The sequence below is a fragment of the Mytilus trossulus genome, chromosome 10 (assembly GCF_036588685.1).
Source record: "Mytilus trossulus isolate FHL-02 chromosome 10, PNRI_Mtr1.1.1.hap1, whole genome shotgun sequence".
Lineage (NCBI taxonomy): Eukaryota > Metazoa > Mollusca > Bivalvia > Mytilida > Mytilidae > Mytilus > Mytilus trossulus.
Window position 1 is genome coordinate 73,440,142 of NC_086382.1, and position 144,179 is coordinate 73,584,320.

The 144,179-nt window shown below is 32.0% G+C and overlaps 7 protein-coding genes across 9 annotated transcripts; 3 read left to right on the forward strand and 4 right to left on the reverse strand.

The window, feature by feature from the left end:
- Positions 1-291: 291 nt before the first annotated feature.
- LOC134688525 (DENN domain-containing protein 5B-like) lies at positions 292-35,357 on the reverse strand. Of its 3 annotated transcripts, XM_063549307.1 has the most exons (24): positions 35,114-35,357; positions 31,643-31,752; positions 30,217-30,754; positions 27,244-27,369; positions 24,640-24,824; positions 23,019-23,793; positions 20,872-21,019; positions 20,222-20,312; positions 18,188-18,217; positions 15,224-15,349; positions 14,799-14,951; positions 14,023-14,119; positions 12,952-13,011; positions 10,685-10,820; positions 9,949-10,077; positions 9,504-9,625; positions 8,732-8,877; positions 8,047-8,165; positions 7,222-7,319; positions 6,462-6,539; positions 6,027-6,109; positions 5,695-5,821; positions 4,904-5,066; positions 292-4,411 (listed from the first exon to the last, which is right to left on the reverse strand). In XM_063549307.1, exons 1-24 carry the CDS (start codon positions 35,205-35,207, stop codon positions 4,228-4,230), a joined length of 3,918 nt encoding a protein of 1,305 aa, XP_063405377.1. In that variant the 5' UTR covers positions 35,208-35,357; the 3' UTR covers positions 292-4,227. The 3 variants fall into 3 exon arrangements, with proteins under 3 accessions (XP_063405377.1, XP_063405378.1, XP_063405379.1); XM_063549308.1 differs by lacking the exon at positions 18,188-18,217; XM_063549309.1 differs by lacking the exon at positions 12,952-13,011.
- LOC134688527 (uncharacterized HIT-like protein Synpcc7942_1390) lies at positions 35,342-46,425 on the forward strand. Its single transcript, XM_063549311.1, has 6 exons — positions 35,342-35,389; positions 42,424-42,542; positions 43,782-43,919; positions 44,337-44,441; positions 44,723-44,795; positions 46,195-46,425. Exons 2-6 carry the CDS (start codon positions 42,432-42,434, stop codon positions 46,284-46,286), a joined length of 519 nt encoding a protein of 172 aa, XP_063405381.1. The 5' UTR covers positions 35,342-35,389; positions 42,424-42,431; the 3' UTR covers positions 46,287-46,425.
- A 3,489-nt stretch (positions 46,426-49,914) lies between these two features.
- On the reverse strand, positions 49,915-57,934 carry LOC134688529 (V-type proton ATPase subunit E-like). The gene is made up of 9 exons (XM_063549313.1): positions 57,698-57,934; positions 56,583-56,648; positions 55,125-55,234; positions 54,475-54,541; positions 53,447-53,536; positions 52,892-52,960; positions 52,066-52,160; positions 51,395-51,482; positions 49,915-50,479 (listed from the first exon to the last, which is right to left on the reverse strand). Exons 1-9 carry the CDS (start codon positions 57,728-57,730, stop codon positions 50,417-50,419), a joined length of 681 nt encoding a protein of 226 aa, XP_063405383.1. The 5' UTR covers positions 57,731-57,934; the 3' UTR covers positions 49,915-50,416.
- Positions 57,816-64,720, forward strand: LOC134688528 (uncharacterized). Its single transcript, XM_063549312.1, has 5 exons — positions 57,816-57,936; positions 59,678-60,860; positions 61,352-61,590; positions 62,766-62,909; positions 63,689-64,720. Exons 2-5 carry the CDS (start codon positions 59,699-59,701, stop codon positions 64,670-64,672), a joined length of 2,529 nt encoding a protein of 842 aa, XP_063405382.1. The 5' UTR covers positions 57,816-57,936; positions 59,678-59,698; the 3' UTR covers positions 64,673-64,720.
- Positions 64,721-71,481: 6,761 nt separating this feature from the next.
- LOC134686628 (uncharacterized oxidoreductase MexAM1_META1p0182-like) lies at positions 71,482-83,488 on the reverse strand. Its single transcript, XM_063546302.1, has 9 exons — positions 83,315-83,488; positions 82,218-82,351; positions 81,004-81,096; positions 79,875-79,960; positions 79,382-79,472; positions 77,718-77,787; positions 72,765-72,801; positions 72,487-72,550; positions 71,482-71,888 (listed from the first exon to the last, which is right to left on the reverse strand). Exons 1-9 carry the CDS (start codon positions 83,358-83,360, stop codon positions 71,727-71,729), a joined length of 783 nt encoding a protein of 260 aa, XP_063402372.1. The 5' UTR covers positions 83,361-83,488; the 3' UTR covers positions 71,482-71,726.
- A 4,848-nt stretch (positions 83,489-88,336) lies between these two features.
- Positions 88,337-100,869, forward strand: LOC134686629 (ras-related and estrogen-regulated growth inhibitor-like). Its single transcript, XM_063546303.1, has 5 exons — positions 88,337-88,719; positions 96,540-96,596; positions 98,036-98,109; positions 99,411-99,618; positions 100,612-100,869. The coding sequence occupies exons 1-5, from the start codon at positions 88,584-88,586 to the stop codon at positions 100,785-100,787; spliced, it is 651 nt and encodes a 216-aa protein (XP_063402373.1). The 5' UTR covers positions 88,337-88,583; the 3' UTR covers positions 100,788-100,869.
- A 15,986-nt stretch (positions 100,870-116,855) lies between these two features.
- Positions 116,856-118,079, reverse strand: LOC134688149 (uncharacterized). The gene is made up of 2 exons (XM_063548622.1): positions 117,678-118,079; positions 116,856-117,419 (listed from the first exon to the last, which is right to left on the reverse strand). Exons 1-2 carry the CDS (start codon positions 118,077-118,079, stop codon positions 116,856-116,858), a joined length of 966 nt encoding a protein of 321 aa, XP_063404692.1.
- Positions 118,080-144,179: the final 26,100 nt, after the last annotated feature.

Genomic DNA, 144,179 nt, shown 5'->3' on the forward strand with positions numbered 1-144,179 from the left:
ACCCGTTTAGTACCACAGGAGTGCAAAATCAGCATCATATCAGACATATTATTTTGATTGTAAATATTACAAGTCTACTGTCTTGCTAAACAAATAGGTGAGCTTGATAGAGAAGTATCAAATACTAGTTTTAAAGTCTTTAATCTAACTCATCTGAGGATTAAACCATCAATTTTCAACACTTAAAGCGAACATATTACAATAAGACCATTGAGATTATATTAAGATTAGTAAATAGACAAAACAAAGATATTGGTATCTACATTTTTATTTTAAATGATCTAAAAACAAATTTTGATTTTAATTCAACCAGGAAGGTATACATTGTCATTCATGTGTGTCCTGTAAACAAATCCAATAAATTGTAGTACTGAAAACAAAGATACCTAGATTTTAAGAAACTAGTATTTTGTTATTTTACTTCATACAACCTCATTTCTTTAAAACGATAGGCAAAAATATTTGTAGGGATTTATTGGCTAAAAAGATGTAAAAATATTGCATCTGTGTGGATGTGCCATTTTGAAGCAAAGCCAAATAAATTATCGGACTTTTTTTTACAATTGTTTGCCTACAGACAATTTTACACTGTTGTATTTGTCTGCAGTAAAATTATGAACAATTATAACTAGAATATGAAAATCTAAATAATCTGTTTATAAAATACAACAAAGGTATAAACAAACAATCAACAAAATTGAGCAGTTATGAAAATGTCATGTAAAAGAATAAAATAAAATAAAATATTCAGGAAATATATTCTTGGAAAAAGAACTGTTATCCTCATATCAGTATGAAATATCTTCCTTTTGTCCTTACACCTACAAGTGAACTTTTACTACAGAATCATTGATGAAGTATTGATTTTATTTCTGGGTAAAGGAGGATAGGTTACACAGATATAGGAGTATAGTTTCCTCTTACAAATGCAAATATTTGACAGTACATACTGTAAACCAACTTATTTTTGCTATTGATTTATTTTTTGAGACTTTTGCCAAAATAAATCCTTGTGACTGGAAAAACTTGGATTTGTATCTTACTTTACTACACCAAATAAATTGATGAAGTATTGATTTTATTTCTGGGTAAAGGAGGATAGGTTACACATCTATAGGAGTTTAGTTTCCTCTTACAAATGCAAATATTTGACAGTACATAAGTAAAAATGCCATAACATAAAAAAATCTTGTGTAGTAAATTTATATTTCTTGAACTAATACATTTCAGTACATTATATCCAAGTTTGAAAAGTTGTCAACATCTTCATTTCCTTGGACCAAAACCAGATCTTTTCAAATACGTCTAATACTTCACAGTAATAAGGTTAGGTTCCAGTAACTATAAGTGTTATAATACAGAAAGTGTAATTTTTTCCCTAACTGTTGTGGAAATGTAAAGTTATATACCATTATATATTTATGGATATAAAAAAACGAAGTACAATATTAAAATTTACAAAGTCAAATTTGGCACAAACAATTTTCTATACTGATAAAAATAACAATAACATCATTGACAGGAAAAATCTGACATTCTCATTCACAAATGTTTAAATTACTACTAAATTAAACAAAAAAATATGCATATACTTTCAAGCTTTCATTTACAACTATGGAGATGTTACTATATGTGAAGACTTTATATTTCATTTGGGGTAAAATTGAACTTACAATAATATATTCAAACTGAGTCTGTCAATTTTTATTTTCTTCATTCTGCACTATTTTTTCTTTTGAAATGTTTATGTAGTGTATTGAAATAACTTTTTTTATTAATCTATTTTACTTTGTGTGAATAAAACATCACTCATTTCATATGCCATTAAAAGACAATACTGTTATCAAGACTATTTTAAAATTTAAATGTTGTCACATTCATACACACGAATAACACATATGTGAATTATTTAAAATTTTTATGTAAGAGTATAGTCATGAGAATAAACATGGTAATTTCTACTTTTGCAGACAGCAAATCTACTACTTTTTTTCTTCAACTGAACATGAGTGGAAATTATTGCACTTATAGAACACAATAAAGTCTAGTACTAATTGACCTTTGAATATTAATAGATAAACTTTCCGACAACTGACAATGTTTTATACAAGTTTTAAACATCTTCAATCATATCATAAAATGAACAAAATGTATTGCAATAAAAATATGTTCTTACTTGTCAAAAAATGTTTTAAAATAAGCTGGAAATTATCTGTACTAGAACTTGACGAAAAAGCTAGAAAAAGTTAATAGAATTTACAAAGTCAAACTTCCTCTTATCCCATTTGAATGCACACAATTGAGTCTATTTTTTACTATGGGAAACCCAAAATCATTCAGAATAAAATTAAAATTAGAAAAACTAATAGCCATTACTAGTTAGTGAATATTTTCTAAAATGTTTATCTAACCCCAATAAGAGTGAGAGTTGTTGATAAACATATACCATCAACAATTAGTATGTCTAAATGATAAATCAATTTTGCTATTGGAAATCACCAAAAAATTTATTTAGTTTGAAATTTCAGTAGACAGGATAAAAAGTTAACATGCACTCAGGCTATCTTAAATTTTGGTGAAAATTCAATCCTTAATTTTGAAGAATTTGCTTGCATTGATTGATAAAGGATTAAACAAACCAACAAATTTATCATTGTACTTATCCCTTATTTACTAAGCAGGTGATGTAACGATGTAGAAATGTTTTAAACACAGTATTTCAAATCCAACAAACTAATATTGAAAAGTGTTCAATAAATCAATTAAAAAAGAGAAAGCTGAATACACACCAAGCTATATTGGCTAAAATTATGGTAAAGCATTAACAAGAAGCTAAAGTATGCTAAAGCTAGTGTAATTGATTTTCAAGGTTCATTGCAAGGTGACAATAAGCTAGGAAATAAATGGCACAATTGCTTACAAAGAAGCCCTCCATCTTAATTGTTTTATGTGCAAGTGACCGACTTAAAATTAATATTTTACACTATAGCTTATAGACTGTAAAATAAAATGGTGGTGAGAAAATTCTTTTGAGACTAGAGGTAAAATATAAGTCTGAAAATGAGTTGTGATAAGAGTTATTATGTATAAGTAAAATATAAACATATTTTATATAAGCTTTGACCAGATTCAACGACAATTTTGAAACAGTGTGGTGTTAATAAGCACAAAATATTAAACTGCTACATGGAAAACAATGTTAAAACGGTTTTGAAGACTATCAAGCACAATATTTTCCCTATGCACCAAAACTAAAGTCACAACACATAAAAAATATACATAACATACATACATTGAATATACTCATCTTTTATTTCTACCCTGTATTAATAACTCACAATTTAATACTTATGAAAACTTTCTGTGACCGATGTTTTATACTGTCTTTATATCATACGTAGTAATACAACCAAAAAGATAACATTTTAACATTTGCAGTGTTGAAAGAATTAAAATGGAAAGATTATCCACAGCACTAATTATCATTAAATAATAACTCCACCAAGATGGGCTTTAATAAACTGGTGGTATCACCCAATATACTCATTTACTCTAAAACATTGGAAGACCTAGAAGAGTTATCATACCATAACATACAACCAATCAGATTACTTATCAATCAGGATCTCATTTATCCAAATATTATGCATTAATCCTACACTTTGGCCTTTTTTTTTTTAGATGACAGAGGTACACTGTAAACCAACTTATTTTCGCGACTTTCGCGAGTAGAAGAATAAAGCAAATATAAATCATCGTGAATGTGTAAAGCGCGGATCTTTCCTTATCAACTTCTTCAAGAATATTAGAAAATCGCAAATTAAATAGCCATGAATTGGTGCAGAAAGGGTAAAACGCGAAATAAAATATCCGCGAAAATAAGTTGGTTTACAGTATCATAAAACCAACATGTCCAGCACATTGTAACATATCTTTTATATAAACATAAGTTATCACAGTACTATAAATAAAATAAGAATTGTAAAATATCTAATTTTTCTTGTTTAAAAGGGCATTGAAGGTAAAAATGAAAATCAGTCTTGATTATGCTATACTTTATCTCCAATGGCAAGCAGTAAATATCCAGGTGCCTGAAAACACCTAGAATCATATGAATATATTTAGTATCTTACATAAAAAAGTCACAAAAATTTGATTTTCAGATATATACATTCACAAACACAATTCTTATCACAACATTTTTAACAAATTAACAATGTATCAATATCAGATGTTTATCCCTCTAAGTAATGAGGACTCTAACGTGATTGTAAACTCGTCCAATGTGCTGAGTATATGGACTAGATAGTTTATATGACTAGAACTACGTAAGAATGATGACTCCTCGTACAACTGTGCCGTGATTGGAGTGTTGGCAATTATTGGCATCAGTTTCTGTAATGTATGGTCTCTGAAAAATAATAAGAGTGTAAGATTTTTTTTGAATTAGCTCCGATTTCTTTTAAACTTTCAGTGTCAATCAAACCCAGCCATTCTCAACCAAATGGCCTATTATAATTTAAATCTGAAAAATCCACATTTAATGACTTTTCAAGAAAATATGAAAACTGATATTGATAAATAAGAAAATAATTGATGCAATGATGCTAAAGTATGTAAAAAAAACTCCAACAGTTTGAAGATATACTATTCATGTTAATAAATCTGCAGTTTCATATATAGTTTTTATTTATTTGCTGGTTAGTTGTCTCACTGTTGTTTTTTTTAATTCTTATAATCAGATAGTTTTATTTTAAAACTCATGAATGCATTGTACAATTCTAGTAAAATTACAGTAAAATTGTATTAATGGTGCATAACTTTATCAATTTTTCATCTTTCTTGAAAGTTTCTTCTAAGGCAGTAATAGTCTTGTGTAAATAATGCATACTATTATACATACCTTATCCCTACGCAGACAAACACTTGAAACTTTCCATCTTTCCCAATAGTTTCTGCAGAGGCATTGATTGTATCAATTAGATCACAGAATTTAAATAAATTGTTGTTAGTCGCCTTTCTCACTTGGCCTGACATGACACATTCTACATGGGATTTCACTTTCTCTGAAATCAAATATTTTACAATGATAATAGCAAATGAAAAGATTTCTGATTTAAAATAATTATGAAAATTGTTGTTTTATTCAAACTTTCAATGTATTGAATGTAAAAATCATTTCATCATTGTCTGTTATCTTGAAAAACTGGTCAATATGAGTCAGGTACTGTGGTCTAATTTATTTGGTACACACTTTTACTTATTTTCTTAGATTGTGAAAAAAATGAATTTTGGTGGATTCTTGATCTTATTGGACTGATACAAAACATTGAATTTTGTTGAATAATTTTATTCAATAGTGACCCTATTTCCATGAAATCACAAAAAATAATTAGAACCCAATGAAATATAATAAATCAGTAGTATATGCCTCTTTAAAGTTTTGTGATGCATGAAAATGAAAACTTTTATTATTCCTAGTATAAAATTGCAATTTCTCCTTAATTGTAAAGCAGATATTAATGAAACTTAACATATTGTAGAACACTTCTGAAGTTCCTACACATTTCTTGTTTTAAACCAAGTCGCTTACAATTTCAATGTAAAATGCATATTAATGTAATCGTCTACTGATTAGGTATATGAATTACAATGTTTGCAGATTTCTTTTCATTTGTAAAATAAAATACTAACCAAGGAAATCCCAGACAAACATTTTATTACGGAACAACCTTGATGATCTGAAGCCGTAATTAAATACCAGTTCTAAACAGTTAACCAGTCCACGTTCACCACACAGCAAAAACGTTAGACTTCCTCTCTGGAAAACAAATTGATAATCTCATTAAAAGGGCACAAGGATATTCAGAAATGTTACAATTCTGTGAAAATGAGGTCATTTTCAGATGACGCATGTTAATAGGAAAGATCAAGATATTTTTTCATTCGAATTTGGTGTGTTTCAATCTGACAGTTTATACCTGTCTTTTTTTTTACAAATAAGTTTATGAAGTTTGTGCACTAACCTCTTTTTCTGGTTTATAATAATGTTTAACAAGATTGTTTACAGCATGGCCCAGTGCCTCCTGAATTTGTGGAATTTTCAAACCTTGAATGGAAAAACAACATTTAAATCATTGTAATGCTGAAGTTATGTGCATCTGACAAGTTAGTTTATTTCATTATTCATTTTATATTTATTTCTTTTTTACAGTAACTAGATTATTAATTTTATATTTCAGCTTACATCAAATACTCTTGCAATCCCTGTGGATTTAATTTGTCAAATGCATATTGTTCTAAAGTGAAGTAAATTAAAGTGAAGAACAAATTGGAAAAGTTATTGGTAATAAATTTACAATTAACAGCAGCAAATCTTTTCATTACCTTGTAAATACTTCAGGAATGCTCTAATCTAAATTTAAATATGTTTCATATGAAATGTACTTATAGAAACTTACTTTGTTCTGTGTTCCTCTTTGGTGACTTAGGAGAACCCAATCTAGGAGGAGATGAGTAATGCACAGCAAGATCTAAATCTAAAAGATAGAAAGAAATGTGTTAGATACAACACTTTCACAAAGATACAAATGAAAACATATAAAATGATAAAATCTGTGCAAATTTTTTTTTTCATACATTTCATCACAACAGGTTAAAAGGTAAATTCCAGTACTAAACTATTGTACTTGTACATTATCCAGCAAAGTTGGACCATGTTTTTTCTTTGTTGTATGTCTTAAGAACATATATTTTCTAAGAGTAGTTGGATGGTTTTGGTTAATGTTGTCTGTGGAATGGTGTGATATTTTAGTTATTTCGTGGTATCCTTTTATATATAATAAATAATCAAACATAAAAGATATTCTTTCACTGTCTAAAAAGTTGTGTATTTTTGTGCATCACTGTCAATTATTTTATCAAACTGTCATATCACATTCTCTCCTGTAAATACATTTTTTTATAAAACAAGAATGTGTTCCAAGTACACAAATACCCCATCCGCATTATCATTTTCTATGTTCAGTGGACCGTAAAAAAATGGGATAAAAACTCTAATTTGGCATTAAAATAAGAAAGATCATATCATAAGGAACATGTATACTAAGTTTCAAGTTTATTAAAGCGAACAAAAGAATGCACGGAGGAACAGACGGAAGAACGGACAGAAGTTAAGAAAACATAATGCCCATAAATGGGGCATAAAAAAGCAATACCTACCATATATATCCATATTACGTGACAATAACTCAGCCACCAGTAATCTTTCTGTACTTCCATCGTCAACTCCTTTACCTAACCATCTACCACAGTTAAACCTGTAATTAACATATTAAAAAGTTCTGTACTGATTACATCAAGTATATGCAAAGAAAAATGAAAGTGTAGGGGTTTTGAATGCATTTTGTCCTAAACTAACACCCTAAGAATTTTAAATGTATTCATGTAAATTCTATGTATTTTTAATTTGAAATTATGTTTGTTCCATCAATAGCATATGAATAAATTATCTAAACTGTAAACATCTCCTTAAGGTGGTACCCAACACTTTCACTAAAATCAATTTGGCTTGTTTAATTTTGATAAAATTTTGTAGAAGTATTTGCTTTGACCCTTGACTGAAAATATATAAATGTCAAAAATTTTGAACCAACCATCTTGTCAGAAAAATTACACTGGTTATATAGCAGTTTGACAAACACCAATTTTGATCTTTGAGAAGCATATTAATCCTTTTACAACCCAACGTAATTAAAACGTTTAGCTGATTCTACAGAGTTATCTCCCTGGTGTGTTAGGTACCACCTTAAACTGAATTAATATCAAAGTCATACAGTACCTTTATCATTAAGTATGTAAAATATACAAATAATAAAAGTCAATGAACCAAAATTATGGGTGTAAATATTGTTTCACATTAACCCCCTCTTCCTTTAATTTGGTACCCCCCTCTTTTCCACTGTGAATATTTCATGAGATTGTTGTCTCATGTACATCAAACCTATATTCCTTACTTCATATCAACTTGTAGCATGTAGCACTAACCTGTATGTATGACCAGTTAATTCATTCCTAACCAGAACATATTCTACCAGCCATCTTGGTGTAATCCCACTGTTGTCATGACCTATCCTTAGTGTTGTCAATACACCCAAGTTTTTGTGCTGAAATAATAATAATTAAATCATTAGTTTCTATGTCATTTATTTAAATTTTTGAATGATGGTCTGAAATTTCTATTTCCTTACAGGTGTATACTGTAAACCAACTGATTTTCGTGAGCGATTCATTTTTGTGACAGTTGCGATTTGAAAAATAATGCGAATATAAATCGTCTCGAATATGTCAATCTTTAATCTTTCCTTCACAAACTTCATTAAGTAAATCAGATAATCGCGAAATTAAATAGCTGCAAAGTGGTCAAAAAAGGGTAAAACGCGAAATAAAGTATCCGCCAAAATAAGTTGGTTTACAGTACTTGGTTTTGTTTATAAATGAATACTATTTATTGGGGATTTCATGTTTATATTTCCAGGATTTTTATTGATGGTCTTACTTAAGCTTTACATGTATTCTTCAGAACAATGTTAACAAAATTTGGTTCATGTAATCCCATTTATAATAGTGAAAACTTGTTAGGATGACAGACACACACACTTCATGATAGTAACAGCTTATAATGTCTATTTGGTCCAGTAATTATTTAGAAATCACATTTGCTTATTCTGACCTCCACATTAAACTCTAGAAATCCTTTAGGCGTCTCTATAGGTCCAGTCTCGCCCATCTGTCCAGCTATACACACCCAGGGGTTGGCACTTGTTGTAGAACAACCAAACTTTGGACTCGGATAAATCATTACTTTATACGGCACAACTGTAAAAATGATATAATAAAAGATACATACGGTATGTATTACTCTATATAATAGGCTAAATCTTGATACTTGTGAGTGTGTTTTTATTTTTTGCAAACAGAGCCTTTTTTCCTGTTACATTTTTAGCTAACTATTGATATGTTGTTCAACGATATTCTGAAAAATTAAACTACTTGCTCTAGAAGGTAGAAATAAAATTCTTATGTCACTGAACTGTAACATATGATTAAATGGAATTACCTAAATAAATATTCATTCAGTTGTTAAATAGAATGTATATTTATTTCATGGAGTGCAATTCTCAACTTACATTTATTCATCTATAAGAATTTAATAACATGTATAACTATATAAATATTTGAAAGTTTAATGTTATTTTTGGTAAGTCAGTAAATGTAACAGTTTAAAAAGAGAATGGGCACAATGTACAATTAAACTTGTTTAAGAATAGAATAAGTAAAGCAAAAGTTTGACTAGTTTAATAATCAGAATTTGTTTAGCAATAATTTAACAGTTTTAGGAGGAGGAATGGTGAAGGAATAATAGTACTAGTTTTAGGATAACAATTGGTATATCGATAATTGTACTAGTTTTTGGATACAAATATTTATATAGATAGTTTTACCAGTTTTAGGATAAGAATTGGTATAACAGAAATAATCCACTGCATTCAATGATAGAAGATGGTATATAAACTGTTCTCTTTCATCTTCACATCTCAGGAAGGCGTATCTCTTGTATAAAGTTCTGTAAAATAATAAATGAATATACATTATCATGATCAGTAATACCAGAGGGCACAACTTTAATTATACATCTGCAATTATACAGGGAAATTTCTTGTTTTTCTATGTTTGCTTTGAAGATAAATATTTGTAGATTTATTTCAAATTGAAGTAATTTGAAAAGTGATGTCTATCAAAAACCTCTAGTTTTTTTTTGTCTGAAACAGGGGTAATTGTCCTGTTTACTCCCTCAATTACTAAAATCCAACATACGTTTTAATAATTAATTCTGAGTTAGACTATTACAAAACACTTAATATATTAATTGCACAACATTGTCTATACCTGAGTAGGTCAGCATCAGACAGCAGAGTCTTTAAATGAGTAGCTAGGACCTTCTTTTCTAAAGACAGTCTTACGAAAGCTCTGGCTTGTCCAACATCTGTACGAATGTCCGACATCTGGATAACCTTCCTACAAAATAATTATACTCATATGATTCAATATAGAATAAGAATTAGGATAACATCTTTTTTCAAGTATATGAAGAATAACTTTTGATTTACTTGTAACTTTTTGCTTGAATTTTTTTTTTATAACATTTCTTAATTTATTTGTGTGGAGGGTAAATCTTTGCATTGGTACTCTGTTTTTTATTACATAAGTTTTTGATACCCCAGGAAAATGACAACTTAAAATAAAGAGCAATCATTTGTCTGAATTTTCTCCAAATGACCTCAGATCTGTTTAGAATATAACCTTCTAATGGCATGCAACAATCACTCGAAAATGTCAAGTTTTTGTATAATTACATTTCATCATGAATTATATAAGTAGGAAGTGGTCAAAGGGTAGGTAACTCTATTATGCCAGAACTTTCTTTCTTAAAGTGTAGAAATGAGTTCACTTGTACCTCTCAAGTTAACTTTACTATTCCAGTTGCAACAATCAGAGCTTTCTTGAACCTTTCAAGTTAACCCCCTCTTACCCTGGTTCCAACCCTCATCGAGCCAGGGTTATACTCTTGAAACTCTTAAGTCAACTCTAGAGTTTCAAGTGAACTTGGCCCCAATGTACTAACCTTAAATCGTGTGTTATAGAAGTAGGTAGTGGTGTAAGGGTAGGTAACTCTATCCTGCCAGAACTTCCTTTTCTCTTGTGACCTTTCTTTTCTGTTGGTTTAAGATGAAAATCATCCAAGGCTAAATTTGCTACATCTGAAAAGATCAGAAAGTTTTTTAGTGTTACATCATTATTCAGTCAGAAAGGCATTTATTTATTAAATCAATTTATTAGCTAGCATGCAAAAAATGAGATGATTTAATAATATCTCAAAATGATTATCTGTTAATTCTGATTATATTACTTGTAAGTAATTGTTATTCTAGAAACAATCTGATTAAAAGAAAGATTATGTGTCCATGCTTTGCTTTCATGGATCTGACAACAGTTTGTTCTTCTTTCAGTATTAGCAAGTATGACACCAGCCATTGGAATTCTTGAAGGTGTGTATCAGTACAGCAAAACTAGAGGATCTCGAAAAAGTTTTTAAAACAGAAAGAAGAACAGAGAGTTGTCAGAACCTTGTAAGTAAAGCATGGATACAGGATCTGTATTTAAAACAAATTGTTTTCACAGCAACATACGATTATCATCAACAAAATATTAACTTTGTGTCATTAAAGGCAAAGTTCATATTGTCTATGAATTTTATAAAATTAGAAAAAAAAAGTATCATTTGTATATTCACTTCCGGTTACAAAAAATATTTATAAATTTTACACCTGCATTGTGTTATATTCAAGCATGGGAGAATAATAACCACATTCAAATGGGAATAAACTTAAAATACATGTAAAGCTCAAGTAAGACCATCAATAAAAATCCTTGAAATATAAATATGAAATCCCCAATAAATAGTATTCATTTATAAATAAAACCAAGTATACACTGGTAAAGAAATACAAAATTTCAGACCATTATTGAAAAATATAAATATAAGACACCTTTGAACATGCAAGCAGCTTTACAAAAATCCCCCAAAATAGTATTTTTGTTTAAGAAAATAATTCTGTATGAACCAACATGCCTACAGATATGACCATGCCATTATTCTCAATCATACAAAACTCACACATGTTAAGGAATAAAATTTACCATTTAAAATCTGAGAATCTTTTTTTCTACATGTAAATTTGATAATTTTTAAAAGATCTTTAAAAATACATGTACTATGTCTAACAGAAAGTTTCATCTCTAAAATAAGTGTAATATAGTATTCTTTATTCAATAGAAGCTACTTAAATGATTGGAAATATTCATTGTTTTATGGAAAATTTAAGAAATTCTCATATCATTTCCCATCAAACCAAGCTTTTTCACGCAAACAAAATAAGAAAATTCTTATTCTGGCTTTTGATTGATTTTGTTCCCTAGCTGTGTAAGTTTTTATGAATGAGACCCTAATACTACACATGACAATTGTAAGCCTGGACAAGGAAGACATACTCTCATTCTGTTTTCTCAGTACACACCAAGCCATAGCTAATAATAAAATAGCAGAAATAGAAGCATCTTGTCAATTACTGTTAGTCATCTGTGTTACACTGTTAATACAGACATACTTGTAATACTTCTCAATTATAAAATAAAATTCTATGTTAAATCTCTGTATTTATCATTGTAATTATATTCCAAAGAAGGAATACAGTGTATTTTTTCATGACAAATTCCCTGCATTCATTTAACAAAACCAAAAGCAAGGGACCATCAACTATTGTAATTTATAATCTTTGAACAATATGTTGGACTTCTATGTTATTTAAAGCATATGTCTGGATCAAGGTAAAGGGGGATAATAAATCACTTAATTAAGACATTTCCCTCTGAACTAATGTAAAAAGAAATGCAACTTTTTAACAACAGACTGTATCTTGTTGTATCTAAATTGTCCCCATGGAATTTTCAGTCTCATTTGTAGTGGGTGTATTATAACTTAATTCAACCAATTCTATACAATGGCTAAGGAAAACACCAAATTCTTACATTAAATACTTAGCATAACAAAATAAAAAGTAATAGTCAGAATTGAACTGCTATTCTGACAAATGTAAAAGTTTTACTCTACTATTATACATTTTACATTTAATCAATGATTTTCAACTTATACATCAATGTGTAAGTGGTTGATTCACAATGAACTCAATAATGTTTTATACTCCACTAAATGTGGCCATTGTATATATGTAACTATAATGATCATGATGATATAGATATAGGATACATAATTATGAAATATTTGCATACTGTAATAGAAATAAATACATGGCACATGCATATACTACTTACTACAAATTGACATATATAAATCCATGACAGAGGTCGATAGGTCATTCTTAGGTTTTGTTTCTGTTATAAATAATCATACACATACACAATACATATACGTTGACTAGTTTACATTTCATAACTGTTTATTTTAAAGTTTTCATTTCTAAGAGCAAGATGCTCACAAATAGCATGAACAAATTAAATCATCTACTGTGTATTCATTATTATTTGTTGGATACCAATTTTCTCGGATTTCGAAAGTCATATGTTCAAGGATTTACAAAATTTCTATAGGCTTTGTACACAGAAATCAGCAAATCCACAAATTCAAATACCACTTCAATGTAAGTTTTGTTCAATCCACGAACATAGATACCCACAAAAATAAATTAATCCACTGTATAAATAAATTTTGGATTGAACACTTTTGGGAAACAAAGTATAAAATTATTTTTTTCATTTTTGTAATAAAACAGATATAAATCTTTTTAAACATAATAATGTTTGAAAAGGTCATCCTTAATAAAAAATAATTAAGAATAATAGTTTTATGGTAGCCAGTTCTTACACAAAGGTGAGATAACAATTTTGAATAAAAGCATTTATCAAATTAAACTAAAACTATAACTGAAAGATTTAGATTTTCCTGTTCATGGCGGCTAAACTACTATCAAAGTAAGAATTATGATATTGCTTTAGAGTTGCCCTTGAAGCATAAATGTTAAATTAGTTATACTTTAATATACTTGACATTGTGAAACTTCTCAAAAACAGTCAAATAGTAGCTTAAATATCATCCAGAGTATAAGAAATATACTCACAGTGTATAGATAGACAGATTAACAGCCATGCCTTTATTTTTAGATGGAAGGATACAGTTTCTTATAAGCAAGGCATATTCAAAATGCTAGGATCACAGAAACAGTGAGATAAACTTTCTTGTTACACCATTTTTATCAGATTTTTATTATTTTTTTTTTTTTTTTTAAATGTCTACCATATTCAACCTTGGTACATTTTTTGAATTAAGTCTACCCATTCCACTCTTTTTACTTATTTTCCTGGTTTGTACTATACTATCTAACTTACCAGGAGACAACAAATTAGGATCCAAGTATCTATTGCCTTGTTTACATTCTTCTAATTCTAGGAAACTTGTAAGATGGGACCATAAAGCTGACTTCCCCTGAAACAACATTATAGTACAGTTACAATACCAACTTCAGACATGATTTTTTGTTATCTTTCACATACATGTCTCTACATTTGTGATTCAATTATAGATTATCGTTGATTATCTCAACGAGATTGATTTTCTCCCTTGAGCTGGTACAGCGAAAGTGAGAAAAGCAATCGAGTTGAGATGACCAATGATAATCTGTTTATCGCTATTTTACCTGTGACGACGTTGTCAATTTCGTTAGCAACGCCACGTGGCTTCTTAGTTTCTGGCAATAATTTGTCCATATCAAGCGAGAACATGATATGAAAATTATCACAAAAAAAGATCAAAGGAAAAATGCACAAAATAGCGATAATGTTAGTTATTACAATAGTAGAAAAAACAATTCCAGCTAGTTAATTGATAGCAGTAGTTCAAGTGAACCAAAAGTCACAATCGACTGTCAACAAACTATCCAACAATACCCACCAAAGCATTGATTTAATTAATGTATCTCTGTATTGTCATATCAAAAATTTATCAGTTTGGCATATAAAAAGTATGTCTGCCATGTGTATATAATTGTTCACACTATATATTATCATTATTTGTATGATTGTTTAATTTTTTGGTAGCATATCTATCATGTCTATGAATAGTGAAATAACCCTGTTATATAAGATTTAATTTACATAATATTCACCTTTTTGGACTGCAATCCATGTGACCAGATTCTCTCTAACAGATCACATAGACTGGCTATCAGTGTGTTTTCCTCCACACCAGTGATGTTGACCTCACCATGGCCTAATTCTATAGCTTCATGTCCCATCTTATCTACTAACATTCTCTTTGTCTGAAATAATTAAACATCGTCAGTGAATAGTGATATAATGGAAGTCAGAGTGACCTAATTTTATAGCATTATCATTTTGTCTGGTATATGTGAAGACTGTAGCATATATAAGATAACCAACATATTTCGTACAATAGATTTTCACTTTTCTGCTGAACAATAGGCGATCATTGAACATCTTGGTGTTAAGGTAAAATGTTTTTTTTTCATTTAAATAAATCTTCGATTTTTGAATGAATGTAAAATTATGCTTAAAATTTATTCTGGTGTACCTTTGTTTTCCCCTCCTGCAGTAAAGTTTCTACAAATTTCCAGTTAGTCTGTATCATGGCTGAAGCTGACATATCGGATAACTTTGGTTGTCTCATGCTTTTACTTCGTGCTTCCTGGAGATATTTCTATAAATAGATAACAATCGTTTAAATAAAAGTTTTACTAGAAACTGTAGTTTTAAATATATATCAATACAAAACCTCTCAAAAGCTACAACTATACAAATAATTAGCAGCGATAAGGTAGAACCAATTGGCCTAAAATTTAGTTTCATACATCACTTCTCTGTGGCTTATCTATTATGGGGGGAAAATAATTTTTTGTTTGATTTGATGTATTTTCCTTTACATTTGTTAAATAGTACAAATCAATTTTTTTTGCCGCATTTTTGCGCCTGTCCCAAGTCAGGTGCCTCTGGCCTTTGTTAGTCTTGCATTATTTTTATATTAGTTTCTTGTGTACAATTTGGAAATTAGTATGGCGTTCATTATCACTGAACTAGTATATATTTGTTTAGGGGCCAGCTGAAGGACGCCTCCAGGTGCGGGAATTTCTCGCTACATTGAAGACCTGTTGGTGACCTTCTGCTGTTGTTTTTTATTTGGTCGGGTTGTTGTCTCTTTGACACATTCCCCATTTCCATTCTCAATTTTATTTAATGCCCTTTCACCATACATTTTAAGAATGGAAATCTGATTTCAAGGCTATCTCATCTAGGTTTATATTGTGTTCCATCAAAAGTTTCCCTATACAAAGAAAACATTGTAACAAAATCAAATATAAAAGTAATATGCGTTTCACAAATTATTGCTAGTTTTTGGTTTTACGATATTATTATTGAAAATATGAAATAATAACAAATTAGTGTTGACAAGATTGTAAGCAGCTTGGTATTGGGAAATAATTTTTAACTAACTGAACATCTGAAAAACATGGTTTGAAGGAGGTATCAACAGATTAGAAGATATAACTTTTGTGTTGACATAAACTAGCATTGATATGTTCTCTTTCTGTTAATTTACTGTATATCAAATGATAGAATTTTTCAAGACATGCTAGTTTATCTACCCCATGGATATATAGAATTAGCTGTATATTACACAATATTTTGGGTTTTCAATACTCTTCAGCTCAGCATTTAGTCTTCCAACTTTTTTGACTTGAGTGCCACTGATGAGTCTTATGTAGATGAAATGCATATTTGGTATACCAATTAAATGATAACTAGGTACTGTGGATTCATTTATTTTCGTGGGTACCAATTTTCGTGGTTTGAGGAAAATTTACATATTCGTGGATAATTAATTTCGTGGTTTTGTCAAAGTCTCCACTCATTCCTTTAGCAAATTTGTTATTCGTTGGACATTTGAATTTGTGGTTCTCCTGTACCCACGAAATCCACGAAAATTGGTATCCAACGAATATTAATGAATCCACAGTATATATTTTTGTTTATTTTGTAAATATGAAGTATACTTTATTTAAAGAACAAAGAAAGAAAAAAGTATTTTAAAGAAATTAACATCTCAATAGGTTTTCAGAAATATTTATATGAAAATCTGTACACACAAACTCAAAACAATGTATATTGTTTTGGGTAAGTTTATAAGCCAAGCAAGTCAATGCTTATATATATCAGTCTGCTCATGCATAGCAAGTGTCAACTGTTCTTTTTGTAGAAGGCAGCAGCAAAGCATTGGTACCATTTGTCCCTAGAACTATGGTTTTCAATGTTTGATCAATAGTAAGAACACGATTAAAGCTCCCATCTTTACTTAATCATGAACCAATATAGACATACTTATAAAACAGCAACTATATATATGATACAATTCTTATGTCTTAACAACATATTCATTCTTTAAACATACAAAAATAATTGCTTATTCAGCATTTATACAACAGAGTTCCCTTCTTCAACTCAATAGTATAAAAGGGAAATTTTTACACACTGAGACAACAGTATTCTATATCTAACAATGATACAACTAGTGAACTTACCAATGATATATAAAATGGCGAAATGATTGGGAAAAGATAAGAAAGAAATAATTCAAAGAGGAAAAGAGTGGTAAATAATACATTATGTTCATGAAGATCCCAGTTTTATGATAGAATGTGTTTGGCTATTTATACATGTGTATAATGATTACTTCAAATTATAAGAATGTGTTTTACATCCAGTCTTTTTAGAGACCATCTTTGTCAACATCCATCATAAGCAGTGCTGAAAATAAAAGTGCTGGTTTTACCTGAAGGCCCAACACTAGACTGAGAGGCTTTTTATACATAATTACAGATAGGACTCAAACATGATTATCTCTCCTCCACAATCATATGAGAAAGATTGGACATTGATCATAAATAACCTCGCCAATCAGCTGTGCGTTTATGACTGTTTCTGTTGAAGTGTGTATATATGGCTTGAGATAGGAATTTTATGAGATAGGAAGCATGTATGTTCACAAAGAAACTTGCTCTGCCTAAGATGAATGAATTCAGTACATTGTGCATATCAAAGATGTAAGCACAGGACATCAAGTAAAAGTGTTGATGAAACTCCAGATTGGTTCTTCTTTTGTGCAATTTTAAAGAAGTGATTTTAAGAAAATGATAAAACATTGGTATCAAAATTGTCTCTGATGTTTTCAAATACAATGAACCTTAGCTTAATGACTTTGTGTGAAGTTTCACTTTCTTTTTTTTAAAAAGTTTTTATAGCTTATTTACAAAAAAGTTAACTGCTAAACAATAACCATTAACAAACACAAAAATTTGGAATTAAAAAATGTCCCTTTAAAGACTTTATAACACACTAGTAAAATTAGTAATTGAATGCACTTCAAGTTCAAAGCACATGTATATGATGAAAGAAACACATAGGTATTCCCTTTGCTACATCCTATGTTTGTGAGAAAGTCAAGATGAACCATTCTGGAGTAAAATAATCAAAATCTACTCACTAGCCAGAGCTTAGCATGTTTTTCTACAACCTATGGTAGATATTTGTAGATGTTTGACACATTTAAAATATGTATTACCTTTGACATTATTAAAGTATGAAAAATATTAGACAAACATTTTTAATCTATGAAAAATATTAGACAAAGGGTATATTACTACAAAACACATTTACATGTAATTCTTGCGCATTCATGTATGTTCACATTGTAAGCTTCTGATACATAGTACCAAAACAATGCTAAAATTCAGTTAAACCTCAAAGCTTTTTTCCCAAATTAGAATTAACTAAATTTGATTCAAATATTTGAAATTTTCGAACATAAAAAAAGAAGCAATTTTAAATAGCTTTAGTTAAGAATTCAGCAATACAGTTTTAACATTTGAAGCTGATGTTATTATGAAACAATTTACCACAAGTGAAATAAATCTTTTCAATATCATCTGCACATAAAAACCTAAAATGTTTTTAAAATATTAGCAAGGTACCCTTTATACAAGCTTATATACCTATATGGAGTTATTTTCTTTCAGAACGTCAAGTCATTCTTTTTCAGAATCAACCCGGACGATACCATGTTTCAATGGTATATGCTCCAAGGCATTAAATAATGACCTGTGTAAGGTCATTATTTTCCTTGATTAACATGCAATCTATGAATTACTTCAAAATTTCATTCGTCCAATAGTTTTTTGGTGCCGATTCGGATATTTATTTTCTAAAGTTCAACCGATGATAGATGTAAAAGACACCGTCATAATAGACCCGCAATTTAATTTTAGAAACAAATAACGTGAAGTTTTGTTGATTTATTGCTATAATAATTATAAAGAAACATTATCATATAGGTCAGATGAATCTTAATGTAGTCTTTCATAAAATAAATCCAGATTTAAAATATTCGTGTGTAAGATTTTGGAAATCTTATTGAGTCAAACTGAATATGTTGATTGCTTAACGTCCAGCGGCAAATATTTCATGCATGTTCAGAACGATACACACTGAATAGGAAATCATACTGTGACCTACATGTATTTATATTTGTCTTCGTGTCAGTTCGTACATTTTAAAAATATATGTATACCTTTTACTCTATCAAATGATCAACTAATAAAATAATCTTATATTCCATTTAATAACACGAAAGGGTCGGTGCGGAGGGTATATAATTTTATCCTGATTATCTTTTAATAAAATGTATTGCTGTTCGAAAGACAATCTCTCTGAATTTTTCATTCGATTCAAGTAAAATGGTTAAATAAATAACAACTTTTCCCCGATAGAAATAACATAACAAAACGAAAATAAACACACATACCCCTCCCCCTTTTCCATAAGCTAAGGGATACAATAAATAACTTACAATGTGTCTTGTATTTGTCATACACCGTAATCGGATGGTAACAATACATTTGTGTCTTACTTCATGCAGTTACAGTAATATTTTTATTGTGTATGGATAACAATTTTTAAAAGGTTTATATCTAAATTATTTAGTGAGTTTTATTTCACATTTTAAATGAGCCGCAGGGCGTATTACACCTGAACGCATTAGAAAGGAATATCCCACTTAAGTGTTGTCGGTAAAAAAGGATACTTAATTTTACAAATCTTTATAAAATTAATATTTTTTGACGGTATATAAGTCAGATAATGCATATTTTAAGGTTTTTCTTGTCGTAGAACACACCTCGGGGTGTCAAGATTGTTCAAAGAAAGACCTCTCTCCTGTCGGTCTTTCATTTGATCAATCCTGTCACCCCTCGGTGTGTTCAACGACAAGAAAAACCTTAAAATATGCATTATCTATAACAAACACATGTATAATCACACCAAGATTTTTTTGTAGAAATGTATTTTTCCAGAATTTCTTTATTGTTGATGTAAGCTTACAAGCTAACATTGTTAATATTGAAAATTTACCTGTGGCTACATGCCGCAAAAATTTGGGAAAATATTATACATTTTCCTTGTGTAATTAAAGAACTGTTTTTTTATTCTTACAGTCATGACAGTGAAAATGTATTTTGATTACCTCTCTCTGTTCAGGATTCATTTTAAGATGTTCAGAGTGTTGAAGTTGTCTGTCCCTCTTTCTCCATTTTGCACCCTCTCTAGATTTGGCCCTACATAGAATAAAACATCCATATCAGTAAAAAAACAAAATAAAACAGAAGCTAAAGATTCAATCACTGAATATGCACAAGACACTTTTGTTATGATCATGATGTTTAAGAATGATTGATACATTGTATTATTTTTGTATGTCATCATTTTAAGGTCAGTTAAAAAATCAGGTGGGATAAGTTACGGTGGCCAACACAGAACAGCACAAGGGAAGGTATAGTAGTATAAAAAAGATAATTTTTGAAATTTTCTTACAAATAAAATGGTGAATGTTTAAATTTTTAAAATAGACAATTATAAGTAATTTTTCAGTCAAATCTGTATCATCATTTGACTGATTTTGTACTGAGGGCTTTGGCTGATGTTTGATATGGAATAAAAGCTGCTTTGTGTGATATGAAAATGAAATGTTCTTTGTTTATCTAAACTTAAAATTTGGACAAATGCCATAATATCATGAGCACCATATATTAGACAACACAATAATGTGTTCAACCATACAGTAGCGATATGTAAATTTCACATTGAACAAGATCAGTACTTAATAATAATTCTAACTTGAAAACTGGTTCTGTGTTGAGAACTTTTTCATTTAACTGTGGAAAGTTTCCCGGTTCTATAGTTGTAGATACAGTTAATCCCTCCAGACTGTGAGGTTTGGGGGAAACGTGATCAACATAGATCACTCTCTTCTTCAAAAGATTCTCTGAAACATAAAATCATAATTGTTATTATTGTAAAGAACAGTTGTTGTCAGTTAATGCTGTGTTACTTGTTTTACTTTCATTTTTATGTACATAAATTAGGCCCTTTGTTTTCTCTTTTGAATTGTTTTACTTTTGTCATTTCCAGGTCTTTCGTAACTGACTATACAGTGATCTAGAGTTTTTAATTTCTGTGTCATTTGGTCTCTTTAGAAGAGTTGCCTCATTGGCATTGAAACCACATCTTTTTTATATATAACATTGGCTGTAGAATATATAGAGAATAATACATGGCAAAATCCGTATCATATGTCGTATCATCCCGAGACATCAATATCAGCCCAAGGGCCTTTGGCCCGAGGGATGATATTGGTCGAGGGTGATACGGCATGTGATACGGATTTTGCAATGTATTATACGCTTTATCATATATTTCAACAGAAGAGTATTATATTTTATGAACTGTTTTCTGATCCATTGCACTGCGTTACCTTCAGTTCTGCTTTTGTCTTGTTTCAAAGCCTTAAAATAACTGCTCAATTATTTATAAGAAGCACCTGGCTTACCTTACAATCAGTTGTTTTAAAAATATTTTGTTTGTTATTGTATTTATTTGAGTGTTTTTTATTTCTTATAGTTGCATTTAGGGTGCCACAAAATATGTTGTGAAACTTAATGTTCGTGACGACACATACCAAACAATGACGTCATTAAAAAAATTGACCTATTTTGAGGAAAATTTTTCTTAAGGTCAAGGAACAGTAAATGGGCTATGTCGCAGATTTTGCTCAAATTTTGCATACAATCTTGGCTCGGTGAACTACAACTGACAATCGAAAAAATAATGCATTTATCTCTTTTATTATCTGAAATATTGCAGATTGATTTCTTTTAAAATGGGTGAATATTTGTATAGAAAGCACATACAAACAGCCAAAAAACATACAAAATTTGTCTTAAAATCGCCAAATCTTTTATTCTACTCCATAGATTTTTCTTTAAAAACTGTATGTTGTTGACACATAAAATTCCGTTATAATGATGCAAAATAAAGATAGGGTCACCAACTTCGTTTGTTGTCTAATAATCATTTTTTTCACCTTGTTGGTAGTGAAAAACGTCAAAAATCAACATTTTACAGCCAGCAACACGGCGACGTTACGATTATTTCGACGTTTTATAGGATTTTTTCACAAAGAACACAACATTGAATGATGTATACCGTAAAAACGAAGTCGGTGACCCTATCTTTATTTTACATCATTATAACGGTTATTTATGTATTAACAACATATAGTTTTTTTAAAAAAATCTATGGAGTAGAATTAGAGATTTTGCGATTTTAAGACAAATTTTAGAAGGTTTTATGCCGATTTTATGTGCTTTCTATACAAATGCTCACCAATTTTGTAAGAAGTCAATCAGTAATATTTTAAATGACAAATGAGATAAATGCATTATAATTTCGATTTTTAGTTGGAGTTCATCGAGCCAGAGTTGTATGCAAAATTTTACTCAAATCTGTGACATAGCCCATTTACTGTAACTTGACCTTAAGCCAAAAAAAAACAAAAAACTGACTTCAGGTAAAAAAAAAAAAAAAAAAAAAGGTATGCGATACGGGTTTTACCATGCGATACGGGGTATGCGATACGGGTTTAGCCATGCGATACGGGGTATGCGATAAAGGGTAGGTGATACAGACTGGAAAAAAGAACCTTTATTAGATATACAAAATAGCTGTATTTTGTACTAAATATATGATAAATATATATATATATCCGATAAACTTTGTAAGTATTCCATGATATTGCATATGGAAACTCCTTTCTGTTCTTTATTTTTATTAAGTTCTGCTAAATACACCTAAGGTACAATATCATTCACAGCTGATGATTTATGAATGATTTCAGTGTCTTAAGAGTTATAACTTAATAAATAAGTATATAAGTACTGAATTGTATTTTAGCTGTTTTTAACATTGAATATTTAAATAATTACCTGTATCTTCAATAGTATTACATGGTGCATATGTATGTCTCACATGTTCTCCAACCTGCTCCTTTAACAGTTTTAATCTTCCATCAAAGATCCGTAAACTGGGTTCTGGGTCTTCCCACAAAGATAAAATTTTATTGTCAATGAATGTAGCAAACATCTGTGTCTCAGTGAAATATGATAAGAAGGGGAGGTAAGCCTCAGGTTGATCACTAAGAAAGGACGCTTTATCAAAGTTCTGCATGGACTCCCGATTTGTTAACCATGATTCCATGTCCTGATTAGGGGAAATAACAAATGTGTCATATGAACTAAATATGTGTAAGAAATGATTCAGAAAGATTTCTCTAACAGTGTTGTTATAGTTAAGTTGTGTAATTTCTTGTTCACTCATAGAACTTGCATCATTGTCATCATTTTGAGTAGAAACTTCTTTTGTTTTGTCAGAGAATTCATCAATAGTGTTCCAGACCCCGGTTTTCTTGGCAAGCTCAGAGATTCTATTGAATGCTTCACTTTGATGTAGAATGTCTAGCTTGTTTTGAAGATCTGGACAACTCTGGTTACTTAATCTGGATTCTTTCAATGAACTGTCAAAATTGTCTAGAGTTGAGAAAGACTTTCGGGTGGTTATGTTTACAGATTTTTCGTTGGCATGTCGAAATTTGTTTTTGACTTTGATGAGTTCGCCAATCAATTCCTGTGAGTGTGGGAAGTTTGGCAAATCTTCTGGAACTTCAACTGTCCTAGCATCAATATCAACAAAACACATATTGGCCTGAAACACAGAATTGAAAATATCAACATGATCAACAAAACACATATTAGACTGAAAAGAAACATTATATTCATATCAAATGTTTCATAAAAAGTTACTCGCTTATTTTACTCCTTTTTGAAGTGAATCAGTTTTTTTCTCAACAGATCATGCAGATACAGGAAAAGAAAAAAAAAGGAACTATTTAATGTGCAAGCTTTCCTAAATTGTGAAATTCGACTAAAGCCTATTTTCAGATAATATCCTTTAATAGCCTTATTTATTCAGTGTATGTTCACTTGCTTCTGTTTATATGTCTTTTAATTGATTTAAGCCATTTCAATTTCTATGTTGTAATACCTTTTAAAAGTTTAAAAACGCCTCATTTGTTGGCACCTGTCCTAAGTTAGGAACCTGATGTTCAGTGGTTGTCGTTTGTTGATGTGGTTTATAAGTGTTTCTTGTGCCGCTATTCTTTATATGGATTAGACTGTTGTTTTTTTTGTTTTTAAAAATGGTTTTACACTAGTCATTTTTGGGGCCCTTTATAGGTTGCTGTTCGGTATGAGCCAAGGCTCTGTGTTGAAGATCATTGACCTAAAATTATTCACTTTTACAAATTGTGACTTAAATTGAGTTGTCTCATTGGCACTCGTACCAGTTATAGGTATATATTAAATATGCTGAGTTGAAAAAGAAAATAACTTAATTACCTTAATTGCAAAAAGGGTCCTACAGGAGTCTGTGTTTTGACTGCTTTCCGTGTAAAGTCTAAGGAAGACTGACATAGAATAAGTCCATTTGTCAATAAAATATAGAAAAAGAAACACAAATTCTATTCATCATTCTATATAAATATTTACTTACTTCACTAGGTAATTGGAGTTCTGATCTGCTCTCTTTACCATGGTGTAAACCCATTACAAACGGTACAGGGGCATCTAAGAAATGTGTGAGTGATGCTGGCAGTATAGGGACATAAACATGCTGCCATTGATATGGGAATATCAAAGTCATCATACATTCTGCTACTAACATTAACTTCTGGTAATCTATGGTGAAGAAAAGAGAGAAAATATACATTAACTATAAATTTACACAATAATCAGAATCATAAAAGAATATTTTAATATTTATCTTTATTTTTGCTGGATAACCCCTGCTGTAATCAAAAGTAAATCATCCAAAAAATCGTGCATTGTTAAAACTGAATCTTGCCTTATCTTATAGCTGTCTTTTATTTTTCATTGTTACATTTAAATCTTAAATTTGACCCACATGTCCTTCAAGAATCAAAGTGCAGATTCATATAGATAAATTAATAAGGAGATAAATGGTGTATGATTTCTCTACTTGAAACAGCTCCAAAATGATTTTAAGACTAAAACTTGCTGCTCAAAGTATGAGTCTGCAATATCAATATTTTTCATATGGGCTGATCTCTGAATTCATAAAAAGGCTGTTGGCATCCTTAGATTTGAATTGGTTATGTATCAAGTCTGCTACTTAAAATTATAGCATATTTATTAAGAGATCGAGCAGTATACACCAGTCAGGGGCATTACTTAAACAAGTAACAATTAAAATTACCTATACAAGTAATGTTGAAAACGAGGCTAATTTAAATATAACTTTTATAAGTTATTTTTCTAAATATTATTTGTATAGGTGTCCAAGAATATAGATTTTACTAGCTTTAGATATTTTTAACAGTTATCTGGTTATTTTTCCCTTGATATACAAAAACTAATTCTTCAGAAACACTAATTAACTTTCCGACGCACTTATCTTTCATACCTACGCTTCTGGGTCAAAGATTGGTCTCTTGGGACTATTAAATTATCATTTTCCTCTAAAATCTTGAAGGTAGACTGATATAAATAGATAGATACTTGTGAATTAATTAAGACCTGAAGTTATTTATAATTTGTAACCTAAATCAATAACATATGTGCCTTAGATAAGTGTAATTGCTATTTTTTTCAAAAATGTTTAAAATAACTTATTCAAGTAATATTTTTGTCATTATTTTCAAAGTAACCCTTTATCTCTATACTCCTCACAAATCTGATAAATTCTTTATTTTATTATATAATATGTTGTTTAAAATCATGAAAAGTACATTTAGTCTATGTATCTATTGAAACTTAAAATAACTCTATAAAGTAATTTTATTATTTTTAAAATAAAAAAATACTTATATAAGTAATTTAAAAAAAGAACTTGTTTAAGTAACGCCCCTGACTGTACACTGTATATGTATTATTGTAAACATTTTGTATATACCCAACTTTCAATAAATGTTATAATTTTTAATTCATATCAATATATTTATGAAACCTTTCTTTTGTCTCTTACCAGAAGAATACAATAAGACTTGATGTTCTAACAGTAATGTTTTTGTCTCTTACCAGAAGAATACAATAAGACTTGATGTTCTAACAGTAATGTTTTTGTCTCTTACCAGAAGAATACAATAAGACTTGGTGTTCTAACAGTAATGTGTTTGTCTCTTACCAGAAGAATACAATAAGACTTGGTGTTCTAACAGTAATGTGTTTGTCTCTTACCAGAAGAATACAATAAGACTTGATGTTCTAACAGTAATGTTTTTGTCTCTTACCAGAAGAATACAATAAGACTTGATGTTCTAACAGTAATGTGTTTGTCTCTTACCAGAAGAATACAATAAGACTTGGTGTTCTAACAGTAATGTTTTTGTCTCTTACCAGAAGAATACAATAAGACTTGATGTTCTAACAGTAATGTTTTTGTCTCTTACCAGAAGAATACAATAAGACTTGGTGTTCTAACAGTAATGTTTTTGTCTCTTACCAGAAGAATACAATAAGACTTGGTGTTCTAACAGTAATGTTTTTGTCTCTTACCAGAAGAATACAATAAGACTTGGTGTTCTAACAGTAATGTTTTTGTCTCTTACCAGAAGAATACAATAAGACTTGATGTTCTAACAGTAATGTTTTTGTCTCTTACCAGAAGAATACAATAAGACTTGGTGTTCTAACAGTAATGTTTTTGTCTCTTACCAGAAGAATACAATAAGACTTGGTGTTCTAACAGTAATGTTTTTATCTCTTACCAGAAGAATACAATAAGACTTGGTGTTCTAACAGTAATGTTTTTGTCTCTTACCAGAAGAATACAATAAGACTTGGTGTTCTAACAGTAATGTTTTTGTCTCTTACCAGAAGAATACAATAAGACTTGGTGTTCTAACAGTAATGTTTTTGTCTCTTACCAGAAGAATACAATAAGACTTGGTGTTCTAACAGTAATGTTTTTGTCTCTTACCAGAAGAATACAATAAGACTTGGTGTTCTAACAGTAATGTTTTTGTCTCTTACCAGAAGAATACAATAAGACTTGGTGTTCTAACAGTAATGTTTTTATCTCTTACCAGAAGAATACAATAAGACTTGGTGTTCTAACAGTAATGTTTTTATCTCTTACCAGAAGAATACAATAAGACTTGGTGTTCTAACAGTAATGTTGTAAACAGCTGGACGATATCTCTTATGTCAAGGTAATCAAATAACTGGGACAGACAGAAGTCAAACAATGGCAGCTCACTTACACCTGAAATATACATTACAGAGTTATTAAAATATTCTTGTTGTTTAGCTTAATCTTACATGAATTCAATAGTAAAAGTATTGTTCATTTACTTGCTTATCATACAACCCAAATATTGACAGAAAAAAGTAGAAGCATAAGTGATAGAGAAGTTATATAATACCAAGAGAAGTAAATGAATGATACATATTTGAGTATAGATTTATCTTCTCATATCTTACTTATACAGTAGACCCTAAGAAACATGAGTAATACTTGAACTTCTTTTGCATTTCAACAAGATGTAATAATCATAGAATATCTAATCCAGTAATTAGAAAATTGAAAAAAAAAATTCAACCAGTCACTGAACAACAAATTATTTCCCTATAAACACATGTTACTTTAATTTCTTATGATTTTCTAATTAAGTTATTGAGTTCACATGTAAATTAAGAAGATATTGCATGAAAATGTATCATTTCTAAACCATCTTCCTTCAATTTGATTCAACTTTGTTGACAACAACATCTTGACAATACCTAATATGACATCAAGGGGACTAAAATTATGGGATTTATTTCAAATGGGAGCTAGTTACATGTACTTGTTTTGTTTGAATGGGAAATTTATATTACAATAATCATATAAATACTTAATACATAATAATTATGACTTCTTGGAAGGCTATTTCAAATTTTGGCTTTGACGCCTTCCTGCGTCGATGTAAGGCGTCAAAGAATGTCATAATTATTTGGACTAAACTATATCATGTATGTAAAACATTAAAATAAATGTAGCAAGATATGTTTTAAGCTTCAGAAGAATTAAAGTTTTTCTGGGTTTTTTTTTATGTGCGTGCAAAATTGTATCTAAATAAACCTGATCAATAGGTTTAATTCAGAGAACTATAATTTATCAAAAAAGAAAACTTATGAGAGGCATTGCTGCAATGAAAAACCAACACCATTCCTAATATGAGTGTCAAGGGTTCATAGATGTTCTAAACATACCTTTGAGCATATCATTTTCTACCAGGGTTTTATAAGGGCTTACATTCAACAATTACAGTAATTGTCTTTACATCTGAATCTATTTTCCCTATATTCCACTCTGTACTTATTTTAGCGCGAATTAATGTGGAACATATTTATATAACTAATAAAATATATGTAATATGCACTAAAATTTTGTATCATGAAAAACTATCATGACTATGTAAGACACATCTAGTGTTTCTAATCTCTGCAGTAAAATTGAGTAAAGACAGAATACATCTATCTGATATAAGGAAGTTTGGAAATAGCTATATAGCATGTATAGTAATCATGGTAAATAAAGTCATAAACCTACTGCACAGAGATTGGATATATCTTACTTATTGTGTATTTTTTTTATATTCATGGGTAATTTTTTTTTTTTAAAGACAGGACAAAAAAGAAGTATAAGTATGTTGAGAACATTAATATTAATGTGTCAGATAATGAATTGTACTTTTGACCAGTTTTGAAAATGGTAAAAAAAAATTGGACGTAAAAAAATGCTGTCAGAAAAATGATAAAAAACTTATAACATTTGATTAACTAGCATTAATCTGATTAATTTTCCCCCCACTAAATTAAGTATCCTTATTTCTATATCTTTTGACAAAGCTTGCAACAACATCCAAAGCACAAACACCCAAGTGTACAAACAAACCTTTAACTTCTCGCCAGTCCACTGTAAACATGCAATGAAATATCTCAATATAAAATCTACTTAAATTAATACAGCAAAGTTTATAATTGTAATTCATAATGAATATATATATGTACATGCTAGTCTATAGCTTTTGTGAGATTTTAATATTTAGTCAGCCACAGGTAAGGCTATGCTCTGGTATGTCATCATCTAGTAATGTTCACATATCTTTGTATCCTCTGTGACTTGATAAGTGTAACAGATACATTAACAGTGATATTGTTGGCTTTTTTCAAAACTACCTCTACCCTTTTTTATTGGGAAAATATGCGTTATTTTCATCAAATTGGGAAAATTATATCAAAGCATGAATTTGACTGGAACTTCAATTTGCAGACCCCCTTTCAAGCGGTAAATCCTCATTTGAAATAAGGCCTCTTAATGTCAATGATGATACATAAATAGACCCTTAAAATCTGTACATATAATGTAAATGTTAAAATGATTGTTTTTTTGTTTGTATTCATGCACAATTACTACTGAGACTGCATTGTTTGGGAAAAAGTTGTCTTTTTGGGAATAATTTTTAGCTATTTTATTTTCAAATTGGACTTCTTCTCCAGGGAAAAGCCTTTATGAATATTCTCCAGTAATTTAAGGCAAACAATCTCACTGATGTAATAAGAAGTGTAAATGTGTGGACATGATATTTTTGTAGCTGCATTAATATTTATGAAATGTCGTCCAAAGCAGGGTATTTAAAATACAGCCTTTATTGTAATATTTCAATACATTAAAGATGTTGCATATTTATCCTTCTTAATAAAACATGAAAAATAAAAAAATAACTGAACATAACACATATATTTATTCTTGATATAAATCTTTCCATTCATAAATTTTAGATTAACATGCAAACCATGCACTTTTCCTAGAAATGAACAATGTTATGTATTTATACAACTTATGTACATTATACATTGAAAAAGATGATATAAAACAATTGAAGGGCCCAACTTAATTTAATTCTAAGGAACATATATATACATGAATTATTTTTTTTGTGTGGACATGTACTTGAAAGAAAAGTACATTGTACATCCGTTTTTGTCATGTTATATCATAATTTTTTTTTATCCATGTAATGTAAAAATTACATTATTTTTGTTTGTATTTTATTCATATACTTACTTGGACGCTGACAAAATATTGGTGACTTAATACCATAAAACTTCATACTGCGCCCTGGAGGAGGTAATGGTACTTCATATAAAACATTGTAAATATACGATTCTAATGATAACTCTATTTCTGTTGGATTTAATACAGCACTATGTAACTGTTGTAAAAACTGCTGAGTCGGCTGAACAAATGGTTGCTGAGTAATTAAACAAAAACATTTTGTCACATACAGTCTATCCTTGTTGGATTTGTAAATTTTCAAATCGTCAATTGTCCTTTTCTTTGTAGTACCAGGACTAAATCTAAGATTCCCTCCTACTTGTTCAATATGTAGAGTGTCTGACACATCAGTTTCAACCTCTGCTAGGAACATGTGTTGTAATGTCTGCATGGCAGCCAAGATTTTGTCATCTGTAACTTCCTCGTAATAAATAAATGCAGACCCATATGTTCTGGTTCCATCTTCCCTAGTAATGATAAACGAATGAAAGTCTGGCTGTCTGTCAGCTTTCTGTATACAAAAGGATAAACCTCTTGGGAAACTGAGCTAAAAATTAAACAGACAAAAAATAAACTATATTGAACATGTTGAAGAAACTTAATTACTTAAAATGAAACAAATGTTAATTAAAAGAATTTATTAAAGAAATCTTCACAAATTTCCTCAAGTCATTTTACATTTTTATGTGTAATAGTGTGTGATATCTTTATGTGTAACAGTGTGTGATATCTTTAATATGCAGATATTTGCTGAGACACACTGTTTATATGACTTAGTTACATGTATTTTATTTACTGGATTATATTACCATTTTACAGACAAGTTCGTCACCAACATGTATCTATTCTTTCAAATTATATTTTGAATAAACATTATAAAAATTATAATCATACTAAATAACTATTGATGAATCTTTCCCTTTTAATTTACAAGTATGAGTAAAAAGATTGTTATTACATTCAAAGACGACATGTACAAATGCATCATGGCTTAGAATTTCAATTATTGCCCTTCAAAATATTTAAAACTAATTTAAATTTTCATTATGAACATAGACTCATAGTTTTAAAGATTTTATTTCCAAAGTAACATAATTCCAAGTCAATATGATGTTTTATTTAGTTGAATACCAGAACACATTACCAAATAACTAATTTCAGATGGTAAAGTTACTATATATATATTGGATTTATGCTGTCTCTTTATAGAGATTATAAAACACCAGCTTGGCAGTTTGTTAAGTAAATATTAGGATCACAGGACTGAAGTTTAATTTAACACTGGTTTCAGCTAAACCTCTTAGCAATGTAAACTACTTTTCTTCAGAGCGATAATTTTCAAAACAATTATCTACAACATGTACAAGTAGTATTGCAAACTGTATGATTTAATTTTGTGTCATGAACAGCAATGTTTAATTGTATATATCATTACCATCCCAACAGCTACTTTGTCGAATGCATTCCATGGCACTGATTCAGGATAATGATCCAATACCTTGGACTTATAAGGACGATCTAAAGGAGGACACTGCAAATGTTCACCTAAAAATATATTAAAAAAATCATTTTAAATTCCTTCCTTCATACATGTATATGTCTATATCAAAACAAACCTTGAATGTAGTATTCCTTCCTACATATATGTCAAGTATTTCACTCAATAAGTGTAAAATATGACAGTTGTCATTTCCTGGCCTGTATATCAGAGGTTTAGGCAAATGACAGTCAGGGGTACTACTTGTACAAATATTTCTTCATTTGGATTTGTACTGATTGAAAATTTAGTCTTAGATGCATGATTTTTTTTTATTAGTCATGAACTAGTTGTCAGTAACTGTGAGTACTCTCTGATCAGTACTAATCGTCTTTTTGTTGTTGGGAAATATATACAAGTACGTGGCCATGTTCACTCTGTGCTATTGTTAGATGTATTTCTATTTGTATCCATCTGATGAATTAACCCTTTTGCAACTGTTTTTTTTTAGTAATAGTTTGTTCTTATGTTGTACTGTTATACCACTGTCCCAGGTTAGGGGGAGGGTTGGAATCCCGCTTACATGTTTAACCCAGCAACATTCTTTATGTATGCAGCCTCTAATTCAGCGATTGTCTTTTGTTGATATGTTACATATTTGTTTTTTCTTTCGTTTTTTTGTGCATAAATAAGGCTGTTTAATAGTTTTCTCGTTTGAATTGTTATACATTTGACATTTTATTTCCTTTTAAAGCTGACTATGTGGTATTGGCTTTGATCAGTGGCCGTACAGTGACCTATAGTTGTAAATTTCTGTGTTATTTGGACTCTTGTGAATAGTTGTCATTGACAATCAGGGTTTCCGCTGGCGGTCGCCATTTTCGCAATTTGCGAAAAAATAATAATTGTGGCGATTAAAATTCGTCATTGGCGAAAGAATTTGGCGAAAGAAATATATATAACGATTTATTTTCAGCCATCTTGTTTATTTACTTTTTTCGGGTTTCTCTGACTTTCAATGACTTTTCCGATCAGACAATACTCGGAATTCACCTTGAACTCGTTAAGATTTTGACAGAAAATCAATAATCAGCTGATTGCATTCAAAGCTGTCGACATCAAAGGACGAATTAATAAAGGTGTTGATTGTATGATGTGACAAAATTATATGATTAAATGGCTTCTGTCACATGTCACAAAAGGGATTTATTGACCACTTTGCAACGCACATGTTTGAAGCAAAATTTTTACGCTTCCTCTCCTTCTTTTAATGATAGTGCAGAAAGGTCTCTGATTTAAAACTTTATCATTTAACTTTCATGTAGATCATTGATTTTAGTGGGTACTTCAAAGTCGTTTCAGTTACACACGTGTTTCAAAGCATATAGTTTTACTTATGAATTTATGTACGATGGTCTAGAAAAGAAAACTGTTGTTATGAAGAAATCTATTTAAAAGGTTGGCATGAGAGTAACCCTTCCATGTAATGACTACACCTTACTCGAGGGATCAATTCCAAGTGATAAGATGCATCGTTTTGTTGAAAAAACACTTCTTATTTAGGGGGGGGGGGGGGGGGCTGGAAAAAAGGAAAATTTTAAATGAAAAATATATTTGTGTTACTTGGCGAAAAAAATAATAAAGTGGCGAAAAATATATTGTTTTGGCGAAAGAGGTGGCGAAAAAAATAATTGACCCAGGGGAAACCCTGTTGACAATCATATACCACATCTTCTTTTTTATATACATAAAGAAGGTTCAAGTTTCATAAATTTAACACATTTAAAGTACTAATAATTTAACATAACCATAGACACTATTATTATATATTGAATAGACCTATCCAGATGAAGGACCCTCCACCCCACCCCCACTCCAAAATTTGTGGGGAAAATCTAGTTGAATATAAAGGGAATCGCTGAAGCATGACTGAAGCAGGCCCAATCTTATTGTAGACAGTGGGCCCCCTCCAACTAATTAAATTTTTGCATCCCCCACTGTATTTTTACACTTGACCATGTTGACATTAATTAGTTCCTTACTCAACCTTGCATTCCGGCATTTATTATTGTAACATTTTATTTTTTTAAATGTTTAATGTACCGATATAACTGTAGCCAATGTGTTTGATTTGCTCTTGTGTGTAACAAATCTTATAATTACTGAAAAAGTTTACATTAGGAATTTCGATACCAATAAGTAGTCAAAACATTTACTAAAATTAATCATCGGTACAAGGAAATCATTTATAAATATGAATCAACATGCAGACATTATAAATGGTCAGGTATTTCACATCCAATATTTTATGGTAATATCATTTACAAAGCGCAGAAATGTCAGCATTCACCAAAATAGGGAAACCAAACCTTTAAACTGACTTATTCCGCAAGGATATAGCTACAATACCTATGACAGGTCATGGAGGATTGCATATTTTGGAATTACTATTGGTTCACTCATATGGTCTTTGCATTTGAAAAAAAACACCTTTTCTTTCTGAAACCAGTTGTTGGCTTGATACATATACAAGTTATGTTTTTTTCTTGTATAACTTATGACAGTATGATACTTAATATGCATGCTTAAGGTCTGATGCTGGTACATTTATGTAAGTTATTATATATCTACTAACAGGCCTTTGTTAATTTATGTATCATTGTTAATTTTTCAGTTTCTTTTATTCTCTTTCCTGACATTAGACTTCTAATCGACTGAGTTTTACTGTGCATATGCTATGTGTTTCTTATTCTACATTGGCCATGTTGGCTAGAGGTATAGAATTTATAGGGGAAGGGTTGAGGTCTCACAAAACTTATTCAACCCTGCCACATTGTGGTGCCTGTTTTAAGTCTGGATCTTCTGGCCTTTGTTTGTATTGTATTTTTTTATAATTTGAGTTCATGTAAAATGTATCATTGTTCATGTTGTTTACTCGTATGTTTAGGAGTTTAGTGTGTTGTCCATTTTCACTGACTGAACTAGTACACAATTTTTATAAAAGGGACCAACTGAGGGCCACCTCTGGGTGTTGTGTTTTCTCACTGTGTTATTAACACCCATTGGTGGACTTCGGTTGTTGTCTGCTCTTTGCCTTAGGCCAGGTTGTTGTCTGTAGATGGTTGTCTGAGGGGGGATAGGACCTTTATCGGGACTCCAGGATCGGGTGTTTTTAAGCTCAGGATTTCCAGATTGACCCTTTCGGGATACGGTAATTCTTTTTTCAAATTTCGTGTTTTTAAGCCCGGGATTTCGGGATCAGGACCCCTCCTAGCCCATTTCCTTTCTCAATTTCAGTGAATGCCTATATCACACTATAACTGTAACAAGGGACAACAGTGGGGAACTTAGACTCATTCAGTTTTACTTATTGCGTTTTTCTTATTTCCCAAAGAAAGTGTTTATAAAAAGTAGACAAAATTATCTAACCAGACAGTTGATCTGGTTCCAAGCCAGACTTCACATCCAAGCCACATACGACGAAATAGTCCGCAAATCGGGTTGACTGAGACTGAAATGTCATTGCTTGGCATTATTTCCCCCTGATCTCTGTTAAGTAATCGTCATATAATAAATATATTGTCATATTGCGATGGGTAAAGTTTTGGACAATGAATCGAATGATCTGTGTTGTTGATCTGACCACTTCCTGTGTAAATCTACTTCCGGTAGGTGTCAAATTATCTCCCTTGAGGTAAACAAAGTGTAAGTGGGCCTAAAACCGTTTGTTATATCTTATATTCTATGGTTAATTTGGCTATTCTTAAATATGCACACCAAACTATCTTAAAATTTATGCCTTATTTGCATGTTTATTTGGGTTGTCATTGTGCATCATGCTTTAGAAAATTAGTTTTTTTTTTTTATCAGCCCTTTCCTTTATAGTCCAAATAATAGACCACTTTCGAGTTCATCCGTCACCTGAAAAAACTCGTCAATTACACGCGCCTTGATCACCGTCATTTGTGCGTTTAGGGGCGTCGTCACTTCCTTCCAATGTTGAGCGAGTGGTTGGAAAACTATAATTCTATATTGTACGAATTATTCGGCAAATTGAATTGTCAAAATTGACAATCAACACTGCTGTCATTAGGGAATTGTCAGTAAGTACCTACAGAGCAACCATTATTTCTAGTTTATCCTGCACAAAGACGATCACTAAGACGCTTGATGAACGTAAATAGTGCAGGGATACAGGCGAGCCCCTCTATCTGGTAAATGACGTCATAAAGGCGTACATAATTGACGAGTTTTTGCCGGTGACGGATGAACTCGAAAGTGGTCTATTATGACAATTTGAATTGGGGGTCTCATTGGGGGGTTACAATTCTCAAATTTTTGTCATTTTCCGAGTCCCGCAAGTCCTCATTTCCAGTTTTCACGCCACAAGAATTTGACTTTCACGTGTCACGCTTACAAAAAATCAGTACCACGTCACACTTAGACCCCAATGAGACTATGACCATAATTATTAATTTCATAAGGACATCAAGTTTGAGTATGTAATTAACCAACCAAAACACAATCAACACAATTTATTGTCCCTAAGGTAAACTGACCACATACCTAAAACATTCTAGTTTATCTACGTATGAAGTCAAACAGTGTTCTTAGACAACAATTCTGTATTTCGGTAATTCAGTCAGATATTAATTATGCCATAACTGCCACAAGTATATATAGGCTATCCATCAAACCTTCATTATTTATATTTAACTTAATAATTACATTAGATGTATGTTTCATTATAATACATTATTCTGTTCAATTGGCTAACTGCACATCACATGCTATTCCTGAAACAATTGCATTAGACAATGAAATTTATCATTTATGATGACCCGAAGTCCCACAATAAAAACAGGTGAATTAAATGAAAACTTGATAAAAATTGTGTTTTCATGATCTTAGCTAAAAAAATGTAATTCTAAGTATTAAATGCTTCTTTTTGTAGGGTCATACAAAATGTACTTTGGTCAACACTTTTACACCCCAATAAATTTAAAAAAAGCAGCATTCAATTCCTAAATATAAAACAGTGACTGAAGATATGAAAAGTGATGTTGTTTAGGGCTGGAATGGAATCTCCCTGGAAGTACAGCAGCTGATATGTAGAATTGTGGAATGCCCTGGTTGGTGCAAGTTTTGTTAATCTAAAATCGATTTTACATATATCCCTATTGGTCAATAAATTTTTCCCAAATTAAGTTAAGAGGGGGGGGGGGGGGGGGGGGGGTCAGTGAAAAAACTATGTGAACTAAGTTTTTTACCCTTCATTGAACTTTTGATGTTGTCCTTTAGGATATCACTCTTGAAATTGATCTATATTATAAAAACAAACAAACATGGAAATCAGTGACAATAATATATGTTACAGGCAATTTCTAAATTTAGGCATTTTGTAAAATGATGAAACTGAAATTTTTAGGCATTTTCTAAAATGCCTGCATGATTTAGGCATTTTACAAATTGACTAATTTTTTCAGGCATTTTGTAAAATGCCTAAAAATATCATAAGGCATTTTACAAAATGCCTAAAAGACTAAAACTAAATGGAATGTACTCAAAATTTAACATTTTGACATTCCGTCGGCGGCGGCGTCCACAAATATTCACTCTGTGGTTAAAGTTTTTGAAATTTTAATAACTTTCTTAAACTATACTGGATTACTTCCAAACATGGACAGAAGCTTGTTTATGATCACAAGATAGTATTCAGAATTGAATTTTGTAAAAATAAAATTCAATTTTTTCCGTATTTTACTTATAAATGGACTTAGTTTTTCTGCAGGGAAACATTACATTCACTCTGTAGTTTTTTAAATTTTAATAACTTTCTTGAACTATCCTGGGTTTGTACCAAACATGGACAGAAGCTTGTTTATGATCAAAAGATAATATGCAGAAGTAAATTTTGTAAAAAAATAAATCTGTTTTTTCCGTATTTTACTTTTAAATGGACTTAGATTTTCTGCCAAAAAACAACACATTTACTCTGTGGTTAAATTTAAAAAAAAAATAGTAACTTTCTTATACTACTTTTAATTTGTACCAAACTTAGATAGAAGCTTGTTTATGATCAAAAGTTAGTATTTAGAAGAAAATTTTGTTTATATTTTGTACCTGTGTATCTGTATTTTACTTATAAATGGACTTAGTTTTTCTTCCAGTTAACATTACATACTGTCTGCAGTTAAAGATTTTAAACATTTATTAGATTCATAAACTATCCTGGATTTTTACCAAACTTGGACAGAAGCTTCTTACAATGTAAAGATAGTATCAAGAAGAATATTTTTATTTTTTTTGTTGAGCCTGTGATTTCAGCAAAAGTAGGCGAGACACTGGGTTCTGCGGAACCCTTACAAATTTTTCTATCATTAAATATAGCATTCAATTTAAACAGTTACAGTTTTATCATTGTAATTAAATCATTTACATTAACACTGAATATGACAATTATTTTTGCTTCATGTAATGATTGGATGACAGCAACTGTTGCACATTTTTTCTGTCTTTTTGCAAAGACAACATTTAGTGTTACAGCTAGTCTTACCACTAGCACTACGGCCACATTTTGTGTAACCCTGACCTTCGCACAAAGAAACTTTACTGACAGCTTTACTGAAGGATATTTCATTATCATAATTTACGGATTGAATAGCAATAAAGTTACTGTCAGACCGTACAAACTGATTCCTGATGTAAAGTCCACGTAGTATTCGAACTTTAATTCCCAGTTGATAACCATGCTCTTCCTTTCCGGTAACAACATCCTTAAGGTTACACAGGTCTCCTTTCTCTCCATCTACATGGGGAATTGTTACTAATACATTCACTCCAATATCTACCTCTGTCAAAACTCTTTCCAAATATGGCAAATATTTCATGCATATTCAATAGGCCTATGAGTCAACTTAATGGTAACATAAGTCGTTGACCAAGTGTTGTTACTTTGTAGCTGATCCATTATCCCAGATGACCGCCAGCAAGGGACTTAGTTTAACATAGGACCCTATGGGAAATGCATACAAATGACTTATTTTAGAGAACCACTGAATGGAATGAAACCAAACATGGCATGAATGTTCCTTATGAGGTGCTGACCAGGTGTTGTTACTTTGTAGCTGATCCATTATCCAACTGCGGATGGCCGCCAGCTGGGGACTTAGTTTAACATAGGACCCTATGGGAAATGCATACAAATGACTTATTTTAGAGAACCACGGAATGAAGTGAAACCAAACATGGCATGAATGTTCCTTATGAGGTGCTGACCAAGTGTTGTTACTTTGTAGCCGATACATCATCTAAGATGGCCGCCAGCAGGGGACTTAGTTTAACATAGGACCCAAGGGAAATGCATACAAATGACTTCTTTTAGAGAACCACTGAATGGAATAAAACCAAACATGGCATGAATGTTTCTTATGAGGTGCTGACCATTCCAAGTGTTGTTACTGTGTATTCAATCCGTCATCCAAGATGGCCGCCAGTGGGGGACTTTTGAATGAAATTAAACATACCCTGAATGTTCCTTTCCTTATGAGGTTGTGTTGTCACTTTTAGCCAAATTTTATGTTTTTTTTATATGATTTTAAAAACCCAAGTAGAATCAGGTGAGCGATACAGGCTCTTGAGAGCATCTAGTTAAAGAATAATCTTAAATTTATTTAACTCAACCCTTTTTGTAGCTTTACAATATAGTTTTTATCAGCTATTTCATGTATTTAAAAATTACATAATTTGCCTGAAACAGACCAGGCAATTTGTAAAATTTTCATTAAAAATTTCAGGCATTTTACAATATGACTAGGTTTTTTTAGGCATTTTATAAAATGCCTGTCAACTTAAGGCATTTTTAGAAAAACCTAAACCAGATGCTCTGCAGGGCGCAGCTTTATACGACCGCAGAGGTTGAACCCTGAACAGTTGGGGCAAGTATGGACACAACATTCAAGCTGGATTCAGCTCTAAATTTGGATTGTGATTAAATAGTTGACACAGCATAGGTTTCTGACACAGAATGAATGTGGTCTAATGAATTTAAAAAAATTTGTTTGCCTTTGAGCAATTCACTATGCTGTTGAATATTAATCCTCTCAAAAAAATGTTTGAAGAAATTTTCTTTTAAATTATGAAATCTGAAATGAAAAAAATTGACCCCCCCCCCCCCCCCCCCCCCCCCAATTTTATTTTCACATCCCCCTTTCCCTTATTTCAAAACTGTTCTTAATTCAAATTTCTAATGAAGTTTGCAACAATAACTACTCATTTAAATACATCATAAAATATTAAAATGTAAAAAAAGTGCTTGTTATCACTGACAATGACTGAATGGTAAAGATTGTTTTAATTTATCAGTTGGTAGTAAAAGTGAATATACATTGTATATTGTATAAAACAATGATTTAAGTTGATTCAACTACTATTCTGGACAAAGAAAGATAACTCCAATTGAAATCCAATTGGAATTTCTTGCTATTGCACAATATTGTGCAATTAGATATTTCTTGCTATTGTGCAATACTGTGCAATTGAAAATATTTGCTATTGCACAATACTGTGCAATTGAAGATTTCTCGCTATTGCACAATACTGTGCAATTAAAGATTTCTTGCTATTGCTGAATTTATAACTGTGCAATTGAAAATTCTTGCTATTGCACAATACTTAATATAATAATTTTGGATCCTGATTTGGACCAACTTGAAAACTGGGCCCATAATCAGAAATCTAAGTACATGTTTAGATTCAGCATATCAAAGAGGCCCAAGAATTCAATTTTTGTTAAAATCAAACTTAGTTTAATTTTGGACCCTTTGGACTTTAATGTAGACCAATTTTAAAATGGGACCAAAAATTAAGAATCTACATACACAGTTAGATTTGGCATATCAAAGAACCCCAATTATTCAATTTTTGATGAAATCAAACAAAGTTTAATTTTGGACCCCAATTTGGATCAACTCGAAAACTGGGCCAATTTCCAAAAATCTAAGTACATTTTTAGATTCAGCATATCAAAGAACCTGAAGGATTCAATTTTTGTTAAAATCAAACTAAGTTTAATTTTGGACCCTTTGGACCTTAATGTAGACCAATTTGAAAACTGGACCAAAAATTAAGAATCTACATACATAGTTAGATTCGGCATATCAAAGAACCCCAATTTTTCAATTTTTGATGAAATCAAACAGTTTTATTTTGGACCCTTTGGGCCCTTTATTCCTAAACTGTTGGGACAAAAACTCCCAAAATCAATACCAACCTTCCTTTTATGGTCATAAACCTTATGTTTAAATTTCATAGATTTCTATTGATAAATACTAAAGTTGTGGTGCGAAAACCAAGAAAAATGCTTATTTGGGTCCCTTATTGGCCCCTAATTCCTAAACTGTTAGGACCTAAACTCCGAAAATCAATACCAACCTTCCTTTTTCTGGTCATAAACATTGTGTTTAAATTTCATTGATTTCTATTTACTTAAACTAAAGTTATTGTGCGAAAACCAAGAATAATGCTTATTTGGGCCCTTTTTTGGCCCCTAATTCCTAAACTGTTGGAACCAAAACTCCCAAAATCAATCCCAACCTTTCTTTTGTGGTCATTAACCTTGTGTCAACATTTCATAGATTTCTATTAACTTAAACTAAAGTTATAGTGCGAAAACTAAGAAAATGCTTATTTGGGCCCTTTTTGGCCCCTAATTCCTAAAATGTTGGGACCAAAACTCCCAAAATCAATTCCAACCTTCCTTTTGTGGTCATAAACTTTGTGTTAAAATTTCATAGATTTCTATTAACTTTTACTAAAGTTAGAGTGCGAAAACTTAAAGTATTCGACGACAACGACGACGACGACGCAGACGACGACGCCAACGTGATAGCAATATACGACAATTTTTTTTTCAAATTTTGCTGTTGTATAAAAATCAGTCATTTTACAAAATGCCTAAATTTAGAAAATGCCAGTAACATATATAAATATACTTATTACATTTTATATTCTTTTATATTGATAAAACTTACATTTTAGTAAATAAAAAAATAAGAAGAATCTAATTGTACTACAAAGTTTTATTATAATTCAAGTTTTGTCATTAATATTTATAAAAACTATACAGTCTTAACTGGAAAAATAAGATGCAATGTGTTTGTTTTTATGCCCCACCTATGATAGTAGAGTGGCATTATGTTTTCTGGTGTGGCTCTGTTCGATCGTCTGTGCGTCTGTTCGTTCAGGTTAAAGTTTTTGGTCAAGGGAGTTTTTGATGAAGCTGAAGTCCAAACAACTTGAAACTTAGTACACTTGTTGCTTATGATATAATCTTTCTAATTTTAAAGCCAAATTAGACTTTTGACTTCAATTTCACGGTCCACTGAACATAGAAAATGAAAGTGGGAGTTTCAGGTTAAAGTTTTTGGTCAAGGTAGTTTGGGATGAAATGGAAGTCCAATCAACTTGAAACTTACTACATATGTTCTCTATAGAACAATCTTTCTTATTTTAATGCCAAATTAGATTATTACCCAATTTCACGGTCCATGGAACTTGAAAAGGAAGGTGCGAGTGGGGCATTCGTGTACTTTGGATACATTCTTGTTAAGTCATAAGTCAAGTTCTCTTCAATTTTCTAGGAAAAATGGAAAACTAAGTTGCATATTTTTAACTCAACTCTTTTATTTAATAGAATGTAGTGAATTTACATCTTATTTTATGAATAGATATGTTTGTAGAATACAGCATGTTGACTACTGTAACAAGAGCTGCATCTAGAATCAACATAATCCCAGTAGCTATTAAGTACCTACTGACAGCAAGTACAACTTCAAGGCTTTTAGTGGCTGGATCACAGGTATCTTTATACTTATTTAATTGTACTGTGTATACATTTTTTTAAATATTTTAAACAAGTCTTAATGAAGCGATAGATGTGTAAACTTTTTCTTTTTAGTCAATTCTATTTTTCTTTTATCAACAATGAGTCATTTCTTTGCAAGAAGTTGCAAATGTTGAACAGATTTTGAATTCCTATCATCCTTGTAAATAATCCTTTTGCCAGTTACAGTTATTACACACTGTTTAAACAAATTACTTCCCTTTGTCAATCGTAGACTGGTTCTATATCGGACAAAAGCATGATAAAATGATGAATTGAAAGTGATGTATCTGCGGTTTAACTAATTTTTCATGAATTTCTGATATCAAAGTATTAAGCTAAACAACAAATTAATGTTATTAAAAGATTTTTAAACCTTACAGATTACTCACATTAAGCTCGGGTAAATTTACTCTTTCTGCTAGCTCTTCATTGTAAATAAAAAAAATTAATGCCCCTCATAAGGGAGACAACTAAAACAGGGATCTCTAATTACAGGGTCAATTACGGGAATTGGCAAATAGCCTATTGATTTACTGTAGACACAGACAGACACATATTTTTTTCTTCAGTTTAGAAATTGTTAAATATTCTGTAAAGGCGTATAAGCATAGTTAGATAGTTTTTATTATTAAAATGTTATCTAATTTTGTATTTATTTCCAATTTTTATCTGAATATCAAAGTTCTATTTTTCACTTGTTTTAAATGTAGCTAAATCAGCTTAAGTGCACAGCATAAAATATCCCTTAAAAATTTTAGTGGTTCAAATTCCGAAAAAAAAATCACAAGCAATTTAAAGTCATGAAAGTGAAAAAAAATGTATTTTATAATCTGTCAGGCAATTTATGACAGATTTAGTTAGTTGATTTTGAGATGGAGAATAGCTATAAAAACACTACCGTTTGAATTTAGTATTTTCAATTGCATATAGTCATTTAGATTTATAAAGTGATGCATCACATCCTTTCTTTTCAATTGATAATAATATTTATTCTTATTAACCAAAAGGTAAAAAGGTACAGAGATATACAAACTTAAAGCAATGAAAACAAACTTATTTATACATGTGATAATATCTTCTCCACAAACATACATACACACAGGCATACACCAACTATTGTTAAATACCCACATACACATATATCAGTATGTATAAAATATACAAAATGGGGGTTATGTTATTGCCTAGAGAACATTATGTTACTATTTTCAGAATGTGTGTACTAGTCCTGTCAGTTGTACTGATGAAGTGAAAAAGGCTCAGACTGCCACTAAATCAAGGGAACCTACAATCTTCAGTAAAATCATCGACAAATCTATTCCTGCTGACATTATTTATGAAGATAATGAGGTATACTTTAAAAAAAAATATTGCTACTGGTGTATATCATTGAAGTGTGTATCATTTGGATTTGAATTTTAAGAATGAAAGGTATAAAAAATGGATTTTAAAAAATCTTGATAAATTATGTGGGTACATACATTTTTTAAATCATAGAGACTGCATCCTTACTTCACAGATGAAAAAAAACAAACAATAAAAACCTAGACAAGGTAGAGCTTAGCACTTGTGCATTTTTTTTTTAATTGTGAATGGGAAGTAACTCATGATTTTTTTTATTTTTAATTTGAAAATGGGAGATAACTTTTGAAAATTATAATTTTTAATTTGAAAATAAGGATGACTCTATGAATCTTAGTCATAATTTATTATTAATGGAACATGTATCAGTCTGGATTTTGATACAAGTGTTCTATGTCATTACAGTGTTTAGCTTTCAGAGATGTCAGTCCACAAGCACCTGTCCATTTCTTAGTGATTCCAAGGAAACCATTGACTGGTATAGATGATGCTGTAGACACAGATGAGAAGGTATCAAATAAGATCAATTACCCACTTAAGAATTACATTTCAAAGCTAACAAATAAATCTCACAAGTAAGAGGAAACCAGAATTCATCCATACATAAAATACAAACTTTATGGCAATCAAGGGAGACAACTGTTGATAAAATTCATCTCACTTTTTATAGACAGGTGTACAGTAATTGCTGTAGAAATATAAATATAATTGTTGTGTTTTGATAAGTGATCAAGTACTTTAGATTAGTTTGTTAATTGGTACTTACAAATGATATTAAATGAATTTTACAGCTTTTAGGCCACTTACTTTTGGTAGCAAAGAAAGTTGCAGAACAAGAAAAATTGGAGAAAGGATATAGAATAGGTATAATATCACAAATATTTCTGTGTTTTATCAATTTCTTAAGCAAAGAACATCAAAATGATGAAATTCCTAATGTGTGTATTAAATTTTGAACATTAAATTTTGAACAATATATACATATAGGATGAGGTGGTATGAGTGCAGATGAGACAACTCTCCATCCAAGTAACAATTTATACAAGTAAATCATTACAGGTCAAGTTACAACCTTCATCACAGAGCCTTGGCTCACACCAAACAGCAAACTATAAAGGGCCCCACAATTTGCTAGTGTAAACCGATTCAAACTGGAAAAACAACTGTCTCATCTATATAAAAACGAGAAACACACAAGCAGACGACAACCTCTGAACATCATATTCTTGATGGAGTTGGGTTAATCTTATCTACCTTGATTTTGTTATATAAGTCATATTGATGGATTAATTTAAAAAAGTTCAAACAAATTTGACATTATATATGACATCTGAACTAAAGATTAGCAGGGTGATACATGTGCGAGAAATTAATCATTTGTGTTTAAAAGCAAAACTAAGAGACAATAAAAAAATAATTGTAAGGTTTCCACTTTCTTTTGATTGTAAGAAGCTTCTGTCCAAGTTTGGTAAAAATCAAGGATAGTTTATGAATCTAATAAATGTTGAGGGTGAATGTAAAGTTGCCAAGCAGAAAAAACAATTTATAATTGACAATGAGGGTCGGTTGAAGACAAAACTTTACGACAAAAGAGATGATTTCAGCTTTCCAATTGTGAACTTTCCATTTCTAAGTAGCAACATTCCAGCAGCACCTGCATACGGGGTATATATCTCCCAATTGATACGATATTCCCGTGCTTGCATTTCCTATCATGATTTTCTTGATAGAGGGTTACTGCTCACAAGGAAGCTATTAAACCAAGAGTTCCAAATGGTGAAGTTGAAATCATCCCTTCGTAAATTTTACGGACGCCATCACGAGTTGGTTGACCGTTATGGAATAACCGTTTCACAAATGATATCTGATATGTTCCTTACGTCGTAACTACAATCCCCTTCCCTTTCATGAATTTGACCTACTGAATTAGACTATTTACCGGATTTGTAATCACATAAGCAACACGACGGGTGCCGCATGTGGAGCAGGATCTGCTTACCCTTCCGGAGCACCTGAGATCACCCCTAGTTTTTGGTGGGGTTCGTGTTGTTTATTCTTTAGTTTTCTATGTTGTGTCATGTGTCCTATTGTTTTTCTGTTTGTCTTTTTCATTTTTAGCCATGGCGTTGTCAGTTTGTTTTAGATTTACGAGTTTGACTGTCCCTTAGGTATCTTTCGTCCCTCTTTTATAAGTAAAAAAAAGAAAAAAAGCTAGCATTCTTAATATTATATAGATTTGAGTTTATTTATTTATTTTTTTCAGTAATAAACAATGGACCAGATGGCTCTCAATCAGTTTACCATCTTCATTTACATATAATGGGAGGGAGACAAATGGAATGGCCACCAGGATAAAGTATCAACTGATTGACTTTTATATATATCATTGTGGTGCTAAATATTTAACACTAAAAGTGCTTGTGCTTTTTATATTACATTTACAACAATGTCTAAATACATGAATTTAAACAGATAAAGTGATACTTTAAATTGATACAGGCTGTTTTTTGTTGTTTTTAGCTTTTTAATGAGGAGCATCTAAGCATTAGAAAAAAAAAGTGATAAATATGTTGGTGTGTGTTATTGTTAAGAAGGAAGTTGTAAACATTTTAAGATCTGAGTCTCTGAGTCTTTGGAGCATACTGAATCTGCTTGCACTCAAACAGGTTAAATTTATACCTTTCAGCACTTGTACATCAAATATATAATTTCTGACAAAAGCACTTTTACTTCATTTTTAACTTCTTAAAAAGGTGTGCTTAGTGGAAAAGCAACAACTTCTTTTTTACAAGTCTTTGGTTTTGATTTTTCTGGGATTGAATACACCACATCTCACACTAAAGGAAAGAGACCAACAAAATGGTTGCCAATGAGTTATCTTTTGTTTGTGTAATTGAGGCTACATATAAAAAAAATTCTTAAGGGTTCCTCGGAACCCAGTGTCTCGCCTACTTTTGCTGTAACTCCCAGGCTCAACAAAAATGAGGAAAACAATCAATACAAATATTCCCCTTGATACTATCTTTTGATTGTAAGAAGCTTCTGTCCAAGTTTGGTAAAAATTTCAGGATAGTTGATGAATTGAATAAATGTTTTAAAAACTTTAACTGCAGACTGTATGTAATGTTAACTGGAAGAAAAACTAAGTCCATTTATAAGTAAAATACAGATACACAGGTACAAAATATTAACAAAATTTCCTTTCTAGATACTAGCTTTTGATCATAAACAAGCTTCTGTCAAAGTTTGGTACAAATTTAAAATAGTATAAGAAAGTTAAATTTAAAAAAAATTAACCAGAGTGAATGTGTAACGTTCCCTGGCAGAAAAACTAAGTCTATTTAAAAGTATAATACGGAAAAAATGGATTTATTTTTTTACAAAATTTATTTTGTTATTATAAACAAGCTTCTGTCCAAGTTTGGTACAAACCCAGGATACTTAAAGAAAGTTATTAAAATTTTAAAAACTTTAACCACAGAGTGAATGTAATGTTTCCCAGCAGAAAAACTAAGTCCATTTATAAGTAAAAAACAGAAAAAATGGAATTTTATTTTTGCAAACTTTACTTCTGGATACTATCTTATGATTATAAACAATCTTCTGTCCAAGTTTGGTAGAAATCCAGTATAGTTTAAGAAAGTTATTTAAATATTAAAAACTTTAACCAGAGTGAATGTAATGTTTCCCTGCAGAAAAACTAAGTCCATTTATAAATAAATTAATAGAAAAAATGGAATTTTATTTTTACAAAATTTACTTCTGGATACTATCTAATGATCATAAACAAGCTTCTGTCCAAGTTTGGAAGACATCCAGTATAGCTTAAGAAAGTTATTCAATTTTCAAAAACTTTAACCACATAGTGAATATTTGTGGACGCCGCCGCCGCCGCCGACGGAATGTAGTCTCACTTAGTCTCGCTTTTTCGACTAAAGTCGAAGGCTCGACAATAAGGAAAAGTGGTATGAATGCCATTGAGACAACTACCCACCAGTGTTCAAGTGAAGTGGACATAAAGAATTTAATCACTTCACTCTGTGTTCATGAACTATAAAAGGGGGTGGTAACTTGAAAGATATTAATATTAAGTTTCTTGCAATCTATACACCAACAACCCATACCTTATAGTTGACCATGAAAGACCAAGAGATTGCACTTTGTAAAAACAGCTGTTTCTCAAACCATGCCTCTTTTGGGGAGATTTAGAATATTCATAGAAAATTAATTTTGATAACATACTGTTTCCCAGTTATGCTCTCTGTGTTCCATCTCATTAAGACATAACTTGGGAATGTTGCCAGTAAATAAACATGTGAATATTGTTTACATTGAAATATGTGGTACAACCTTTTATTCAAGGTAGGGGTAGATAAGAAAATTAGTGTTAGTTTAAACTCTGAATAGTTCAGGGCATGCAAACATTGAAAATATGCCACACAGTCCTATATATTTTAACCTTTGAAAAAAATTGTAGTGCATATGAACTTTCAATTCTAGGATAAGATTTTTTTCAAAACTTCATAGTAAAAGTGGAACAGTTTTAGCCGTAAAAGGAGTTCCTATGGGAAATTGCATTGTCAATATTTACAGAAATGCAACCTATAGGCACCTGACTGGTTTAATAGTTGTTCAAACATTGTTTACATGCATGCTATGTAAAGAAACTGAATAGACCGGTGTACTTGAGCTTGAAAAGATTTTCATGACCATTGTCAAAGAGACAAACTCTTTGGAAAACATAGTATATTTATTACCAGCAATATGCTTTGACCTAGCCTTCAGTAACTTTTGAGTACTCTTTATTCTTAGGTTGGATCTTTGAACCAATCTGAGAAGTAATTTTAAAGTATGTTGTTGAAGACCCATTGGTTGACCTCAGCTGTTATTGGACTTTGGTTGGCAATGTTGGGTTGTTTTTCTCTTTGACCTATTCTCCATTTCCATTTTAAATTTTTCTCTTGTTGGTGTGTTACACCACATTATCAATGGTTAGTAGTGAAAGGTTGAGTGTTTACAAACATGTTAAACATGGCCACATTCTACTGGTATATGTACCTGTTCAAAGTCAAAAGCCTGTGAGCCAGCACTTGTCAAACTCTTGTGGTCTGCCCATATCAGTCTTTACCAATAACTCATTATTTACAGCAGAACTCAGACTTGGTTTTTCTTTGATAAAATGTTTCTCAATTTGTCATTGGTGGCCTTTTATTGCTTATCAGAAGGAGAGGCTTTTGCTCTTTGTTGAAAGCCTTACTTTGATCTGTCCACATGCTAGTCTTTGTGTCCAATGCAAAAAGTATTCTCAACTGGAATTTTACCAAATGTATTTATTTCTACACAAACTTCTTACCTATACTTAATATTTGCATGTCCTGTGTAATATCAGAGGAATAATCACAAATCTTAAAATTGAACCAAGTGTAAAAATGAGGTCAAGGCCATGTATTACAATTACTGCCTAAAAAGATCTCAACATGAAAAATACATGATTTTTTTACCTAAAGGAAAGGGAATAAGATATGGAGGTATTTTAATTGTAAGTGCCATTGCTTATCATATCTCCCCTGTAACTTTATCGAATGGGATACAAAAACTGAAATAGACTCACCACTTGATTTCTAGAATAATAGAATACTTTGATTGATCTTGAATAAGTTATTAATGAAATTGTGATGTCGAAAATGACATGAAAATTAATAGCGATAGAATGTGCCCCCAGTACACGGATGCCTCATATGCACTATCATTTTCTATGTTCAGTGGACCGTGAAAATGGGGTTAAATCTCTAATTTGGCATTAAAATTAGAAAGATTATATCATAGGGAACATATTTACTAAGTTTCAAGTTGATTGGACTTCAACTTCATCAAAAACTACCTTGACCAAAAACTTTAACAAGAAGCGGGACAGACAGACGAACAGACGGAGGCACTGACCAGAAATTATAATCCCCATAAATGGGGCATAATAATAAGTCGGTTTTCTTTTGTATATTTATTTTACATACAGACAATAAACAATTAATTTTTTTTCTACCAGAGAAATGATCACATGATTAAAATATCTATATAAACTTGATTACATATAACTTAACATACTTCACTATACGTCTTAAATAGCGTAAAACATAAGAATTTAGCTACTTATTATTTTGAGACTTTATCCATGCATAGAACTTAGACTTTGTCAACATCCTGTTTGGTAGTTGAAACATTTTTACTTTTTCTAATTATTAACAACAAAACATAATGTATTATTTTCTAAAGATATAGTAGATATTCCTAAAGTTCTAAGCCTTTATGTTTCTATTGCAATGTGACTAGAATAATGACTTGCAAGACAATAATTTCTGAATAAAATGTTTCGAGTAAATGACATAAGATTTACAATGTAAATTTAGTGTAGAAGTGTTGATACTAATATTCATTACTCAATCTAGCCTAAGATAACAGTCATGGAATGTTGTATAAGATCTGTATCCTTAATCCATAAATCTCCTGTTGGGATTCTTTCCAAAGAGAATGTTCCTTAATTCTGGTACCATCTGAAAATACGTAATTAGATTAGAAACATTCAGTTGTTCCATTCAACAGGCAATGAAAACTTTACCACAACATTAAATTATTTGCTATAAATGATCAGATTTTCATTGTTCCCTGCATTGCACATATTTTATCTGACAATTATACACATGAGACTATACACAATGCAATTTTCCATATTATTAATATTTCCTAGGGGCATTACTTTCATAGATCTGCACTGATTAATGATCTTGTCCTATGATATTGCTGATTTAAACCTATGCAATAAGCTTAACAAACTGATTAGAATAGTACATGTGAAAGCACTTGCAAAGCAATTTTTTTTTATATAATTGATATTTCCAAGCAGCATTAATCTTTGAAAATAATTGAGCAGCACTGATTCTCGAACATGTCTGAGACATCATAGAGATATTGCCAATATTGATATAAATCTTTGAAATTAGTATCATTAAAGATTGGCATATTGAATAGTTGAGAGCATTAACTATGTAATTTTCCATATAACTAATATTTCCAAGGGATATAACTCTTTTAAAAATAATTCATCGTCACTGATTTTTATACTGAAAAGAACCTATGATTTAAGTTGCATAAAAATTTTGCAAGAACTGTTCAAGTGATAGTGTCATCAAGATCGGACAGACAGACACCCTTTATTTTCATGTCCATCTCAACACGCTAGGAAGGGATCAAAATAGCATAATGGATTTGAAACAAGACAACGTTAGAAAAGTCCTCACCACACACTAAAACATTTCAGACTAGAATTTACGTCATCATAGATAAGACCTCATCAGACACTGAAACATTTCAGACTAGAATTTACGTCATCATAGATAAGACCTCATCAAACACTGAAACACTAGAACTGTCACTATATGAAATGTAAACTTGACAGTATCACTATTTACCTGTTGACTAATTAAATCTAATCTGGTTTCTAGTGTATTCTCTACTCTCAATTTGTTGTTAACTGCCAGTAATACAACACCTCCAGATCTGTAAATAGATAGATTTACATTGTGAAACTGACAAAAAAGGAAAATGATTTATTTAATAACTACAGTAGATATTGTTACTTATAGCATATATGTTAATCTCTTACAGTTTGACATAAAATATAATTTAATTCAGCTAAGAGATTCTAAAATGATAATAAATCAAAGTTTATTCTACAAGTAATTCTGTGATAGGTCTTTTTAAAACTCGGATGATAGACAAAGAGTCTATATAAATTGTATATGATAATATGAATTCTTATGCTTAAGAATTTATTATTTCTGGTAAATTGTTCATTTGTTTGTTGGGATTTTTGTGGTCTTCAATAAAATCATGTACAGTTAATCAATTTGAGTTGCAGGTGACAATTACATGCAATATGCAAATTTTAACAATGTCATGGCAAATAATAAACTTGATCACTGAACTTAGTGCACAACATGGTATTGTGTATTTAAATGGCTGTAATTAACATACAGAAACAACATGGCCCTCTTTCCGTTTTCTTCTACTGAATTCTAATCTTACCAACAAACTTGAAGTGTTTTTAATGATTGTATACTTGTTTGTCAATGATACTTACATATCTGGACCTAGTCTATTTTCCTGATCAATTGTTACTATAACATTTTTCTTTGTAGCATCTTTGTATTTCTTAGTTACTGATGGCAGTAATTCCTACAAAACAGTAATTTGAACAATAACATATGTGGCATACATCAAAATTACACAACTTGTTTATGGTAATTACAGATATTTGTACCTGGCTTGCTGATATATATAACTGCAGAATCTTTATTTTTTGTGAGGTTAAAATTTCGTGGTTTTGTCTCTACAAGATTCCATGTGGAGTTATTTTAATGGTTGCCAGTAAATGGAAGTGATAATATATGAAGGTTAAATTTTCATGCAGGTTTTAATTTCGTGGATATATTTTTTCCATTTAATACACAAAATTAAATCCTGCACAAAAAATTCTGCTTTTACAGTAAGTAGTTCAAGCATTTAAATAGTAAGTATTGTTACATGATTTGTTCAAATAACAGAAATAAGAAAAGACTTCAGTATAAATCATCTTAACTGTTGTCAGTTAAGGAATTCATATTTCATCTTCTGATGAACCTAATCTGACAAAATCTATCTGTATGAGACCAGTTTGATTGAATAAGGTATGTATTTGAGTCTTTACAGTGGAAAAAGTTACATAAGAATGGTTAAAAGTTTAAAGCAATGCTAAGAATATCCTCACAGCCAATAAACTAAGATTCAGTTTCATGATGCATTGATAGAAATTACTCCTTAGTATCATCATATATATATGTTTAAATTCATTAATAAGTAATTGGAGGATCAATAAATCTAAATAAAAACAGCAAGTTATCACAAAATCTATGATTAAGATGACAAACCTGTACAGCACTGGTATCTTCTGGTTTACACATAACTTGTACTTTTCCCTCTAACAGCTGGAAAAGACCCTGAAAAATAAAAATAAATCCTGAATATACAGGTTGATATATGAAAAAATATTAAAGCCAGATATACAGACCATGCTAAAAGTAATGATGCTTTACTACTAATTTTAGACATGTCTGTAAATTTATTATTAGAAAACGGCAAGAAATGCTTGCACAAATAAAATATATAGTGATTTAATTTTTAGTTTTATTTGTACATGTTGTATGCAGTATTTCCTGAAATGGCAATGACTATCTTACATTTTTATTCATTGTGTAATATGTACAATGACAATAACCAATGCACTAACAATTTCTGTAGCGAAATTGGTAAAATGGATATTTGCAACCGTCAAATCCAAAACTAATGGTGGCAATTTTTTTAAATAAAGAACTGTCATGACTGTCATTTCTATAATAATGCAAGAATCTTAAAATGTTCAAAATTAAGTATTTTAAAATGTTCGTCCCTATTATACAATAAAGTCTTTGCATATGTAAATTTACCTGAGTGATCAGACCTTCCAATAATTTCCTGTATCTAGCTTTATCCTTTGTAATATTGTGTAATTTAGTTCTGGCTTCTTCTAAAAGTTCCTGAAAGAGAATTAAAACAAACCATTTTATTGTTCAATGCCTGAAACATTCTGTTGTTAATTGACTTTAATAGTCCTTCAAGAAATTTATGAGTTAACATGATTTATGAGTTTAACTGCCCATACCTGCCAACTGTCACTATTTGCGGGGATTTCCCCCATGGAGGCTCCCAAATTGAAATTTTGAAAGAGCAATTTTGTCCACAATTTAATCAAAACAATTAATTTTCCAATGAATTCAGGCTTATACAAGTATGAAGAAGCCAAAAAACATTAAAATGTATTTGAAGGCTCCCTTGAGGGTTTTTTAGGACTATGACAGCCATCTTGCACGCAAAACCCCCATGGGCCTTTTGAAAAGTTAGCAGGTATGACTGCCTAATATACATTGGCCTACAATTTGAAAGAATATGCAGAAAAGCAAATGCCTTTAAGAATGAAACGAAAAACACAAGATGTAGAGTATAAGTCAATGACATGAAATTACTACATGCACTAGTCCAAAAGCAAAGCACCTGTTCCTTTGGATTTTTTTTCTTGAATAGCTGCAGTGAGTTGTTCAAACTCTGAGCAAAATCCCAAACCTTACTGCAAGTTCAGGTTGACAATTTTTGTATACAGCTATGTAATTATGATTAATACAATGTGCTTCTTCAGTTACCAAAAAGAGAAGTTGTATAAAGACTTAAACAGTTTTATAAGCAATTTGTTAATACTCATTTGTATCTTGAGCATGTTGAAGACCTAATTATGCAGTATTTACATTTTACAGATTATCATCCAGAGTAATGCTGGCCAAATAGAACTAAGGACTCTGCACAATCTTCTTCTACATGCATGTTTTAAGGAGTTAATAACTGAATATTTTATGCCACATATGATTTTTCAAATAATTGCAGATTAATTAAAGTTAAACATACAAGTTCACTGAATATTTACCTTTAATTGATCTTCTCTAGCCTTCAGAATCTTTAATCTTGACTGATTCAGCATGTTAGAGTTTTGACTGAAAATAAATCAATGTACAATTCTATACTGATATTTTTAATATTGTTAAATAAACAAATTCTGCAGCAATCTGTTTCCTATAAACATGATAAATGCTGTCACATGACAGATGCAATCTATAAATACCAGGTGAGTTATATTTGTTATTTTTTTTAATAAAAGTTTTAATCTTAATTTTGCTAGTATTGTAATTTCTTTAATGATGCTCTACATGTATGTAATTTTAATATTCAGTTTAAAGCCAAATTATGATGTGGTATGTTTTCCAAATATTGTTCATTTGTAGATGTTAGTAAGCATACTTATGATAGTATGTACATATACTTACACACACATCAAATGTGTAAAGTAGCTTACATCTATATCATGTACATTGTATGTTTGTTTATACATATACAATTCTTTTTTAGGGCCCTTTATAGCTTAATGTTTGGTGTGATCCAAGGCTCTGTGTTGTACTTTGACCGATAATGTTTTACTTTTATAAATTGTGACTTGGATGGAGAGTTGTCTTATTGGCACTCTTACCAAATCGTCTAGTATCTAATTAAAGGATGATCTGCTGTTAAAATACCACCTACATTTTCTTTTGTAGTTCTACTTGTTTTTCTTTCTTTTCATAATATTCCATGATCTTTACTCTGTGTTGCTGTACAAGTCTTCCCTTTTCTATATTAAATTCTTCCTCAGCCTGTAAATACATCATAAAATTCAAGTAATTGCTTACAAATCTTTTTTACAACCTTTCTAGTTTTTGTGAATTCTAAGTCAAAAATCTATCGTTACCCTTGCCTGTATTTTCGTTATCTTTCGTCTAAAGAGATCATAACTGTCACTTATTCATGTATTCATTTTATTCATGAATTTGCTGGGTATAGGTACAGTGTACACGAGGAATTGAAATCATATACGAAGTACAAGTTTTATACAACCACCAATTTAAATCAAATATCATGAATATCCACATGATCCAATCATGGAATACAATTCCCCCCCAGTCAACCAAAATGAGTACTCTCTAAAATGAATGAATCCACAGTATACATGGTATGTCTTAACTTGCCCCTTGCATGTTAATTGTATATATGACATGTATGAATTTAATCAAACCAGTAAATATTTTCAACAAATGTCTTACGATCAAAATCAACTTTAGTTCAACAGAAAAGTTCATGATTTTTTTTTTTTTTTGCGGGGGGGGGGGGGGGGGAGACATCCATGACATTATCAACCACTCACTCAAAAGTGAAACACACTTTTAATATTATACCTATAAACATAAGATTTGTTTTCATGGTACTAAAATCCTACATGTTCTAAGATCATACACTTTTAGAGATTTTAAAAATGGGTATTACATGCAACTCTCTAGATTTTTTAGTTCCTTATGATTAGTAAAACATTATTCAAAAATTCAATACTTTTAACTACAATGTCATGATTGTTTACAAATGGAGAAAAATTTAACAAAAATTAGATATGAATGAACTAAAATTTGTGTTTGTGTAAACAAGGCAAAATTACAAGGGAAATTATTTAAAGTTAAAAGAAAATAAGTTTGGTCCACCTACTGCACTGTACCTGATCATTGATCCTGTAAGTTTTCAGAATATGTCTTCAAGTTGAACTATCAATGATGATCAAGATGAAACAAAGGCACATGTATATAAAGAAACATTTCAGTTCTAACAAAGTACATGAAGTATGGTTGTACATCATAAACATTGTTTGTACATGTGTATGTCTCTCATTCATCTTACATTGTCATGATTGTGCATAGTATATGAGGGTGTTAAAGATTTATTTTTTCCTGCAACATGTTTTGCCATTTTTATTTCACATGCTGCCGTGAAAAAGGTTCGTTATTCACTGTGTATCGTAAAATCGTGAAAAAGATCAATGTGCAAGAAATTTTTAATTGTTTGTTCATAGTGAAATGGCAATTTTATTTCGTGTTCTTCTGTGCAGATACCCCCCTTTACGTCCCTTGTATGTGGATGAATGACAATAATCATAATAATGAGAACACTTATAATTACCTTGGCATCAATTTCTTCAGCTTTTTCATTTGCTTCTTGTTCTATAAATGCAACCATGTGCTTAATCTGAAATTAACATAAAAGATAGCAAATGAACAAAAGGAATTTCATGGTGGAGTCAGGTATCCTAGAACTAGTCTCTACTACATTTAAAGGGGCATTTAATAGCTGTCAAATTCATGTTCACTAATTTGAATATATAACACAACTAATTACATGTGCAACCAATCTCTAGCCATTGGGTTAAATAGACGTATTTACACTTGTATGCAAATTTGTCCGCCATTACATAACATCACACAGGTTCCCGTAAACTTTGACTTCATAATTCAAAACATATGACGTCACAACTAAAAAGTGATTGTTGCTTGACATCAAAAGGTTATTTGGAGGTGATGTAAGGTCATTTGGAGGCAAGATACAGCTAAATACCAAAAGTGTAAATACGTTTATTGAATGTCACATGAAGAATACAAATTCAATGAGGTTAATTTATTTACTAAATTACTTGCAAGTGAATATTTCATCAACAATGTTCATGATGTTTCTTTTCTATTAACATGATTAATATGACGTCAAAATTTTAAAGGGGCATCTGGGATGTCCAATAATAACGGAAAAAAATAGTGATAAGGTGTATTCGAGTGTGATTCTGATTAAAAACATTAAAGACTGTCGCGTAAAGGCAGTTATTTTGCCAGTATGCTAAGGGTTATGTAAAAACCACAACCATATATCCTTTTCAGCAGCACAGCTTCGTGTCGTACCATTTGATTGTTAGATTTTCTGACTGGCTGAGTATTGGATCATTATCGATGATCTGTATTGATCTGTTGATCTGTTGGACTCCCCTACTGAACTGTCAGAATTTTTAGGTGTCAGATGGATTATAGCTATGCTCACGATTAAGTTACTGCAGTGATGAAAAAGTATAATGCAAAATACTGGTATGTTCAATAAGTGCCTCACAATATTGTTTTATCCTGCAGACAGAGTTTTGAAAAAATTATGTCAAATCATAGTGCCAAAATTATACCCCTTTTTGCTTGTCAACTTAATAATCTACGAATAGAAACGTATACTTGAAATTAACACTATAAAGTAACAGTTCATACCTGTTTCTGGACGTCTGCATCACTGAGAGCCATTTTTACCAGCAATAAACTAAGAAATTCAGTTCTTTTTTGGTTAATGTGTCGTCTAAAATCTCGTGATTGCAGTCGACCTCAAAAACTATGACGTATTTCACATTTTGGAACTTCCGCTTTAGAACAGACGAAAGTTTTTGTCGAAAGAGAAGTATTCTGCTTGATATGACGATAAGAATGGAGACTGTTACAAACTAAAATCACCGGTAAAGATAATAAATCAAATACCGCTAGATATTTATCGCAAATTTGCATATAAAAAAAAGTTTCTAAATGGGTCGCACACACTGCTGATAATGATTGGAATCAACACAGTAACACTATATAAATTTTGCTGGTAAAACTTGTTTCCGGGTAACAAACATACATGATTATAATCACCAGGACAACTCAAAGGTTCCCCTAACATGACTTTCACATTTATAAGTGAAAATATTTTGTGTCACAATGAAATAGAGGTTGTTGTATATACATGACATCAATACACCTTATTGCTAATCCTGGCTGACCTGGCCGCTTGAACTTTTGATGCATACAACAATCACTTTTCCAGATATTTTGTTTTATGACGTCAAAATTTTACGGGAACCTGTGTGATATCCAGTAATGGCGGACAAATAGCGATAAGGTGTATACACCTGATCCCTTTTCCCAGCTGACCAGGCCGCTTGACATGCTTGAAGTTTGACGCATACAACAATCACTTTTCCATTGTGGTGTGAGCTATTTTGTTTTATGACATCAAAATTTTACGGGAACCTGTGTAATATCCACTCCAGTAATGGCGGACAAATAGCGATAAGGTGTATAGTTCAAGAGGTACAGATTCTTTGGTCAAATGGTAATATCCAGTGTTTCAAAACTAATAGTCTTAAGGCTTTTATATGAGTAAAGGAATTAGAACAAAAATCACCAAATCACCCCACACCAAATCGCCCCACTTTTTCACCAACTCGACCCACTTTTAAAAAAATTGCCTTACTCTGGTTTACCAACTCGCCCCAAAGAAAGGCAAATTTTCTACAGCAGACAGCATACTGAACTATCTAATGACATTCTATGTTATACCATTCTATTCATTAGGGTTTGAATTTATATTGAATCTTCCACCATTTGGCTGTTATGCTAAATATTTTGTCATGAACAGTAATGCGATTGGTAAATAATGGTAAGGTATCAGCATTTTGAAAAATACTATTATAATGATTATAGCCCTATTTTACTTCATATCATAGTATTCATGGAATTTGGGAATCTAAGAAACTTCAAGTCTTGAACATGTTGAATTATTGACGTCATATATGACAATCACTTTTCCTTTGTGGCTTCGCACATTCTCTATTGCAACATCTAAATGTTTAGATAACCTTTGTAATGTCCAGTAATTACAATCAAATATTGATAAGGTTGCCTTCAACAAAAGACCTTATCACTATTTTGAAATCTGCTACTGTTAACTGAGAATCTGCATCTCTTGAACAATTGATATCATACAAAAATCACTTTTCCATTGTGGTGTCAGATGTTTAATTATAGCCAGCATTTAAAGGCACTGACATAAAAAATGTGAGGCTATATATTTAAACAAGAAAACCATGAAAACTAATGATTTGATTTATAGCAATTCAATTTACAAAACTATAAAGTATGACACATGTGACAGACATGAACCAAAGACAAGCACTCAATTACAGGTTGCAATAATTGCTTTTGGGGTTCAAAAATTAAACAGCATACTTTTTCAGGATCTATAGATAAAGGATTTATGGCATTTAAAAGGATAATTGATCCATCATGGAAAAAAAAAAAATTCATGAGATTATAGTGTCAGATGATGATTAGTCATTAAAAGGCCCATTTTAATTACCTAAAGACAAAATTATTCAAAAACTTTTTTTATACAATCAAGTAATTTTACATTGATAATATGTATGTCTATTTTTACAGGATTAGAATGATGATAAGACGATGGCAAGCAAGGAACTACATCATTCCAACAAATCATTCAGTCCATCAACAGATACCTCCAGTCCTTCACCCGAAAGTTTTGCGTTTGAAACCAAATTTATTGTCCTGAATTTTATTGGTCAGAATCCACACGAAAGACATCCTGGCTGTGTTTATTCATCTACCACATCAAGTGCTGCATCAGACTCGAATCCATTTCCTTTCCATTCTAAGAAAGGTCATCAGTCCTTTCCAACATCACCACGGAAACTAGTTAAAACACATAAACTAGGTCATTTAGATTCATCATTTCATGCCTCAGAGGACAATGTAAATTATAAATATAAAAAAGAACACAAGAAGTTAAATGAGCCATCTGTAGAACCATTCCAAGGACATTTAGGTGACAGCCAACCTACTAAATCATCATCTGCTGATAAAATTCATGATAAAAGACATTTTAAATCAGTCTCCCTTGATCATGGTTTAAACCAGGGCAGATACTTTCAGGAATCTGATAGTTCCCCAGTTACTGATGTTGATAAGCCATTTGTTTCTGGAAGTACCCCCTTCTTGAACTACAGACGATCTAGAGTAGAAAGCGAGTTGAGTAGTGAAGTAGGTAATTTGAGTTACACTAGTGATGCTGATGATGAGTATGAGTCCACTACATCCAGTTTGTTTAGCAGTTTTACTGAGCCAGGTGGACGTGGCAGCAGAGATCAAAGGTTGTCTATTGTGAAGAGTGAGAGTGAATTAGAAACTGATGTTAGCACAGTGGCTGGAGACATTTCTACTGATGGAGTTGGTCTGGAAGACGATATCTTTCATGAAGAACAACCTATGTTTAGAGAAGTACAATATTGCATAGCACAGACTGGAAATGAGGGAAAATTATCTACGCATTCCAATCATGCAACTGAAAATTTACAGTCACCTACAGAAAATCTTCCATCCAGTAATGAAAAGTTAGGAGTAACTGAATCAGAGAGTGTATCCTTAGATATTGGAAGCAGTAGTGGTACAACAGATCGATCAGCCGATCGTAGCAAGTTACGCTTAGTTATTAGAGACCAGCAGGAATGGGAAGAAGAACAGAGAACAGAGATTCGTCAAGTCCTTTCCACTGTACAAGATGAAGTCAATACACAGATGCTGTTTCTGGAATCAGAAGTTGATGAGGGTAATTACTAAATAGTCTGAAGCACATCCTTTATTTTAAGTTTATGCTGATAAAAGATGATCATGATGATACTTGATGAAGGATGCACAAAAAATATTCACCATTTCGTCTTCTAGTATTGTCTAGTCCAAATTGAGAATGAATTTTTCAGATCATTGTAATAAGATTAAACAAGATAAAATAGTTCTTAAAAGTTGTGTATTTCTATTAATTTTCATTTCTTAATTTTTTGAGGAAAATAAAACCAGTTTTATTTCTCTTATGACTTTTGAAATTTAACTTGAAACAACAATTTGAACATAACATTGCATGATATTTTGACTATAGAAATGATATCATAGATGACTTTATTTAAGTATTACAATGTATTATGAATTCCAAATATGTTTGAATTTTTAAACAATTCAATGACCTTTCTTTTATTGTCATACTTAATAACTCTTACACTGTTTCTCTCTGATATATAACCAATCATAACTGTTTTTCTTCAGCTATAAGAAGACATCTGATTACTCCTGGAGAATCCCCTTTTATTGCCCCATTGTCTCCCCATACTGAAGCAGCCATGACCTTAGCCAGAATTGGTGACGAGATAAAGGATTTCTATGGTGATCGTTTGACTACAGCAGTGGCAGGTCTGTGTACAGAAGAACAAACTGTTGTCTCCTATGAAAATTTCAGATGTGTTGCTTGTTCTGTGATTGACCAAGAAGTTCCAGGCTGGAGACAAGTATGTTTAACTATGGCAAACAACAACAAAAAGCACTACCAGTAGAAATATATTATTTAGCATGAAATAGGTCTTTGTTAGTCTTGTATTATTTTAGTTTTAGTTTCTTGTGTACAATTTGGAAATTAGTATGACGTTCATTATCACTGAACTACCGGTAGTATATATTTGTTAAGGGGCCAGCTGAAGGACGCCTCTGGGTGCGGGAATTTCTCGCTACATTGAAAACCTGTTGGTGACCTCCTGCTGTTGTTTTTTCTATGGTTGGGTTGTTGTCTCTTTTACACATTCCCCATTTCCATTCTCAATTTTATTTAAACAACACACACTGTTTGTTAGTCTCTTTAAAGATTGATTACTTTATTAAAGTGTATTACATACTGTCAGGGGTACTACTTGTACCTGAGGAAAATTGATAAAGGCATGTTTTTACATCTAAAAACTTGAGAATTTTTGTGGGATTTTTGTAAAAAAAAAATTAAGAAAATTAATTATATAAGGGGAGATTATTCAAACATTATAATTAAGTTAATATATAAGTTTATTTTATTTACGGGTAATTCTTGAAGTAAATAAAAAATACTTGTACACATAGTACCCCTGACTGACATACCTGTATAGTAGTTGGCTTAATTTACTTTAGACATGTTTAAGTTCAAAATCTGTTTTATTGCTTTCAACAAAAATCTTTTTACCTGTTTGCCCTTATTCTCAGTTATATTATTTTTACTTTATATATTTACTTTATTTTTACTTTATATATTTAAGAAATTATTGATGCAAGCTATACTTTATTGTAGTTTTAACATGGGCAAATGATGGGTAGGCATTATATTCATGATTATTATTGCCCAATTAGCAATAGTGAGGGCTAAAATAACTCAAATGTAATGCCTACCCATGTTAAAACTACATAAGTATAGCTTGCATCAGTTATTTTGATTCAGATTAGGACAATTAAGGTAATTTCTATGTCAAATGTGTATAAGTGTAAACATAAAATATTTGCCACTCATATTATGCAAACCGCAATCACACAATAACTTTTTGAAATATTTTATTTAAACATGATATCAAACGATTTTTTTTTTATAAGAGTTGAATGCTTATTGTTTGATTAACAAACACAATTACTGTTTTGTCTATATAACAGTACAAACTTTTGCATTTTTTAGGTAGCTTTACTGTTGGTGTATGGACAAAGTGTAGCCTGGAGAGTAGCAGAGTTTGGGTACACTGAGTTTGGACATCTGGTAAACAACACAGTCAGATTGATCTCAGAATTATACTCAGACTTTATCACATCACAAGGAGGATGGGTAAGGGGAAATAACCACCATAGGATAAGGTCTTTCATGTTCTTTAACATTGAATATGTAAATATCCACCCTAAAGGTGACATGTATAAAACACACCACATTTTTAAAGTTGGCAAACTCATTTTTATAGAAGTAAAGGTATATGAACATGTAAGGAGATGTAATAGTATTGCCGATAAGATAATTATCCACCAAAGTTCAAATGAAGTGGATTTTAGCAAATAAAGGCAACCTTATAGCCTTAAAAAATGAGAAAAAGCATTCCCTATAGTCAGCAAAAATATGTAGCAACTCGATTGAAGAAACTAATAAACTACATCAACCACTGAAAAACAGCCTCCTTAATTGAGACAGGGTTGTATATGTTTGTGAGCGCTCAACCCTCCCCATAATTGGGAAAATGGTGTTACAGCACAACAACAAAAAAACACCACTAAGTTGAGATCTGAGAGTACTCACAGTTACTGACAGCTAGTCAAAAGCCAATATCTACAATTAAAAACAGTTATGAATCTTATACTAAACTATCAATCAGTACACATCCAATATCCAATTGATTTAGGTTAAAGATGTCATTAACAGTCAAGAGAAAAACATGACCTTGGGCAATGCCAAAATATAGGTAACAACAGATTGTAGTACCATGACAGTGAATATGTTTATATACTATTCTGTTTGAAAGTAGTTTTCTATAGGTACATGTAATAAAAAATATAAAAATATAATGAATTTTCCTTAACATTCATCTTCTATCATGTTTAATGTTTAATGTTCTTCAGGGAGCTGTAATGCAGTATGATTCCAGCCTGTCATCCTCTATCAGTCCACATAATAGTTCCTCAGAAAACACTTCACCTCGAGAAGAGCTTGATCAAATTACTGAAGACATAAAATTTGTAACTTTTGGACAAGACAAAGCATCTGTAAATCACAAGATTTCTATACAAGATAAATCTTCTGGAGATCACATGACTTTTGTACCCCCACCAGATGAGTCTGCTTGCGATCAAATCATTAATGAAAATCATCATTCTCATGATGAACACAAAACAATATCATTGGCTGATATACTTATGACCTTTTCAGCTTCTGAAAATAATCAAATAAATGGTGAATCATCAGATAAATCAGCTGACTGTCATGTGACATTTAAACCACCCATGGACGAGTGTGCACAATTCAGGATCACTGATGATACAGAAAACAATAATTCATTAAAACCATTAGCAGAAGAAGATAATCATACAGTTTCTAGTCCTGATGAAAGCCAAGGGAGCGAATCAGACCACAATATTAATCAAAGTACTTGTTTACCTCCAAAAAATGATCAATTTATTTCTCAGCATAATGCATGTAATGGCAGTTGTTCTTCTAGTGATCTCCCTCCCAGCAGCAATCATAATGATGCCAGTAACATTAGTATTTCTGACAATGATTCTCATGAGGGATCAGAGAGAGGAGACTCTGATAGTACTGTCTTATTTGTTCAGAGAAATAGTTCGTCTAACAATAACACATCTCACCAGGAGACTGTAGAAAGTCAAACTCAGCATGGGGATATACCTCCAGACCAGATGATAGAATATGAAGAGACTTCAGACATATCACTCAATGGTGACCATCACGCACACTTTCATTATAAGACACAGTCGAGTGATGAGAGTTCTGACATCTTCGCAAGATTTTTCAGCATCAGAACTCTTGCTACTTTAGGAGTGTGTGCTGTTGGTATCATTGTTACTATCGCTACTTCTCGAAGATAGCTATTCCACATTCCATATTTATATTTGATCAAAAGTTTGATTATTTTTCATATACCGTATATTAGAAAGAAAAAACTTTGTGCATAAGAAAGGAGGTTAGAATTTATACCAAATCCCTAATGGTTTTTTATATTTATCATTTTGCACTAAATAAAAAAATAAAACAGCATTTTAACATTTGCCCTTTTACCATGTTTACACGTCTAAACTGTTTTTTTCAATATTTTCATTTTTTTTAGGCTAACCATATAAATGATTATAAAGTAAAAAAATGCCTGAATTTGTTATCAATGTACAGTTCAGTAGTTTCTTTGGTTTTAAAGCAAATCATAGCTTGAGCTGCACCAAAAAAAAACAACAATTGTTTGCCAAATGATATCTTGAAATTATTTGATCATTTTCTATATGGATATCACAACACATATTTTTTTTTTCAGCAGAAAGCATATCTAAAAACTGCATCCCAGTCCAGTATGTTGTTTAAATCAAAGTTTTCCACCTGTGATGCTATTGAATTCTTATTGGACTTAAAACTTAAAATGTTTGTAAAATAAAATGATCACTGATTATTTTTTATTTTTTTTTCATTACCTTAATTATTTTGTTTACATAACTTATGGACAAGGTTGTGAACAGTTTGTAAAGCTTTAAAACATCAAAAAATTGAACAAAAATTATGATCTTGATAAAGAAAGTAATTTTGTTGATGATCTATTAGCCAGAAATAAAAATCAAATAGTTTCAGTTAAGTGATATATTATTCGGATATAGTTTAGTCACTTCCCTTTGAGCTTTGGAATTTGATGATTGCTTTAAATGTGCATTGTTTTCTGCTTTGCTGTGTACAGTTTAGTAATTTGTTAACTTTTCTCTTATTCATGTTATTCTTGACATTTACATGTTTTGTTTAATATGTGAGCATTCCAAAATGAGCATTAAGTGTTTTACTCTGTTGAGTATTTATCAATATGTTATTTTGTTATATTTGTTAAATATATTTATATATTATGTAAAAACTTATTCGTGTAAATTTAGCTAGATTAAGTTTTAAGGATATACTTAGGTCAGATTTTGGAATTTGTGTCAGATTTTTGGACTCCTTAGTTCTTTCCTCCATACATGGTAAAATATTTTGCCCCAAAAACCCCATTTATATTTTTATAAGACTTTTTTCATACAAGACATGTAAGACCTGATTTCTCTTCCTTTGATTTGAGACCCAAATGAAACGAATTTTGCAAATATAAGGTCAGTAAAAGTCAGAGTTAGTCTTTTCCTGCCATTTAAAAAACCCCCAAATACCTTGAAAAGGAGCTCCATGACCTATCAATATTTTTAGCTTATTTGTTCTTTAACTGATGCTCTTCTGGCTTGAAGCATCAATATTAAAACTTTCTTTTTGATATTTTCACCTAAGTTCATCCTTAAATCTGCTAAAGTTTTGCACTCTTAGTTAGTGAAAATAAATGTTTGAATTGCATTTCATATTTTTGGTACCTTGTCTCAGTTTTTTTGTGAAGATTACACTAAGTGCAATAAAATCCCTATAGTCACTTAAGGGTTACATACTGCTCCTGCTCGAAACAGAAATTAACTGTATAAAACATTGGGAAAGATACTATTTGTACGCATCTTTCGATATTAATCAGTATAAAATGGTAATAGTTAACAGCCAATTCATTCAAGAAGTAAAAAAGAAAAAGGAAAAGTCAAATCTCCTTCCTAGTGCCATCAACAGTGATGCATGACTGTATCCATACATTTTCATAAAAGTCAGATATATGTTTTTGGGTTTGTAAAATTTTAGCCATCTTCTGATGGTCCTGTTTTTGTAACTACTCACTTGTACTGCATATATGCTTAAGATGATATTTATCCCGATATGAAGTAGTTTATTACAAATTCTAGATACATGTATGTGTTTAAACATAATACAATGTCATATTTATTTCACAGTGTACAATCTATTAAGCAATATTTACCACCATAAGTGTTAATAAGCACTTTAAATGATTAAAATGTAATATGATCTGTATCATGCATTGCTTTAAATTCTTATCTTGAGTAAACTGGTATAAGTATGTAAAAATAAAATGGAAACAACAAATCTATTTATATTTTCAAAATTGTAGTTTATCATATGATTATACTGCATAATTATAAAATTAATACTGCAGATATCTTTCAGGTTTGGGTAACAAATTGATATGGATTAATCTGTATATATACATGATATATGAAATGAAAATGTTCACATTTGTGTTGTTTAAGTATTTTGGTCTGAAAAAAAGTATTTCACTCTAATACTATTATGATCTGAAGCAAACCTTGATTTAATTGATGTATTGCTAATTTTAAACATCTCAAATATGTTTGTTATAGGATAAAACAATTTCCTTCATAAGCCATATTCTTTCTCATGATCAAAATCTCTATTTTTATGATAATATAAACCATTCAATGGACAAGTTATACCAAGTTAAAACCAAAGTTTATATTTTATTTCTGTGTTTTATATATTAATTTGTTATGTTTATATGTTGCTCAACTGATTTATTACTGGTTCAATAAAATATGTGTTAATTTATTTTCTTTTTTAATATCAGGCATTTTATAGCCTACCACTAAAGGAGGATATTTTACTGTTATAACCAATGGTCCTCAAAGGCTATGTTAAATGTTAAAAATACAAATGTATAAATTGACTTGTGTGGCAACATCAATGAGACAGCAAACAGATTACACAATAAAGTCAGAAATGAGGCTAACAACAAACAAGAGTATACATTATTTGCAAAAACAAAAATTGCCAAAATCCAAACAAGATAAGAAGAAAGTTTACAGATACTACTTATATATAGTACCACCCATCACCACTGAATTTCTTTTAAAAAAATCTTAAAAATAAAGAATTGTAGGTTGAACTACAATCTGGACATACTAGAAATTACGAGAAGACAATTCACAAAAAAAACCACCAAAATTGACTGTTATTTCAGGTACTTCAGAAAAAGTGACATCTACTAGTTGCTACTGGTAAAGTGGCTCTCATAATGAAAAACTTGAAGTATGCATAGGTCTTATTCATTGACACATTATAAAAGACGAAAGGAGGAATTGATCATACCTACAAAGAATTCCACATTATCATTGTTGCCTGTGACACATATGTTCATTAATGGTCACCCTAGTCTTTGAATTTAAGGTGAATCCCTACAGATATAGCACATTTTTTTTTCACCATTGAATTGTTCTTAAAATGTGCATACATATACTATGCATTGGCCTCTATAAAAATTTGAGGTAAAAATAGTATATAACCAGACTCATTTCCATGGTAACGGTCACCAAAGGTGGTACATCACGTGTATGCATAAATATGTAGCTGATGTAGAAACTGGATTTTTTCAAGCCTCTGAAAGTATTCATCAACACTGCTCTACACAAAAAACACAGATTTTGTAAAAAAGAATTCTATTTTTCCTAAAATTCCTCAAAAATGGTCCAATGAATATTTTTATGAATTTGACACAAGATGGTCAAAACAATGAGCTTTAAAAAAAACCAATATGGGTCACCAGACTAGTTTTTGACCAAAAAACGTTTTTGTGACCCCTTACTACACAGTGATCAACATCAGTTTTTTTGTACAAACTAACTAAATAGGTGCCAAACCTTCTGTTGTGGAAATCTGAATCAACTAAATATACACCATTAAAATTCCAGACATCTGTTTAAAGAGCATGTACAATTGTATAAAATATTTCGACTTTTCTTTTTTGAGAAAGATATTGAAAAATTGGGCATTTCATTTCATAAAAACATGGATACACATATAAGGTTTAACTTGTTTAAGGAATGAACACACATTACCAGAAAGCTGACTTATTCTACGAAAAGCTGCTTTGAAACTGACATCACCAAGATAGTTGATCTTCATTGTCAACATATTTGTGAACTGTTAAACAGGTTTTTTTATAAAGACATTTGGCATTCCGGTGAGAACGAAATGTGCTTTTCTTGTCCCCTTTTATTATAAATTAGGATAAAGCATATGCCATACTGGGACTAAAATAAAAACAAAAATAGTTGGCATCCTATAAATAGTTATCAAAAGTACCAGCATTATAATTTAGTGTGCCAGACGCGCGTTTCGTCTACATAAAAATTCATCAGTGACGCTCAAATCGAAATATTAATAAAGCCAAACAAGTACAAAGTTGAAGAGCATTGAGGATCCAAAATTCCAAAAAGTTTTGCCAAATATGGCTAAGGTAATCTATGTCTGGAATAAGAAAACCCTTAGTTTTTCGAAAAATTCAAAGTTTTGTAAACAGGAAATTTATAAAAATGACCACATGATTGATATTCATGTCAACACCGAAATGTTGACCTTAAAAGAGGGACGAAAGATACCAGAGGGACAGTCAAACTCATAAATCGAAAATAAACTGACAACGCCATGGCTAAAAATGAAAAAGACAAACAGACAAACAATAGTACACATGACATAACATAGAAAACTAAAGAATAAACAAAACGAACCCACAAAAAACAAGGGGTGATCTCAGGTGCTCCGGAAGGGTAAGCAGACCCTGCTCCACATGTGGCACCCGTCGTGTTACTTATGTGATAAATCATCCGGTAAATAGTCTAATTCGGTAGGTCACATTCATGAAAGGGAAGAGGTTTGTAGTTACGACGTAAGGAACATATCCGATATCATTTGTGAAACGGTTATTCAATAACGGTCAACCAACTCGTGATGGCGTCCGTAAAATTTACGAAGTGATGATTTCAACTTCACCATTTGGAACTCTTGGTTTAATAGCTTCCTTGTGATCAGCGACCCTCTATCAAGGAAATCATGGTAGGAAATGCAAGCACGGGAATATCGTATCAATTGGGAGATATATACACCGTATGCAGGTGCTGCTGGAATGTTGCTACTTAGAAATGGAAAGTTCACAATTGGAAAGCTGAAATCATCTCTATTGTCGTTAAGTTTTGTTTTCAACCGACCCTCATTGTCAATTTTTTAGATGTAAGTCAAGATATTAGGCCGACGTAACTGTATTTGTAGTATCCTTTATATCTAGTTCGATGGAATAGATGCGTTAGTCATCAAATTTTGAATTATTTAGTGAAAGAACATCATCTATATAGCGGAAAGTAGAGTTAAAGGATATTGCTAACTTCTTATCTTTCTTCCTAAAAAGTTCCTGTATGAAGTCAGCCTCATAATAATATAGAAACAAGTCGGCAAGAAGAGGGACACAATTTGTTCCCATTGGAATGCCAACAGTCTGCTGAAAAACACGTCCTCCCAACGTAACAAATATGTTGTCAATCAAGAAATCAAGCATTTTGATAATGTCAGTTTCAGAGAATTTTTTTGTTTGAATCAGAGTGATCTTTTACAAAGTAAGATATATCCCTCCTTAAGACAATATACTTGTATCTACGTTGGCCATTCTTTTTTATGAAACAAAGCAATACCAACTCTTTCAATTTGTATTTTAGTTTGGAATGTTGAATACTTGCGTAAAGTGTAAAAAAGTCAAATATTTTAATACTATTACATGATGAAAGAGAGTTAGATTGTATGTACTCTTAAAGATCTTTGGAAATTTTGAGTATCCCAATCTGATTCACGTCACCTCTAGAATAGGAAGTTTCACAATAACTAACTGTTCTGCTATATGGATGATGTCCTCTCTTAGAAAAATTTAAAGATCGATCAATATGTTTAATGCGTCCACCAAGATGAACTTCAAGTAAGGTAAACATGCATGCAAATTACCGAAATTACTTTTGACAGTCTGAAGGAAGACACACCACCTTATCTAGACATACACATAATTATGCTTATGTGCCAACAAGTTTTGCCTAATAACTAAGGATTTGTTGAAAAGCAGTAACAATACTATCAATTTTGCACTCTTTGGTTGACCCTGCAGGAGACTGAACCTTTATTCGAGACTAGTACAATTCCTACAATTCCAGGCCATCTAGTCTTATATAGTTGAATCCTTTGTATGTATCTAATTACACAATTTATCAAATAAACAGTCACCATGGTAACAGTCTAAATTTGTACACAATTTTAAAAGAAAATAAAGGCCTTACTTTGCCTGATTTATTTTGATATACTAGTAACTTAAACCGGTAAAGTCAGGCCAATCTTTCCTGTCAAAATTGTGTACAAATTTAGACTTGCTGTTTTTTTTGATAAATTGTGTAATTAGATCGTTAGACTCGTTTGTTGTGTTTGAGCTTTTGATTTTGCCATTTAATTTGGGATTTTTATTTTTTTTCCTTGGCGTATTATATTTTTGCGTTTTACTTTATAGCATATGGTTTTATAAAGTCTTCCCAAATATCGAAAATAAAGTTGTTTTGGATATAATGGGATTGAAAAATGACTCACCACTCACTCACGTCTATCCTTAAGTGTCTAGAATGTTTATATATGTCATATTATATCTTCAGTGGACATTTTCAGCTAACTTGAAAGAGCCAAATCTATCTTTAAGTTGTGAATAATTTATTATTGTTTTTGTCTTGTTGTATTCATCAAGCTCTCAGCATTACTTCGCCTGAATGTACTAAACATTGGTATGGACAAAACTGTATCATGTATATGACAATGCCACATGTGGATCAAGATATTCTTACCATTCCGGAATAGGAATATAAAAAAAAATATTTATAATATTAAGCCTAGGCGACTTGCAAAAACCCTATTTGACCTTTCTAACTGACCTTAAAGTTCATCTTTCTCCTACTACTTATCAAGTCCATTTTTTAAAGTATTTCATATCTCTTATTGTGTGATTTAAATATTAATTGTCTATACAGAGGTTCAATTCTACAGTTTATATAATTTTCTGACTCAACACTGCCAGCATAGTGGAATGGATTAATAATTAGTTGCAAAATGTCTAGAAGTTATTGTTCTTTTTTAGTCATATGATATTCCGCATCACACACATATGACAAAAGCCTGCATACGGTATAGCTTGAAAACTGAACAAAAGGATATTCCCAAATGTTATGACGCTGTAATAATATTTGCTCCACCATCAATAGGTATGATGGCTCCGGTAATAAAAGATGCATTATCTGAAGCCAAGAAAGCTATTAGATCTGCCACTTCAGTGACTTGTCCTGGTCTTCCTAAGGCATTTATACTATGACAACGACCAAGTACTTGCTGAAAACAATTTTGAAATCTTCAGTAATTATCATGTTTCCTAACAAATAATAGCGGGTCATAATAAATACAATTTTTATCCTGGTATTTATGTAGAGCTATTTTACCACCAAAAGGTTATATTTAAAAAAAAAAACACATGAGTTTTTTCCCGAGCACATATATAATCATGCAGTTATATTTGGCAAAACCTATCGAAAATGTGGATTCAATTATCTTCGTTAATTTATATTTTGCCCTTTGTGGCATCTATTGGCCATTTGTAGGTTTTCTTAAGGTTCTTGATTGCCCCTTGGTTTTTCGTTATCTGTCTTATTGTTTTTTTGTAATCAGAAAATTAGGTAAAGTAGTATAAAAAGGTATTCATAGCTTTAATCTTGCGAACAGTGCGAAATAATACTGCTTAAAAGTACTTATATTCTTTGATGTTTTTGAGCTTTTCATCATGCCATTTGATAAAGGACATTTCGTTTTGAGTATTTCTTTGAGCTTTTGTTATTTTACTTTTAGCTAACTATATAAATTTCTTCTAAAGATAGAATTTCAAATATCAGAAAACATTTTTTCAATATAAAGCAGGGAATGAAAAAAAACGTACATTTTGATAGGTATCTTCATCCATTCCCATTCGTCGATGGTTTTCTGTTACGATTACACCTGGGCTGAAATGTTTTATCAAGTTGATGTTTTAAATTACTTTTAATCAATCAGTTTAAAGTTTTAAAACTACATTGAATATCACCATTTATGGTTAAATCACAAAACTCAAAAATAAAAACGAAATGTGAGTTTTAAAATATAAAAGCTTTTTTAAAATACTACAAGAATCAAAATACCAAGAAGTTAAGTATTGAATCTATTCATTTGTTCGCTTACTTTACACTATTGACTCTGATCTTCCTCGGTGCAAGTTCTGAAATAAAATTTATTTTATAATTAGTGAAACAAAAAATGAATAAATATTAACGGCTACACTAAAAGCTTGGTTGGTTGGTTGTTGGTTGCTTTACGCCGCATTAGTACAAACAGGCTATATCACGGCGAGTACACTAAAAGAAGTTTTAAAGTTTTAAACATACACGGGGTTTAGTATACGTCAACGAAAGAGATCATAAATTATTAAACTATATCGTGCTAAAAGTATAATAACAAAAAATACCGAATTCTTAGGAATATTCAAAAGGAAAAGTCCTATAAAATATTTCGTGCGAAAAGTATAAAAACAAACAATACAAAATTTCTAGTAACATTCTAAAGGTAAAGTCCCTATTAAAAAAGCCAACGGCACATCAGAAGCTCAAACACCCAAAACGAATGGATAACAAATATTCCTGACTTCGTACAGGTATTTTCTTAAGTAGAAGATGATGGGTTAAAACTGTTTTCTTGCTAGCAAAACCTCTTATTTGTACGACAGTCACATAAAATTCCAATATATTGACAACGATGTGTAAACAAACAAAGTAAGTATGATAAAATAGGGTTAATTACAGTCATCATTGTATTATTATAGTAATCACTATGAAAACAAATAAATATGTCTACACAAAAAAGCCAAAAAAACATATCTTTATAGACTAAGTAAATAAGCAAAAGAATGAAACAAAGAAAATTACCGTACCAAGTCAGAAATATGATAGTTGCTATCCATTTCTTTTATTTGATCGAGCTTTACAAGAAGGAAAGAACAAAAAGTTGTATATTTATATATATAACTCGTCTAAACATCAACCCAACAATGTTAGATCTGTAAATTTGCTTTCGCAAATTTTTTGTTCTTCCCTCGCCGGGATTCGAACCCATGCTTCTGTAATATCGTGACATCAAATCGCCTGCACTGCAGCCGTTTCGCTAGACCACACGACCACCTGGGCTCAATAATAAAGCATTCGGTGGCCGTGTGTTACCTTTCCTCGTCCATTTTAATCTAGCGTCATACTACAGTACATGATATATAAGGCATGGATATGTTATTGGTACAGATCCGTTCAATTATCTATAGTAAAGGATCCTACAAATTAATGCAAGATACAGAAAATATTTATATTTATAAGTACGTCTGAGTCAGTGACAACTCTACAACAGATTTATCCATCGGATTGCCATCAATGATTGTGATACATGGCTGTGTACATAATGTATATAAAACTCGTCTAAACATGAACCCAACAATGTTATATCTGTAAATTTGCTTTCGCAAATTTTTTGTTCTTCCCTCGCCGGGATTCGAACCCATGCTACTGTAATATCGTGACACCAAATCGCTTGCACTGCAGCCGTTCCGCTAGACCACACGACCACCTGGGCTCTACAATAATAAAGCTTCCAGTGGCCGTGTGTTACCTTTCCTCGTCAGTTTTAATCTAGCGTCGTACTACAGTGCATGATATATAAGGCATGGAGATGTTTTTGTTACAGATCAGCTTCATTATCTTTAGTAATGAATCCTACAAATTAATGTAAGATACAGTTACAGAAAATAATTATATTTATAAGTACGTCTGAGTCAGTGACAACTCTACAACAGATTAATTCATCGGGTCGCCATCAATGATGGTGATACATGGCTGTGTACATAATGTATATACAACTCATCTGAACATCAACCCAACAATGTTAGATCTGTAAATTTGCTTTCGCAAATTGTTTGTTGTTTCCTCGCCGGGATTCGAACCCATGCTACTGTGATATCGTGACACCAAATCGCCTGCACACATATACATATATTATGTACAAGTTATCATTTTGTACAAATTATAATTTGTACAAAAGAAGGCCTAATTTCACTTATAACTTGTACAATATTTTTCAAAGAATAAGATTAAAATCAAATGATAAAAAACAATTTCAATTTTAATTAAAAATCAATATGTAACCCTGTCCACCAGTTTTTGAAATTATTCTCACAGCTTCCCTTCAGGAAAGGTGTGAATCTTGAATTTGTGTAACGGACAAAGAAGAGTCACTTTTTGATTCTAGTTGGTTTCTGCTTAAGTCTCCTGATAAATCACCAACTATTGTCCCTACAATATAGCCAAAATGTCCTACTTCCACAACAACACCTTGTAAATTCCTCAGATTGGTCGATGCTTTGTCATAGTGTGGTATTGGGAACATAACATTGTCTCCAACAGATAACTGACTAAGTTAGTTTTTTGTAAGGACATCCGCTTGCATTTGTTGGCCTGACAATGCATGTTTTCTAGCAATTATGATTGGGGTTTCAATTTCCCCTGATACAACTTCAGTAGTTGTACTAGTTGATCCAGAATTGTTAGGTTCTCTTTCTGATTATAAAGATTCAGCATCTGTTTTTTCATCCGTGCCATCAACTGGACGTTAAGAAACCAACAATCATTCAATCAATTAAAGTTCCAGGATTTGGGTAGTTTTTTGTTGAAATTCAATTTCAGATCCTCTTCTATATATGTCATATAAAACAAAACAAACCTTACCATTTCCTCCTTGATGAGCTTTTCAATATCTGCAACTTCAATTCAATAAAATCATATTTCTTTAGCAAATGTCTGTCTTTGTCACTTTTCTTCAATGCCTCTTTTGCATTTTTTACTTTAGAATTTAACTCTCAATTTGTCCCTAGTATCAATATGGTTGTGCTAAGATGTATTATTCTCAGCAAGTTGCTGAACTTCTTGATATAATTTATCCTGTTGATCAACAGTACTAGCTAATATTTTTTTAACACTTAAACATTTACTTGTGAAAGACCAGTGAAAAGGAGTTCGATTTGTAACCTCAATGCAATATAAATGAAACAATATGACTTTAACAATAGCATTGACATTTTTTTTATAGTGAGTATCAACACTTTTTTATCACAATATCTATATAATAAATTATTGTACAAGTTATAAGTGGAATTAAGCCTTATTTTGTACAAATTGTAATTTGTACAAGCACTTTTTGTACAAATTATAATCTGTACAAAGTCAAATTACAAATCATAATTTGTACAATTTTTTAAAATTTATAATAATAAATGTAAACTTGTACACAACATATATATATTTATATATATTATCCATTATTAGGAGCATTCTGTATCCGCAACTGTTGCCTTGCCGACTTAAATATATTGTAATTTTTAAAACAATTTCTTCTCGTCTGGTACACTTTTGCATTTTTGTCCATAACAATCAATTGAATAGATTTGCGTATGTGTTGAAATGAACAACGTACCAGTGAGAGACCACGGGCTGTTCTGGGGGTTGTCACACTCCTTTTCTTGTCGATCAATGCTTTTGAATGGGGACATATTGTCGGACATCCCTTATTTTACCTTGGGTTTTAATCTCTTGAAAATTGCAGGATTGCCCCCTGTGCCGTCAGTGAACTCTATGCTACAATTCCATGAACAAGTGCCATTTTTGGAACAGGGGTTAAAGCTCATGTTTCGAGCATACCAGTACCACCCATAGTTCATGGGGGATAATCATCGACCCCGAGAAAAAACTGTCCATACTTAATGATGCCCAAGATCTCTATTATAATAATTGCATGAAGGAAAAACAACTTGGAATTCGTTTGTCATTTTTTTATGTTGTTTATAGATAGCAAAAGTTTAACTATTTGAGTACAACTATTTTTAAATTTCAACTGAGTCTGGCGAACAGTCTAACATGTATTTCCGTTGTTCGTTGATAGCTGTTTTGTCTTTCTTTCTTGTAGTTGTGATTTTTTTCTATTGAAACCAAACACGTAAACAAAAATGTTTGACATATTCAGGAAAATAAAAGAACGGCAAGTGAAATTTCATGAAAAATAAGTAGCTCAAACACACCCGTCCGCTGTATTTCCTAATTCTCTTTTTAAACAAAATAAAAGAGAGAAAGTATGTCTTAGCATAAACATGCTAACATTCTCCATGGTTGGTTTCACCCTTCCTATCATAAAGTATTACTGGCATATTTTCAGCAATTGTCCCAATCTAGCTACTGCAACAACAATTGCAATATTTCAGGTGTCTCATGTTCAATTTATTTTTAATATAATTTTAGTTCATTCTATCATACATCGTACAACTACACCATTTTCAAACTGGATGACACCGTATACAGTAATTAATGTTGGTGCAAATATATTAGAAAACAATCGTTGTTCAACTACAGATATATCATCATTATCGTTACATTGTTTTGGATCTACATTTATTTTTACACTTTGAGAAAGCCCAAGAATTAAATGTTACCTGTAAGTGTAATTGTAATCCTAATCGTAGGTGTATGACAGTTTCCACAAATGTCTACTAAGAGATTTGTTAGACAATGGCATACATATCGGAGTTTTAAGTCAATTTCTAGAATCACAAAAGAACAAGGAATTCAGTAGTTATTTATTTCCAAAATAGCTCGTTAAGTTGACAGATATATATATTTGGTGAAATCAACTATTTCTGCCGTTACGAACTGAATCGTTTTACAGATCAGTAAAAATATTTTTGTCATAATCCAAAAAATATAAGATATTAAAAGGATTTGGCTTTTTGCATGGAAACGGTTTCTAAAGTTCACCTAATGTTTGTTGCAGTTATTTGTATCCCCTTTTGGTTGATTCATTACTAGTATTATATTTTTCATTTTCCATTAATCTGGAAAAAAGCTAGAATCTCACTAACATTTGTTATCAATGTAAAGACCACTAGTATTGTATAACTATGACGCGGAATTAGGGTCATAAACATAGAATTTAGCATATTCTTAAAAATCATTTAAGCATATGATAAATTATAGTATAGCATATGCGAAAATGATTTAAGCATATGCTAAATTCGATGTTTATGAACCTAATTCCGCGTCATTTATAACTTACCCACTGCTACATTTTTTGTCAAATAATCTAATGCACATTTAGACATGCCGTATGCTAATAACGAAGGAACCTAAAACAAACACAAATATAAAACTTTGCAGTTTGTAAATTTATAAAACATCTGCTAGGTACACTAATTTTGTATCATAATTATGCATACTAGTATTTGCTTCAAATTATTGATATCAATGTTAACTGAATTGGAGTTTTAGTAAATCTAGTCTTTACATCAATAATAAGACGTCATACATGTCATGAATATAGACTCGCCAAAATTTAGAAGAGCATTTAAATAATGGCAACAGTAGTGTTTTGCTGTTCAAAGACGTTGACATATATAAGAGTCTTTCACAATTTTCAAATTTTTCTGTTAGCTCTAGTATAGTTATAAAAAATACTTTCTTCAGGGAAGGAAACATCCGTCCCTTTAAAAAAAAAACGCTTTGATTTAAACCAAAAAAATGTCCAAAAAACTGGAATCATCAAAATGCTTGATATTTTGTTTGGAATCTTATTTGTAACGTTTGGAGGACATTGTATATCAAGAACAATTTAAGAAAGCTCGCATTATCCTTTAATTTCACTGTCCGCTTCAAAAATGAACCCTAGTACTTTAAATTCAACTTTTGAACCCCTCTTTCTCATCAAATAAAGTAGATGCAGCTAACTTTGGCTCGTTTATAGAAAATAACTATGATGGTCGGTGGTGTACCAAAAGGCAGCACATGAGAATATGAATCAGAGATTACACGAAATTCTAGAGCTTGCAATTCCATTCATTATTTCCTATATAGCAAGATGCTGCGCACAAGAGAGCTATTAAAGCTATTATAACCTTGTACTAGTCATGTGACACACGACAAATGCCTCATGTAAAGCAGAATCGGCTTAAATTTCCGAGACAGAATTGATCACCTCAAGATTTTTGTGAGGATTATAATACTAAAAGAGGGACGAAAGAAACCAAAGGGACAGTCAAACTCATAAATCTAAAACAAACTGACAACGCCATGGCTAAAAATGAAAAAGACAAACAGAAAAACAATAGTTCACATGACACAACATTGAAAACTAAAGAATAAACAATACGAACCCCACCAAAAACTAGGGGTGATCTCAGGTGCTCCAGAACGGTAAGCAGATCCTGTACCACATGTGGCACCCGTCGTGTTGCTTATATAATTACAAATCCGTTAAATAGTCAAATTTGGTAGGTCACATTCATGAAAAGGAAGGGGATTGTAAGTCTAAGTCTTTAGTTTTCTATGAAATGCTTTGTGAACGGTTTGATTCGTGGCTTTTCTTCAGCTTTAGTTTGTTGGTAATTGTATTGTCGACTTTGCTTTGATATTTCTCAATGGTCAGTTTGTTGTCTAGTACGTAATTTTTAACCAAATGTTCCAAACATATGTCCTTTTCAGGAACTGGTCAGGTTAAACATGATATATGTCAGCTTACTCTTATTTTAAATCTAAAACGATTCCCCTTGATATAAACGAACAATGAATTTTTGCAGCTACAAATCCGTCTCATTAAGTATTTGTAAACTGCTTAACGAAACGGAAATCGCATTTTCTGTTTTGATTTAGCCTACTCAGCTCACCTCATCAACAATCATCAGCTGTAATCAGTTTAACTCTTAGAAAGCGAGAATGATTACTTACCGGACCAATCGTAACATTAGTAGATACGTTAATAATACTGCCATTCTGATTCATATGTGGAATAGCTTGCTTTGTTAGAAGAAAAATCGATCTGAAATCATAAATATGATAAATTTACCTTCCGGAGCACCTGATATCCGCCTGGTTTAGGCTGTGTTTCGGTTGGCTCAGTCTTCTGTAAGATTCTATCTTTTGTATATTGTTGTTTGTCTTTTGATCTTTTTCGTTTTTTGTCATGGCGTTGTGTTTATATTTGAATTATGAGTTTTATTTAATTATAAAATAAATCAATGAATCTTCAAATAATATGCATATATAGTTATTCAACATCCATTTCATAATTAAGTTCCACTTAAAAATCAGTTCCAGTAGCTTAAATCGGTTTGAAATCATAATCTGATGTATATTCCTGTAGTTCATGTGTTCAAAGACCTTTTCTTTGATATATTTTTGATAACATAGAAGCAATTCAACTCATTTAATACAATAATACCTTGTATTTATATTCATCACTTCGTCATACTGTTGAGGGGTCAATGTTTCTATCCCTCCCATCATACCAATACCTGCATTATTAACCTAAATACAGAAACAACATACTGTCGATTGTTCAAGGACTTCAAACCCTTCCATGCATACAATTAAAAGGAAAAGTAAAAAAGCAACAGAACAATTAACTCAAAATAATATTCAAAGTGGGAAGTTACCAATCAAATGATTAAATCGTTATTAAAAATTCTGACAGAGTCGCCTCCCTTACTTAATAATTGACACAACACAAACTGATTAAATCAAACCTCAAATATATCAAACGAACGGGAAAACAACTGTTATATTACGGTAAATACATTTCCTTTTGGAGAAAAAACATCGTGGATAAAACGCAGTTTTATAGCTAGCTAAACCTCTCACTTGTATGGAAGTCGCATACAAATCACTTACTAGCTAAACATCTCACATGTATTACAGTCACTATAAGGGGTTATGCAAAGAAAGTATGATTTTCCATAAAAGGGGATGAGAAAATATGATAGAAAGAATTAAATAAAAAAATTCTTAAAATTTAAAAGTAGTTTGTTTTTTTAAATGATTTTGGTATATTGTAAATTGGAATAAATTATTTTCACATACAATTGCTCTTTATCTGTCTTTTTTTCGATTTCTGTTTTGATACATTCTCCAGCCATTTGACTTGAATAGCATTTTTTACATGTATATTGATTTACTTGGTCCTAAATGCTCTTTAACTTGATATTTGTTTGGCTTTATAACCTTTTTGATCTGAGCGTCACTGATGAGTCTTATGTAAACGAAATGCGCGTCTGGTGTACTAAATTATAATCCTGGTACCTTTGATAACCTCATTTAAATTTAACTAATGACCTTATATTAGCCAAGGAGTTCCAGTACAAGTTGTGTTCTTCCACACTTAAATATTTTGAAGAAATGTGTTTTTCTAAAATCAAGTTTTCTTTTATGTTGAACACCTTTTGTATGCGGTTTTATATCTTGCATCTTACATCTGTACATGATAGCATTTTTGTTAATATAATACAATCCGTAATCGTATTCAACATCTACTGACAAATAAAAGATTTCTATACACACTAGTAATAACTTACTAAAATATCAATATTTCCGTAGCCTTTGATGGTATCGTCTATAACCTTTTGTATTTCACTTTCCTTTGCAAGATCTGCTACTATCATCAGTGGCTTCAATACAAAAAAAGACGTATATGCATGTGTGTTAGACTTGACATACCTTGATTTGAGACTTTATTTCAATAGCCATGATAGCTTCTGATAACATTTATGGATTAAAATCAAGCTGCTTTTTATATTATAATGTACTTCTGGATGCATCTTTTCCAAGTCAATAGTTATCAAAGGTACCAGGATTATAATTTAGTACGCCAGACGCGCGTTTCGTCTACATAAAACTCATCAGTGACGCTCATATCAAAATATATATAAAGCCAAACAAGTACAAAGTTGAAGAGCATTAAGGATCCAAAATTCAAAAAAATTGTGCCAAATACGGCTAAGGTAATCTATGCCTGGGTTAAGAAAATCCTTAGTTTTTCGAAAATTCAAAGTTTTGTAACAGGAAATTTATTAAAATGACCACATTATAGATATTCATGTCAACACATGTCAACACATGTCAACACATTTCAACATGTCAACATGTCAAAACTGTTTTAATATATTGCAAGTTATGGTATCTTATAACAGGCGAAAATTGTGGTATCAAACCAGATTATAGTTAAATCGAAGTGAGTATCATTTACATTTACTTTTTAATAAAGATGTCGGATAGCAGTAATAAATCCAGGTTTGAGTCCAGTTTGTTTGATATGTTTTTATGTACCAGTAATGAACATCATCCAGACGTATATAAAAAAGAAGATGTGGTATGATTGCCAATGAGACAACTATCCACACAAGACCAAAATGACAAAAACATTAACAATTATAGGTCATCGTACGGCCTTCAACAATGAGCAAAGCCCATACCGCATATAGTCAGCTATAAAAGGTCACGATAAGACAATGTAAAACAATTCAAGCAAAAAAACTAACGGCCTTATTTATGTAAAAAAAATGAATGTATGCTTCTTTTCCAGATTTTTTATAATCAATACGAGGACTCACGACCAGTTTTTAAGTGCTATATAAAGGCAATAGTATTATACCGCTGTTCATTAGTCATAAATCGAATAAACTGAATCATATCATAGTCAACAGAACTATAGAAACACTTAACATCTACAATAATGGAAACCAACATAGCTACATAGAAACGGACTATGTTATAACAGCTGTTCACTCACCTTCAGCACACATTGTTTTTCACATTCATTAGCTGTTTTCTGCAAGTTTTCCTCATTTCTACCTGTGATTGCAAGTTTCGCGCCAAGTTTTGCAAACAATATCGCAGTTCCTTGTCCTATTCCAGAACTTGCACCTAGATAGTTATGGAAAAACATCATGCAATCGCAAACGTATCAGTCGGTCCGAATTATTGTGTTTCAAAATATTTTAACATTCTATGTACATTAAATTTACAAAAAAACTATCATATAATTTATATTGCTTATCAATATATTTCGGGGCATGTAAATGCTCTACAGATATTCGGCGTATTTCGAAAGACAGTGTTTAAGATTCTTCTGGTAGATAAATGATTTCTATAAAAAGAAACCTCATTGAAAAGAAGTCGGATGATTTTAAAATGTATGAAGGAACACATCTGAAAGGCTTGGTTCCGTTTACAGCAGAAGTCAAATTTTAATCGGACTCATTTTTTGATATGAACAGCTTGTAAAAGTTTTAAGTAATTTAAGTCTTTCCTTAAATTTTCAAACTTATCCACTCTGCTGCCCAGTTGATTTGCCTGCAGTCAATCAAGATCTGTTCAGTCTATGTTCAGACCATTCAGTAGTTTTTATTTACCTGTTCATTCTCAAAAGCTACTGCAGTACTTAATTGACTACAAGCGAAATGTCTGAACAGCACTGGATTTACCACCGAGGGTTGATCTGAAAATACTGTTGAAATGCTTAAATGAGAAAAAAAAAATCTCAGACTTTTCAGATGATTCAAAGATAAAGATTACCGTTAAAATCTGATATTTGTTTACTAGTCATTGTCAAACACTGGTCAATTACCATTGTTTTTATCAATTTAAATTTTTTTTAGCAATAGCTTTGGCCGTAAAATACGATACATTTTTACAAGAAATTTTACAATATTTGTATGACGGGTGTCACCAACAGATGAGAGTGACCAGACACATGAAACGGTGTAGGACTAAATATTCGCCTGAATTTTAAGTGCAATATATATTTTATTCATGCATAAGCCATTTGTTTATCAGATATGAAATGTTTAGATATCAAGGATAAAGTGCAAAGAAATCTCTTCTTACCAGTGATAAGAGCAACTTTGCCCTCGAGTTTGCCAAATCCAGCCATTATAATTTCTGCAAAATTACTAGGTCAGGCCACCTCAACTTTATTTTGATATATATTGTGTATATGGACAGGAAGTCAATGCATATTTGTTTAGAACACTACACATCAAGTAAGAAAGGTTCCGGAAGTATTTGTTGTATACATTATCATATATCTATACGTAACTTACCTCACTATTAAAAGTAGTGTGACACACGTAGCTATCTCATTGTATCAATGAAATGTTATATATGTTTTTGTCTAAACATAGCATAGATTGTCCGACCTTTACATTAGTGGTTCAAATGTAAAACGTCGATGACAGGAAGATGATGTTGTCATGAAATTTTTCAGGCTTGATAATTACGTATTGGTATATGAATATTCACATATTTATGACAAATAGACAATAAACAAAGACAATATCTATAAAAACTAACATGTTTACAATAAATAGTTATGATAACACAGTTATAATCCTGGTACCTTTGATTACTAATTACAACACAACAATATAAAAAATAAGAATTAGCTTATAGAAAACATATTGAAATGTCTGTTGTGTTTCCATATGTTTAAGTGCTGTATTCATATTGTTAAGTTATAATAATAAATTTTGAATCTAGTTTTAGTTGTTATTGCTGAACTAAGCCTTGCATGATTCAGATACTCCGTATTTCATATGTTTCACTTATATCGTCTATTTTTGTTTGGTATTGATTGATTTCGTTATTGTCTAAATATACTATTTACCGAGGTTGTAATAACGTAAGCAACACGACGGGTGCCACACGTGGAGTAAAATCTGCTTACCCTTCCGGAGCACCTGAGGTCATTTTTAGTTTATGGTAGGATTTATGTTGCTATGTCTTTAGTTATCTGTTTATTTTGTTTCTTGTATTTTATCATTTGTCTGTTTTTTTTATTCTATTTTAGCCAGGGATTTGTATATTTAATTTCGATCTATGAGTGTTAATGTCCCTTTGGTATATTTCGCTCCTCTTTTTAAAAAACTCAGTAAATGCAACTCATATCCAGTGTCCTGTAAAATTTATAAATTTGTAAATGAATAATTGGTCAGCAATGACATACCGACAATATGATTGGTACCAACATTTATCGTCCGATACTTTTTATTGTTTTTCTTTTTCTACACATGTGTGACATTAATATTCCATTAAACAAATCTTTAACAAAACTAAATGCGGTCCAAAGCCATGCCATGACATTTATCAAAATTGCAACCAAAATACCGTCTTAGATAATTCTTTGTATCCGTCTAAAATTAATTGATATATCTTATGATGATTATCAAGGAAGTTGCATGTTTAAGAAAAATCTGAATGATGCAATTGATTTATTAATATAATCAATACACCATATTTTTTAAATATTCTTGTTGAACGTAATTGATGTTTATGCTTTGGGTTGCGTCGGTTTGCCATCTCACATTCTTACATTTAATAAAGCATTAAAAATATAGCAATTGCACCATTTGGCGTCATCGCAATAGTTTTAACATAATTTCAGTTGTCGTTAAGTCATGTACTTCAATTTCGAAATATCAAAATCACATTTTTGTAAACTTTTATCAGGAAATTTGTACGGTTCATATCTTTGAGTTACCGAGTAAAGTACAAAATAAATTGTAAGATTGACGGCCGCAGCAGATAAAATAAACTATCAAATGTTAAAAACACTTCAATTTCAAAGGCAAATGCATTTGTCTGTAATTGTTTTCAGAATGAAATAAAGATATATATTTGTATTTAGCTAAATTTGATATGTAGGTGAACTTTTCAAATTTTCTCACATTCATGCAATCTTTTCACCGCATTTCTTATCTATATTTATGAATAAAACACATCACATTAACATCTTTTTGTGCAGTGTACGATGGTAAAATTTATTGCACTACAATAGGTACATGTATTATAACACAGACACCAATACATACGAAATAGTAAAACAGGGAAACTTAATATCCAATTGAATTCACCGTAGTGACAGCAGGTAATCCCTGGAAAAGATAAAAGGATCGTGAAAAGTGAACAGTGTTTTTCATCAGTTTAATTAGTTAGTTGTTTGCGGTTGAACGTTTTACGGCAAATGCTACATAAAAAACTCTGCTTTGTACTAGACCGACACGACTTCAAACTGCATCTCACACACAACTAACCGTTGCTCCTAACCGTTATGGCTTGAACAAGTTGAATATCAAATCGTACTCAAGGTTTAACAACACAATACGTATATCAAACAGAAACAAACCAAAACCAAATGCTAACAAAAGAAAACATAAATCTCCATGTTTCTGGAATAACCCTCACCGTGTAGAAAAAAATCTCGAAACAAACATCGGGATGCTGCCTCTGAAGAGGATACCTTGTTCCCATAGGATTAACATTAGACAAAGTGGCCCAGAACCCCCACTTTCCCCACTACTAACATAAAAAGAATCAGGACAAACGATTTATACGAAATATCCAAACCGTCTAAGTCAACTTTTCAATGATCTAATTCGTGAGTTTGATCAATTGGAGTTTTTTATATGTTATTTACCTAACGAAATAAAAGTGCAGAATGACAAGTTATATGATAGATTGGTTTAACGTTCCTTTCAAAACACTTGCCTACATCACAGTGGTCAGTTTTATAGGTGGGGTAGTAGGAGTGTCATACAGAACCACTGACCTGCGGTAGGAAAACTGACAATCTTAATTAATTATAACAAGAGACAACCACTAAGATCTAAAGATATTGTTAGATATTGACTTTAATAATTTGTCGAAATCGAAATGAAATTTCACCGTCTTTCCATAGTAAGGTGTTCGTCAATTTCTAGGTAGATATTAAAGTTCTGTTATTGAGTGTAAAAGTGTACATATTATTGATTAGTTTCGAAATTTGTGTAATATATAACCGTCTAATTGGTTGTATATAAAGATCCTTGTTTAGCTTTTGCTTTACAGAAGTAAATAATACTGCAAACGGAGAAATAAAAAGGGGGAGGGTAAAGTTATGAAAACAAAACGTCTGTTACAAACAGGTAAAACACCCCATCATAAATATATACAGATGACTAAATGAGCAACAATTGGCTATTATGTTTACAAGTATTCAAAAAAGATAATCAGGGATAGGGTTATGTACAGCGCCGATGTATTTTACAAACAATTGCAAACAAAATAAGGCATATGCATTCAGCTGCAGGTATTCGTTCATAGTGTGTTAATCTACGTTTTTTTTATTGTGTTACATTTATAAGCCTTCCAATTGATATTTTATCGTGTGTTTTCTAAGTTGTGATGTTATACTATTGTCTCAATAAATGGGAGAAGGTTTGGTACCATTTAAACATTTAATCCCGCTGCAAATGTTAATTTGCACCTGTCAGGTATCTATAGTTGTCGTTTGTTTATGTAATTTATACGTGTTTCTCGTTTCTCGTTTTTTTTATATATAGACTATAGACCGTTGGTTTTCCCGTTTGAATGGTTTTACACTTATAATTTTGGGGCCCTTTATAGCTTGTTGTTCGGTGTGACCCAAGACTCCGTGAAGAAGGTCGTACCGTGACCTATAATTGTTTACTTTTATAAATTGTTTTTTGGATGGAGTTGTCTCATTGGCACTCATACCACATCTTCCTATACCTATGAGATACCAAAGGGACATTAAAAACTTTGAATAAATTGAAGACTAGCGACAACAGGACATTACATGTTGATAACTGTTGAGATAGAGTTGCCGTGTCATATCTACATGTCCTTATATTTATGACAAACATCATTTGATAGAACTTCCCCCCCACCCCCCCAAAAAAAAAAATTGACAGCATGCTAAAGTAGAAAATAAAACCGTTTTGATTTTTTCTTTCGAAACGATTTTGAATTCACACGTTAATCCTAGTTATCATAGTGACAAGAACTGGCTTTTACCAGAGTAATTTTCTCCATTATTCAATATTTTAGAAACTGTGATCTAAAAATTCCTAAAACGCGATGCAAAATCAATTCTAGCTCTCATACAAACTTTCCTGCAACCGTCAAAGAATGTTAAACAACCATTGGATTTATTCAGCCAGTGTAGTGCAGGGATGTGCTTTTTGATATTTTGTTACCATTTAATCTTCATAAGATTTGTTTTGGAAGATGTGTCTCTATGAAAAGACCGACATTTTCCAGTCAACTTTTGTCGTGGTTAAAACGTTTAAAAATGAGCTGCATTTAAGGCAATTTTAGTTTATTACATTTGTTTGAAATCTGAAATCTAGATAAAACTATGAGTAGATCTTTATTTACCAAAAAAAGTTATTATAATACCTTCGAATAATTTTTGTAAAACTTGTGGTATATTGATGTTTGTCATTTTTGTTTTGTTTATAAATCAGGTCGTTAGTTTTCTTGTTTGAAATATTTTCCATTTGGCATTTCGGTGACTTTTTAAAGCTGACAATGTGGTATGGAATTAACTCATTGTCGAAAGCCGTATGACGACCTTTAGTTGATAACGTCTCTGTCGTTTGGTCTCTTGTGACGAATGGTCCCATTGGCAATCATACCTCTTCTTTTTATTTTTTTTACATTACCAAGATATTCCAAGTGATTTGAATCATGTGTTGTTCAAGCATTTTTTGGTTACAGATTACGAATAGATTTGCATGGATTAAACTTTCAAATTACAGACAAACTCGAACTGCATATTTCAGAGAGAAAAAAGTAAAACGCACATCAAAACTACGGAGAAGCGTATCTGCTTATATACATATGTATTAAATTATGTCTTTTGGAAACACGGCAAAAACCACACTTTGTGTGATAAAACTTCTCTTTGAATATTAATTTACAAGTATGTGTTCTGTGATGTGTTACTGCAATCAAATCTTCAATAAATAATTATCGGCAGCAGCATGAATGAAACCAATTATCATTATTATATACAGAGAACCGGTATATCATAGCAATTGGAATATACATAAACAATTGATAACGATCTGGCAGAGAAAGAGAAAGGAAGAAATTACTTAATTATTATTTTTATTCATTAAACTGTATAGATGGAAATAATTAATTGGATCTGAAAACAACATAAATAATACACTGATCGACATGATCTATATATAAATAAGATAATTGTCTAAGAAGTGTATTCAATATGTTCAATGAATGTACATTAAGGAATTACTACGTACAAGTTCTGTTTTGTGTCAGCTGATGATGTAAACACCGGATTTAACGCGTAATGACTTCGGGAGGGGGACTTAGTGACCCCTCAACAGGAGGAAGTTCTACTCTTAGGCCTTACATAAAAAGGAAGAAGTCATCGTTTGGAGATACTAAAATCGCCGTCCTAGGACAACATGGTGTTGGAAAGAGTGGTGAGTCGATATATTTCTTATAATTATATACAATTACTGGCAACTCTAGTTTGAAGAATAAAAGAAAACAAGTAAGAATTTATCACTTTTTAAGGAGAGAAAAGTTCCTCATTAATTCAAAAATGTCTAAACTCGACGACCTCTAAGTGAAGGACAAACGGATGTCTCCGACAAGCTTCTGTTATTAGTTTTAGTTTTTGTAAATTGCAATGAAAATTCAATTTTATTTAACTGGAAATTATACGCTTGAATATGAGTTTAATAAGTTGATGGATATAGTCTATTTACTATGCAGTATGGGCTTTGCTCATTTTTGAAGGCCGTACGGTGACCAATATAGTTGTTAATGTCTGTGTCATTTTGGTCTTTTGTGGATAGTTGTCTCATTGGCAGTCATACCACATCTTCTTTTTTTTTTTTATATTTGATGTTTATTAAAGAAAACAATGCAAAATCAAGTTGATTTACACTGTCCCGATTTTTATAAACGATGGACACCCGAATGCGAAAATTGCAAGTTCGTACGAAGTTGGTCCTGATCTCGTCAAAATACCAAAAAGTGACCGAAGCAAGGACGATGAATATCGAAGTCTATACGATGGTGCCGAAATTATATACGATAGCAAAAGATGGACATACGAGGTTAACCGAAGACAGGTATTTAAGCTTCATATCTCAGCCGAAGCCTACACGATGGATCACGAAGGCTACGCGATGGATTACGAAGGATACACGATGGATTACGATGATGGCGCGATGGCCATACGATGTCTAATAGACATAGTGTACAGCTTGCGATGCATTTAAATTATATGTCGAAGGCATCACGCGTTTTAAACAAGATAAATACAGGTTAAATACATGTATATAGATATAGGAAGATGTGGTGTGAGTGCCAATGAGACAACTCTCCATCCAAATAACAATTTAAAAAAAAAGTAAACCATTAAAGGTTACATAATACAAGTATACAAACGATCTAAAAAAGCGTTCTACCTGTTTGTTACTTTTTTATGATACGAACAGAATTTCGACAACCTATCGTGTATGTACAAGTCTGCCATGCATGGCGGAAAATCGATCTTTTTGTCTAATTCTTATAAAACTTTGTTTAGAATCATATTCGAAACAGTGTGGTCCTGGCCATTGATTGACAACCTAAATAATCCCATTGACTGGGACAGATTAGATGAACGTTTGTCGGTAACAATCACTGCTCACTGTGTACTTGTTAAAGACACTGAATCTGTGGTGTCACCAAAGGTTCTCAACACCTAAATAAAGCAATTCGAAAAACTAATTCGGAATAATTCGATGTGTTGATTTATATCAATAATATAAATCAAAACATAAAGGTTATTCCTGAATAATTTTTCGAATTATTTTATCATTAAAGGCGTTAAGAACCTTTGGTGACCCCACAGTTTAAATTCTATAATAAGTAAGAAGTGAGCAATAGTCGTTACCGACAAACGTTCATCTAATCTGTCCCAGTCAATGGGATAATTTAGGTTGTCAATCAATGGCCAGGACCACACTGTTTCGAATATGATTCTATTATCCCCTCGCCTACTACATGTAAGTTGCGTGTAGAATAAATTGTAATGGACACTCTAGAACCAAAATGCTCAAAACTTGGTATGGTGTTACTCGTTAAGAATATCTTAAGCGCTATTGACTTTAAAGTTCAAAGGTCAAGGTCACAGTGGCAGTTGTTATACAAGGCAATATCACCCTTGTGGACACTCTAAAACAAATATGCTTTAAAAGATTTTAACCACATTTGGTATACTGTTCCTCCATTCAATGATCTGACATTTTTTACGTTCAAGGCAAAAGGTCAAGGTCATGCAGATGGACTTGTTTTTTCTCCTTGAAATAGCATAATACATAGGAAATTGCATGGTTGCTCATTTTTTTACCTGCTGGTTCTAAAGACAATATTAAAGGTATTTCCAGTTACTGCATGTTTTGGTTGATTTCTAAAAAAATAGTTTATGCATCAAATATGCATATTCAATTTAGCATTTACTGCATGTGTCATATACAAATAAAGTGTCCATATTTGTCCCCAATATGTTACATACGAGGGGATGCCACGCTCGGCATTGCCTTGTTTGAACTGTAAAATGTGTGCACTAGTCTGAATAATCACCAATAATTATGCCCATGTTTATTGATCTATCTTAAAGGTAAGGTAATGGGTTCGTTGATCCCTTTTATTCAAAAAGAGCTCTTTCCAGGTGAATATCATTATAATATAGACAAAAGGAAGGGTGTGGGGAAAGCAACAAATGCGGCAAAACAAAATGGTTATGGAGTAAACATTCGTGTGACAACAACACAGACGATACATAAAAAATCAGAATAATGAAGAAAAAGTAGGTTTCCCTATATACGTGTACCTGCAGTCTTGGTGTACGAGGCGCGTTTATGATTTTCATTATGTTACTTGATAAGAAAAATTGACAAAAAATAATATTTTACTTGTAAAAGTAAATCCTGAGCCTGTATTAGCTGCTCTTCTTGTTCCATTTGAATCAATAGAAACAACGCTGTCGCCTTTCTTGTTCTCATTGAGTCATATGATATGAACTCCATGTTTTGTGAACGTCTTCCTTAACTGTCGTTTTAGACTGACCAGTGCATATCGCGCATGGCACTTTAAATGTATTTAAGCGAGAAAATTAACTTACATTTAGCTGGATTTATTGCCGTCGTAGTTCCATCTTGTCGCCTTCGTACTTTTATTCGATGGCAACACGACGGGATTACCAGGTCTTCACGAAGTCGTGTTGCCATCGTTAGACCTTCGGGTAGCTTCGTGATTCATTCGTGTAGACATCGTAATGTCAAATCTGCCCGATGGAAACGATGGAAACACGAATGCAATACGATGTTTAAAGATTCATTCCCGGTGACATTACGATGGTGAGGATGGTGATACGAACTCAATACGAACCCTCAACATCGGACGCACCTTCGGGGATTTTTTAACATGTTAAAAGATTTAGAACCCTTCCCGAAGTTGTCCCTGAAGGCTAGAACAAGTGGCCGATGGTTTAAGATGGTACTACGAATAGCCCGATCTGGATACGATCAGTCCCGATTTTGAAAATTTCCATAATCGTGTTGTCATCGGCGTTAAAATCGGGACAGTGTGACGCGGGCATTAGCAAAATTCATTTAGATGACATTCTTAGTCTATTTATTTTTAATTTGAAATAAAATATTCAAAGTATAGTAATCATTTCATATTCTAGTCAGAGTTCATAAATTTTGATAAACTAGAAATTAGGGAGTTAGTCAACACGAAATTCTTTCCATAATATATAAAACATAAATCAAATTAATAAATGAAGGTTTATTTGGTATGAAGCTTTATTTTCGTTTAAAAATTCAACACTTGAAGTTGTGCAGCAAACTTGAAATAAGAAAATTTCAAAACGTTTTTTCCTTATTTTGCTACGTTTCAAACAATATGTTTTGAATACATGTTTTTATAAACCAAATATCCACCAATATTCCATACAAAAAACTACCGACTTTAATTTCAAGTTAGAATTTTTAGCCAATAGTTAATGTCTTAATGAAAGAAATACTATATTCTGTGATTGTTTGAACCTTATCTTAATGCTTATAGAAAGGATATAGTTTGATGTATATAAATTGTTGAAAATTTTCCGTAGTCACTTTTTATTGCAATGCTCCTTTTAATTTCATGTGTGTTCACATACGAGCTTTCAAAGTTACTACCAGAGAGCATACAATAGAGCTAGAGAGCATACAATAGAGCTAGAGAGCATACAATAGAGCCAGAGAGCATACAATAGAGCTAGAGAGCATACAATAGAGCTAGAGAGCATACAATAGAGCTAGAGAGCATACAATAGAGCCAGAGAGCATACAATAGAGCTAGAGAGCATACAATAGAGCTAGAGAGCATACAATAGAGCTAGAGAGCATACAATAGAGCCAGAGAGCATACAATAGAGCTAGAGAGCATACAATAGAGCCAGAGAGCATACAATAGAGCCATTCCATTCCAATATGCCACATTACAAAAGTAGTACACAAAACTTGCGATTTCTTAACAAAAATCAACTACTAACATTCTTTTTTGTCCACACATATACACGTATTAATTATCTGTTAAAATCTGTTTTATTTGGTCTCTTGCGGAGAGTTGTCTCATTGGCAATCATACCACACCTTCTTTTTTTTTATATTATTTGACCACTTTTAGAGTGTCATTACTTGTATTTTATATCTTCTCCGTTTCCTCTGTCAAGTCGTAGCTTAGTTTCCTGAAAAGGCAAGTGGGAGTTTTTGAAATTATTTGACAATTTATATACTATGTCCCGTTGTCGACTTTTTCGTCATGCCTACACATCTACAAAAAAGTCTTGTAACCTTCTGATACATGTGATCTTAGTGTCGGATTATTTGTGTTAATTAGTATTGAATTACATCACATGTTAGCGGTAATGTTGCGTTGAATGACAGACAGGCTCTTGAGATCAATATCCGTTAGTGAAGCACGCATCTAAATAGATAACCATCTGGAAAATATAACATATTCTCCTCTCTTTCATTGCACTTCTATGTTGATTTTGACATCTGTAGACTCTTATTCGCCAAGGAAAGACATTGTACAATGTACGTTATACAAACCATTATGTTTTTTATTTGTCCAATTCATTCATCACAGGTGTTGTGAAAAATAATAACGTTAGATCTAAAGCTAGAAATCATCAAAGTGCTATTTCTTACATTTGTACAATAAGTTTGTATGTATTATACGATGCATTACTTGTTCAACCGTACGGTTCTATATCCTAGTGTAAATTGTCTTACCAGTCTTAGTTACACCTACGGGCAAAAATTAATCGATAGGCTTGTTTTTCATTTTTATTTTGTTTTTGTAAAATATTTTCAAAAAATAAGCTATCGTTTGTCAAACATTGTATGCTCTATAGGTATCAAAGAAAAGTTTAGAATAATGTATATGCTGATAACATATAGGTAAATTGATAAAACCGTTTCACTAGTGATGACTATTAAAACCATTCTTATCTTTAATAAGAACTGATTGCTTCTTTTTTCATAATTTTATTGGGTTGTAAAAGCGTTATCCGAAACACATTTATTTTGTATTTCTGTGTTCCATATGAAGGACACGTAATCGATCTCCAGATAAGAGAACTGTAAGTGTAAAACTTGTTAATGATGAAGCAAATAACAAGATCATTGCCGTTTAAAACTTTTATTTCATACTTTTTAAAAACCTGTCGGACGTACTTTATCGATCCAGAAACACAGCACAAAAAGGCATCAAGATGTCATACAGTCTTCAAATTAACATTTGTTATTTGGTTCAGTGGAAGTGAAAGAATAAAGTGCGTTTGTTCATAGCAGAGCATCCATACATGTACACCATAAACGGCAAAATGAACTACGCTTATAGTCACATACTAGTAGACGCTTTAATTAAGGGCATACGATGCAGTTACAGGTAAGGTAATGAATGACGTTGCTAACGTAATTTGTTATTTTCGCGACGTCAAACTGTGACATATCGGGAAAAGATGCATTTTTCGACTGATTTTTATCATTCAAACTGATCTAATTTGAAAACGAGTTCATGGACCCCTATTTTTCCAAACGGCATTTTGTTTCATTTTGCAGGGAGATTATGTGACCCAAATTTTATAAAACTGTAAATAAAGGTTTTTTTTTAATTTTGATAAACATGCAGTAAAAAATTACGTGTTTTCCTCAATTCATGAACATTTGATAAATATAAGTTATTTCTGAATAAAAAAATGCACATTTTTTTAGGATATTTATAAAATACAGAAATTACAGATTATTTAACAAAAACAATTTGTGTCTATCTTTTATAACAAAAAAGTTATGTCTTTCTTTCGAAAAAGAAATTACGGCCACAAATCTGAATTTTGAGCAAATATACAAAATTTCGACCTCATTTTACTCAAAAAGTAGCACATGAAGGTATATTTGTTATTACATATTTGATTTATCAGGTAAAAAATAGCCTATATGCAAATTTTCATGAACTTGTAAATACAGGATCAAAACTGTATCGTATGCCCTTAACATGAAACATAAGCTTGCACTTTTTTGTTATTTGAATGTCGTAAAAGTGAAAATTGAAATAAATTTCTGTAAGTTATAATAACAAATGGAATGTATAGTTGAATGGTAAATTGATGATTCTTGTATATGACTTCAATGATTTTGATAGTTGTTAATTATCTAACGGGTGTCACTAGACGTAAAGGATCAAGTTACCTTTGATTTGTAAGTTTGAGATTTCCTGGGATATAGTTTTTTTTTTTTTAGCTGCGAAAACGTAGCTCTATTGTTCTTTTGAGTTTTTTTGGCCATAGATCAGTGGTCTGCAAATATCAAAAATCATTAAAGGACATTAAGAGCTACGTTTTCGCAGCTAAGTTTGTGTAGGCACGACTCGAGTTTTCTTATTTATTAATGTGTGTTTGTCTACTCGTGCTGTTTTGGCCCTACTGTTGTTTTCACTTGTTTGGTCTCCATGTGTCGTTTTGATCACACTATTGTGTCATTTTGCCTCATCGTTTTGTTTTTTTACCATACTGTTGTGTTGTTTTGATCATTCATGTGTCTTTTTTTGTTTCCACGTGTAATCTTTTCGACCACATTGATTTTGATCGCCCCTTTGATGTCTTTCTCTTTTATGAAATGTAAATGGAAAAGCAAGGTGGGGTAGGGTTGAACGCCAACAGATATTTAGAATCCTTCACATTTTTCATTGTCATGTTCCAAGCCAGGAATCAAAAATTCGGTTGCAGTTGTGTGTTTGTCTGTCGTAAAGTGTTTTACAGCTTTTTATACTGTATGGGTTTTACAGCTTTTTATACTGTATGGGTTTTGCTCAATTTGTAAGGCCATGAAGTGATCACATCTTTGTCTTTTGATCCATGGATAGTTATCTCATTGGCAGTCAACCACGTCTCCTAATTTTTGTACTGATCTTCTGATTTTGAAAAAAAAAGTTATTCATAATGTTCATATAATTATTCTATGAACATGCTGTTCGGTTATATTGTAACAGATGGAGAAAAATGGCGCATGTTCCTAAAAGTTCAGAAACAAATCTATTCGGATACAATAACACGAAATAAAGCAGCAATATGCAGCTGATAAAAATCAAATATTTTATTGAATAAATGTGTAATAGTTCGGACACTATGACCTATAGTTGTTAACAGAAATAAAAAAAAATGCGTTAACCTTCTTACACAGAGTAGATAATGTTCCGTTCTAATTATATAACTGGCACCTATATGAAAATGGCATAGAAGACAGTCTGAGGTTATGAACCAGACAAATAGATTTGTTTAAACAGGTGCTCTATGTTATGATAAAATTAGTAAGAATTGTGCACACAGTGTTTAGAAACGTTCTGATGTCCATAATGTGTATTCTATTATCTTGTCTATAAACGTGAATTATTTCGGTTAAAGTTTTATACATTGGAACTAAACGATTTGGCAGCCATGAGTGTACATAACTAAGTAAAACATTAACATAGACATACCTTCGACAGTAGGAAACCACTTCATGGAAACATTTTCATCTTTAATGATCGTTATAAATTTTGCCAATTAAAAACCCTTCAAAGCACCTGTCCAATGGGAATGTCGAGTAATTGCATTGTCTTTGAAGTACAAGGGAAAAGCGCTGATGTAATTGTAGTTTATGCTTTGTTTAAATCTAAATGTTGAAATGATTGTTCCATGGTTTTGTTTCTATTTCAGCACTATCTGTAAGATTTTTGACGAAGCGATTTATCGGGGAGTATGATCAAACAATAGGTAAGACGATACGATTTATCGGGGAATATGACCAAACAATAGGTAAGAAGATACAATTTATGGGGGAATATGACCAAACATTAGGTAAGAAGATACGATTTATCGGGGAATATGACCAAACAATAGGTAAGAAGATACGATTTATCGGGGAATATGACCAAACAATAGGTAAGAAGATACGATTTATCGGGGAATATGACCAAACATTAGGTAAGAAGATACGATTTATCGGGGAATATGACCAAACAATAGGTAAGAAGATACGATTTATCGGGGAATATGACCAAACAATTGGCAAGGCGTAGCGATTTATAGGGAAGTATGATCAAACAATAGCTAAGACGAAGCGACGTATCGGGGAGTGTGATCAAACAATAGGCAAGGCGTAGCGATTCATTGGGGAATGCGATAAAAAAATAGGTAAGACGAAGCGACTAATCGGGGAGAGTGATCAAACAATAGGCAAGGCGAAGCGATTTATCGGGGAATTCGATAAAAAAATAGGTAAGACGAAGCGACTTATCGGGGAGAGTGATCAAACAATAGGCAAGGCGAAGCGATTTATCGGGGAATTCGATCAAACAATAGGTACGACGAAGCGATTTATCGGGGAATGTGATCAAACAATAGGCATAACGAAGCGATATATCGGGGAGTATGACAAAACAATAGGCAAGACGAAGCGATTTATCGGGGAGTATGACCAAACAATAGGTAAGACAAAGCGATTTATTGGGCAGTGTTATCAAACAATAGGAACGACAAAGCGATTAGTCGGGGAGTGTGATCAAACATTATGTCAAACGAAGCGATTTATCGGGGAGTATATTTAAACCATAGGTAAAACGAAGCGATTTATCGGGGAGTGTGATCAAGCACTTGGTACGACGAAGCGACTTATCGTGAAGTATGATCAATTAATAGGTAAAAAGTAGCGATTTATCGGGGAATGTGATTAAACAATAGGTAAGACAATACGATTTATCGGGGAGTATGATCATACAATAGGTAGGACAAAGCGATTTATCGGGGAGTATAATTAAACAATAGGTAAGATATAGCGATTTATCGAGGTGTGATAAAACAATATGTAGGACGAAGCGATTTATCGGGGAGTATGACCAAACTATAGGTTAGACGAAGCAATTTATCGGGGAGTGTGATCAGACTATAGGTTAGGCAGAACAAGACTGAAAGAGCTAGCCAAGTATATAGTTCTCTCTTATGTATTGACTCGCTGTATGATTCAATTTCAAAGAAGTCGGTCATTGTCCACGTGGGACAAAATTATGTTAAGGTATGAATGTTCATATTAACAAGATATGTCTTGCACATACTTCTTTTTAAATAATTTCCATTAGACAACAAGCAAGAATCTCTCTCAATCAATCTTTTTAATGTCAACGTTCTTCTTATGATAATTTTTTGTTTCATTGTAGAATCAAAATACAAATACAGTGCTGTAATAGACGGTGAAACAGTGACGATAGAAGTCTTAGATACTATCAGTGATGTAAGAAGAAACTTGTTGATAAACTTATATAAACGTTCAGGATAGAACGTGTTTTTGTTCTCGTTTTCATTATACCCTATATATGCATGTAGTATGATTGTCAGTGATACAATTTTTCGACGAGGATGTTAGCAACTAACAGTCATGGTACGGCTTTCAGCTTGAGCAAAAGCAATACTGTGCAGTAAGCTCCGAAAGACAGCGAATTAAAAAAAAATAAAACACCTTGATTTACGCTGTAAACAATAAACACAAACCAAATATGGTTGAGAGCAAACAGCGACGAAAACGGAATTATAGTTTCCTGACGTGGGTTAGCACATACAGAATGTGATGAGGTAAGACATGTTTGCGAGAGCTCAAAACTATCCATACCCCCTTTCTTAGGACAGTGGTCGTCAGGAAAACATTAAATTAAAAAAAAAAATACAGTTCCAAATGAAACAAATCAGATATACAATTTTCGTCCTACATAAAAATAAAGTTAAAAAGTCTACACGTCCCCGTAAAAATCATCAAAGATAAACAAGAAAGTACAATTCCGGAACATTCACATAATACAACAGCGATGTCATTTCTTTTTAATGGTGTCTCATGAAACTTTATTTTTAGATACATTATATGCATTACGTAAAGGTACTTGGTTGCTGCATTTTGTCGATGATCATGAACAGGAATTATGACTTTTATTTTAAATTTTAAATGACTCTCCAACGGTTTCACCGCACCCCCCGTTTTCCCCCCAAAAAATACCAATCCCAACCCCCAAAACCAAACAAAAAAAAAAATCAACGATTTGTTTATTTATTCTTCATTCATATACTGACTTAGTCCAAATAGTTATGACGTCTTAAAAGGCTATGAAATTGTTTTTCTCACAGGCGCTTGGGTCTATGATACAGATTCTTTTTTTTTTTTTTTTTTTATTAAAATATTCAATTTTCTATATTTAAAATACATATCTATCACTTCTGTGCATGTTCCACCTAGTTTCGAGTGAAATGTTTCTTAGTATGGATAGTATAATTTGGTATTTTCTCTGGGTCGTTTAAATCACTCGAAACTAAGTGAGACATGCACAGAAGTGATAGATATGTATTATAAATATAGAAAATTGAATATTTTAATAAATAAAAAAAAACCAAAAAGAATCTGTATCATAGACCCAAGCGCCTGTGTTTTTTTTCTATGAAACCTTACATCGACGCAGGAAGGCGTCAAAGCAAAAAACTTACCATTTTGATAATCATAAATTTTATATGTAATAAACTGTATTTCATGTAGATTTGTTTACATTTCAGAAGGATGATTGTGGTGGACGAGATGATGTTTTAAAATGGGCGGATGGTTATATGCTGGTCTACACTGTTGTTAGCCGGAAGTCATTTGATTCGTTATATGAATTAAAAAAGAAGATAGACGACATAAAGAAGGGATCTACAGTTCCAATAATTGTCGTAGGAAATAAATGTGATTTAGCTCATATGCGTCAAGTCACACGAGAAGAAGGTTAATATTTTTTATTTTATTTTGACATTTGGAAATCTAAATTTTAATATTGATATGCACTTTTATGCAAATAGTAAATCCAAAATCCTTTTATAATGTTAACTAATAGACTTTTGCTTTCGAATTTTTGAATTTTGCGGTATTGATGTATTTGTAAAAAGTAAAATCACAAAAATGCTGAACTTAGAGGAAAATCTATTCGGAAAGTCCATAATCACATGGCAAAATCAAATAAGCAAACGCATCAAAAACGAATGGACAAGAACTGTCATATTCCTGACTTGATACAGGCGGATTAAACCTAGTTTTAAAGCGCTTACCCTCTCACTTTAATTAATGACAGTCTCATCAAATTCCGTTATATTTACATTGATGCGTTAACTAAACAAACACAATAAATAAAATAGTCAAAATATGGATACATCACTCATTTTCATGTACACTGACCGATAAACTTACCACCTGTAAATACCTGAAGCCGTACAGATGCCCACACTTGTTTCCATCCACTTCATTCTCCCTTTGGTGGATATATATCTCATTGAAAATTATACCACATAGAAGGATATTATAATTCAAATTAGAAAATTTCACTTTAGACATGGGTAAATACCTAATTATGCATAATTGAGATATAAGAAATATTATAAAATGAAAAAAAAAATGGAAAGTTTACATCATTTTTAAAAAAATTTTAATCGTTGTCATATACTAGTTTTGCTTATAATATAATGGAGAATGGAAATAGGGAAAATGTCAAAGAGTCAACACAGCCGACCATAGAGCAGAAAACAACCAAAAGCCACCAATGGGTCTTTAACCCATCCACGTACTAGAGGCGGGTATTTGCTAGCCCCTTAATACAAATGTGTACTAGTTCTGTAAAAATGGAAGTCATACTAAACTCCTAAACATATAAATGAACTAAAATAAAACAAATCTAATTAAACTACTTACCTTATAATATTGTTTGCTAAACTATGTGTTTTACAGGACAACAAATGGCGGGAGAATTTGGATGTTCTCTTGTTGAAACGTCCGCTTCAGAAGATTTAAAGGATGTTACTGATGCATTTTTCCAGTTATGTAGGGAGGTTATAGACTTTAAACGAAAATCCAGATCTTTTTTCGACCGAGTGATAGGAGCATTTGGATTGGAAAAATCGTGATGGTGACAAAGATGTTAATTTTATGGAAAGGTACATATCAACGGAATAGGTCTTTATTTATATGATAGCATATCATGTTTGAAATAAAAAATAATATCACAACGTATTTATCTTTATCATACTGTTATTAAGTATACATTTTATCAGAGTTTTGTTATTTATTTTTTTTAGTTATCAATAAAAAAGACGTAACTTTATACGTGTGTTCATGAAGGTTATCTATCTTCTTTTCCTTGGACTGGAAATATATCATTGCATTATCACATGTGATATGTGGGAAAAGGCATTTCATTAATTATATATTTTTTTTTATTTTTTATTGATTTTTTTGGTGTTCAAGCTACAGTGCATAAATACATACATACATTTTTACAATATATAAGTGATTGACATATGGCATAGTCATACTATTGATATTTTACGAATAAGACATAGTAAAAACAAATACAAGTAAATGATGTGAATAATCGGTATATGATACAAGTAAAAGATACTTTGGAATACATTAAATATACATGATCATATCGAGAATAAAATTTAATTAATAACTTCCATAAATTCCCCCCATCTATCGACAAATGACTCGTGCTTGTCTTTAGAAAGATATAAATATTCTAATATCTCCAGACGTCTTTTCAAAAATTTGAGAAAAGCTTGCACAGATATAAACAATCTGTCTAATTGTGTGTACTTTACATAATGAATGTAATATTTTGCCTGTAAAATACAATAGTTTAACACTAAGTTATCAGAATTCAATATACCAAAAATGACACTGTCTTTATTTAAAAATATTTTTACTCCAAAAACTAAATGGCACCAATTAGAAAATTCTCTCCAAAATCGTTTTATTTCTATACATTCAAAAAATTTATGCTCTATAGTTTCTATTTCTTTACAACTGGCACACTCATTAGTTAAAGAAAGTTTATATTTTTCAAGGAGATAATTATGTGAGACTATTCTGTGTAACACTTTATATTGTAAAGCTTGTAGTTTGCTTTCAATAGTACATTTAAAAGCTAGTGAATAAATATTGTTCCACTTTTCGTCACTAATTTCTATATTAAAACTTTCTTCCCACCTTTGTTGTGAAATAGGAGAAACACTTACCCGATCGATAAAAAGTGAATATACATCTTTAGTATATAATTTGCTAATAGGCATTTTTTTATTCTCATGCTCAAAAACGAATCCAAAAGAGTTGCTCTTAGGTGATATGTGTTGTTGTAATAACAAATCTTTCCAGTCACGTGGTATAGCAAGTTTAATAGAAAGAATGTCTACAAAAGTAACATTCAAATTATATTTTTTGTTAATAGCGTCATGAGACAAAAATTCGCCTTTATCATCTACAATATCATTAATGAACCTTATGCCTTTCGTGTACCAAGATCTGTAAAAAATACTCGTTCTGTTAACCTTGATAAACGGATTGAACCAAATAAATTCTTTTCTAACATGAAATGCATTTAACGGGATCAAAATACCCTTGAAACGTTTCCAAGCAGATAGCACTTCTAAATAAAAAAGAGGTGCTTTTAAATTTAAAAACTCAAATTCACATCTGCTCATAAATAAGTCCTCTAAATCAAAAAGAGAGAAGAATGCTTTGGAAACATGTTTCCATTTAGAGTCATGGTCTGACAAAAATCGTTTTACCCACATGATACGAAAGGATAACAGCTGTACTTCAAAATTTGGTGCTTTCAGTCCCCCCTCGCTAGGAGACTTTTGAATAACTTCCGATTTAACTTTCGGAGTACTATCATTCCATAAAAAGTTATTAATGTCCCTTTGTATTTTAATTACATAAGATCTTGGTACATGTGTAGATGAAATGACATAAATAAGCTTCGATATTGCAAGTGATTTAAGAATTACGATTTTACCGGTCAAGGAAAGGTTTCTGATCCTCCACATTTTAATAATTGATTCCATTTTTTCTATGCATGTATCTAAGTTAGAACAAACCATTTCATCAAAAGCGTTAAATTTTAAACCTAAGGTTTTAAAACCATCTGTCCATTTAATAGGAAGGGAACCTTCTTTGTTAAATTTATTTCTTCCAATCCATGTTGCTTCGGTTTTCGAAAAATTGACTTTTAACCCTGAACACTTCTCAAAATCATTAAAGGAATCTAATAAAATTTGCGCAGAAAATACATCTTTCAAAAAACAAGTGGTATCATCAGCCAACTGTGAAATTTTTATTTCAGTATCCCCAATTTTTATACCTGATATATGGTTGTTCTTACGAATATTTATTGCCAGCAGTTCAACGGCCAAAATAAATAAAAAAGGAGACAAAGGACACCCTTGTCGAACACCTCTCTCAATTTTGAACGGACTAGAACTAAATCCATTATTAACGACAAGACTAGATATATTTGAGTATAAAGTTAAGACCCATTTCCGGAACTTGCTACCAAAATTAAAACAAGCCAATGCTTTTTGAATAAATTTCCATTCTAGCGTATCAAACGCCTTTTCGAAATCGACTAGTAATATAAGCCCTGGATAATTTTTTAAAGTAGTAAACAATATAATATCAGCAATTAGTCGTAGATTTTCACCAATATATCTACCAGCCACATATCCTGTCTGATCCGGATCTATAAGTTTCGGAAGAAATAATTTCATTCTTTCCGCAATAACTTTGGCTAATAATTTGTAATCAAAATTTAAGAGAGAAAGAGGTCGCCAGTTCGACAAGAGTGTTCTATCTTTATCTTTCTTTGGAATAAGAGTCAAAATACCCCGTCTTTGGTCTATTGAGAGGGTTCCGGTCTCGAAGGAATATTCATAGCTTTCCAAAACATATTTTTTTACATCAATCCAGAAAAATTTGTAAAACTCAGCGGTAAGCCCATCTGTACCAGGGCTATTATTATTTTTAAATGTTTTTAAAACTTTAACGCACTCAGATTCTGAAATATCTGCATCGCATATATCCTTTTCCAGATCTGTTAGCTTAGGAATAAAATTTAAATCAAAAAAGTAAGAATCACCTGAATATTTATCAGGGTCTTCTTTTGATGAGTACAGATTTTCGTAGAAATTTCTCTCTTCGTTTAGAATTTTTTCTTGTGACAATATTTCAATGTCGTTTACAACTAATTTGTTAATACATTTATTTTTATAATTACGTTTTTCTAATGATAAGAAATATTTTGAATTTCTTTCATTGCCTTCGCAGTGCTCGGCATGTGATCGGATAATAGCCCCTCTTGTTTGATTGTTTACTATTTGCTCTAAATCTTCTTTAACAATATCTAATTCAATTAAAAGTGTATTTATATCTTTATCTAAATATGTACGAGAGAGATTTTTCTGAATTTCGTCTTGTCGTTTTTTTAAACTGGACTCTCTTTCCCGCAATTTCATGTTTTTATATTTGGAATATTTGACGGTTGCGCCCCTTATTTCACTTTTAATGGTATCCCATTTTAAATTTTTATTTTCTAAATTTTGATATTTATCATCACATTCTGATAAAGTATTTTTGACTATATCCACATAATCTTTGTCTGTCAATAAACCCGAGTTGAATTTCCAGAAACCGGGACTTCTCTCACTAAAGTTTTCGCCTGACAGTGTCAACTTGATAAGACTATGATCAGATTTTATAGACGGAACAATGGATGTTTTTGTAACACTGCTTGACAAAAAATTCGATATCAACCAAAAATCTAAGCGACATTGTATAAGCGGGGTTCTTTGACGCCAAGTATATAATCTAGAGTCAACATTTTTTGTCCTCCAAATATCACATAAGTCAAATTCTTCTATAAAATCTTCTAATTTACTCGTATATTTGACAGATGTGTTATATTTTGAACCACCCATTTTGTCTAAAGATGGATTTAGTATCGTATTAAAATCTCCACCCAAAACGAGATTTTGTTCTAACTTTTTATTTAATAAAATTTTTAATTTTTCAATATATTCAATTTGGTCATTTTCAAAGTTTTTGGTCGGTGCATAATAATTCACAAAAACAAAATCTGTGTTATCAATTTCAACAGTTAGAATGAGATACCTTCCGTTTTCATCTGCAATTTTTTCCTTTAATATATAATCTGTTGAGCTGTTAAACAAAATAGCAACACCTTTAGAGTTCGTTTCCCCGTGCGAAAAATAAATATCTCCACCCCATTCCCTTTTCCATATAGTTTCATACGATTCAGTACTGTGTGTTTCTTGCAAGAAAATGATGTCGCTTTGAAATTTTTTTAACCAAAGAAACATGGATTTGCGTTTAAAATCGTTTCCAAAGCCATTTACATTAAGAGAAGTTAAATTGATACAATAATTAGCCATTATCTAGTTTTGGCTTTACAGTCTTATTAATTTCATATGTGATACACTTAACGTAGTTGAACATTATATAACTAAGTAGAAACAAAATACAGAAAAACATATCAAATATACAATACAATACAAAAAGAGAGAGAATTCTCTCTGTTCGGTCTGCCTGACCTTAACCATATAATTAATGTTAATGTTTGTTATATTCATTGTTCATTCTCAATAAAACGCATGTAACTTTCATTCATTAATAAAAAACAATACACTATAGAATAGAATAGAATAGAATATTTTTATTTTCCAAATTAGGGCCCCAGGAGGGCATATGATACAGACAATATTATTATAAACATTAACATATGCAATACACACATAATAAAAGATATATAACAGTGTTATAAAAATAATAAAATAAAATAATATACCACAGAAAATACACTCAAAATAGTAGCAATGTATTATTATTCAATGAATACTATGTTGAAATTGACTCAAGTGCACCCGGTAAGTGTATCTTCACTTTAAAAAGACAAACATGAGGCATTAGTAGTTTGTGCGGAGAAATGTCAATATAAAAAATGACTATGAGGTATACTGCAAACAACAAAGTATATTTAATAAAGGATATTTAATATGACTTATCTGCAGAAAGCACCAAGAGTCGGTGCTTAAAGGGGAGTCCCTACTTGTACTTTATGCAGATGAGTCAAGCTCCTTAATTATTGAAAATATATTTTTAAAGCATATTTTTAAGATTATATAGATTCTGTGTCCAGCCAGCAAAGATCATCAAGGGACGGTGCCAAAGAATTTGAAATTCTTCTTATGATCTGTGCAGGCTTAACAGGATATCCAAATTCATATTAAAGAGTTATAGTAATTTAGTTATTGCAGATTAAGTTGTACTTTAATTCTTAGTATCTTCTATATATTTGTAAAATGCAAATAGTACATTGGGATCCTCATTATTCATTATCCAAATTAATTTGTTATCAATATTTAAATTTTGAAAGTTTGGACATGATTTTAATATATTTTGCATCAATTCCTCTCTTTTTAATAAATGAGTATCACATTTAAATAAAAAATGAACTTCATCCTCAACCTCACCTGAGGTGCACCTGAGACAAATTCGGTTTTGTCGAAGAGTACCCTGGTATCTACCAGATTCAATTTGCAATTTGTGAGCAGATATTCTTAATATAGTAATACATTTCCTTTGCTCAAAATGTCGAATTATTGACAAATAATTTTCAAAACCGAAGTTGCACTTGAATGTTACATAAGTTCGTAGTTTACCAGCTTTATGTATATCTAGCTGTTTTTTCCACAATGCAGTATAGTATCCCTTAACTATCTGGCCACAGTGTAGTTTAAATGTTGAATATTTTTCAAGAATATGTTTTTCTATGCCTGACATTTTTTCCCTTAAAATATTAATTGATCCATACCAAGAGGTTTTTTTTGTTTCAAATAGCTTTTTAGAACAATTATATGCAGCTTTTAACAAGGGAAATGATGAGCCAATATTTTCTAAACGATGCCAATATCCTAAAACATGTTTGACTATATCATAGTGAAGTGGAAAACGGCCTAATTCAGACAAAACTGCAAAGTTTGTACTCTTCCTATTAACGCCTAAAATATATTTGCAGAATTTAATATGAAGTTTTTCACAAAGTATCCTTGAGTAAATTGTATCCACTGTTATGTGCTCTTTTTTTAAACGTGCAGTAAAGGGATTGAAATATCCCCAAATTTCACACCCATATAAAAGTATAGGCTTTATTGTATGGTCAAAAACATGAATTGCATTTTTAACAGTAGGATTAAAGTACATGTAACTTTCATTCATACATAACAACATTACAATTTACAACCTTTACTATAAATGACCCAATTACAGATTGAAATACACGTGCACAGGTACACAGACATTCTTGTTGATAATTTTGTTTACCTTTTCTTGCCGACGTACGAATATGGGACACAGTTATATAATGGCAAATATGTATTTTGATAGAACTGTGGATTGCATTGCATATCACTGGATTCATGTTTTTGCATATATATATATATCGGATAGTTTTTTAAGATTTGCATTGGGTGCAAAACGTATAAAAAATGTTTAATATATACATTTTTGTTCGCCAACATTGCTGGGGATCGAAAGGATATTCGCACTTTACAAAAAAGGAAATGAGAATTCATTTTATAGAATACCAGTATATTGGATTATTCTAACGTGTGTATGTGCAATTTATGTTAATATAGTGTCAACAACAACAAAAAAAGTGGGATTTTTTTTCTCCCGGGATTATAGTGTCACGTACCGGGGGTACGCAACTGCGTAACTCTGGGTTTCGTACCAGAGTCGTTTCTCTGGATACAGTCAAGGCTCAAGAATTGGTAGCGTTATTTTATCAACTGAATATTCGGATTCCCTTTATTGGTGTTGGGCGTCAAAATGGGTATCAGACGATAAATGCCAAGGAGGATTTAATATATTGATATACTTTTGCTTAGCCAGTGCTTTCTAACTTTCTAAAAGCAACGAATTATTAATATACTGAGCCAGTGCTTTCTAACTTTCTAAAAGCAACGAATTATTAATATACTGAGCCAGTGCTTTACTTGTAGCCACTGCTTTATATCTACTTTATTTGGGCCAGTGCGTGTGTTGGACTGTTTGGTCACTTCTTTGCTCTTATTCAATGCTTCTCTCTGCAGCCACTGCTTCTTCAGCAGCTATACTTATTTACTCACTTGGCTCCTTACTCAGGACCACTGGAAATGCTTTATTTTGTATACCGCCAATGCTTCTTTCTGAAGCCACTGCTTCTTCAGCAGCAATACTGAATTAATCAATTGGCTCCTTATTCAGGACCACTGCTTATAATTCTTATTCAGAACTATAGATTAATCTCACCTTTCTTCTTCTCTTGTATCCAACTGCTCGGCTTGAATTCTAAACCCAGAACAATGTGAACTGTGAAAACCTTGGTATATATAGTAAATTGTAGACTCGTCCATACAATAGACTATTCCAAAAACGACTTTATCACTAAAACGTTTTACAACACCTAAGCATATATGATATAACAAAGCACTATTGTGACGGTTATATACTTTGTAACAACTGATCATGATCGTGGGAATTCTGGATTTATAGGTCAATTCCTGACCCCAAAACAATTACTACTCACCCAGTAAAATGTAAACAAATCGAAAGTGAAAGTAAAACAATGTGTAAATAAATGAAGGGAATGAATGATATTTCTTTCTGTTGGACTTTACAATCGGATTATAAAATAAGCAACAACCAGGTAAGTTTGCAAATTCATCACATTACCCACGCCTCCAAGAAATGCGTCCCGGCATTTACCAAAATCAATTGAGCACATCTTCACCAAGTGGACATTTTTCAGTCACAAACTCTATCCGGGTATTGCCTCGAGCCATGTCATTCAAAAACCACATTTCTAAATATCAGTAAACAACTGTTACTTCTTCAGTAACTAATCACTAAAACAACTGTTACTTATTCAGTAACTAACCACTAGAACAACTCGTAGATGTATAATCTACCCGACATGACAAGATTCCCACTCAACTGTTTTTCTATTACTTAACATGGGCATCAACTTTAGGAGTTAACTTTATCCTAAGAACCCTTAATTCATTTTCCATCTGTATTTCAAATATGCATGCTGACAGATTTTTGAACAAGTAATTTTGACCATAAAAACCAACAAGCCAAATAGTACATAATTTAAAAGCCACTGAAAACATCACAAAGCCAAAATATTGTATGAAATAATTTTGCCTATCAACCGGCCACTTATGGACCACTCAAAGAGCTTGTTGATAAGGATCTTTTACGTGCACAAAGCGTGGGACTCCCTGAACACGGGGCCTCGGATTTAACGTCCCCATCCGACGGACATCATTGTTATATATTCAAAGAAACAAGGCATTATATATAAACAATAAAACACAAAAGTTTTCATAATTTCTTGGAAATCTTTTTCCTTTAACAAGTAACTAAATATCTGTATTGTCTGTTCTTCGCGAACACTCACTTGCAAATAAATCACACGATAGAGCAATCTGAAAACGTATCCCGTTGGACTGATCACTGAATAATTCAGTCAAGCCTTCCTGGCTATGGTATTTATATGCTTATTATATCAAATGTCACTTCATCTTTTCCAGATTTCAGTTTCCTCCACATCTTTTCCGTTTTCCTTATATCTTCTAACCACTCTTCTTTCAACCAGCATCAATCCAGGGGTAACTACTGGCCTGACAACATGTGCTGGCACAAGGCTTGGGATGGTTCCAGTCGTAGTTGTCGTAACAGTTCTTAAGTCCATAGGTGATGACGAGAACAACGGTGGTGATGGGTTTGATACAGAACTGTCATCGGAATCAGTATCCATCATTCTCGGTATCAGAAACGAGTTTGTCACAGGAGGTACCACTACAGTTGCGGTTGTGGTTGGCAACCTCGGCAATGTAAATCTCTTGGCTATTGGCTGTGGTCCTAATGAACTCTTAAGGGTTTCTAGTAATCTCTTCTTTGAAGAAGTAGCCACTGGTAGAGGAGACGTGCTTTTCCTAACTACTCTGCCTTTGATAAGTGGTCCTGTGACCATCACTGATTTACCTGTTGTGCCTTTCTTGTTTGTAGGCTCTCCAAGGACATCCGATAGTGTGCCTGGATTTTGTTTCTCCCATTCACTATCGGTATCATCTATGGCTGACAAGGATGCTGCATGTCTCCTTCTCTGATGCCTTGTGAAGTCACTCTTTCTGCTTGTTGCGTAAGGACACAGATCACATAAGTACTCTTCTTCTGAAGACCTTCTCTTTGCACATGCTATAACATGATCCTCCAACTCCTTTTCTGTTTGGAACCGTACTTGGCAAACAGGGCACCTCCATCTCTCCCGTGGTGTCTTCTTTGTGTTAGCCATCTGTAATATAAGAGAACTCATTGTAAATATATACATGTATATACAAAATTAAATGTTATGTACAGTTATACTTTCTATACACGTTTCATTCATTCATATTTTTTTTTTCTCCATTTTTATTTATATTTTCTTTTACTTTAATCTTGAACATAATCATTTAACCAAGTGGGAGGCTTCCTTTCCCGTCTTAATCTTGGTAAATTAATGTGTTCGTCTTGTTCAATGGTCTCATATATATTCTCAAAATCAAATTCAATTGGGGCGCTTTCGTCAACAACTTGGGCTCGATCGTTCATTTCGGATACCTGATTTGACGGCTCGAGCCCTTGTAAACGCTCACCTAGTAATGGTTCACCTAACAAACGTTGATCCTTGCATTGTCTCATGCGATCAACATGTATTACTTGTGGTCGACCCTTTCTGCCACAATTAACTAGGTATGTTACCTCTGAGTATTGTTTTAACACTTTAAAGGGACCCCGCCAATAACTTGTAAACTTAGGGGATTGGTCAAGCTTACGAACAGGAAAGAAAACAAACACTTTATCATTTTTATTAAATTTATTCCAACTTAAATGTTTGTCATGATATTGCTTCTGCCGAAGCATTTCTCTATTAACATGATTCTGTACAAACTGGTGGGCGTCTTCCATTCTTTCCTGTAACTCCCATACCCACTTGTTAGCTGGAATAGACTTCACTTCCCTTGGGAGTTCGTACATAATATCTACAGGAGTAGCTACTTCTCTTCCCATCATCATACGGTTCGGAGTGCTGCCGGTTGTTTCGTGTACAGCTGTTCTGTAAGCCATCATCACATAAGGTAGAAGCTGATCCCAGTTTGTGTGATGCTCGTCCACGTACGCACTTAGCATTTTTACTAGAGTACTGTTGAACCTCTCTACCATACCATCGGATTGTGGGTGATATGAGGTTGTACGGGTTTTGCTGATTTGTAGGAGGTTACACATTTCAGAGAAAAGCTCACTCTCAAACTGCCTTCCTTGATCTGAATGAATCAGTGTAGGTACCCCGAATCTGCAAATAATTTCTGTTACTATGATATTTGCAACCGTCGATGCTTCCATGTTCTCCATGGGAAAGCTTTCTGTCCATTTTGTATAGTAATCAGCTATCACCAGTATATATTTATTGTTGTTGGCGGTTTTTGGCAACTCGCCCAAAATGTCGACGGCTATCCTTTCCATAGGGAAGCCTGACCTTTGAATCTGCATTGGCGCTCTCTTTCGTTTTTGTGGGCCTTTCCTTCTTACACAAGTCTCACATCCTGTTATGTAGGCCACCACATCACGACGCATTCCAGGCCAATAAAACCTGTCTTTTAATCTTCCTAATGTTTTTCTTATCCCAAGATGTCCCGATGTCTTATTGTCATGGCATTGCTGTAAAACGACGCGCCTTTCTTTCATGGGTACGATGACGCGTAGTTTGCCTCCCGTGCTTTGCTCCTTGCACAATAAACCGTTATCAACTTTCAATGTTTCGTATTGCGACCATAAACTCTTAACTGCATAATTACATTCCCCAATTTCTTTGAAAAGCGGTTTCTTGCCATTTAATACCCAACTCTTTATCAATGATATGTTTTCATCCTCTTGTTGTAGCACGAACAGCGTCTTATTTTCATCACTCCCATCATTTGTACAGATAGCTGATTCGTTCACCTCTATAGGTGGTGCTTGTGTAACAACATTAACACGTACTAGTTTCTTCTCCCAGTCTTGTTCGAAGCCACATTGTTTACATGGCATTCTGCTAAGTGCATCAGCATTTCTGTGTTGATTTCCAGGTCGGTGCTTAATTTTCATGTTATACGAACTAAGGACTTCCAGCCATCTCGCAAGCTGTCCTTCTGCGTTCTTAAAATTCATTAACCACTGCAGAGAGCTATGGTCAGTTCTGACAACAAACGTTCTTCCATACAGAAAATGCCTAAAATGCTTAACAAAATGAACTACGGCGAGTAACTCTTTTCGAGTGACGCAATATTTACGCTCGGTCTTCGAAAGTGTACGGCTACCATAAGCAATAACCGTTTCTTTTCCGTCTATTTCCTGGGACAGGACTGCTCCAATTGCAGACTGACTTGCGTCCGTATCAAGTATAAAAGGTCTCGAAAAATCTGGATGTGACAGTATTGGCGCCTCGAGGAGCTTGGATTTCAATGTCTGAAACGCATCTTGACACTCCTCTGTCCACAAGTATTCGCGACCCTTTTCTGTTAATTTGTGCAAACATTTTGCAATGCCTGCAAAATTTTCTATGTATCTCCTATAATATCCGCACAGGCCGAGAAATGAGCGCAACTCGCTTACATCTTTCGGTTCTGACCATTGCTTAATAACCTCCACCTTTTGTGGATCCGTTGCAACACCATCCTCACTTATTACATGTCCAAGGAAGGACACTGATTTTGCGAACAACGAACACTTTTTGGGTTTTAACTTTAACCCGGCGTCAATCAATCTATCAAAAACTTGTCGCAAATTAGTTAACATCTCTTCAAAATTTCTGCCGACTACAATTATGTCATCCAAATACACCAAGCAAATGTTCCACTGTAGTCCAGCCATAACTCTTTCCATTAATCGCTCAAATGTTGCCGGCGCACATGCAAGTCCAAACGGCATTTTACGAAATTGGAAAAGTCCACGCCGTGTCGCGAACGCAGTTTTAGGGCGGTCACTATCTTCTACCTCTACCTGCCAATAACCTGAGCAAAGGTCTAAAGTTGAGAACCACTTGTTGCCAGCTAGCTGCTCCAATGAATCGTCTATTCGAGGTAACGGATACGCGTCTTTTACCGTAAGGTCATTGAGTCGACGATAATCGACACAGAAACGAGTCGACCCGTCCTTCTTTTTAACAAGTACAATCCCTGATTACCATGGCCCTTCAGACGGCTCGATCACGCCCCGTTCTAACATATTGTCAATATGTTTGTCAATTTCGTCGCGCATGGCTACCGGTGTCCGCCGAGGTGGTTGTTTGACAGGATAGTTTGTTCCGGTGTTGATGCGATGGCGTACAATACTAGTACATCCGAGATCGTTATCGGACAACGCAAACAGCGACTTGTATTGCTTCAAACAGTTAGTAACTTGATGTCTCTGCTTCTCGGTCAAATGGGAACTTGCTTCATTGACCAGCTTCTGCAGTTCGTTGTCCAATTTAGGAATTTTGTGTTCTTTACTGGTGTTTCCAGTCATGGTGATTACATCTTCTACTGGACTTATTTCTCCAACAATGGTTCCGGCTCGTATTGTTGTTACATTATTTGAAACATTTAGCAATCTAATTGGCACATGTTCTCGTGCTTCAACCAAGGTCTTTGCCAGTAAAGCGTTGTCCCTTTTTACAAACTTCTCGCATGGCTCAATAATGCCTATCTGCAGTTTACTGGTTAACGTATCATAGTCATTAATCCTACCACGTGCAAAAGCTTCTGTTCCTGGTGGTATACTGATATCCTCTGCGGCTGAAATTCTGTAACAGCCTATTTTGCCAGAAAACGCCATAGGATATGTGTTACTTTTGCATTGAAGGGTTTCCTGTTGTAAATCTATTTTACAATTATTCTTTTTCATAAAATCTAAACCCAGTATCCCGTCAATAGATATGTCGGCAACCAAAGCTTCGACTATAAACTTGTCTTGTCCAATCTCTATACAGAACATTCCCTTACCAGCTATGCTCAGCTCTGTTCCATTTGCTGAAATAATGACTTGGGTTATTGGTTCAAGTTCCGGTCGTTCCTTTTTCTGTATTCTGTAAAACAAAGCGTGCGAAACTAAAGTAACCGTGGCACCAGTGTCTATTAAAAACTTGGTAGGCTGGTTATGAATGGCGACGTCAATGTACGCACCAGCTTCCATGTTTGAAGCATCTGTTCCCACGTTAATTTTTCTTCTTTCCATTCGCCTGTGTCGACTGTTGTAGTGTAAAGGCCGCACTGCTCCGTTTCCCCTACCATTGCTTCCATTGTAAGGCTTCTTATGAGCTCTACATTCATTTCTAAAATGTCCAAATCTTCCACAATTGTAGCACTGTATCTTGTCTTTCCATCCAGGCATATTGATATCGGAGTCTTTCCTTGTCATATCGCTTTTAAAATTATCAAGGTCCTTTTGGAGGGATTCAATTTTTGTTGAAAAGTCTTCCATCATTTTTAACATTTTATCGTAAGACTCATTTGGTTCAGTGCATGTGGCGCGCAAATGACCTCTGCCAGTGTCGTATTTTCTTTCAGCCTTGTAAAAAGCTTCTAATTCTACGGCAAGACATATTGTTTGATTGAGGTTTTCCGGTCTAGATTGTTTTATCCTTATTCTCATCTCTGAATCCACAAGAGAATCTAAAAATTGTTCCCTTGCTAAAGTTTCTCTAACCTCGCTTGGTGCGTTAGGATAAGCCTTGTTTACCAATCTTCTTATGGCCTGACCAAGCTCCGGCAAACTTTCACTAGCTTTTTGTCTTCTTTCTTTTAATTGTACTCGGTACAACTCGGTCTGGTTTGGAGGCGAAAATCTTTCTTGCAATGCTTTTATCAAGGTAGTATAATCCATTCTTTTCTCAGTAGGTAGATCACTAAACACTCCTTGTGCTTGTCCTCTTAAAGCTGTTGCAAGGTACAGACCCTTCTCTTGGTCATCCCAGTTGTTGATCACCGCACAGGCATCAAAATGTGACTTAAAATCGCTCCATTCACTCGTTCCATCATAATTGGCAAGCTTAATTTCGCGCCGTGTCTTCCCGTGGCTAAGTTTGTCAGCGGAATTAGTGTTGCGGACTTGCTTGTTTTGGCGTAATTCCTCCCTCAGTATCGGTGATACATCTGGCATCGGCATTGCTTCAGTGCCTGCTTCTTTCTTTGTGGTGTGTGTCTTCTGCGTTGTCTTTTCTTTTGGCCGCGCTCCTTTGTCGTCCGTCTTTATAGTGGTAAATGGCCCATATAAACGCGGCACTTCGGGTGTTGGAACATTCCGATCTGTACCGATACTGGCACGATGCGTATCTTGCATGAAATCGCCGTGACGCGTTTGAATTATACCAGAGTCACTTAAATCTTTTACTGGGATTTTTGGGGTAGAATATAAATTTGCACTTGGTCCCTGGCTCATTAAAGTCTGCATTCTATCGCTTAATTCTTCTTCTAACAAACTTATTTGTTGCCCTAACTCATTATACTTGTCCATCTTTAATATTTTATTTTAAATATATCCAGAGCCTTGCTGTATCCCACCGCTGCCACCAAAAATATGTCACGTACCGGGGGTACGCAACTGCGTAACTCTGGGTTTCGTACCAGAGTCGTTTCTCTGGATACAGTCAAGGCTCAAGAATTGGTAGCGTTATTTTATCAACTGAATATTCGGATTCCCTTTATTGGTGTTGGGCGTCAAAATGGGTATCAGACGATAAATGCCAAGGAGGATTTAATATATTGATATACTTTTGCTTAGCCAGTGCTTTCTAACTTTCTAAAAGCAACGAATTATTAATATACTGAGCCAGTGCTTTCTAACTTTCTAAAAGCAACGAATTATTAATATACTGAGCCAGTGCTTTACTTGTAGCCACTGCTTTATATCTACTTTATTTGGGCCAGTGCGTGTGTTGGACTGTTTGGTCACTTCTTTGCTCTTATTCAATGCTTCTCTCTGCAGCCACTGCTTCTTCAGCAGCTATACTTATTTACTCACTTGGCTCCTTACTCAGGACCACTGGAAATGCTTTATTTTGTATACCGCCAATGCTTCTTTCTGAAGCCACTGCTTCTTCAGCAGCAATACTGAATTAATCAATTGGCTCCTTATTCAGGACCACTGCTTATAATTCTTATTCAGAACTATAGATTAATCTCACCTTTCTTCTTCTCTTGTATCCAACTGCTCGGCTTGAATTCTAAACCCAGAACAATGTGAACTTTGAAAACCTTGGTATATATAGTAAATTGTAGACTCGTCCATACAATAGACTATTCCAAAAACGACTTTATCACTAAAACGTTTTACAACACCTAAGCATATATGATATAACAAAGCACTATTGTGACGGTTATATACTTTGTAACAACTGATCATGATCGTGGGAATTCTGGATTTATAGGTCAATTCCTGACCCCAAAACAATTACTACTCACCCAGTAAAATGTAAACAAATCGAAAGTGAAAGTAAAACAATGTGTAAATAAATGAAGGGAATGAATGATATTTCTTTCTGTTGGACTTTACAATCGGATTATAAAATAAGCAACAACCAGGTAAGTTTGCGAATTCATCACAATAGTAATACACAGGGCAGATGATTACTTTTATGATGTCTGCGTGCCGGTACCGTGAGTAAATTTTGTTATATAAAATTACAATATACGCTGCATGTATTTTATTGACTTATTTTAATTCATGGTGAAATTATTTCGGATAAAGTTGTATGTAAATTTAAAATTCATAAAAAGTAGTTGTATCTACAGATTACCTATTAAGGTAATTCATTTGAAATTTGCTTCTTTATAACTCACTGGAATAATGAATACTCTTTTTAAAAATAAAATAGAGAATTGAAACTCTTAAGATACTTTGAAAATAGTAAACATATAGGATTTGAAAAGAGAATACATGAAACTAAATATATAATATCTAACAAATTATAAACCTGAAAGAAGAAGAAAAAATGACATTCAGCATACTTTACTGCATGTTTATTGTCTATCAAGATGAGTTTAAACAACAGTAAATTAGTTTAAAGTTTTTATTGTTTACATTTTGCGGAGAGCCGATTTTACTCCCTCCAAGATAATATTGTTTTTTCTTGAACCTATCTTTGCTGTACCAGATGGAGGTGTACGTGAGGAAATGATAGTTATGTTGTGTGCATCTATTTCTTTTAAATAGTCAAGTATCCTTGATCCAATTCCGTAGTCTCTGTCGTCATCGTACCCGTCGTGTGTATGTCCGTCTTTGTCTGTAAACCGATATACCAATGTGTTGTATGTACATGCAGATACTGGGCCCTGCATTATTTGTCGGGCAGCTTCACGAACTTCTCCGTATGTTGTGGTGACAGCAGCTGTGACACAATAAGTATGACCATTGTCACTAACTTCATTAGAACTAGTTTGCTCAAATGTACCAAATTTAGACTTGTTACTGGCATCAAAAATAGCTAAAGCTTTTGGTGTTGACACTTTTTCCACATATTTAGATCCACTTTTGATGAAGAATAAACTGTTTCCTTTAATTTTTGTGCCTACATCTACTTCTTTGTACTCCTTTTGTTTTTGTACTAGTCTTTTTCTGTTTTCACGCATATCGTCTGGAAACTGTGGAGTTATGTATATGCCATTTAGTAACTCTTTGTTTTGTTTGCCTATTGTTCGTGCAGTGTTTATGACATGCTCCCGGTCATTGTAGTCATGGAATTTAACAACTATAGGACGGGTGCTCTTTTTATTTGTCTGGGTCCCTATTCTGTGGGCTCGGTCAATTTTAATATTTTCAGTTATTTTCAAAACATTTTTGAAAATCAATTTTAATTCCGCTATTACGTTTTCGTCATTTCGTTCATGAACCCCTATTACTATAGCATTTTCCCTCATGCTGCGTTCAACCAGGTTTGCTATTTGACTTTGTTGACAATCGAGTCTAGTTTCTAAATGTACCACGTATGACTTCATTAGATTTAATTCCGTTGTCAGTTTTGTATTTTGATTTCTGACTTCGGCTATCATAGTTGTTTGGTCTTCAGTTTCTGTTGCCACAACTTGAAGTCTGTCTTCAATGCCATCTTTGGCGTATATGTCACTTTTAATACCATGTATTTCTTCATTTTGGTTTTCAAATTTTATTATAAGACTGTTTAATGTTTGTTGTATGCCTACTATGCCACTTAGACGTTTGTTGTTGAATGTTTGATCCTCAGAGTATTCACCGAGGTTTTGTTCGAGTGAGCTCTCTGTCTCCGTCATGTTAGTATCCGCCATTTTTATACCTGTGGTTTGTTTACTATTAAAAGTTTCTGTCTCTATTTCTCTTTCACGCTTACGAGTATTTTGTTTTTCACTCATTACCTTTATTCATTACTATCAAAGTAAGTATGTTATGTGTTGGTTTCAGAAAAATTCACTGTTTCACCATGTTTAAGTTGAAAATATCAGGCAGGTCGAGCAGAGAGAAAAAAAACTCAACCATTCATTTCCAAGGGCAGATAAGGCCATTAATTATATTTGTGTGCATAAATAAAATCGTATGTTTTTCTTCGAAAGAACCGTATGTATGATAAAAAATATTTTGAACATAACATATCGGTTGCATTTAGATGACAACATGCGTTCCAAACTATCTCCGACTTTTATCATATTTTATATCTGTTAATTGGACGGCTCAAGTCTGACAATAAATAATAACAGAATGAAATAAATCAGAAAAAATATAATAGGAGTTTGCACGGCAAAAGACCCCCCCCCCCAAAAAAAAAACCAAAAACCAAAACAAACCCCAACTTTTTTTCATCTTTCCTATTTCATTTCGAACGCACCATTCACGTACCAGTGATACAGTAGATGAACTATTAGACCTCTCAGCCACCCATGCAGACCCCATATAAGATAATATAACTGTTAAACGATAGATTTTTTCTTTCTTTTTTTTGTACCTCAAATGTAAATTTTAAACATTCTCCTGCTGTACATCACGAAATATTAAAAAGACGTATTTTTTACACCAGCAATGATACAATTTTCGTCCAATCATTTATTACATAGCCCAACATTGGGAAAGCTGTCACCATAATTTAGGATCATCGATGTCAAATGCTATCAAATAGAAAGTATACCTACTGGGTAGGACACATGTAAGATATGCCTGTGATTTTGAGTTATGTCCCTTCAACTATGAACGAACTAAGATGACTGTAGTAATCAGAAGGTAAATATTTATGCTAGTTCATTTAAGCAAAAGTAGTTGATCGCTTTTTTTTATTTAATAATTCGCTTTAAAAAAGATACAATTAGATGCATAATCTTTTTATTAGTTGCTAGTGGCTTTGAACGAGCTGTCAGTAACTGCGAGTACTCTCAGATATGTACTTACTGTCTTCTTGGTGTTTGGATATACAAGTACTCGGTCACGTCCACTCTGTGTTTTTGTTAGATGATGTATTTATATTTGTATCCCTCTGATTAGTTAATATATATACAAAGATTTGGTATAAACTCTTCATCCAAGTCACAATTTATTAAAGTAACCCGTTTCGAATTTTTCAACTGATTTTTATAGTTCGTTCATATGTTGTACTTTAACACAACTGTCCCAGGTTAGGGGAGGGTTGGGATCCTGCTAACATGCTAAACCCTACCACGGTATGTACTATGTATGTGTATGTCTAAAATCAGAAGCATGTAATTCAGTTGTTGTTGTTTGATGATGTATTAAATTTTCGTTTTTTGTTCATTTTTTGTACATAAATTAGGCCGTTAGTCATTGTGTTTGAATTGTTTTTAGGGGCCTTTTTTAGCTGACTATGCGGTATGGACTGTGATCATTGTTAAAGGCAGTACAGTGCCCAAAATTTATAAATTTCTGTGTCACTTGGTCGCCTGTGGAGAGTTGTCCCGTTGACAATCATACCAAATCTTCTTTTTTTAGATACACATTAAGGTGAGGAAAAAAAACTGAGGGAATTATTTGAACTCCAGAAAGGAGCCAGATCGGGTGCTTCACACACGGTACGCGTACCCTGCTATGCACACTCAGTCAAAATGATACAACTGGGATCGGTCATTCAAAATAAGACGACTATACATAAAAGCTCTATCTCTATACCAATGTAACTTGGTTTGTTTAGAAATGACGATACAAAACCAGGGGATGAGTAGGTATGTGAGTAGGGTAAGCAGACAACGCTCTTCATTTGGCACTCGTTGCGTTACGTATGGTACGTACACAATCGGTGATATGTCCTTTCATGATCTTTTTGGATAGAAAAATGATGCATACGATGAAGCTTTTGAACTAAGAGTTCAAAGTGGTGAAATTTATGAAAAAAATACGAACGCCATCAAGAGTTGGTCGAACGTTATGGAATATCTATTTCACAGATGACGAATAATACGTGACCACAATAACTACATACTTTCCCCGATTGCGACATACTGAAATGGTAAAATGAAAAAATTTAAAACCAAGTGTAAGGAAAAAACTCATCATTCATGCCAGGACTAAACTTAGTATATACACCAGACGCACGTTTCGTCTTTAAAAGATTCACCAGTGACGCTCGAATCCAAACAAGTTGAAAAGGCCAAATAAAGTACGAAATTGAAGAGCATTGAGGAAAAATATTCCTAAAAGTTTTGCAAAATACAGATAAGGTCATCTAGGCCTGAGGTAGAAAAGCCTCAGCATTTTAAAAAATTAAAAAATGTGTGAATAGAAAACTTATAAATATAACCGTATTAATGACAATTCATGTCAGCACAAAAAGTGCTGAGTACTGGTCTTGTGATACTTTCTGGGAAATAAATATCCACCAGCAGTGGTATCGAAATTTCAGAACGGATAGTCCCTAATCAAATGGCAAAATCAAAAACCCAAAGACATCAAACAAATGGATAATAAATGTCATCTTCCTGACTTTGCAAAGTCATTGTTTATAAAGAAAATCGCGTATTAAACTTAGTTTTATAGCTAGCTGAACCTCACAATTGTATAATATTTGCATAAGATTCCATTATATTGAGAACAATGTGTGAACAAAGCAAACATACATAATTGGTATATTGTCAAAAACAGTTACACAACAGTCCACATTGTGTATGAAAATAAGAAAATATGTCAACAATGAAAGTTAAAAAGGCATACAGACAAAGCATATTAACAAAAACGAAAAACAAGACTACCAAAATGTGTCACAGAACCAAAACACAATGACGGGATGTAACAGAATCGAGTCGTGTCGAATAGATATTTCCAAAATTAGATTAATCAGTAAAAAAAGGCAACAGTAGTATACCGCTGTTATACATAAAAGTAATAAAAGTTAATAAAACAACATAATAGAACACTATGTCACGTTAATCTTATTATAATTGCCACCCTGGATGTACTTACATCAGTGACAGGACAATAAAATTCGGAATTGTTTTTGATAAAAGTGATTCCTAAATCTTGCATAACAGCGCAATTTTTTGTTATACTCAAAACTCCTATCCTTAATTTTTGTCTAGCCTTCGACTCTTGTCGAAAAAGCGAGACATAGCGATCCTTCATTCCGTTGTCGTCGTCTTCGGCTGTGTCCACAAATATTCATTCTGTGGTTTAAGTTTTTGAATTGTTTTATAACCTTCTTGAACTAACCTAGATTTGTACCAAACTTGGACAGGAGCTTGTTTATGATTATAAGATAGTATCCAGTACTTTTATTTGTAAAATTATCTGGTTTTGTCTGAATTTTACTTATTAATAGACTTAGTTTTTCTGCCAAGAAACATTACATTCACTCTGTGGTTAAAGTTTTAAAATGAAATAATGTTTTTTTTTTTAAATATTTTGGATTTGTACCAAACGAAAGCTTATTTATGATCAAAAGCTAGTATCAAGGAAGAACATTTTATTAAAATTTTTACCTGTTTTTTCGTATGTTACTTATAAACGGCCGTCGTTTTACTTCCAGATACCATAACATACATCCGGCAGTTTTTTGAAGAAAAAAAAAACGTTTATTAGATTCTTACATCTTTACATAAATTAAACTATCCTAGTTATTTACCAAACATGGACAGAAGCTTCTTACAAACAAAAGATATTATTGAGAGTAATATAATTTAACCCGTATTTCTGATGAGCCTGTGATAAACAGCAAAAATATACGACACTGGGTTCTGCAGAACCCTTACGATTTTTTTTAAATATTATACTTGCCCCTTTACACCAGATGGTAGCTCCCTAATAAAAGATACAACAAAGCATAGATAGTAGTGGAGAAAAACAATTAAAACATCATTCATTTCATTTTTCAATTACTTTTATCCACATTTGCCTGTAAATATAAAAAAAAAACAGTTTCCCGCCACGTATAAAATGAATACACAACTAACGCTTACATAAGGATTATTTAAAAGGACGCGAATAAATGATCATATATCCATGTGAATGTATACTGTCGAAATTGCAAGAACTTAGATTCCATTGAACGTCTTTGTCATATTGTTTCTTATCAAAAGATACTACATAAAGAATATTTCTTAATTTATCTTTTTCAACAACAGCATTGCTCGCTGTTAACAATTACTCCACTGACACAGCTATCTCAGTGAAGGTCCCTGTTTCATTAGTAACAGAAATTCAGGGATTCTTCAGGTAGTAAACTGCATATTGTTAGTTGCTTACAAAATATTATGAATATTACATCAATAGATGAATAATGCTAATCCAGCTATATAAAAGTATTTATATCATCTGGCGTTATTTTCGGAATTTCATAGTTCATCCGAGTTTGGGATGACTTTTATCAGTTTCCATGTGTTTCCGGATAAAGATTTTTTTCAATCAATATTGAAAAAGATCTATATCATTATTCAGATAAGACAGCTATTATTTGAAAGAATAATAGTCGTACGGTAATCAAAGATCAACTATGCTTTTTTGTAATGTATATGCCTCGAACCAGATGATAATATAAATATTGTAATAAACGTCTATCAAGCATCATAAATAAATACAAAATTAGATAATAAATTAATTAAGACATAATGATAACATTACTAACCATGTTATCAGTTCAAACAATTCAAATATTCGTAAATATTTCCCCTAATATTCCCTTTCTTTCATGGTTAAAAAAAATGTTTTGTAGAACGAGCTTATTTCTAAGCTCACTTTTAAACACTGAGAATACATTTATATTCTTTGTTCTAAACTCTAACAAACAGTGTATTTTGTGAATTGAACAAATAATAATTGTAAGAAAAAAATTAATCTCATAATATTCTATATCATTTATTTTGGAACCCCAAATCAAATGTTTTAGTGTTAAAATGTGTTTTCCAAGTTTAACTTTTTCTAAAAATAGATTAAATTTTTTTGAACAATTTTTTTTTTGAACAATAGATTAAATATGTCTTTCCAAAATTTATCAAGAAAGTGGCATGTAGTGAAAAAGTGTTCATAATCTTCTGTAATACAGAATATTGATACGATGATACATTGAAGATATCAGTCTTGTAAAGGTGAACAACAGACGCTCACCATCTTCAAAGCCTCCCGTAGCAATGTTAAAATAGAAGGATTTGAAATAAGCTACGGTTTACATAAATACCTTGGTTGGTATGTTTATGGTTCTTGTGATAATCTATCATTACTGAATTTATTGTCATTTTTGCACATAAACTAAATAAAGCTTATGGCTCATACATATATGTATTTGAGTAGAATGAATATACTTCTGTTACTAGCGAGGAACAATCACTTAGTCACCAGTTCCAAAAGTTAGGAGTAAAGTGAAAACATTTACACTTATGATTCCGATAACAAGCAATAGCAACGCTATAACAAACACTATAGTATTTTCCATTTATAAGACAGAGATTTCTCTGTAATGTCCCGAACATTTTTTTGTGAGAATGTGTCTACTTTCAGGACCAAACTCAATATCACATTTTAAAATTTGGATAACACATGTGAATAGAATAAAACACACAAGCTTCATTTTTTCGAACGAACAACGTCAATAGTTCGACAAACATGAATCTTTGCAATTTAGTATTTATATGAAATATTTAATAATTTGATCATGTTGATACCAATTAGCCTTATATATTGAGAAAAAAACACAACAAGTGAGTAATGAGAAAATTTAACAAAAGCGAAGGTGTATAACAAAATGTTTTTCACAAATTATATATTCAATATATATTTTGCGTTATTAATATATGCATTTTTTGGAAAGTATCAACAATTAATACGTTAAATGAGTTCAATTCAATTCCATCTGTCCTTTTGTAATGAGATTTGCACATTTATGGATATGAATATACAACCCGCGTTAATTCAATAGGGAGAACGTTGAAATTGATGACGGATAACTGTGTATTAATCGTGGGTGATTTATTGTCTAGCAGATATGAAAAAAGATTTTGACTTCATTTTTCTCCGACCCGCATGGTAAACGTCTGTGTAATTAAGTTTCTAAACTTTTCCCCTGAATTATATTTTTTTCTCTGAAATACTCACACAGTTTAGTATTGAAGTTCATTAATACTACGTAATCATGTAACAAGATAACCTAATATGCACCGGATAAAAAAAACAAAATTAATATTGGAACAAAGTAAAATAACAAAAATACCGAACTCCATACAAAACAAAAAACGGAGAATCCTTTATCAAATGGCAAACATCAGAGACTCAAACACATCAAACAATTGGAAAACAACTGTCATAGTTTAACTTTGTTCAAATACGTCCCCATGTAGAAAATGTTGGATTAAATATGGTTTATAGCTAACAAAACCTCTCAATTGTATGACAGTCGCATATATTTTCACCTTATTGACAGCAAAAGGTGAACAAAACAAACGGACATAAAAGTAAAATGTCCAAAATAGGAATTCTGCAGTCAACATTGCGTTATAATCGTTAATCACTATAAAACAGAATCCAATTCATACAAAGAAAAAGAAGTGGGCATATACACTATAAACAAGGTATATAATTTATAGCTTGTTGTTCGGTGTGAGCCAATGCTCCGTGTTGAAGGCCGTACTTTAACCTATAATGGTTTACTTTTAAATTGTTATTTGGATGGAGAGTTGTCTCATTGGCACTCACACCACATCTTCCTATATCTATATAAGCAAAAATAAAAGACAAGCATAATAAAATGGCCATAGTAAAATGAATACCTTGTCCTAGTTTTAAGGGTGCACACTTTCGATATTTTTGTTTTCCTTGTTTGAACAAATATTCAATTTTTTATTACTATAACATAAGCTTTATGCTTTTTTAAATCATAATCATTTATGATTGGTTTTTAACAGATCTGATACCTATTCAACTATTTATACCTATCTATACCTAAACTTAACAAGGGAAACAAATCGAAGTCATTTTGTATTACAGTGAGTTGACAATGGGTGTTACCGTTTACCTGTAGCTATTGTTCAACCAGATTTTAACATTGACAATACAATAGGGACATTTAAATTGACCAGTTGGTTTGGTAGATTTAAATCTACCTTGATGCTACCTGAAAAAAAATTATTGACCTAACCCAACATTTCAGCTGTAAGCATCAGATACGATTGTTCGAAAGATGTATAATTTTCGAGGTCTTTTCCGAAACTGCTCTTCAAATACTTCTGATGTAAGTATAACAAATCCAACGAATTTCGAAAGTGTTCGGAAACTATCACTAATAACTAGTTAAAAGAAGAAGAAGAATTCTTTACACTCAAGTATACCTTTCGTAAATCTAAAGTTTAATATAGAATGGCTTGTGTTAATATTACTATTCCTTGAATAAAGCCATTAAATGCAATTGATAGTTTATAGTGTGTCTTTCTATGTTGTAATGTTACACTATTGTTTCTAATAAGGTTGAGTGTTGTAATCCATTAAAACATTTGTTTGCACCGGTCCTAAGTCAGGAACCTGATGTTCAGTAGTTATTATTTATTGATGTGACTTATAAGTGTTTCTCTTTGTCATTTTTTATATAGATTTGACCTTTGAAGTTCACGTTTGAATGGTTTTACACTAGTCTTTTTTTGAGCTCTTTATAGCTTGATGTTCGGTGTGATCCATGGCTCCGTGTCAAAGACCGTACTGTGACCTTTAATGGATTACTTTCACAAGTTAGGCTTGTTTGCTATCTTAGGTTGAGGGGATAGTTGGGTGCCCACGAACATGTTTACCCCAGCAAATTGAAGATATGTCTGTCCCAATTACGGAGCCTGTAATTGAGTGGTTGCTGAAGTCTTCTATAATGTGTTTTTTTGTATTATTGTTTGTGTTTGTTTGTCTTTGTGTTGAAAGTTTATTTTCGTTTATGAGTTTGAATGTCCCTCTGGTATTTTTCGCCCCTCTTTTACTAGTTTTTTTAACAGTTGATCTCGACATTGTTCCAGAATATCACAACCGATACGAGACAATCTTAACCTGGCATAACACATTTATCCTCATAAAATTAAATTCGTAACTAAACTATATTGATACACAAGACCACCTATATACTGATATATAAGTTTCGTATTGATGAACTCAATCCTTTGTGTAAAAAAACTCACTGAACTGGCTGCACTTATCTGCGGGAGAAAAGTCATTCCGATGTCATATTAATCTATATTGTCCGAGTAACGAACGAGACAAACACTTTTTAGTTATCTATGGCATTGCAATCTCCATTTGAACACAATATTTACAGAGTGTCACAAAATTGACGAAACGGCCTACCCTATCTACATATTTGATATTTTGTACCAGAAAATTTCAACAGGAAGTGGCAGTAAACTTTTTCCACGCTAAACTATTTGGTTGAGATTTGATAGTTTACTAGGCGTGTTTATCTTACTGTTTGTTACACAGTAAACACTATATCAGAGTTTTGTTTTATTTTTTTCTTCATTTTTCATATTCTGTACCAAGTCAGTAATATGGCAGTTGTTATCCATTCGTTCATGCTTTTGATTTTGCCGTTTGATTAGGAACTTGCGTTTTGAATTTACCTCGGAGTTCAGTATTTTTGTGATTTTATTTTTTGTTACAGGAAAAACACACTATTTTGTACCCAGTTATCATTGAAGAGGTGTAACTGTATACTTTCAATTATGAAAAGCTATCTACTGTGTTTCCCCTGGCGACGGAGATCTATCATGGGATAATCACAGGCCATATGTTGGAAAAGGCATGTATTTAACTCCTTATTACTTATATGAGAATGTGAATCAATAAAATCATATGTTTAACTTCGAAGAAACCGTATATATAACAAAGAATATCTTGAACAAAACATAAACGTTGCAATCAGATGGCAGCTGGGGTTTCAAGCTATCAATTTTCAGACTGTTATCTTATTTGATTACTGTATTTTCACGGCAAAAGTCTAAAAAAATAATGACAAAGAAGGGGAGAAAAATACAGAAGGAAATACTTATTTGCATGGCAAAAAAACCCCCAACCCCAAACCAAAAACGCAAAGTAACAATACATTAGAGAATTTTTTTAAAATAAGAACCTTCTTTTTGATGAATGTGAATGTGTATCATCTGTAAGACCCAGCAACACATATAACATTTTTGGTAAATCCACATGACATCTGTAAAGTAGAGTTTGAATTGAACTTGCGACTGGAGTGTGTTTCCCATTCGAATAAGGAGCTACTTGATAAAAAACAAATTTGAATGATTGATTTTATATTGGTCTTTAACTCCACTTTCTGTATTTTCAGCTATATAGTAGTGGCCAGTTTTATTGTTAGAAGAAACTGGAAAATCAACGATCTTCAACAGGAAAACTGACCATTCTCGTCAATTTAGATTGAAGTTCGAATGCACCTTCCAGTGCCGGATAAAGTAGATGGAGTACCTAGACCTCTCAGCCACCCAGACTCCTAATTTAGATAATATAACTGTTATACGATAGATTTGATTTCAGTGTGAAAAAACTTTTACCGCACTCATGAAATAAATACAAAACAAACTTATGCAAACATTGTGTTTATTTATAAGGATACCAATAACCTATTACACATTCATGTTTTGAAACTGTCGAAAATGAATCGAAATTAGGTATTATTGAAACTGTTTGTCACATTGTTTCTTATTGATTGATAGATATGGATACTGTTCCCACATTGAGGATACAAGACTTGTAATTGTGTACAGCAGTTGCGTGTATCTTAATTGTTGGTCCTCAATGATCTTCAACTTCGTACTTTATTTGTCCTTTTTTACATTTTTCGATTCGAGTGTCAATGATGAGTATTTTGTAGACGAAACGCGCGTCTGGCGTAAATATAAAATATCAATCCTGGTATCTATAATGAGTTCATCCTATTTACAAAATACTCCTGAAACTGAAAGTTTTGAAATAAGTAAAAGTTCACACAAATTCATTGTTTGGTATGTTTCAATCTTGTTATTGTCTATGTTTGCTGGATTTAATTGTTATATTTGCACATGCACTGTATTATGCTTAAAAGTTCACACATATGTATTTCATTAGAAGCAATAGTTTCTATTTGGTAAAGTAGATTTCTGTCATTAGCGAGGAAACATTACAAACAGGCACAATCTTCAATGCTTTAGAGAGTGAGTACATTTGCACTTATGATTCCGATAACAAGCAATAGCCATGATATTATTAACACTATAATATTTTCCATTAATGAGACAGAAAATTTCTCTGTAAAATCCCCAATATTTTTTGGTGATAATCTGATTTCTTAAAGAACTAAATTCCTTGTCACATTTTACAATTTGAATAACACTTGTAAATAGAATGAAACACATAATCTTCATATTACGATTTAACATCGTGAATGGTTCAAGCGTCAAAAGGAATCTTTGTGATTTAGTATATATATGAAATACGTTCTTACTTGATACGTCTGTATCAATACACAGAATAAGCAATTTGTCTTGTTCTGTTTGATTTCATATTATTGGTTATAACAATACGTTTTATAATTATTTTTACCTGTATAAGAATGAGTATTTGTAGATCGATTCAGTCAGTCAAATGGTTTACCCTTGTTTTACTTTTATCTAAAGTTGAACACGTCTTGTGCATGCGTAACAAGTCTCTAACTAAGCGGTACAATTCAAGCGCACATGGATACGAATTAAATGAGGTCGAATTAGTCTCTTGCAAGTAAAAAACCCATTAGCTATGTTTCTTTGCTTATTTTGACAAAACTGAACCGAATGGACTGCCATTAGCAACATTTTATTTTACTGTTTTTCATTTATGATTAAACAAAAGAAGACCAATGTTTTATCTTGTAGCTAGTTCTCCTGTAGTAGATGCTATTGAATAGATGTATAATCTTCATTTAAAGGTGAATTTGTCTCTATTTCTGCTAACTTCACTTTTCCAGCACCATTCTTTATGTTGTTTATTATGTCTTTTGTAGGCTGAGCAAAACGTATACATAGCAAGTTTGCATGCACCGATTAGGCTTTCCATTACACATGGATAACGTTTTTCGGTTTTAAATATTAGAAAAAAAATCACATTGCACCAAACAAAAGATAGTTAATGAAGTATAATGACGCACCAATATATTAGTTTAGGACAGAAATTGGTCTTTCTCTGTTTTGAAACATGATAAAATCATTTATCGAAGGCTACCCCAAACATTTTGCCATATTGCACCAAGCTGCGTAATCAGTGTTTTTTGTAAGGCTAGCATCAAAGCAGATTTGTCCGATGATGCACCAAGTGAAATTCGTGTGTGAAAAGGTACTTTTATTCAAACGTCTAGATATTTAATTATTAGTCTGTTGTGTATACTTAAGAAATTATGATTTTAATTATCTATATAACCTACACGAAGCAGGGACCCAAATTATTTTCTGTGCACCAACTTGATTTTCCGAGAGCTCGTAGGAGCAAACATGATATATAAAAAGTAAAAACAGAATATATATAGTTCTCTTTGCATGAGTTTAATTAACCTCTATTTTTATTGTATTGTATATTACTGAAGCAGAAAATAATACAATTCATGAAGTTTCATTATGGGTTTTATTGTTACTTCCTTGACCAGAGGTCCAGATAAGTAACATGGGTATCATGACTTGAAAACCACTATTGTTGTAACTACGATCCCGTACCCTTTTCCCTTATTTGCCTCACCAAATAAGATTTATTACCGGTTTTTTTAAAACATAAGAACACGACAGGAGCCGAAAGTAGATCGTGATCTGCTTACCCTTCCAGAGCACTTGATGTCATTCCCAATGTTTGCCGGGTTCGTGTTAATTAATCATTAATATTCTTTGCTGTGTTTTGTGTACTATTGGTATTCTTATGTTGTTTTTGTTTAGCCAAGGCGTTGTCCGTATATTTTCGACATATGCGTTTGAATGTCCCTCTGGTATCTTTGACCCCTCTTTCATCTAATTTTGTTTCGAAAATCTACTATACAGTTTACCTTCTGTTCACCTAATCTTTTTATAACCAAACAACATATGTATTTTTGTGTTCTTAACCTGAAAATTGGTTACATTTGTGATTTCAAACCCCACTCACGCGTGTGCACTCGACTCTAATATTAATTAACAACAAATTAATAAGCATCAAAACGCCAACATTCTATCAACAAGCCAATCAGAAAATGAATAAGATTGATCATGTGATTTTCCCATGTGTGCATGTAATCCTGATTAAATTCAAAATATTAGTTCTCATATGATATTGGTGTTGTCATTCTTGATGGTAATCTGCATATTATTAACATGATTTACAACATGGCATCTTACATGACATGAACATGAGCAGCGTTAAGCGTAAATGCAATAGAAATTATTGTGTTATTGTGAGCTTTTTGTTTTGTTTTTTTGTCTTTCTTTTTTCTAATGTGCTTTGTCTTTCTGATTTTTTGCTTCGTTGTTACATATTTGTTAGGTTTTATTGTGATTAGGATTATAACACAATGTTGACTGCTGTTCCCTTATTTTTTATATTTTTAATTTTAAGTTTATGTGTTTTGTTCATACATTGTTGTCAATATGATGGTATTTTATGCGACTGTCATACAAGTGAACGGTTTAGCTAGCTATTAAACCAGGTTCAATCCACCATTTTCTACAAAAGAAAATGCCTGTTCCAAGTCAGGTATTTATCAGTTGTTACCCATTCGTTTGATATGTTTGAGCTTTTGATTTTGCCATTTGATTAGAGACTTTTCGTTTTGAATATTTCTGTGATTAACAAAAAAATTGAATTTATTTGAATGTCAAATTCTAGTCAAATTTAATGATCAATGATCATTAAGTAAAATGCACAAGATTTGTCCCAACAACTTTAATTTCATTTCTGAAATTAGTATCCAATTTTTCAGGTAAAATATACAATACTTTGTTTATAAATATGTAAAGCAGCTGCAGCCCCATTTTCGTCTCAAAAAGTTTACTTTCAACATAAAAATAGATAAAATACACTGAGAAATTAGGCAAGTGCTAATAGCTTTGCTAGCTATCCTAATAATTGAATTTTATAATAATGATGATTATAAAATTCAAAATTATGTCACCTTCAAATAAAGTATTATTTTTGATAGAAATTTCTTTCAAAATTTCTGGTAAACTTTTTATGTAATATTAGGATATTTTCTAGACAGTACTGTAATGTTTAACTAAGAAACAAAGGCTTGAGTTTTAAGGCTTTTTTACTTTGAAGAAACTTATTGGCTGGCTCTTGGTTCCACTTTATAGAATACAAAATATTAATGATCAGTATTATTTATTATTTTCATTTTCAGAAAGATTATTTAAATTGTATAAAATATGTTTTATTGCATTAAACATTATTAAAAGTGTTCTACAAGAAGTGATCCCAGATATAAACCTCTATAAAAATAGCTAAGTTAATTTCATAGGCCAGAGCTAATATATATAAAAAAGATAAAAAAATATTATAAATCTGTTTAAATTACTTAATTTTTACTCACATTTTGTATTTAATTTTTACATTTAATCCTTCTCTGAAAAGCAGGGAAGTATTTCTTCTTAATATTATAATAGCAATGTTGTAAATCGAATTTCATTTATTTTTCAACGTTTTTGTGGATAAAGTAAACTCCTTTTTGTTCATTTTTTTTGCTTGGTTTTTATTTTTGACTTGTGTATCAAGGAGAGGTAACTTCCTCCAAATATCGACAAAAAACACCGCTTCGTATCGAAAATAACTTGACGTTTGCGTATCCAACATCCTCTAATATTTCGGATCAATCCGAATATTTCTAATTAAAAATAATAAATATTAAAATTTGTACATTGTCTGCATCTGGGACAATATGCGCAATTGTATCTTCATAGGCGAATATGGTAACATTTTCTTCTGTAGCTCAGTCCATATCGTTAATTTCGATATGTAGGATGGCTCGTTTCGATTTGAGACATTTTTACGTATGTGGTTAAATTTTTCGGGGTACGAAGTGTGATTCAGTGTTCTGTAAATTAGCATACCCCGAACATCATTTCGTGATGCGGCTCTTCATGATAAAAAATCCCCTTATTCACACAATAAGTTCTTTGTAAATTTAATACTTTGAATACATGTAATTACTCCATGGTTTTTAAACATTAATTATTTGGTCCTCTTCTTTCCAAATCAACACAAGTGGTTAAACTCAGTCACTGCGTGAACGTCATTACCAAGAAATCTACCTTTTTTCTTACAAAAGTTAGCATTCTTCAAAAATTTCCCACAATACAACTCGTTGATATAAGATAATATCGCTATTTGATATAAGAAATAGTTTAATCGTTTCGTTTCTTCCATAGACTGGTGATGATATTTCATTTAGTCCAAGTGTATAAAAAATAACTAACAATTTCTCAGCGTGGTTTCTCTGTTCCGGCTCTCCAATTGGGTAGAAAAAAATCATTGTTTTGTTTGCATTCACTAAATTAAGAACATCCCTAAAAATATAACAAAATATATAATAAGTGATATTTTTTGAATAAATAGATTTAATAAATATATCTTTAACATTGGTGGATCCAAATAGCCTGTGTCGTGTACCTGATATTTTGGTTAACATTAATGCATGAAATTAATGCAACCATTATACTTTTGCTTTAGTTTCAAAGATTTAAGCTTAAAACTACATTATTTTCTATTTAAGCCATGTCCACCATGTTGGTTGGCAGGATAGGTCATCAGCCACATTTTTATATTAGATATCGTAATGATGATTGTGGCCAAGTTTGGTTACATTTGTCTCAGTGGTTTCAGAGAAGAAGATTTTTGTAAAAGATTACAAAATATACGAAAATTATAAAAAAAAAAATACTATAAAGGTGAATTTTAAGGGGTCAATTTTTGAAATATTAAGACTTTTTTTACCTTAGGAATAGATTACTTTAACTGTATTTGGCAAAATTTCGAGCGTCACTAATGAATCTTTTGTAGACGAAACGCGCGTCTGGCGTAAGTGTAAAAATTAAATCCTGGTATGTATGATGAGTGTATTGACAATTTTGGTCATGTTGACTTATTTGTAGATCTTACTATGCTGAACATTATTGCTGTTTAAAGTAAATATCTATAATTACATTGAAGATAATAACAAAAAACTGAACATTTTTCTTAAACTTACCAATTAAGGGGCAGCAATCCAACAACTGGTTGTATGATTCATCTAACAATTGTAGGATAGATAGATCTTAACCTGATGAACCGTTTTTTCCAATGAAAGCTTTGCTCAAAATGCTTTAGTTTCAGAGAGATGAGCCCAAATCTAAATTTCGCCCCTATGTTCTATTTTTTTTTGATTGGCGGACTGGGTCATCGGACACATTTAAAAAAGGATACCCCAATGATGATTGTGGCTAAGTTGGGTAAACTTTGGTCCAGTAGTTTTAGAGAAGAAGGTTTTTGTAAAAGTTAACAACGGACTAGGACGGACATCAAGTGATGAGAAAAGCTCACTTGGCCCTTTGGGAATTTTTCAGATATGGGATGCAAATGTTGTTCATTTGAAATTTTTATAAAAACATTAAAAAAATATGATATAAAATGTATTAACAGGAAATAATAACCAGAAATGAACATATATGCATTATCTGAAATAGATTTAAATAAAACTTTCTCAGATTTTTACACTTAGTCTATATAGAGATATTGTTATTGTTATTTTACAAAATAAGTATAATTTTTTCATATCCTAAAAAGTGCCTTGACTTCCACTGGCACCCTGTCCCTTTCAATTTTTAGCTGGACAACTGATACATGTATATATAGGAATCAAAATCTTGTTGATTGTTGCCTGTTCAATATCAGAAAAAAATCATTCTTAGTTTCTCATATATTAAGACTTCTAAAAATGTCTGTATAAAAAATGGAAGTTTTCACATAAGATTCGAAACCTGTGATGAGAATACTTGTGATTAGGATACACAGAATATTCTCCAATGATAGAAAATATGCCAGCCTGATAAAAAATCATGACAAATGCCCCTCATCAAAGCACTAAAATTTTTCAAATTTCGAGAAAATCAAATGGTTTTGTTTGTCCTTTTTACATTCCTTTCTATATCACAGCAGTTTCAGAGGGATAGAAGTTAAACATTAATCATTACTTAAGAATTAAAAACTACATTTCACCTCAACATCTGCTGTTATAGTTGATGATATGGAATATATACACAACACCTTTTATGGTTTTCAAGATGAATCCCTCTTTTTTCAGACCTGCCTGGTTCTTACAAATAACTGTACTTAAGGTACAAATTCAGTTTAGAGATCTGAATTTAATAAAGTCCATGTTTTATTATTTGCCAAAATAAACCAAATATGTAAAGGGGAATCAGTTGCTAAATTTATGATCCCCTGTTTGACATAAATTTTCATATTTGATTCATGACATACTAATACATAAATACAATTTGAACAAAGTAAAACAATAAACAATTTAACAATGCTTAGGCTCGTCACAATATATTAGCATTTCGCTTTCTGCTTTAAACAAAAATGGACAAAATAAGGGGTTGAAATGAAAAAGATTTTTTTTAGAAAAATATTCTTGTGCTAGGATTCCAAAACAATATATATATCCGCATGAGCGAATTTATGTACATTTATTTGTGAATTGGTATTTTTCAATATCACAAGACCCATAACTCCTAAACGGTGAAATTCTTCAACATCAAAATTGACTCCCATTTTGTTATCAGTTACAGTAACAACATATGAAAATTTGAAAAGCTTTAGTTGAACTTTTCATGAGTTAAAGCATGGACATGACTGGATAGACAATTGTTCAATCTTTCAAGTATCATATCTTCTGCACGGTGAAAGTGAAAATCGTCAATATCGAACTTGACCTCCATTTTGTCATAACTAACAAGATACTAAAATTTGAAAAGCTTAGGATAAACGGTTTATGAGTTACAGCACGGACATGACAGGAAACACCATTTCTTTTTCAATTTTTTAAGAACCATAACTCCTGAACGGTGAAAGTGAAAACTATCAATATCAAATTTGACCTTCATTTTATCATCAGTAACAACATACTAAAATTTGAAAAAGCTTTGGTTGAATGGTTCATGAGTAAATGCAACGACATGACTGGAAACGCCATTTTTCAATCTTTCAAGAACCGTAACTTCTGAACGGTAAAATTCAAAATCGTCATTATTGAACTTGACCTCCATTTTGTTTCCAGTAACAACATATTAAAATTTTAAAAGCTTTGGCTGAACGGGTCATGTAACACGTACGGTAAAATGGCGATGCCCATATCAAGTTTTACCAAGGCTTAAATGGAAGGTTTTGCATCAACCCTGACCGATAAGACATATAAGTTAATGATTTTAATGAACAACTATGTCCAAAAAATGTAAAAAGTTTTATAGTGTTGCTTTGAGGGGTAACAATTGGAATCTTTGCAGAATAGAGCAGACGCAAATAAAATATACACCACTTCAAACACGCGGTTTTCAAAGGCCTTACGTCCATGGACCAGGCTATAAACTAGCCAGTTCAACATTTTCATCCTGCAATCAAATACCAGTGTTTGATGAAACTGACAATCCTTAAACTCCACAACATTTTGGTCACAAATACAATGGCGTCTATTGTACCAAATACATGATAAATGTAGCATTGACGAACGAAAAAATGACGATTCGGACATACATTGTTTCCAACATGAACAATTATCTGATATTGAAAAAGAAGCTAACTCTAAAACACGTTGATCAATGAACAAAATGATCAAACAAATACACAGACATTAACAGATGACACACAAAATAAAATAATTCCAAAATGTACTATATGTGAACAAATATGTCATGGTTGATTTTATGCAGTAAGTGCAACAAATGGACTCACTATAAATGTACCTGCCTCTTCAGCTACCAACTTTTTATACTAACAACATCCTCAAGAAAATACACATGTGAAAAGTGCTCAAAGGAAACACAGCAATTCAAAGATAAATAGGAACCTATCAATTCTTATACAAATACAGAAACTTGCACCAAGTGCCTAAATAAAGATGATACAATTGAAAAAGTAGCTACAATAGAGATGAGTTTCGTTCAAGCCATTACAAACACTCATGAATCCTGCAAGGATGACCAAATCGGTTTAATTTAGTCACAGATTGAAGACCATAAATGTGTAAGAGGTAAACAACTTAATGAGCTACATACGAATCTATATTAAATTGACAATAAATGTGAAACGGGTTTTTTGATAGCAAAATTGAAAATAGTAAAAAACTAACCACCAGAATATAGACCAGAAAATACTAAACCTGAGCCCGAAAAATGCAACTCTCAAAGCTAAATTAGAAAACGAAAAAAAAACTGTGCACGTTGACACAGATACTTGACTAAATAACTCAGACATAGGACAGTTTTACTGATTCCCTAGGCAAGATCAGCGACAAAACTATAGAAATGACTGATACATTTAAAACTACATGTGAAGCCATGCTAATATGTGCAATATCAAATGAGATTACTAGGGACGATGAAAATTACAATCATGTATCACACAAGAATAACACATTAATTTTATTGGAGAAAGACACTATATCTATAAACCTACCAGTGCTTTCAAACCACTAACACAAGTAGCAGTAGAAGGAAACTCGCACATCAGAAACTTAAGAACAAGTTATCTACTAAATGAATGTGAAGTCAGCTAGATTAATTTATATTCCTATGAAGAAGCCAAGGATAAGTTGAGTGAATGTGAACACCAATTTGATAGCCTCTTCATTCACACTTTCACCAAATATCTAAGGAAGCTAGACCCAGAATCATGTGTCAACTTATGCAAGGATGATGATATTTAAACAAACATGACAACACCAAAATTGTTGTTTCGCTACCATTCTTAACATCTAAAGATAGATCACTAAATGAAAAGATAAATATTACATTATTCTTATTCAATATTCTTTAATGAATGTTAATTTAGTGTCAATATGTGAGAGTCGAGGTTTTGAAAAACAAAAGTGTGTAAGAATAAATTTCAGAAATAAACCGAGATTAAAATATTCCAAAAGTTATATATAGAATTTATAAGAATCCACACATAGTTAATTCCACTACGCGATTGAATGATTTTGACGTTTGTGGTTCAATGTATTTTGTAAGTCATAATATAAATATATCATAATGACATAAAATAGAACAATATCATACTGACAGGATCTTTTAAAGTACAGAATCACGTTATAAGAACCAAAGAAATACAAAAAGTCGCATATACAAAACACACTACCAAAAATGAAAGACAATACAAACACATTGCCGAGACGTATAAGTACCGAGCCACGTCAAACAGCTATCGCATAAAACCATTCAACAGTAAAAGTAATATTAATAATAGAATAAAGACAAATGAAAGAACTATAAAACACGTTGTTAAGATGATAAACAACATCTGTACGCAGAATCTATACATCAAGACCATCGTGTATTATTTGTGAAGTTGATACGGAACATTTGTCAACAAGGTTTTGGTACCTTCCGATGAACTTTTTTTTAGAAAAAGTACGAGACGTTCTTTGACACTGATGACGTTTTACAAAGTCTGAGTAGGAGATGCAGGCTCTTGAATATCGAATCAGTTGGGAAATATATATCCCATATGCAGGTGAAGTTGGTATATTGCTACTAAGGTGGGGGAAATTTATAATTTTAAAATTAGAATCGTCACGTTTGTCATAGATTCTGGTACTGAAATGACCGTGTAAGTCAAATTCGAGATATAAGTCTAAAAATGAGGCGAATGAAGCCCTGTTTGTTGTTTCTTTAATCTCTAGTTCTTGGGGGATATATTAATGGAACCCAATCAGAAAAGTTCGGATTGTTTATGGAAAGAACATCATCAATATATATGAAAGTGAAATTAAATAATCTGGCTTCTTTGATCTTATTGTGTTTGGCCAGTGTCTGGAGGAAATCCGATTCATATGAAAATAAGAAGAGGTCGGCAAGAAGAGGCGCACAGTTTGTTCCCAGAAATTTAAAGCGTTTGCTACCATTTTAATGTTGAAAGGCATTGTGGATTATTTCTTTCAGCCGATTTTTCAATTTTACATGGGGAATGGTGGTTTAAAGGGTTGAAAAATCAAAAGTTTTGATAGAACTTATTCCAGGAAAGACCGAGAATTAAAATTGTCTAGAAGTTCTTTAGAATTTTTAAGAATCCACATATGGTCAATACCACTACGCGAGTAAACGTTTCACAGTATTTCTGAAGACCCTCGTTGACTGAGGACAGAATTTTAGTCAATCTAATGGACAAATCTTTAGTGGAACATGAAGATGAGCCAGCAATATACCGTTGTTTGTTCGGAATTTTATGAAGCTTAGGTAAAAGTAGTTTACACTTTAAGTTAGCTTGTTGAAATATTAGTGGTTTTAAACACAAGGGATACAATAAATACAGTGATTCTAGGTTCATCAAAGAATTGAAAGTTATAAAGACATAATTTGTTTACAGGAAACACACTGCACCTTTGAGGATTCACTATCTTTACCAAGATTTAAATCTGTTAATTTGATACGACCGAAATAAAAAATGATCAGGAGGGTTATTATTGTTAGATAAATATGAATTTTAATCAGGTGTAAAATTTCTTATGCATTCAAATAATTACGTTGAGTAGCTCTCTTATTAATCTCACAGAGGATATATATTTGTGTTTCATTTATGACCCCCTGCAAACTCATCTTAACCCCATTCTTAAAAGGATGATATATTGGTCCTTATAGAGAAAGGTATTGCAAGATACTCAACATTAGGGAAAATTGTATTTGCAGGAGACTTGAATACCAGAACTGGGACTGGGGAAGTAGACTTTATAGATAATGATTTCCAAGATAATCTTATCCCTAAATATGATAATTATAACCCTGATTATGATATATGAGTCCATCAGAGTAAAGACATGCACTTATCTACCCGTGGGAAATTATTAAATGACATATATACTGAGTGCCAATGAAAACGCAACACTTGGTTTTTCAAAAATAAAATTTATATTAAAAACGATAATCTTTCAAAACAAATTGCTCTTGAAAGTTAACAATTCTAACAATAGATCGATATCAATTAAAAATGTTTCATTGTCATCTTTCAGACGCTATAGGTAAACGAAACATCCAATGTCGAATCATAAACTCACAGTTCTAACTAAAGATGTTACAACCTCGTTGTGCAGCGCAATCTCGATAGCGCCGTGGAACTAATCATCCCGGACGTTCAATGTGATCTCGAGGAATGTTGTTCCACTTGTCCCGCATATCAAACTCAAGCTGACTTTATGATATTGGTGGTGGTTTTCATTGTCTAAATCATGTCCAATCTGATGCAAAATTTGATCGATCGGACCAAAATTGGGCGAAACACATGACTTTTGGCCAAGATGGATGCCAAATGTCTATATCACCACCACTGACGGTTTTTGGTACACAGTGAATGACTTTTGGTCTACAGAATTCGATATTTACGCCTTACGACCGTTTAGATGTGACTAAGGAAAGACTTTGGTGCTCCTTTACATTTTCTGCACAAATGGTGCTTTACTGAAATTGCTCCAAAGGATCTACCGTGACAACCATTGAACTGTCGTGACCTTTTTACACCCATCAGAGTCAATATCGAATATGTTTAAGGCCAAATGTATCGGTCTGGCTGAGCGTTTCTTGCTTTTTTACCCCGGGATGTCGCTTATCATTAAATGATCCATTTTGGTTGAACTTGTGGATGATTTGGGTTATTGTAGAGGCTACAACTTCAGCCTTCTCGTAATTGTATGCAGTAAAAAGCTTCATTTGATCATGCCCAAAACTGCATGTAGCTGGTTGTCAGAAAGTCCTGGCATTTACTCAGATGTTTATTGCAGTTTCCTTACAATAAGGGCGGGAAAATTCATGACATTAGTTAAGCTTTAAATGACAAAATCGTGAAAATGGTGCGTATGTTGAAAAGCGGTGAACTCGGTTTATGTCCGTTCAAAATAACCCTTACTTCGCATTTGTTCCAGAAATCACTCAACCGTAAAGTTGTCGTCAATTGTCTTAAAAGTCATTTTAAACCAACTATACAAAGTTCTAATATAAATAAAATAAAAATTATAAGATTTTTTGGAAAAACAAAAGTGTTGCGTTTTCATTGGCACTCAGTATATATGTGCAGACAGGGCTTCGAAATTCGTAACGGCGCCACCAGAAGGGATTTCATTGGAAAATTAACTTGCCATACTCCTAGTAAGAGCTGTGTAGTTGACTTCTTACAGTAGTGGTAGAACTATTAGATAAAGTTACTTTAAAAAAAAATCATGTCTTTTTAGCTGATCTTTCTGATCACAGTCAGGTCTCTGTTATGTTTAAATAGATATGAGAGTTCATGTACTAGATACTCAGAGTGAACGCTCTCAGATAACCAATCTTAAGTATATTTTGAATGATGAGTCTGCAATAAAATTTTAAACAGCTCTGACCTCTATTGATATACACAAGAAAAATATCAAACTTTTTGTTAAACGACATTGATTCCGAAAATATATCATTAAACTAAATGATAGTCTATGAGGCAGCTGATAAATCTTTTAAACAAATATTAACTAAAATCGCTAACTCCTTAAATTCAAATACTTAAAGTCATACGAAACCTCAAATTAAAAAAAAATAATGCTTATGTTTTTTTTTATAACTCAATGGATAGTTTTCATTAAAAATTTTATGTACATATACCTTTTTCTGAAGAAAATTCTTTAATGTGTTCATACTTAGAATATGTTTACTTTATTTTAATTGCTTCCTTCCAGGAAGCATTTTCCCCGACATATTTTCCGTATGCTAAGTGACCTCCGTGTGACCCATCTCGTAAAAATCCGGTGTTCGCAATAAACACGTGCTCAATATCCATGCTTTTTTTGTTGATTGTTGACAAACAGGTTACAATCGTTAAACTTCGGCTTCAAAACACAAACTTTCATTACCTGCCATATTTTCACAACACTCACCGATCGAAAATAAATTGACGATTATACGAAATTTATGCGAAAACAATGATAAAATCGTTTACCGAAGACTAACTTTATGATATTTGTATGCATTGGTTCACGAATTGGAATAACAGTATGTTTCACCGGTCACTCGTTAATTATGACTTTAAACTAAAATGAAACAAACCAAAGTGAGTTGACTTTTATTTAATTAAAATGCGTAAACAATTAGATGACAAGGAAAACTATTTAAAAAATATAATAACGAAACTAAAGTGAGTGGTAATTTCTTCAGTTTTTTTAAAACTTTATAGAAAAACTAGGGGGAAAATATAAATAGTTCCGTAAAGACCTTATTGTACAACTAAAAAATATGATCAAACTCTGATTAGTTACATTATTTAAAAAGATTAATTCAAGTTCCTTACCAGCAAATAAAAAAACAAATTGATCCATTTAATAAACTAAAAGAGCATAACATTTTCACAAAATTGGATTATATATTACAGAAAAAGACGTAAATGAAGCAGTTAAATCACTAAAAATACAATGAATCAAGCAGCTTTGACTCTATAATACATGAAATGCTCTAGTGCAGCCAATCATATCTGCTTAAATTTTTTGTAAAGATATTTATCAAAGTGTTCACAACAGGAAAAGTTCTTTCCTGAAATATCGGCTAAAGGATTGATTGTCCCATTACATAAAAGTGGATCTAACGATGACCCCTAAAATTTCAGAGGCATCACGATAGGTAGTTGTGTAGGAAAAGTCTTTTTAAAAATACTTTTAATAATAGATAAGAGAGGTTTATAACTAAAAGAAATATAGTTGGTCCAGAGCAAATAGGATCTTGTAAAGAAAAGTGAACTAGTGACCACATAATAAATACACTAAGCAGGACATAAAGGCCTCTATACCTGTTTTGTTGATTTTAAAAAGGCCTCCAACAATTTTCCCATCAGAAATTGGTGTTCGTCAAGGGGATAATTTGAGACCTACATTGTTTAAACTTTTCATAAATGATTTATCAGAATTGTTTTATTCTAGCTGTTGCCCAGTTTTGTTAAACAACAGCACCCTTAACTGTTTGAAGTATGCAGATTATCTCATTATGATTTCTGAAACTTCATCTGGATTACAAAATTGTTAAGATAATTTAATGGATTATTGTAATAAATGAAGACTAGAAATTAACATAAAAAAAACCTAAGTGTTAATTTTTAATAACACAGGAAGAATATCAATGGAAAAATTCACATTTAATGGTCAGCTTTATTAATAATGAGAAAGAATATAATTATCTTGGCATTAAATTCACTGTATCTGGCAGATTAACAGATGTTAAGTTTAATCTATATAATAAAGCCTTTTTTTTTAAATCAAATTTTTTTTTACTCATTTTGAACCTAATATTAAAACACACTTACATCTTTTTGACCACTTACTAAAGCCAATTTTATCATATGGCTTAGAAATTTGGGACCAATTCTTTCTAAATAAGTTACTATCAAAAGGAGATATCTATTTTTTCCAGATGGACAGAGATCTAGTAATTGGAAAATTACGTTGAATTTTGTAAATGTTCTCGATACGTACCTAGAAGATCAATTAACCTAGCAGTGATATGAGAGTTAAGCGCCACCCCTATCTGTTGAGGTTTTTCTTAATATGACTACATTTTGGGTCAGTCTGTCAGAACAAAACAAAATCCCCCATTAAAGAAGAATTTGAAGAGTCAAACATTTTATCAAAAAAATGTAACGACAATTGGTTGGGAAGCATTCATTCATTATTTAAATATCTTAGTTTAACCCCAGAATATTTGTTGAATCGCAAATCACAAATCTCATATAAGTCAATTTTCACTCAAAACTCCGAATTGAATATAATAAAATTTGGCTTAACCAATTAAATAATGACAAAACTGGCACGGCACAAAGTAATAAATTAAGAACCTATTTAGACTATTTAAAAATAATGTTGGTCTTGAAAAATATTTACTGTTAAGTAATTGTAAAACATTAAATGAGTTTACCAAATTTAGAATCAGTGACCATGAACTTGAAATAGAAAAGGGAAGACATAAAGGAATGCCCCCAGTCAAAAGATTTTGTAAATTATGTAATAATGACATTGTTGAGGATGAAATTCATTTTCTTCCTCAATGTCCATCACTTAAAACTGAAAGATCCAGTTTCATTTTAGATTTAATCTCTACATTTACTAATTTTAAAACTCTAAATGACCAATCTTAATTTTTATGGTTGATGTCGTATGAAGATCCATTTGTTAATAACATAATGATTAAGTTAATGAATAGTTAAATAAAAGGCAAGAAAGGCAAAATTAAATAATAAAACATGAGTAGCCCCCAGCTCGTCTTCTACAACAGTACTGATTGTGTTCACTCACTCATTATCTTTGAGAATATGTTCTGTGTTTGTTGTCTCCCTTCTCCTATATAGTTTTATTTTATATTGTCATGTAGTGTAATTTCAAATAGTTCAATGAAAACAATCACCACAATTTTGTGTACACTTTAATATAAACTGTAATTGTACTGCTCGTCGGGGCGTCTTGATTGACAAATACAAATTGTTATTGGTTCATGAGTAAATGCAAGGACAACATTTGGCTGCCGACCACCGGCCCGACCAACCGACTGCCTGCCCGACCGCTCGACGTACATCCCTAAATCAATAACCGACATTTTCGTCGAACATCCGGTTAAAAATTAGCTAACAGGTTGACCACAAGAACACTGTATGGCTGAAAAATCGCTAATTTTCAGATACATCTGTTTGCAACCATTTCAAAGAAAAGATATAAACTGCATTTCCAAATTTGTCATGTCTTAAGCGCAAAACTTAAATTG

Coding starts and splice junctions, on each gene's coding strand:
- LOC134688529 (XM_063549313.1), bottom strand. CDS start 57,730: ATGGCTCTCAGTGATGCAGACGTCCAGAAACAG. Junction 56,649..57,697: donor ATGCAGACGTCCAGAAACAG/GTATGAACTGTT, acceptor TGTTAATTTCAG/ATTAAGCACATGGTTGCATT. Junction 50,480..51,394: donor TAGATTTAATTAGTCAACAG/GTAAATAGTGAT, acceptor ACGTATTTTCAG/ATGGTACCAGAATTAAGGAA.
- LOC134686628 (XM_063546302.1), bottom strand. CDS start 83,360: ATGGCTGGATTTGGCAAACTCGAGGGCAAAGTTGCTCTTATCACTG. Junction 79,473..79,874: donor GTGATGAATATAAATACAAG/GTATTATTGTAT, acceptor TTATGATTTCAG/ATCGATTTTTCTTCTAACAA. Junction 72,551..72,764: donor ATCAGAGTCAATAGTGTAAA/GTAAGCGAACAA, acceptor AAAACATTTCAG/CCCAGGTGTAATCGTAACAG.
- LOC134688525 (XM_063549307.1), bottom strand. CDS start 35,207: ATGACATTTCAGTCTCAGTCAACCCGATTTGCGGACTATTTCGTCGTA. Junction 18,218..20,221: donor TGAATCCTGAACAGAGAGAG/GTAATCAAAATA, acceptor TATCTACCATAG/GTTGTAGAAAAACATGCTAA. Junction 7,320..8,046: donor TTAACTGGTCATACATACAG/GTTAGTGCTACA, acceptor TGTTAATTACAG/GTTTAACTGTGGTAGATGGT.
- LOC134688527 (XM_063549311.1), top strand. CDS start 42,432: ATGTTGACTACTGTAACAAGAGCTGCATCTAGAATCAACATAATCCCA. Junction 43,920..44,336: donor TTATTTATGAAGATAATGAG/GTATACTTTAAA, acceptor ATGTCATTACAG/TGTTTAGCTTTCAGAGATGT. Junction 44,796..46,194: donor GGAGAAAGGATATAGAATAG/GTATAATATCAC, acceptor TATTTTTTTCAG/TAATAAACAATGGACCAGAT.
- LOC134688149 (XM_063548622.1), bottom strand. CDS start 118,079: ATGGCGGATACTAACATGACGGAGACAGAGAGCTCACTCGAACAAAAC. Junction 117,420..117,677: donor GCATGAGGGAAAATGCTATA/GTAATAGGGGTT, acceptor ATAACTCCACAG/TTTCCAGACGATATGCGTGA.
- LOC134688528 (XM_063549312.1), top strand. CDS start 59,699: ATGGCAAGCAAGGAACTACATCATTCCAACAAATCATTCAGTCCATCA. Junction 60,861..61,351: donor GGAATCAGAAGTTGATGAGG/GTAATTACTAAA, acceptor GTTTTTCTTCAG/CTATAAGAAGACATCTGATT. Junction 62,910..63,688: donor TCACATCACAAGGAGGATGG/GTAAGGGGAAAT, acceptor AATGTTCTTCAG/GGAGCTGTAATGCAGTATGA.
- LOC134686629 (XM_063546303.1), top strand. CDS start 88,584: ATGACTTCGGGAGGGGGACTTAGTGACCCCTCAACAGGAGGAAGTTCT. Junction 88,720..96,539: donor ACATGGTGTTGGAAAGAGTG/GTGAGTCGATAT, acceptor TTTCTATTTCAG/CACTATCTGTAAGATTTTTG. Junction 96,597..98,035: donor GGAGTATGATCAAACAATAG/GTAAGACGATAC, acceptor GTTTCATTGTAG/AATCAAAATACAAATACAGT.